This window comes from Desmodus rotundus, chromosome 6, assembly GCF_022682495.2.
Source record: "Desmodus rotundus isolate HL8 chromosome 6, HLdesRot8A.1, whole genome shotgun sequence".
Lineage (NCBI taxonomy): Eukaryota > Metazoa > Chordata > Mammalia > Chiroptera > Phyllostomidae > Desmodus > Desmodus rotundus.
In genome coordinates this window covers 6,722,633-6,846,960 of record NC_071392.1, presented here as the reverse complement: position 1 = coordinate 6,846,960, position 124,328 = coordinate 6,722,633, and the positions used below count along the sequence as shown (strand labels likewise).

At 51.8% G+C, this 124,328-nt stretch overlaps 1 protein-coding gene across 1 annotated transcript; it reads left to right on the top strand.

The window, feature by feature from the left end:
* The first annotated feature begins 39,864 nt into the window (after nucleotides 1-39,864).
* Nucleotides 39,865-124,006, top strand: EEPD1 (endonuclease/exonuclease/phosphatase family domain containing 1). The gene is made up of 8 exons (XM_024563046.4): nucleotides 39,865-40,286; nucleotides 40,627-41,623; nucleotides 92,896-92,947; nucleotides 112,012-112,122; nucleotides 114,638-114,772; nucleotides 116,693-116,831; nucleotides 121,353-121,547; nucleotides 123,143-124,006. Exons 2-8 carry the CDS (start codon nucleotides 40,746-40,748, stop codon nucleotides 123,340-123,342), a joined length of 1,710 nt encoding a protein of 569 aa, XP_024418814.1. The 5' UTR covers nucleotides 39,865-40,286; nucleotides 40,627-40,745; the 3' UTR covers nucleotides 123,343-124,006.
* The last annotated feature ends 322 nt before the right edge of the window (nucleotides 124,007-124,328 follow it).

The following is a 124,328-nucleotide window of genomic DNA, read 5'->3' as shown; positions in this document are numbered from 1 at the left end:
CTTCCTGAGGCGGGGCATGGGAAGCACTAGCATTTGGGGGGATCCTGCTCCTGGGGTGATGGCAGGACAGGGCCAAGAAGAGAGATCGCCAGTAGGGGGCCCCCTTGTGTCTGGAAAGGCCTAGCTCCCTCTAAAGCTTCAGCCAAGTTTGCTGAGCTCAACTGTCCTGTGTCAATTGAGAGAACAGAGTCAGGGACTTCGGCCTCTATTTAGAGGTGAGGCTGACCAGGAAGACGGGCTCAGCCACAGAGGGTCTCATGGGGAGAGGCCGGGGCAGTGGTCCGGAGAGAGAAACAATGGCCAGCTTCGACCTCAGACATCCCCATTGCCCCTGTCTGCTTTCACTCCCTCTCCCCGCCAACGCCTCCTTATCTCCCTTTTAACTCTTCCTCTGCTCCGGTCCCCCCTTTAAGAACGAAGGCACCCAGCGTTCCACCTGAGAGGAACTTTGGCGATACCTAGGCTCCAACTCTGGAGAAACTCCCGCTTCTCCCACTCTGTGCCCGCCCCTGCCCCCGTTGTGCTGTGTGGGCTCCTTGTGGCCGTCCCACGAAAACAGTCCAGGAGACAGTGCTGATTTAGCAAGAACAGTTGTGGTGCAAAGAGATCTCTTGCCCAACTTCTCGGATCTGGACGTTTTGCCACAGAACTGCCCCACCGCCAAGAATGCACACCCCGGAGGCCAGGGAAGATCTTCAAGAAGATCGTTTCGCCTCCGCGCTGCTGCCGGGCTGACAGCCTTGCAAGCACGAGGTGAAATCCAATCTGGACGGAGCCTCTGCCCCGCCATCTATTTTTAGGGGAAAGAGCACTCACCCACAGGGCCAGCTCGGACTAGAGCGAGGCTGGAGGGTGGGTTGGGGGCTGGTAGAGATTTGAAACAGTCTTGACCCTGAATCTCCTGCTCTCAGTGGGGCTGCAGGTGAGTTGAAGGGACAGGAACTGTTCTAGGTTTGTGAGAGGTGCGATGCACAGTCTCCCCCAAATCGTCAAATATTTGGCGGAGTGATAAAAAATAATCCTTCCTTCTAAAAATAGCCCTCCCAGAAACCAGAGGCCTGCATTTCATTACTGTCACTGAGTACTCAGAGTGTACCGAGGTAGCCAGGCCCTCCCAAGGCCCGAGCTGGGTCTTTGCTGATATTACCTGGTGTCACCGCGATCCAGCCCACGGAGCAGGTATTTCCACTCCCATGTGACAAGGGAGCACGTGGAGTCTCAGAAGGAATTCAAAGTTCGCACATCACTTAATCTTTACTGTTTTCATTTCCCTCAAACCTCACAGGCCAGGGGCTCCCAAACCGGGTTGCACATCAGAACAAATGGAGAAGCTTTTAAAAAATACAAATTCCTGGGATTCCCCCAGCCCTGCTGAATCACCAGGCTGGGCAGGGGCAGAAGGACTTTTTCGGTCCCCGAGATGAATGGGACGCACAGCCCAGCACGAGATACCGAAGAGGACAGGGTGATTCCAGGAGAACTCGGGGAAGGCCTCCTCCTTGTCCCTTCCACCTTGGGTCCTCGGTGTCCCCCTGCTGCCCGGATGTCTCTGACCCTCCCCACTTCTGCCCTCCCTCACGTCCCAGTCCCGCTGTCACCTGTTAGCTGGATAGCCCTGGGAAGGCAGGGGCGAATTCTGTCTCATTCACCTCACAGCCTCATTCTCGTTCTCACCTCATTCTCCCAGCCTCTCCTGGGGCTGTGTGTGTGCCAGGGGGCCGCTGTCTTCGTGTTTCTTTGTTTTTCCTGGTAACTGTCCTGGGCCATCCTCATCACTGGGACCCAGCGGTTGCACAGGGCGACTCTTTGCCTTTATTTGCAGGACACAGATTTGCAGTGACCGACCAGCGTGCATCTGTCACACACATTGGGTCTCTTAGGAGGACAGAGTGGCTGGCAGCTGTCACTCACCATTGTGTGGCAGAGAGACCACCTCTGATAATGTTCTATTAAAAAAAATGTTTTGACACCTCATCTGCATAGTGGTAACAAAATTCAGTCCTTTAAAAGTTTGAACGTGTTTTCTATATCTTCGTCTCCTTCATTTTCACAGTGAATTACTCTGGCATGTTCATTCCACCACAGCTCCGGCAAGTTTCCGCCCACAGCCCGTCTGGAGGACCCAGTGCCTCACAAATCTCAGGGAAGGGGGCTGCTGAGGTACTCTGAACTAGCCAAGAAGTAAAATGCCAATTTTTAAGCTTAGTTTTATTGTTTATTGATCTGAGGGAGAAAAAGGAACATCGATTTTGTTGCTCCATGAATTTATGCATTTACTGGTTGATTCGTGCATGTGCCCTGACCAGGGATCAAACCTGCAACCTTGGGGCATCGGGACGCCACTCTAACCAACCGAGCTACCCAGCCAGGGCCTAAAAATGCTCATGTTCTAAAGGTGTGCTTTCACCTCTTGGTTAAATACTGTGCTATGCTGTGAAAATAGGTTCACGAAGTCATTAAAATAAACTAGTATCTCTCACGGTCGCACGCCGAAGTAAGACATCTGTAATCGATGTGCCTCTGGTTTTGAGTACTGTGGAATACTGAAAAGCAACATCACAGAAAACCAACCTAGGCATGTTCATGCAAATTTGATGGGGCTAAAAAGAAGCTAATCCTTGAGACAAACGTCTGGTTCCCTTGTTCTACATACACTCTATTATCCTCATAGAAACTTCTGCAGCACTACTTGGCGGGTGTCACAAACCCGTGACAACTCGTGATGAGTCTTATATCTTACACAGTTAACAGTATTATTATATTGCCATCGGTTGGGTTTGATAAAGCTTTGGTTAATTTGGAGGTTAAAAGAAACGTTCAGTTTTCAATTACGTCATTTCCACAGTGAGATGGTTTAAATTGAAGCAGCATAAAACAATTATTTCATCTTGAAACGTGTTCTGTTACGGCTGTAATTCATGTTGGCTTTAGAAAAGGCTGTACCTCAGTCTAATTAGCAATTAGCTTAGAGATTTAGTGGTTTCCCTGGGACAGTGGTTCTAATACCCAGGATGGACGGTCACTTGTCACGCATCTGTCTGCCACATACACAAACGTGTGGCCTCTGCCTCACCCCCCCCATCCTATGGTGCTGACCCTTTGAGGCGATTTCCAGGCCTTGCCCCCAGGGCAGAGTGCACCTCCTCCTCCCAGAACCCCTTCCCTCCCCCCGCCCCTACCGAGGGACAGGACCTCAAAGCCTGAGGATGCCACTACTCAGGACCTCAGCAGCACTCAGTGAGCCCTGCACCTGCCCAGGGGGCCCCAGGGGATGCTCAGCAGCCAGACTCACCTGTCCAGCTGCTGTCCAGCATTGCCTCTTCTGGTATATTTGATGCCTGCGGCCCAAACACATCTGGACTTATTAATGCAGAAGCGCCCAAAGTGCCACAGCAGCCAGCACACGGGCCCGGCTGTCGGACAGCTGTTTTCCGCTGTCTCTTGTGTTGGGTGGTCCTCATGCCTGCCATTCTGCAGGTGCAGGCTCAACCCTTGTTTCCTGGTGAAGGGCTGCTCTTGCTGCGAGAAAAGCCCTACGCTGGGTCGTCATCCCTTTTACCCAGAGCCTCACCTCCCTGCCTCGCCTCCTATCAACCTGTCCTGAAATTCTGTCTCCAAGTTCCCCGACTCTTCTGAGTGGCACTGGTCCCAAGACTTGGAAGACAGCTCAGCTAAGAGAAAAACGTCCAACCATAAAAAAATGAAAATTAAAAAAGGATGAAACCCAGAGCAATTAAAGCTTTAATATTTCATGACCCATGCTTCCATAAACGCAAATGACGAATCGACACCATGAAATATTAACCGAGCCAGTAATCCAGGATTCTGCATGATGCCAAATTGCTCCCTATGGTCAATGAAAAAACCATCAGACGGCAGTTTCTGAAAACAAACGCAGGCTTCCGAATGTCCCGGCAGGGGAGCCGGCACTCATTTCTCCGAAGGGCCAATCTTGAAAGGACCGGAAGGCTCTCTGGCCGCCAGCACAGGGCAGAAAAGAGAACTCCACGGAAAGATGTGAGACAGATTTCCAGGAACGCTCCCAGGGGTTGGAGCAGGGGCCTCAGCAGACCTCTCCCGGGGATTAAATTCAGTCATCCTGTGTCTGTTCACGTGTCAGGTGATGCGGTCAAAGGGGAGGCCCTGCTAGGGATTGAACTTGTTTCATTTATTTTATTTTTTTCTTCAGTGGAATAGGTGATGGGCTTGTCACAATGTAGCGAATGCTGTGGGTGGTCTTGGAGGTATTGCTACAAGACCAGCTGCTGGGAAGGCTGTTGGGGAGGCTCTGGAAGTTGCGCACGTGGCCTCCCATAGCAGTCAGACTCCTGGGAGAAAGGAGAGCGCACTGAGGACCAGTGGCCCTGCGTCCAACCACTTGGGACCAGCTTGAGCCCCGGGAAGAGGTCAAGCCCTTGGAGCAGAGACTGGAGCACCCTTGGTTGGCTTAGGGCTCAGGGCATGTGTCTTCCCTCCAGGAACCGTCAGCCTGGGCAGGCTTCCTGCCGGTAGAGGGTCTTTTCAGCAAGGGACAGACTGTTGTTTTCCAGGAGGATCTCCAACCCAACACCATGCATCAGGGATGACAGCAACAGACCTCAACCGGCGGGCTCCAGGCCGCACTCCCACCGGTGTGTGGAAGCCAGGCTTGCCCGCTTGGAGTGGGGTGGGACAATTAGGGATGGGGCAGGGCAGCGGGCCTCCACAGGGAAATGCTGAGCTTCACTCTGTCTTTGAGTTTCATCTCTATAAGGTAGATGGTGCAAACAATTATTCCGTGGCAGAAACAGTTGTCTGCTGGCCCTCCAGTCCTGCTCTGCAAGAGTCCTTTCTGGAAGAGCCCACCTCCATAACAGAGGTGTAAGATGCCAAGCCCCAGTCTCCCCAACTGTCTTGGGCTGTGGTTCAGTTTGGTCAAATGAGACCATGAAATCATTTATTTACTAGGAGCCTGAGGGGAACTTGTCATGCTCCTGATAAAAAGAGTGCTAGGCAAGGAAAACCTGCCTCTTTCATGTCTTAAACACAGTTTAAGCATGGATACAAAATTTGGAGCTCTGGCAGCCACATTGTGACCATGAGGGAAAGCCAGGAGAATTACATGTAAGTCAACCCAGAGCACTAACACAATACAGCCACCAACCCAACCTGGGAGCTGCCTACCTTAGGGCTTCCTGCTAGGTGAGCAAATGCCCCCTCCATTTACATGTTCCTGTTAGTTGGGCATTCTGTTGGTTTCAACGGAAACTATTTCTATCAATTAGTAATGTCTTTGGTTGTAAATGACAGAAAACACAGCTAATTCTGGCTTAAGTTCTAGGGAAATAGACTATTTACTTAACAGGAAGTCTGAAGGTAGATAGATGGTCCTGAACTTGGTTCATTGGCTCGGCCACACCATCAAGAATCCAGATTCTTTCCATTGGTTTCAGTGGACTTCACCTGTGGTTGTTGCCTCCTAGTTGCAAAATGGCTGCTGAAGCGCTGAGCGGTTTATGCTGGCATAGGATGGGAAGAGAAGAGGGGAGCAGACAGGGATCCTTCTCCCCAGCTACCTTCCTATTTTCAGGGAAAAACATCTTTCCCAGGATCACGCGCCATCCACAGACTAATCACTGACAAAAAGGAGTGACAGCCATTTTTTACCTAAACCAAGTGCTGTTGGGCTTCTGCTGTTTGCTTCCTCCTCTGCTCTCCTTTCTCAGCATGTCCACTGCCCTTGCCTGCAGCCCTCAAAGTGCCATCTCGGTGATACTATATTCTTTGGGTTTTTCATTAAAAAGCAGAGAATGTTCTCTACCCTTTAAGCTTCACTCTGTCAGTTGGACCAAAAATAGATTGTGTGTTCCCCAAAGCTACCGTTTGCTGCTATTTTTAGGGAAAACAAAACCAAAAAACCATCTCCAGGTGCCACTTCCACTGCCTTTCTCCCCAGAGCCAGACCCGAGAGCAAGGGGCGATTTTGCGCACACCCCCTCACTCCCCAGCGGACATTCAGAAATGTCTGGAGACGTGTTTAGTTGTCGCAGCTGCGTAGATAGATGTTGGTGCCCCAATATCTAGTGCCCCTGACACCCGGGGAGGCCGCTGAACGTACTTCCCATTTCTCCCCTCACCAATGAAGAATCCTCTGGACCAAAATACCAGCAGGGCCAAGGTTGAGAAACTGGGTCCTACAGGATGGCACTAGGCCAGGAAGCCTTCTTTCCTTCTGTTGGTAATGCCTTTGTCTCAGGCCCTTATAAATAAGAAGAGCGTCTATTCTAGGACCCGCCCTCCAAGGACAATAGCTTGCCCATGGGCGGTAACAGTGACCCAGGAAACCCCACAGAAGACGCCCAAATAGTTGTCAACTCATTGCTTAAATAAACGAATCTCTGTTTCCACCTTTGAAAAAATTGTAGCAATCACTGCCTGACTTTTGTGCAAAATGACAAAATGTTGCAGCTGCAGCAATAGCTGTCTCCAGCTGCCTGTTGGTTGCTTCAGAGACAGGGACATAGGAGGGACAGATTCATTCACGTCTGGCCCCCCGCATGGGCAGTGAGCCGACCGGCAGTGGAGAAGCAGCCTCCCATGAAGGCTTGTGAACAGTTTCAATCTGGTCCACGCACCCCTGCCCACTCCCAGTTGATCTCCATCGCGTGAAAACTTAGTCACCGCTAGATATGTTCCTTCTTAGTTTTCTCTCCTGCCATCCACCTATTTTCATCCCCACGCACAGGGTTTGTCAGTGCTGCAGGTGGCTGTTGCAGGAGGCTACCCCGAGTTCTCGCCTATGGGGTTCAGGCCCCCTGGGGACTGTAGGAGTTAAGATCCAGGATTGGCCACTGTTGTACAGAGATTCCCCAACCTGATACATTGCCTCAGACAAGTCAGAGCTTTCTCTCTTCTGTAACCGTCTGGGTAGGTGGTCCCAGGCTGCCATGATGGTCCAGTGGTGTCCAAGCCCCAGGCCCGTTGGTTCAAAGTGCAGCTTCTACCTCATTGCCGAGGGTGGCTGGACACCATTTCCCGTCATCACAGCCACATTCCAGCCAGCAGAGCAGGACATACCCTTACCTTTAAGGGACATTACCTGCAAGCTACACTCACCACTTCTGCTCAAGTGAAATTAGTGAGGAGACAGAATTACCGCAAGACTTGCAGGCAGCAGGCATCCTCGGGATGAAATAGAACTTCCCCTCTCCCAGAAGGTCAGACGCTCAGATCCCACAGGGAGTATGAAGACCAGTGGGTCACGAGGCAGCAGGGGCCTGGGGTGTGGGGTCCCTAGTGCCCCACGCCTCCCACCAGCCCTCACGCGATTAAAGACCCCAAGTGCTTTTTATTGACAAGCTAGATAAGACCATAGGTTTAACGACAATAACATGAATCAAGGAAGAGACCCTACATTTTCAAATAAAAGAAGGAGAAACCAGCTGAATAAAAGACAACGAGCATTCTAGATCGCTTCTGCTTCCTCCAGCATCTTCCAAGTCCCCCTCTCCAGGTCAGGAGCGAGGCTCCTGTGACACCTCACCCTGCAAATCTCCCGGGTCTTTTAATTTCACACTCCTTGCCCAGTCCTACAGAAAGGGCTTCCTCCAGCGTCCCCCGGGGCCATGTGTGCGGTAGGAGGACACTTTAAAAATGCACACCTCCTTGAAGAGCTACAGAGAACAGTCAGGTGCAAGCTCAGGGCGGCCTTTGCTGCCCTTGGCCTCTGTCCAAGCGTGTGTGGGGTGACTGCTGAGCTGCGCGCCGCCGTGCCTGCCCCGGCTGGCAGGGCCCTGAAAAACCCTGGCCTGATGCATGGGAGGCGCTTGGCAGACGCAAAGCATGATTGCGACAGTGTCAGAATAGCCTCTTGGTTCCAGGTACTGAGTATCTATTACTGGGAATTGAATTAATTGAAGATTTAATTTTCTTTCTGAGAATCGGCAGTGTGGCCGGCTTTGGGGAAGGGACTTCATTAGGGAGTCAAGGGCGGGAATTGCCTTGGTGGCGTTGCTGTGCTTCTCGGGCCCAGGCCTAGGTAACACGCCCACGTGGTCCTGCGCAGCAGGTGGGGTTACACCATTGCACAGGTGTTTTACAGACTCCAGTGCGCGGTGCATCAGAAGCATGAAGCTTTTCAATCTGGATTTGCACCGAGGTCTCTCTGCCTTGAAAAATTCACTTTTCTACTTCAGTGCTCCCTTACATTCAAATTAAATCCTTTTTCAAGAATTAAACCTCTTCAGCCCTGGCCGGTGTGGCTCAGTCGGTTGGAGCATCATCCCGTGGACTGAAAGGTTGTGGGTCTGATCCCCCATCAGGGCGTGTCCGAGAAGGAAGCCAGTCGATGTTTCTCTCTCTCTCTCTCCTGCCCCCACCTTTCCTCTCCTCTAAAAAGCAATGCAAAAGTGTCCTCTGGCAAGGATACAAAAAAGGAAAAGAATTAAACATCTTCACACACACCCTCTGCCCTAGAAAGTGAGGGACTGACTGGGTTGCTTATCTGTCCTCCGCCAACGTCTCATCCTTTCCAGGGAGAGGTTGGACCTGCATTAGAAAATGACCCCAATTTCTAACCCAAAATTCTCGGACCTGATGTATGTTAAAATCAGTAATTAAAATTCAGAAATGTTCAGATTGTATAAAGGAATTCTAATGCATGGGTCATATCTTACATAATGCCTGGTGGGGCTTGGGAGAGAAGGGGAGGAATGGACTTTCAAGTCAGGCAAATCCGTAGGCGGAGGAACCCTGATTAGATCACATGCTTGTGGCTAATCCCATGCTACAGAGTATTCACCGAATCATCGGCTTCAGCATGCATGCCCCAAGGCCAAATGGAGAGTGTCTTCCTCATTTCTTCCAAGCCCATTACGCTAATGGCTGGTGAAACCTCAGCCAGAAGGGACTGGGGGAAATGTTAGTCCCTTCCTGGTGACAGTGTCTTCTTTCATTCTCTATTGATCTTCTGCGCCCCACACTTCCTCGCAGACCTCCCATCTCCCCCGGGAGGCTCCACCCTTCCAAGAGGGCTTCAAATCTGATAAGAGAAGGGGCTCATTTTCCTGGTTGTAACCGCTCCAAGCGCATCTTTCCCAGCCCCGTGCTCAGGAGCCGGAGCTCTCCTAGTTGCTGCCCGCTACCGCCAGGTCCGTGCAGGTGTAGATACTGAGATGCAGGCTCTGGAAGGTCAGCGGCCCCCAGCCTCGAGACGACCCCCACCCTGCAGTGCCCGTTGACCCTTGCCTCCCCACCTGAGTGGTGCTGTGACTTGGGAGGAATTTTCTTGTTTTAACATTTGTGTTGTTAAAAACTGCCAGGCTGAAAAGGGCCACTTGGGAAGGAAGTCATCGGTTTGTGCTGCTTCTTTCGTGTTGACAACAAGCCTGCCCTGCGTGCATGACGTCACTGTTTACCTGTCACAGTTTGCCTGTTCCAAGCCTGGACCTGAGTGGGCCACACGGAGAGACTTTATAAAAGTTGCAGTTAAAAGTTAAATGAACACACTGATCTGCTTCTCTTGACCAGTGTGTAGGAGATCTGCCTTCAGGGCCCATTCACCTGAAAGCCCTTTAGTATTAAGAGAAGGCTTTCCACGCAGGCCGGACTGAAGGAAGAGAAAGCCAGGTTCCCAGACAGAAGAGAGCTGAGGGGGTTTCCAGCAGGTAAGATCTCACTGGGAAAGACTTCCTTTCCATTTCGATTTATTCTAAAAGAATTAGTCCTTCTTGGAATGGAGAGGGAAGGGGAAAGGATTAGGAAAATTCACCCCCTGAAGTCTAACCCATACCACCAGGTCTGGGTCAAGGTCTCTGCTGTCCTTGCTCACCCCTTCCGAGCTGCCCCAGGAAGCTGGGTGAGGGGTGTCGGTGCAGGGCTGGGTGGGGTCCCCCCAGCCAGATTGGACGTGGCTCCCTTCCCTTGGAGGAATATGGGTAGCAGGCTGGAGAGTAGCTGGAGCTGTTGCTGACACCCAATGCATCCTGAAATGTGATGAGCCCAGGACCGTGAGCTGTGTCTGACATCCTGTGGGGCCCTCGCCGGAAGCAGCCCAGGCCTTCTGTGTGCCCAGGAATGTCGGCCACAGAGACCAGGCTTCCATTTCAGGACAGGAGTTGCTCCCCCTGTGAGCTTGCTGTCAGGGAGCTCCTGGTCAGTGGCCCATGATGGTGCCCCCGAACCACCTGGTCCGACTGGAGACTGAGCACCGTCTAGCCAGACAAGCCACCCCCCCCCCCCGCGGGCTTTCATTTGACCATCTCCCAAACCTATCCTAGTAAAGTACAGTGTACGGGCAGCGGAAAGACGCCCAGGAAATGCTCTGCTGCCGCCCCCTGACCACAGAGGCCGTGGTGTGCCAGCCCGGGAGGAGTGGAGGGTCGAGGGAGTGGCCATTGTGGATTCCAGGTGGGGCCCCAGGCCAGTCATCGCCCCACTCTTCAAACACCCCTTGGTCTGCAGGGGGAGGCTTTTTGGATTCAAAGCCAACAGATTCAAAACACAGGTTTGAGAGGGACCTTGGACTAGGTTTCCATCACAGTCCTAGCTTTTGTTTTAAGTGATGGTTTTCCCGTCCTTCTTCCATTCAAAAATAAAATAGAAAGCCCAAGGCAGTAAGAGGACGCCGGCCGTGGGCCAATGACAGCAACGTCTGTCACGCAGGAAGGGTGGTGGTTGATAATCCGTAATCCACTCCTGTGTACCTGAGGTCCGGGGCATGGAGGGTAGGAACAAACCACAGAAGGTCAGTGTCTCCGGGGGCCACCGCAGGGTTTTTGTCAGGGGAGGCCAGGGGCAGCTACACTTCATGGCACCCCGAGGGGACTGGCAGGAGTTTTGAGAAGAGCAGAGCTGGCTGAGTGCGGTGACACAGGAGAAAAGATGGGCCAGTCTCTGTCTGGATGTGGGCCCAGAGGCCCGAGTGACCAGGCCCTTCAGAAGCTGGCCCAAGTTCGGGGGGCCAGCCAGTGGGGGAGGGGTGCCAGCAAGACAAGTTCAAACATGCGGGCACATCCGTCATGCCGTAAGTCCAGCCTTTGCAGACATCTCCTTTTCTCCTCGCGACACCGACGAGGACCTGCGGCTTGGGGGTCCTTTTCATTTTTTATTTTATTTATTTATATTAAAATTCAGGCACCGAAGCAGATATTTACCTAGAGGTGAGAGCCACCCCGCCACTTAGCTCCACCAGAGTTTCACAGTCCCTGTGGCTCTGGGCAGGGGTCTCATGACTCCCATGTGAAAGGCCATGACACCGGGGGCCAGACTGGTGAATGACTTGCCCAAGGTCAAACAGCGGGCACTGGGTTAACTAGGATGGTAACCCAGATCAGCTCAGTGGGAATCCCAATTGGTCCTGTCGAGTGACCTCTGGTGGTGGTGGCGATGGAGGTACCACTGTTCTAGAAAAGCGGGTCACCTAATTTGCATCATAAAATGATTTCTACCACGAGACAATCTGGTCGTGTTTATCCCGGGCACACCCAGGGCAGCGCCCGCTGGCCAGGAAGACAGTAGTAATGGAGACAACACAGGCCCTTCTCCAGGAAGCCAAAGAGAATGAATACCACTCCCACCCCCACCCCCAGCTATAGAACAGGAAAGAAGATCATTAAGAAAAGAGAGACTGTATTTTACTGGCCAACCCCAAAGGTCTTGGGGAAGGAACTGTGTGTGTTTAGGAAAAATGACCCGATCAGCCTTTGGAAATGGCGTGAGGTGGAAGAAGACCATGGAGAGGTGGCTGGAGTGTCACAGGAGCCAGTACGCCTGGGGGTCAGGAAGAAGGGGAGAAAAGGAGGAGGGAGAAAGGAGAGTGGAGAGGAGGTCAGGCCAGCAGGGCAGGAACGTGCAGAACTGTCTGTGAGGCTTGGCGTCGGTCTGTACTCGGTTTTGTACTTTGTACCGCTGTGTTTTCACAGATCTCCGCCGTGTCCTCGGGGTGCTGGTCAGCTGGACAGCACACGCGGCCTGAAGTGGATGCTGAGTGTGAGTGAGTGTGCGAGAGTCCGGGAGATTGTGTGTGTGTGTGTGTGTGTGTGTGTGTTTTTCTGGAGTGGACTTCCACATCCTGACTAGATTAACAACAACAAAAAACCCTAAAGGAGGAAGAATAATGGAGTAGAAGCAAGAAACTAGACAGGCCCGGGCTTCACTAAACCCTGGCTTGGCACCGGGCGGGTGGGGATGTGAGATCGTCCTAGATCACAGCAGGCAGGTGGGCCCCTCTGACACCTGTGTTGTGATAGGAACGTGGCTCTATCGACACCCCTGTGTGCCAAGTCCCCACGGCTGTGCCCCACACAGTGCTGGGTCCAACACAAATAACGCCCCTTTCTCATTACAAAATCTTTTGTTACAAAATCATAAGCATGTGATTCTGTAACGTAACACTATCCCACTCAAGCACACCATGTGACATTTTAGGTGAAATGGTCAAATTAAAACCGTAAATGATTACACCCACACAATTACCCTGCCCACCACACTCAAACAGGCGCTACTTCTGCTGGGCCCTGCATCTCATCTCATCCTCCCCGCAATCGTAAGCGGTGGGCACTTCGGTCCCCAATTTGGGGACAGAGAACTCAACGCTCACACAGGTTCGACAGCTTGCCATGAGCCATGACTATGCAGAACAGGTTCGCCTGATGTCTCAGCCCTTGCTGATCCCCTGGCTCCAGCAGCCTGGCCACTATTCCCCCCGCTGTGGCCCGTTTCTAGACCCACTCACCCAGGCTGCCCGTGAGGACCAGCAGGACACGGGGCGTGGACAAGGCCCAGGCCATCGCCTGACGGTCCTCGGGTCCCTGCAAGGTGGTTGCCAGGCTCTGTTCCCTGCCACCCCTTTCCCTGTGGGTTTCTCATGGGAGCCAGTGGGTAGTACAGACCCGGTCCCACCACTAAGGGGCACATTTCTGCCCCCACTGCCCAGATTGCCCCCGAACTGTTGACCAAATGTGTGGAAGCTGCTTTTAAATGTGACCTCACACATTAAGTGAAACTGCTAGAGGCAGACACATGGCACCTTTTTTTTTTTTTTTGTCTCTTCTCAGAAATGAAGAGAAAAACATTTACGGCAATTGTTTTCATCAGTGAAGTCTTTAAAAACTGGATGGTAGGTACAGTACTGAGCCCTGCCACCTAATTTCAATGTGTCAGCCAGCTGACTGCCACTGAGACACAGCTGCTGGTTTTTCTGGGTGAAGTGTTAAATGCTGTCAAGTCTGATTTTGGGTGATAACAAGCATCCAATTATCGCTAAAAAATGGAGCCTGGTCCCAGAGGCCTGCCAGTCCCCGGAGATGCACGCGGAACTCTCGGTGCTGCTAGGGCGGGGCCCACGCCCCCAGGAGAAACAAACAAAAATGGTTATTCACTGGGTGCCTCCTATGCACCAGCCACTGGGCAGAGCATCCTGCGTCCAGAATCTTGTCCTGACTGTATGACAGAGTGGCCACCAGTGTCCCCATCACACAAAGACAGAGCTGGCGCCCTAGTCGGCAGCTTACAGGTGTCTGGGGTCACCTTTAGGGCTGTGCCCAAACAACTGCAAACCAGTTCTTATGCCCAAAATAGGGCAGGATTGCACTTCCCTGCCCCCGTGTTGGTAACACGTGTCCCTGCCAGGTGCGCAGTTTCTCATTTGCAAATAAGGAGAATGGTACCTACCCCATAACCTGCCGGGAGGATTACCTGGAGCAACGTATACTCGATCGTGAATGTGACAATATACAGCATAGTACGAGAGGGGACCCCCCCAAAAAAAACTGAAATTCATGTATAAAAATTGTGTATTTACTCTTACATGTTTAAACTTCAGTCACCTTTAAAGTCCTCTCCATTTGGTGCAATACACCTGCCGAGATTTTTTTTCCACTGCTCAAAACAGTCTTTGAACCCGTCGATTCTGGTGCCGTTAGGGCTTCTGCTGTGTTTTGTTTCCCTTCTTCCACACTGGCAACACGTTTCCTGTGGAGGACTTTTTTCATCCTGGGAAACAAAAAAAAATCTTTAGGGGTGAGATTGGGTAAATAGGAAGGGAAGGTGGGGTATGGGAGTCATGCCATTTTTGGTCAAAAACTGCTGAACATTCAGTGCAGAGTGGGCAGGTACACTCTTAAATCGCCCATCATGCAATGGGCAAATGCATTGGAAGAATCTTTCCCCAAAATTCAGTGAAGCCGAACGCAGCCTCTCACAACAATGCCAGCTGGTACACTCACACAGATGGGTTCCTAGAACACTCCCTAGTGGGGAAGCCTGTACTGCAAGGGGCCCATCTTCCAGGAGAGAATTCCGGGTTTTGGGGGGGTTCCCCCTTGTATATGGCATACACTAAGTACTTCATAAACATGAGCTGTGATTATATTTATAGTGATGGTTACATGATGTGGCTTCTCCAGAAACTTCCACAGCTTCCTGTCACAGCCATTAAGTCGAGGTGAACATCTCAGCCAGGTGCTCCAGATGTCACATGACTCAGAGGGCTATGAAGGTAGGCCACCTTCCTTCGCCCCTGGGCTGTTTGGGGGAGGTGAGGAGGTTGGAGACAGGAGCCAGGCCCCTGGGAGACACGGCCCCAGGGGCACAACATCAGGGTGCCTGGCATCCACGCTTACCAACCCCTGAGGGGGCCAGCAGGCCTGTTCCAGCGGGAGGGACGTGAGCTGAAGGCCCCATGGAGGCCATCCTGGCGATTAGTGTTGGGCGTTAGGCCTGCTGTGGAAGGGAAGCAAGGTCTCTTTACTCTTGTCTATAGCATTGGGTTAAAAATACAGGGGCGGGCAAAGGGAAGCTTAGAGTTGTGAGTGTGCAAAACACAGAGTGTATTCTTGTATCATGTGTGAATTATTGTATTGTTCACTTGTGTAACAGCTGTAAACCTGCGTTTGCACACGCCTGTATATAAACTGGGGTGGTTGTTCTGGGCAAGGCCAGGCCTCACACGCTGACACACCATTTCCCTTGACAGTGACCCTCAGACCCAGTGTGCATAGGCGAGGAAACGGGAGCAGTGGGCTGGGGACAGAGAGCGGAAGCTGAAGGACCTCCTGGCCAGAGCTGAGTCCCTCCCGTCTAGGGTCACTTGGCCTCCACTCTCAGGCAGCCCAGGAGCCGGACAGGACACCAGATGCAAACACACAGTGCTGCTGAGGGACCCTTGCTTTCTGGTCTGCGGAGGGATTCCTGAGGGTCAGGAAAATGTGGAAAGGCCCGGGTCGTTTTTTCCATTCTCCCTCCCAGTCCCCCAGGTAGTGCCGCAGGGGCTCCTTGGAAGGGGCCTAATGCTGGAGGAGAGGGGCTTAAAGCTCTTCTAACCACAGAAGCTGCAGTGCGTCGGAGAGGTGGGGCCAGATTCCTGGTGCTACCCCAGAGGTGCGGCGATGAGGGTGCTGGTCCTTGCCAAGGCCCCTGAGGGGCTAGTGTGCCCTGCGTGGGCCTCCTCCGTAGCTGAGATGGCGGAGAGGCCCTGTCTCACTGTCAACAGTACCAACTTACTAAAAAAAGAGAAGAAAAAATGATAAAAATAGAAAGGCAAAAAAGACAAAGAAAAAGCAAAAGGTAATTAAAAAAAAAAGTAAAATTAAAAGGATAAGCAGAAAGAAAAACTGGAGAAAGACTAAAAGAAGAAATAAAAATGTAAGAATTAAGACAAAGAAAAAAATTAAAAACAAGAAAAAGAAAAATGGGGAAAACAGAAAAAAATGACAAAAGGGGGTAAAAGCAGAGGAAGAAGAAAAAATCAGAAGCAAAATAGACTGTGATATTGTGTGTGATACAAGAAGAAATATATAGTTGGTCTTCGGCCCTTGTTCCCTGCAGTTTCTGAAATCCTACTAATTTCCCGAGTAGTAGAAGTGAAAGGAGAATCTTTTGTTATTCGTAATAAGCCCCTTTCAACCAAATCAGAGTTTATGTTAATTAGATGGCTGGTGGCTAAAAGCCTTTCCTAGCTTCTGAATGGGGGCCGGTTGCTATAGAAACCACCCATGTGATTGGAGGGTTGGAACTTTCAGTCAAACCCCACCTCCCAACTTCCTGGGAGGCCAAAGGGGCTGGGATTAATTAAGTACCAATGGCCAATGAATGATTCGATCAATCGGCCCTATTCAGTGGAACCTCCAAAAAAGCCCTAAGTGGAGAGGTCAGAGCTTCTGGGTTGGTGAATGCATCCTGACACCACGAGGGTGACACACCCCAAAACTCCAGGGGACAGCAGCTGCTGAGCGTGGGACCCTTCCAGGCTGCCCTATGCAATTCTTCATCTGGCTGTCAATGCGCATCCTTCATAACATCCTCTGTAAACCAGTAATGAAATCTAAGGAAAGTCTTTCTCTGTGCCCTGGGAGATCACAGAAGTTTATCGGCCATGAAAAGGGGGACCTGAGAACCCTAATTTGCGGCCAGAGTCTTCAGGGATAACCTGGAGACTCACTACTTGCAGTTGGCATCTGAAGTGGGAGCAGCCTGTGGGGCCAAACCCCTCTGCACCTGCGGGGCCTTGCTGGTTCCCGGACTTGGTGTCAGAACTGAACTGCATGTAGGACACCCAGGGGTGTCCACAGAAAGCTGGAGACTTGCCTGGCGTGGAAAACCCACACACTGGGTGTCAGAAGTACTGGGAGTAGAGAGACAGTTCTGTGTTATGGACAAAAATTCAAGAAGGATAAAGAGCTAACTTTGGTGAAAGTTTTTCTGGTGACCCATAGTCAGCTTGCTGACCCAAAAGGCCCACAAACCCCAGCCCAGGCAGGGACTTCTTGGTGCCAGAATTCCAGAACAATGGCTCCTTATCAGGTCAGAGCAGGAAATGGACCCAATCACCGCCAGGCGTGACCCAGTGATTTTCTCACTTTTTGAACTCTGTCCTCTCCGTTTCAAACAAAGTGGGGGAAGTCAAGGGCTTTTTGTTCATCTGCGTTGCAGCAATCGGTACCGACCTTATTACAGGAGCTTACGTGACTTTTCATTTCTAGTTTGAAAAGCTGTACTAATTGTTGGCTCTTTAACAAAAGAACGTCCACCTAGACTATTGAATTCCCTTTAAACTCTCAGTGATGGGTCTCAAAGTGATGCCCCAACTTGACAGGCGTGAGAATACGTAGGAAAATGGCCCATTACCTGATCCACAGTGAGGCCCATTAGTAACACCCCAAAGCTGAGGGGAGGATAGCTTTCCTCGCATTTGCATTTCCTACTTACCTGTTGCCCTGTTTCCTTGGAGCAGACTCCTCCTCTGGGGCACCGATGTAGTGGCTGCACCGTGGGTCAAGAAGCAAGAATTCTACTTTCTCTCTCTGAGCACTGAATAGACAGTTCAAAGAGCAGTTTTAGGTCCACAGCAAAGCTTAACGAAGTACAGGGATTTCCCATGTCTGCCCCCTCCACACGTGCACGCCCCCACTGCCCTGCACCAGAGGACCACACTGGTTCCGATGACGAACCCACTCTGACACAGCAAAACCACCCACAGTCCAGTGTAAAATAGGGCTCACGCCTGAACATTCTGTGGGTGTCGACGAACGTGTGATCCTATGTATCCTCCACTGTAACGTCACACAAAATAGTTCCGCTGCGGTAAACGTCCTCTGTGCTCCACCTGCTCACTTACCCTCCTCCCCACAAGCCCCCGCCACCACTCACCTTTGTATCGTCTCCCCCGTTTTGCCTTTTCCAGAAGGTCATAGAGCTGGAATCCTGTGATGTGTGTCTTCTCATGGCTTGATAGCTCACTGCTTTTGGTGCTGAATACTATTCCATGGTCTGGATGGACCACAGCTGATTTACCCGTCACCTACTAAAGGGCATCTTGGTCGCTTCCAAGTCTGGCAATTATGAATACAGCTGCCACAAACATCCGTGTGCAGGGCTTGTGTGGACAGTTTTCAGCACCTTTGGGGGAAACACCAAGGAGCGTGGTTGCTCGATCGTATGGTCAGAATGTGTTTACTTTTGTAACAAACTGCCGAACGGTCTCCCAAAGTGCCTGTGCCGTTTTGCATGCCCGCCAGCATCTGGTGTTGCTGCATGTCCTTGCCGGTATTTGGTGTTTGGGATTTTGGCCATTTTAGTAGGTTTGTAGTGGTGTCTCACGGTCATTTGAATTTGCATATGATGTTTAGCATCCTTTTGTATGTTTATTTGCCATGTATGTATTTTCTTTGGTGAAGTGTGTCTTTCGGTCTTTTGCCCAATTTTTAATTGGGTCGTTTGCTTTGGTTGTGTTGGGTTTTAAGAGTTCTTTGTATGTTTTGGGTAACGGTCTTTGATGAGATGTGCCTTTTGCAAATAGTTTCTCCCAGTCTGCAGCTTGTCTGCCTGGTCAGTGTCTTTTGCTCAGTAGAAGTGTTCGTCCCACCATGGTTTTCTTGGGGATTGCATTGAACCTGCAGGTCTGTGTGTGTGGGCAATAGGTCACTGAGGAGAAGCCTCCAGGCAGCACAGGGGGCACGCGGATGGACAGCCTGACGTCAGAAGGGCGTGGCGAGGGCTGACAGCTGCCAGTCCAGGCGGGAAGGCTGATTCTCATGGGAATGTATGCGCCTCCTCTCGTGTCACCCTCAGGCCCGAGTCACTCCGTGGTGGCCGTGCCTTTCCCTGTGAGCGCAGCTCCCTGAGCAAACACACCCACCCACCCCCACCCCGGGGCCGGTCACCAGGGACACCTGGCGAGGCTGCTGGGACCCATACTTTTGTGGCCCAAGGAAAATGTTATCAGGATTCCTGCACAGACCAACGTGGATAATTTGTCCTTTCTGCTCTGGAGCCAGAGACCTCCTTTTATGACTGATTGTAAACCCAGGCAGGACAAAAATAAGATACACATTCCAGAGACCTGTGTCACTCTCCCCAGAACTGGGTAAACACAGTGCGGGGGTGGTGGCACCCAGTACTGTCACTGGGACACAGGGCGGCCTTCTGTGGGGTTTGTCTGCCTGAGCTCCTCCCCACAATATTTCCCTTCACCGCCCGTTGTCTCCAGGGTTGGGAGGGACTGGCTTCTCCCAGCCTCTTCCTCGCAAGCCAGGCTCCTGCACAGTTTTCTCTAAATCCAAAATTTTCGGGGATGAAGTCAGCTCAGAGACCTGGGGTTTCCAGGAAGCCGCTGGGCAGTGGGCGGCTGCAGGCCGTTAGCAGTAAGGATGGGTTACAACGCCGATACACTTGGGGCTGATGTGGGAAGCAGACGCCCATGCCAATTATCTTGAGAACCGGTTATGTCTTTCTCTCGCCCGGGTAGATTGCCTCTCTGCTGTTCTAGTTGATTCTGGCCTCCAAATTACATCCATATTTAAACCCAAGCCTGCATTTTTCCCACCTGGATCAATCCTGCCCTTCCGTGGCAGCTCCTGGCGAACGACTCCTGTTCTGAGCTCCCGCCAGGGCCTCTCTGGAGCCCCCGCTGAGACCCCCACGCACAATTGGCCCCCCACACCCTGGTGCCTTCTCCCCATTGGATCTTCCCTGGGTCTCCTGTCCACTAGAGAGCGAGCCCGGCCTCAGCAGCCACCAAACATTCATCCCTGCAGGTCACCCAGTAACTACTCATCGAGTCAGTTGTGAGTCGGTGCTTTAAACAAATTCTAAGGCTAATGCTCTTGTGCCATCCCATAAAAACCGTACTGCTGGCAGGAAAATTTAGCGGACATGCCCCTCGGTGTGCTCGATGGTGTGTGTGTTCACGCAAGACCCCCTACAATGAAGCTGTAACTCACTAAATAAGAGACAAGTTCCCCCCGGCCCAAGTCTGGCCAAGAGCCAAGGTTTGAGGTGGCAGTTGGCCCAGGTGACAGTTTTCACTGGGGTCACCAGCCTCAGACCTAGGGAATCAGGTGTCAGGTAGTTGCCCACCCCTACCTCTACTTTTTGGAAAAATTTTTAAAAACTTTATTTATTGATTTTTAGAGAGAGAAGAAGAAAGAATGTGTGAGAGAGAGAGAGAAACATCAATCTGTTGTTGCACTTATTCACGCATTCATTGGTTGATTCTTGTATGTGCCCTGACCGGGGATTGAACCTGCAACCGTGGCATATCAGACGATACTCTAACCATCTGAGCTACCTGGCCAGAGCCCCTTGGAAAATTTGACCCGAGAGTGAATTAATGCCTTGGCTTTGGATGAGCTCAGCTCTCCCTGTGATTTCTTCTTAGTTTCCACACGACCCACCTCACTTCTTTCCATCCTCCACCATTTTCCATTAAGAAAACACCCCCAAAGGAAGCAGTTCATGAGTTGAATAGACGTGTTGAAATTTCTGGGGTCTCAGGAGATGTCAGCTCCCTGGCTCTACCATCCTGCCCCCCGAACAACAAATGATTTGCCTGGACTGACATTCAGTGATTCATTTCACATTCAGGGCCCCTTGAGATCCAACCTTTCAGCCCAAGATCCGTGAAGGAAAAAAAAATGTTCAATTTTTCTGATGAAGCAAAGTTCTAGGAGCAAAATTCTTCCTTTGAATTAAGTAACAGCATGGTGGGGGAGGGGAGGCCAGGCTTTGGAAGTAGGAAAGTCTTGCATTGTCCCACCACCAAGAACTATTTGGGGAAGTTATTCTGAGCCTCAGTTTCCTCACTGGTAAAACAGGGTTGCAGTGGCAGGGGTGGGGGTTGGGGTCCATCTCTAGTCATCCCTGGAGACTCCTGGTTCCCCAGAAAGGCTGGCTCCTTTCCCTCCCCTGGTTAATACAAGGCCACTGCCTTGGCAGGAAAACTGGAGGGTCAGTCCTAGCGCTGTCACTGACGGCTGCGTGACCCCCAGGAAATGGCTTTACCTGCCTGGGAGTCAGGTTTCTCCCCTGTGGGTGAGAGACACAGACCCACCAGTCTCTAGATGGAGATTTCATTTTATGATTGCACCTTTGGAAAGCACTTTACCTGCCTGGGCATTTCGGTTTCAGCGTTGAAGAGAAAGAGTCTCAAGGGATGGGGGTCAGCTTTCCAGGGGTGGATTTGGGGCTGGGCTGGGGCTGAGTCATCATCCTGCCAGGATCGGCCCGCTTGCGGGTCACTCAGCTTTTTGGGGTCAGCCCCTCATGGTTGGAACAGCGGAGAGCTGAGGCTGGTGAAGGGTGGGGAAATGGGCCAAGAAGGAGAGTGTTAAAAGGCCCTGAGAGGGAAAATGAGGCAGGTGTTCCCCAGGGGCCAATCTACTTTTAGAGTCCCCAACAGGTGGAGCGGAAGCAGGCACCTGAGACCTGCCCGTCCCACATGAGACAATGGTGGCTCAGAGGCCTAAGGACGCGCCCAGGTCTCCCCACCTGAGCTCTGTGGTTCTGGTCATGCTGTGTCCTCCCCACAGAAGCCACTTCTGTTTCAGCTGGCCGTGACTATAAGAAGGGAAACATCAGTGACGTTTGGCTCGAAAAATGGCAGGACTGGTTTCTTTAAGGAGCTGCCTTCAGGGGCACTGTCGGTCTAAGGCACTTTCCACTGAGGCTCCTGTTTCTGTCTCCCCGCCCCGTTAGTTGCCATAGGTACAAACTTTCCTTTTTAATGTGGCGTGATTCACAGCAATGCTTGATTTAAAAAGGGGAGGACTCCTTTTCTGGCCCAAGTCATAAGACACAACGAAACGAGGGTAGGGAGCAATCATTTCTAACAAAGAAATATTGATTTGACTTTCATTTACGTAAGAACCAGTTGTCATTGCAATTCAACTTCTTACATTGTTCCAAATGTCTTAGACATGTCTCTCTACTCTTGCTGCTGAATAACCACTGGCTCTTCCAAAGCAACTGGGGAGTGGCATGCCTGCAGAAGGAGCTAGACGAGTGAGACAAGAAGCCCAGGCAGCTGTCAGCGTGAGCCACGGAACTTCTTTGGGCCTTTTCTTCTTTGGGAGACCGGAGTCCTGCCACCCACCCACACCCCTGTCTCCCCTGCTTTTCCCACATTTGGTGGGGTCACACCTGATTCACTCCTCAGGTGTGGGATCCCCCTCCCCGGACATCTAACGCCACCTGGCACTCTATCCATGGGGACCCTGGTTATGGGAGATAAAAGAGGCTGACGGGTGGGGACTTTCCAGGGACCCTCTAAAGATCACTGGGAAGACCTCCTGGGGTCCACCTGGAACAGCTGTGAGGACCAACCTTTGCGGAGGTAACCGTGCATCAGGAAGTGTGACAAATGCACGGTGACCCTAAGAGGATGGGACTATTGTCATTGTTCCATTTAACAGATGAGAAAGCCGAGGCACACAGTGGTTAGGGAAGTCAGCCAAAGTCACACAGCTAGCAGAAGGGTGGAGCCAAGATAAAAACCCAGGGTCCACACTCTTTAAGAACGTTTTTTCAATTTATTGATTTGAGAGATAGAGAGAGAGAGGAACATCGATTTGCTGCTCCACTTACTTATGCTCTCACTGGTGATTCTCGTACGTGCCCTGACCAGAACTGACCCCGCAGCCTTGGCGTACGGGGACAACGTTCTAACCAGCTGAGCTACCCGGCCAGGGCCCCAGAATCCACACTCTCAGCGTCCCCCAGCCCCCGGCTCAAAATGACCCATCCAAGTGCCTGGTGCATTTTACTGGGTACCAACAGGACGTGGACAAATGGGCCCTTTCTGCAGAGATAATGACTTCCTGGCCACGGGACAAATGCCCCCACTCACTGAGACACCTTGGCCAGCTTTTTGAACCTCTCTGGGTTTCATTTTACCCTTTCTATAACATGAAGTTAATAGTAATACCCACCTCCTAAGTCTCTGTGAGAATTGCCGAGAGAAGGTTGTGGGTCCAGCACCTGGCCCATAGCCAGCCAGCACTCAGTAAATGCTCCCTTCCATTCCTTTTAACCGAAGGTTTTCTGCAGCAGGTCTGAGTCACACCCTTGGGGCTCAGCTTCCTACTAAAACCACAAGGGTAGCTGCTGTTGACAGAAAATAACTCCATAGATGAGCCAATGTTGGGGATTTTAGATTAGAAGTCCTTGAATTATATTTCTAGTATTTTCTGTATTATATTCCCAGTGCCTTTCTGACGCCTGGGCCATCAGGGGCAGAGTGCAAACTGGTAGGCGTCCACAGGCCCCTCTGGGTGTGTGCCTGCTCTCTGGACGTGGGCCACGTTGGTTTCCTCAGGGCTGAGTCACACGCCCGGCAGTTCAGTCTCGCCCGCCAACACCAGTGCCATCCTGGGCTCTGGCCATAGTTGATGAAAAGTGTAGAAGGTCCAGGAGCCTCGCTGTGCTCAGCCCACGGAGCCGTTCTAGCTGTGGGTCTGAGCAGCTTTGGAGCTCAGACTGATGAAATTCACAGCAAAGACATAAATTCCCCTTCCAGCGATGTTCCCACTCACCCCCACCTTTTCCTCCCACGGTTTTACAATCTAAACGCTTCCTGAGAGTTACTGTGCATTTTTCCCCCTGAGAATCATTTGCACATAATCTAGACATTGGAACACTTTTCATCTGGTTCCATCACAGCGCCACGCACCACGATCTGCTTCCTGGTCACGTCGTTGTTACTCCAGAACGCCACAAGTCTTTATTGGCCCCCACCTGCTTGCCAAACATTGTGACTAGAAAAGGGGTGGAAGGGTGGGCCACATCTGGGCCTGGCCCGAGGAGCTGGCCTGCAGGCGACGTGGAGGCAGCTGCACAAACATTGTCCCGAAGCCGGAGGGGAGGGGGTGGGGCACCTGCAGGGCTTCCAGAGGAGGAGGAGGGGGTGGGATCAGGTCTGCCTTCTTCAGGCTGGCGAGGACCACGTCCCACCGTGGGTGCCCACGGCTCTGTCTCCACCTCCTGCCTGTGATCCCTGCGTGGCTGGCTCCCCCATCATCACACTTTCCTCCAACTGCACCTCTCGCAGGGGCGCTCCTGTGTACTCACTGGCAAGGGCCCCTCCTCCCCGGGCTCTGCCACGCTGGCACGCTCTGTCTCCTCCCAGCATTTACCACCATTTAAACATTCCATGTATTTGTTTGCTTGGACATCCTGTGTCCCCACCCTGGAGACACCCCGTGAGCATCTGCCAATTGACCGGCCAAGCCTCGGAATAAAAATGAACAAACGGACAACACGCTCGTGGGCGTCAACGTCGATCCCCGCATGGGCTGCTTGGGAAAGAGCGACTGGCATCCCTGTGGTGATGGTCTTTAACACGAGAGACTTCCTGTGAGAACGCTGGTCAGGGGGCTTCTGTGACTGCAGAGGAAAGCGGACTAGCACCAACACAGGAGAAATGTCGTAATGAGGTCCTGTGCATTGGAAAGATACATCTGAGTAAAGACGTTAGTTCTGGAGTCTTTGGGGAAAAGGGACTCTTGCTTTGATGGCTTATCCCTTCACCTGCCTGAATAGAGGAGGTCAGCCAGAGGTGGGAAGCTGGGACAGGGAGGCCAGCCAGGCATGCCCCGAAGGATATTCACAGCATCATCCACCACGGAGAGGCATGTATATATGTAACATGTTTGTATGGAAATGCAGTTATGCACACACGCATATTCGTATTTATTAACACACACACACACACAGGAATGGTGGAACTATGGGGCACTGTGCAGCCAGACCAGTATGAGCTACACAGGTCTCCCAACAGTCCAGCTATCTCCTCTGTCCTAGCATTTAGGCACACCTGCAGTGATGCCTTCTAGAACATTCTTGGCACTACTGAAGAGGGAGTTAATTGGCTGGCAAAGTGCCATGGGCATGGGAAGCATTACTGCCAGTTTGGCCCATGTTTCCACATTTCTGGAGACTTCCTTATCTAGGAAACAGATGCGGACCCCCCATTCAGTGCCAGGCCCGGGGAGAGGAACCAGGCACACAGAGAAGCTGGGCTCATGATGGAGACAGACAGACCAATGACAGGCTGCAGGAGGGTCAGGGGGCAGGGGGAGGGGCTTAGATAGACAGGGGTTCTTGGGAGGTCAGATTGGGCTTGCTGGGCGGAGAGCAGGGGGGGCAGTGGTCAGGGGGTGAGGATGTCACGCCGGGCAGAAGAGACAGCATGTGCGTGGCCGGAGAGAAAAACGGCCTCCAGCCTTGAAGATGCATGGAGACGGGCGTGGTCCGCAGATGTGGCTGCAGAAGGTGGCAGGGGCCCTGTCAGCAGGGGCCTTGGGTTTGAAGCCAGGGAGTTCGAACAGTGTCCCGAGAGTGAAGGATGCTGCTCAGGGATGGCTGCAGCCTGCCCTTTGGGAAGAAGCCTTGGGCAGCTGGGAAGACGCACCAGAGGGGAGGAAGCCCCGGCTTGTTGATCCTGGAAGCCAGACTGAGTGGAGCCGGTGGAAACAAAAGAGGGTAAAATGGAAGATGCCTGAGGATGGGGGAGACTGAGAGCATGTGACAGAGAGGCTGAGAGAGGGCAGGAGTGCAGAGGGCAGGAACCACTGGGCACAGGGAACCACTGTGCACAGGCCCTAGGCTGGGTTCTAGGCTCTGGGCTCCCGGCCCCGCAGCACACGGAGCAGACTGCCAGCCCTGCCTCCTGGCTCAGGCGTCTAGTGGGAGGAGCCAGACAGAAAGGATGGAGCTGCTCAGCAGGTAGTAAACCAGAGCTAAGTCCTCAGTAGGAAAAGAAAGATCACAGTGCTGGCAGAGGGGGGTGGAAGGCTTGCAATGGTAGGCAGAGTGGCCCATGCATACTTGCAGCATGTGGGGAAGCCAGTCCATAGCTGGCTTCCCCATAGGGGAAAAGAGCATTCCAGAAGGCATGAACAGCAATGCAAAGACGCTGGGGTAGCATGTTCCAGCAACTTCAAAAGGCTCATGTGGCTGGAAGGACCAGGGAGGCAAGTAGTCAATGAGATGAGAACCCTGGGGTAAAGTTGGGGCAACGAGGATTGTAAGGGACCCCGTAGGCCATTGTAAGGATTTGGGTTTGTCCCCTGAGTGAGATGGGGGACAGGGGAGAGCTGTGGGCAGAAAAGTACTGACCTGACTTCAGTTTTTGTAGGCTGACTCTGGCTCAGGGTGGAGGACAGACTGGAAGAGGCAGGGGCAGGAGCAGGGAGGCCTGTCCTGGAGATGGCAGTGGAGGAGGTGGAAGTGGTCAAGTCCTGGTTGATTGTCAAGGTCAAGCCCTCTGGTATTGCTCATGGATTCCATGTGTCTGAGAGGGAAAGTCGAGGATGACTTTAAGAGCTATGGCCTGAGCAGCTGGAGGATTGGACTTGCCACCTTCCAAAGTCAGAAGATCAGAGGCACAGCTGGTTTCTGGGTGGGGATGGAGATAATTAGGGGTTTAGCTTGGGAGAAGCCAAGTTTGAGATGCCATATGGAGATGTCCAAGGAAGAGTGGATTACAGAGGTCTGGGCCTCACCTGACCTTCAGACGGATCTGGGAGCAGGGCAGGGAGAAAAGCCAAGTAGGCAGCCCCTGCAAGGTGTCACAGCCTCTCATCTCTTAGCGACTCTGAAGTTCCAGCTTTGATGCCACCATCCTTATTGGCACTGTTGATTGTAACCACTACGGAGGCTTTTTAAAGGTGTGTGTTCCTGGGCCTGACCTCAAACCTGCAGAACAGGAAGCTCCAGTTGGGACCCAAACCCAGAAAGTGATTACAATGGGCACCACTGGATAAGATTCTCCACGTACAAGTGACTTTCTGTTGGTTTTAAGACAAAGGGGGTCAAGAGAATAAAAAGACAAGCCACAGATTGGGAGAAACTATTTGCAAAACACACAGATGATAAGGGACTGGGATCCAAAATATACAAAGAACTCTGAAAACTCAACAATAAGGAAACAAACCCTCGACTTCACAAAGGAGCAAAGATCTGAACACACACCTCGCCAAAGAATATATATGCAGATGGCAAGTAAGCATATGAAAGATGCCCAGTATCATCGGTCATTAGGAAACTGAAAATTAAAACAGCAATAGGATACCATTACACACCTATTAGAACGGTCCAAACCCAGAACAACGCCAGGTGCCGGTGAGGATGTGGAGCAACAGGAGCTCCGATTTGTTGCTGGTGGGAAGGCCCCATGGCACAGGTGCTTTGCAGAGCAGTTTGGTGGTTTCTTAGGGAAGTAAACATACTCTTTCCACAGGATCACATTCCTGGGTATTTACTCAAAGGTGTGGAAAACTGGTGTCCACACAAACTCCTGCACACGGATGTGTATAGCAGCTGTATTCATAGTTGCCAAAACTTGGAAGCCACCGAGATGTCCTTCAGTAAGAGGACAGATAAACAAACTGTGGTCCATCCAGACAACAGAATACCATTCGATGCTAAAAAGAAATGAGCTTTGAAGGCACAAAAAGACATGGAGGAATCTTGAGTGTGTGGTGCAAAGTGAAAGAAGCCAATCTGAAGCTGCATACTGCGTGATTCCGGCTCTATGACACAGTGGGGAAGGCAACGCAATGGAGACAGAGAAAAGCTCAGCGGCTGGGGTTGGGGGAAGGGAAGGATGAAGAGGCGGAGCACAGAGGATGTTTAGGGCACTGAAACTATTCTCTGATGGTACTGTAACGGTGGACACATGTTGTCACACATTTGTCAAACATCCATAGAAGGCACAACACCGGGAGGGAACCCTAATGTAAACTATGGACTGTGGATAATAAAAAAGAAAACAAAACTAAGGGGACAGGGTGGAAGTTTATGGAGGAAGACAGAAAAAAAAAGAACATAGTGATTTAACTCACTTTAAAGTGCTAATGACTTATCAAATGCCATTTGACTGAAGTGTGCCTTTTGTGCCAGGTGCTCAGCAGGTACTGGAAATGGGTGAGTGACCAGAATGGGACAATCGCTGCCCTTGTGGAGCTTTCCTTCTGGAAAGCCTGCTTGAAAAGCGTGAAGAGGGGAGGGCAAAGCCATAGCGCCTGCCCAGAAATTGCACTCAGGCTGACCTGTCTCTGCCTGGAGACAGGCTCCTCGTGCTGTGGGCTGAGAGGGCAGCACCTCCAAAGCTTGGCGCCAGGACAGAACCCAGAGGAAGAGCTCCGTCATCACCCCACCTTCTTGGACCTCAGCTGAGTGCACATCTCAATCCTAGGAAGCCCCCTGTGTCTCCCTGCACCGCTGGCAGGTGTCCTGACCCCCTAAATAATTGAGAAAAGGTCCCAAAGAGGTCACTGTACAGCTATGTCCACAGTGGCATCATTCAAATAGCGTGAAAGTAAGTGAAAGCAATCTGAGCGTCCACCCATGGATGAATGGGAAAGTGACATGTGATATATAGGTACAGCGGGACGTCACTTGGCCGGAAAAAGGTCCTTCTGGCACATGGCTGCACAGATGAACCTCAGGGAGGTCATGCTAACGGAAACAAGCCGGTCATAAAAGGGCAAGTACTATTTGTTTCCTCTTATGTGAGGTCCTTAGAGTAGTCACGTTGACAGAGACAGAAAGTGGAATAGAGGTTGCCAGGGGCCAGGGGGAGGTGGGGAGGGGACGGGAGTTAATGTTTGATGGGGACAGAGTTTCAGTTTGGGAAGATAACGAGAAGGTCTGGAGGTGGACGGTGGTGATGGTTGCACAACAGGGTGAATGGGCTTAATGTCACTGACCCGTACACTTGAAATGGTTACAATGTATTTTACCACAGTTTTTAAAAAGGATGTAGGCGCTTTTACTAACCAGGATTATAGCTCCTCCCAGGCTGGCTCAGGTAGGTTGTGCCGGGGGAGCACCAAGGGAACTGGGCTTCCCGGAAACGGGAACAGGGGCAGCAGATGGGGGGCCGTTGCCTGCTGTCCCCCTGGGGCCCCTGGGCGGCTCCCTGTCCTGGGGCCTCACAGCATCTGAGCTGCACACAGCTTGCATCCTGGCCTCCCTGCCTGGCTGTGACCTCAGAACCTTCCACCCCCATCTGCTTCCCTGCTCATTGCCTGTTCTGTAGCTCCCGGTTCTCATTTGAAGGAATCAGGTCGCTCACCTCACTGAGGGGAGACAGGTGGGTTGTAAGCAGCTGGCTGCTTGTGGGTTGGTACCCTGGACCCAGCCAGCTCTGCCAGGTTAGCAGGGTCCTCCCCGGGAGCTGGGGCTGCAGGGCTCTGGCCACCACCTCTCCTCAGTAGAGGCTGTGGGTGGCAGAGATGGCGGGTCCCAATGATGGGACTTGTTGGAACAACAGTAGCCTAATCTGAAGCGTCAAGACTGACTGCTTCTATATTCATCCCAAAGTCAGCTGCTCCCTCCCTCTGCATCCCCACAACCTTTCCATAGTGTTATTTTGTGGCTCATTTATTCCAGAAATAGCAAATTACATGCAAATTACATTACAGGCAAGGCAAGGCCTGCCTTATTCGTTTTTATATTCCCACATCACCACTGGGTAACACTCAAATGTTTATTAATAAATGCCTTAATGGGAAAATGAAAACATAGAAAAAGTACTGGATTTGGAGTCTGAAGACTTGGGTTGAGTCACACAAGGTCACTCTCTGTCTATGTGACCTCTGAAAAAGCATCTCGTTTCTCTGGGCCTCGGCCTCAAATTCTGCAAAATAAATGGCCAAGAATACATCCATGTCCCAAAGCCTGTCCCACTGCATCCCCCAGAAAGAGTTGGATGGGTGTCCATCCAGCAGAATTCCTCAAAGTCTTTAATACGCTCAGGGGCCTCTTGAACTCCCCAGAGGGAGATGAAAGGACAGAACACTTCCCAAAGTCGCTTGTCCACACAGTCCTTTAACCTAGGATCCCACTGGGGTATGGGGTGGGCGAGAGGAAAGACCCGTGTGGGATGCACACGGTTTCTCAGGGCTGATTTAGCCTCAAAGAATCTCCGCTTATGTGTGAGTCTGTTGGCTGCTGCCTGCTTTCTCACCTGGAATAAATTGCTTTGGATTTTAGATTTCAATTATCATAACTGGCTTTTTCCCCCTTTCCTGCTCACTGTTCATTTCCTCATTTCCTCATGATTGTCTGAGGTTCATTCACCTCTGTCTGTTTATCTGTGACCTGCAGGTAACCAAGGTCACTGGGTCAGATTCTATGAAGTTGATCCTCCTTATCCTGGGCTGAGATGGTACCTCCTGTTACCAAGAAAGATAAGGTGCTGTCACAACATGCCACTGGCCCTGACAATCCACGTCAAGGCTCCCACGGGGGCAGCTGCTGTCCAAGAAGGCCCCTGGGATGTTGTTTTGCTGCCGGATCATTGTCTCAGCCATGTGATTCATGGGAGGCACCATCTCACTTGGGAGTTTGTTGCAGGAAAGTTAACTATCTTTCATGGCTTTGATTAAGGGCCAGATATTATAACTGGGCAGCAAGGAGCACTGTCAAATCAAAATTTGGGGTACACGGGGCTGCCAAGGACCTGGGGAGTACTCTCCTCCGGTGTTTTCCTGGATTAAACAACAGAAATGTGTCCCCGCCCGTTCTAGAGGCGGGGCATCTGAAGTCCAGGTGTTAACAGTGCTGTGCTCCTACAGACCCTCTGCAGGGGAACCTTCCTTGACTCTTCCAGCTTCTGGAAGCTCCAGATGTTCCCTGGCTTGTGGCTGCAGCCCTCCAATCTCTGCTTCCATCTTCACATGGCCATCTTCCCTCAGTGTCTGTGTCCAAGTATCCCTGTTTTTATAAGGACAGTGGTCCTATTGGATTAGGGTCCCATCTTTTCAAAATTTTTTTCTTTTATTTATTTCTAGGGAGAGAGGAAGGGAGGGAAAAAGAGAGGGAGAGAAACATCACCTTGAGAGAGAGGCATTGGTCTGTTGCCTCCTGCACACTCGCTGACCCAGGGACCGAACCTGCAACCCAGGCATGTGCCCTGACTGGGAATCGAACCCGTGACCTTTCTGTTTGTGGGATGACACCCAACCAACTGAGCCACACTAGCTAGGGCAGGGGCCCATTTTAATGACCTCACCTTAACTCAATTATACAGGCAATGAATGACCTTCTTTCCAAATAAGATCATATTCACAGGCATCAGGAGCTAGGACTTCCACATATCTTTCAGAAGACATGATTCAAATCATAACACCCCTGATGTCAAGAAAAAGCATGTCTGGGTTCCAGCTACATGCCGTTTGTTACACCCGACCCTCTATGAGCAATGGCTACTTACTCTCTCCTTTCAGAGCCTGTTCTTGGTTTTCAGAGAAAAGAGTCCAGAGTCCAGGCACCTTCAGCACAAAGGTCAGAATTTAAGGCCAGGGATGTCAAAGGTTTTTGAAGCTATATTTGCAGAGGAGGGTACATTCTCGAGTCAGTGTAATGCGGGGCTGAGAAGCCAGCTGGACTCTTCGGTACCCTGCCTCCACCCCTGGGTTGCTGTGTGACTCTGGGCACAGCCCTTGACTACTCTGAGTTCTGGCTTCCTTGCAGGCAGATGGAAATGACACCAACCCTATCCTAGAGGTTCATCCCTGCGGGGAGATTTTGCTCCCCGCACCCCCCCCCCCCGGCAAAGATATGTGGCAATTTCTGCAGCTAGTTTTGGTTTTTACAGCAGAGGGGGTACTACTGACCTATAGTGAGTCAAGGCCAGAGATGCTGCTAAACATCCTACAATTCACAAGACAGCCCCACACAAGCAAGAAGGATCTGGCCCTACCCGTCCATAGTACCAGGTTTGAGAAACACTGCCCATCCCTAAGGGGCTGATAATGGGCTTTGGGAACGGGTGTGCACCGTGCCCTGACGCGGAGTCAGCCCCATCAGTGGGGGGTCTACATGGGGGGGGGAAGTAGTGTGTTTGTGATGATCCCATAAAAGTGCTTGAATGCACTAGAATTTCAGAGTAGGAAGAGGGAGAGGACACAGTGAATTATGCGTGCCTGAGAAACATAAAGAATGTAAAAATATGACTGGCAAAAGCAGACAGCGAGGCACACAGAGGGATAAAAATATTAACGGGGTGCTTGTCATGTTGCAGGCTGACACTTCTACCGACATGACCTCTCTTAGTCATTTCGACAGCAGTAGAAGGTTCTCATTTTGGAAGGGCAGAAACTGAGGCTTGGGAGGGTTAGTGTCTTGACCCTGGGTCATGCACCTGGAGGTGGCGCAGCTGGTATTTGAGCCCAGGTCTCTCTGCCACCAAGCCCAGGGCCCCCTTTTGCCCCACCCCATTCACATGTTGTTCCTGCAACTGACAAACTTACTAGTCAGGAAGCCAACCTGGGGTGTGGGTACTGAGGGGGCAGCCAGGGAGACCCCGGGAGAATCAGGAGCCTGGCAAGGGGCTTTCTAAGGATCTCTACCCTTCCGAGACCTCCTCTGCTCCTCCCTGTGTGTGAGCCCAGGCCCCTTAGTGTGCGCTCTCCGGGCCTGACAGCTGGGCCAGGCCTGCACTCTGGAACAATGCAAAATGAGGAACCACGGACCATTTACTTTCCCTCTTCCAGCCCCCCATGACAAGTCCCATCCTCTCAGGGTAACAGAGTACAGGTAAACTACACAGAGAAGAGCATCTAATTTAACCAGAGGTGTGACAACCACAGCACAGAAGGGGAACGGAGAAATGAAAGTGCACATTTTTAAGGTTCTTGAATCTATACAAAGCAGTACAATATCACATGAAGGTAGATAACGATAAGTTAAGGATATATACTATATATAGGATATATATATATACTATATACTATAGTGTAAGGGTATATACTATAGGATATATACTATAAATCCTAAAACAACCACTAAAGCCCTGGCCAGGTAGGTCAGTTGGTTGTAGCGTCATCCCGTACACCAGAAAGCACTGGTTCAATTCCCAGTCAGGGCACATGCCTAGGTTGTGGGTTCAATCCCTGGCCCAGGCGTGTATGGGAGGAGACCAATCAATGTTTCTGACATGGATATTTCTCTCTCTCTTCCTTCCTCTGTCTCTAAAATCAATAAATATAATTTTAAAAATTGAAAAAAATAAAACCACCACTGAACTAATGATACAAGGTTTACAGCAAATGAGTCACAAGGACATAAAATAGAATCATAAACAGTAATCAGCCCACCAAAGACAATACCCAAATGGCCAGTGACCACATGACAAGATGCTCAGCATTATTCATCATCAGGGAAATGCGAATCAAAACCGCAGCAAGATGCCACTTCACACCACTAGGCTGGCCATAGGCAAGGAAGACAGACACGGCGCAGTGATGGGGAGAGCGTGGAGGAATGAGAGCCCTCACACACAGCTGGGGGTGTGAAGTGGGGCAGCCACTTGCGAATGGTCTGGCAGCTCCTTGAAAACTTAAACACAGAGCTCCTGTTGGACCCAGCAATTCCACTCCTAGGTATGTGCCCAGGAGAAATGAAGCAAATGCCTATGCCAAAACATGAATGTTAATAGCAGCGTTATTCATAATTACCAAAAGGTAGAAAGAATCCAAATGCCCATGAACTGATGAGTGGATAAACCGGTGTGGTCTATTCTTACAGTGGACCTCACCCAAGAAAAGGGATGAAGTGCTGAGACAGGCTGCACTGTGGGTGGCCCTTGAAAGCATGATGCTAAGTGAAAGAAGCCAGTCACAAAAGGCCCATGTCTAGGATGCCATTTCTATGAAATGTCCAGAACAGGCAAATCTAGAGAGACAGAAAGCAGATTAGTAATTGCTTAGGGCTGGGGAAGGGGTAGGAAAGAAAGGTTTTGGGGGTGATAGCTAAAAGGTAAGAGGTTTTTGGGGGGGATGCTCAAATTTTCTATATACTTCTGTGTCTCCTAAATTCCTCTTCCTCACCCTCTTTGGACTACACTTTGGCGAATGCTCTTTAAGGCCTTGGAGGTTATTTCTTAAGGGTGTTATTCCTGGAAGTGGACCAGACTTACCAGGCCTTATTTTCCCAACATTTAGGAGAAATGTGCTAAGAAAGAACATCAGCAGCAATGGTCAAAGGCAAGAGAAGGTGAGATGCAGAAAAGTGCATCATGTTGTCGAACCTGGCATGGTGTCCACAGCAGGGACCAGGCTGCTGCCAGGTGAGCCTAAAGTGGGAGACAGGGCAGGTGAGCTCGACCTGCTGTTCATAGTAGGTGTATTAGAGCCTCTCCCCCCGGCCCCACCCCCGACTCCAGGCAGCAGGGCTCTCTCCTTCTGGCACATGGCCTGGCTGAAGAAGCCTCCCCACCCACCCCCAGAAGTGCAGAGTTTAAGGCCATTGCCTTGATTTACCCTAAAGTAGGAATAGTAGCCTCACTCTCTCTTCTGACTCTGGAGTATTCTGTGCTAAGAGAGGCCTCCTGATTAGACATCCAGAAATCAAAGTAATAGGGCTTTTCCAGGAAGAATGTTTCATAAACCCCAAATTTCATAAACAAGAAAGAATAAACTGTTCTGTGAAACAGTGGAAGTCTGAAACTAACTGGAAATGTTGCTTTTAAGAGGAAATGAATAAAGCAAATAGAAGCTAAAGTTCCTAAGTGTGATGGTAATAATCACATTACTTTTAAAGATTAATGAACATTAGTGTCCTTAATAATAACAATTGTGGAAGTGGTGGTTGGGGGGCACAGGGCCTCTAGTGGTAAATGCTCTCCATTTGGTACTGTAAATGAAGCCACCTCGTTCTTTTGGGACTTTGCTCCAATAATGTCCAGCCAAAAGCTCCATAAGAACAGTGTGGTTATTGCGCAGGAGAGGGGGCTGGGCAGAGGTGAAAGAGAGTATAAGGAGAATCAATGGTCATGGAAAAAATACAGTAAAAATTAAAAAAAAATAAGGCGCCAATGGGAAAGGCATTTAGCATGTGAGGGAAATGAAAAAGGCCTTCGGTTGTCAGCCATGTAATGAAATAAAGTATCAGTCGGTAGACTATGAACTTTAAAGGAGGAATTTGATGCAAAAACCCCCAACTGGTATGGGCCAAGTTTCATTTCCCTTCCCTGGGAGAAGGCCAACTTCACAGAAGGAAGGAGAAATAACACCCGGGGCTCCCTGGAAGTTGTGAGCGGGAGGGACTGTTGTTTTTAACTGGTGTTGAGCTCTATGGGACGGTGGGTGGGGAGAAGGGTGGATGCTAAGGCATTTAGTAAAACCAAAACAGATTCAGGTGTGCACAAAAGAACGCTTGGGAGCTGTTCTTCCTCAATCCCCACGCGTCTAACCAGAAGAAATCGGCTCCTCTGTCAGCAGCCACTCCTTGGCAAACAGGCTAAGACATCTTCAAACAGACACATAGAACCTAAGTGTGAAAATTTTTTCACACTCTTTTGTATTTAGTTTATTGTCATGGAAATGTTTTGATTAATTCACTTTAAACATTTCACTTTGAGAAAAAAAGCTTACACAATAGACACATTGAATAGGCCTATGTCTCTTACAGGAATTGAATAAATATGAATAACCTTCCAAGAAAGAAAGCACCAGGCCCAGATGGGTTCACTGGTGAATTCTACCAAACATTTAAGGAAGAAAATGATACCAATCCTTACCATTTCTTCCGGAAGAGAGAAGTAGAAGGAATACCTCCTGAACATATCCTATGAGACCAGCATCACCCTAATACCCAAACCAGGCAAAAACATTACATTGTTTCATGCAGAGGAAGCTTTCTGTGTAGTGCTGTGATGTCAGTTCAGCTGTGGTATCATTCTGAGACCAATCACTCAGAGTTTAAAGAAGAAAGAATCGAATATTCTAGGTGTAGACATTACAAGCTTTTTAAAAGTCAAAACTTATCACTACTTTTCAAACTAGGACTACAGGGGCGCTGAGGCAGCCAGTGGTTTTAACTGCTATCCTCCACTGCAATGCTGTGCTTTGTAAGATATTTGGTCTTCATCCACAGTTGCTGGCTCACAGCTCCCGGAACACTTGGAATTTATAAGTGTTGAGTGTGATAACGGTGTCTTTTATGTTAATGAGGTGACTTTTGGACACCACCCAAGGGTTGGGGCTGGTTGCCAGGAGAACCAACCCTGTGATTAGAAGTTGGGAACTTCAGTCTCATCCCCTGACCTCCAGGGAGGGGAGAGGGGCTAGAGGTTGAGTTCAATTGCAGTAGCCAATGACTTCGTCCATCACGACTATGTAATGAAACCTCCATAAAAACCCCGGTGGGGGGCAGCCCATTGGTCTGCTTTTTCCAGAGAGTCCCTACTCTGAGGAACCAGGAGGCTTCCACCGTGCTGGCCCCAAGGTCCTCAGGGACAGAAGCTCCATTACTTGAGCTTGCCCTATGAATCTCTTATCTGACTTTGATCGTATCCTTTAATATCCTTTGTAATAAATTGATGATCTAGTGAATAAATGGCTTGTCATGAGTTATGGAGTTGTTCTAACAAATTATTCGAGCCTGAGGAGGGGGTTGTTGGGACCTCCAATTTACAGCTGCTAGCCAGTGGGTCGGAAGCCCAGGTAACAACCTGGCCTTGGGACTGGCACCTGAAGTGTGTGTGTTTGTGTGTAGGCGCGTTGCAGTATTGAAGGAGTGAACCTTACCCTGTGGAATCTGATGCTATCTCCGGGCAAATAGTGTGGGAATTAAGCTGAGTTCTTGGACACCCTGATGGTGTCTGTGAATTGTTTGTTCCAGGGGGGAGGGTCTCCATCCTCCACATTGGAATTGGGTCCAGGAACTCTTTTCATCCACATAAACAAAAAGCTCTTGTTTTTTGATTTGTTGTTACTGGTTTTGGAATAGTTAAGGACTCTTGGGGCAAAAAGGTAAGAAAATCACTGTGAAGTATCCCTAGCTGTGATAGGTTCATTTCTTGCTCTGATCCCTTAAGGAGCCATTGTTCTGGAATTCCAGCACCTATGGCTGAGCCTAGGTTTGTGGTTCTTCTAGGTCAGGAAGTGCTTTTGGTCACCTGACTAGAGTATACCAATTTTTTTCTCTTTGACTTTTTATCAATTTTGCTTACTATTTTTCTTTTCCCCCCTCTATTCTTTTTTCTTTTACTTATTTTTCTTTGTTTCTTTATTTTAATTTTTCTAATTAAAGAATTTTCTTTCTCATTTTCCCCTTCTATTTTTTCTTCTTTTATTTTTATTTTCCTCATTTTACTTTACTTCTGCCTTTTCTTCATTTTTTCTTTTTCTCACTCTTTATTCTTTTCAATTTTTCTCATTTTTATTTTTTTATTCTTTTTTTCTTTGTCTCATTTTTTTTATTGCAGGAGCAGAATATACAATATTCAATGTCCCCTTCTACATGTCCATGGAAGGCCTGCTTTATTGCAGTAGCTGTCACAAGATACTCATCTACCACTTTACAAGAGAAGGACCCTGAATACTTCAAAATTCTCATGACCAAGTGGAAAACAAAACAACAAATAACCAAAAGCACTTTCCCTGAGGGGTTTCGAAGCCTGGTGGGATCATCCTAAGAATGGGACCAAGGTGGAGGAGTTATAAAGGGGACGGAATTTGGAGCTGTGGTGTTGGCTTACCTGGCTGGGAATATAATGCCAGAGGGTCACATCTATAAGCTAAACATGGGCGTGAGGCAACCACTTCAGTGTTTGAACCCTAACCCAATGACAGTGTATTCTTGCTCCTGGCACCCCATCTGCCAGGCCCACCCGTACCTGGGAATGTTCACTGGGCTTCTCTTCTGCCACCTCCTCACTCAGCTTCTTGTGTGGCCTCCTTTGCTCCCTCCTTTCCACCCTGAGTCACCTACTCCTCCCCAAAGTAAGCCTGTCTCTTTTTCTTTTCTTTAAGTCCCAAGAGCATTCCTTTTTATTTTTGAAGATTCTTCCCAACTTTATTGAGGTGAATGGAAGTGTACTAAAACTGTACCTATTTAACGTGTACAATTCTATCAGTCTTGGCATACATATACCCACGAAACCATGCCCTTGCAAACATTTTCATCATCCCCCCCCAAAGTTTCCTGGGTTCTTTTTCACCCTTCCTCCCGCCATCATGCCCCCCAGCACCTGCTGATCTTTGTAGATTAACTTGCATTTTCTAGAGTTTCATATAAATGGAATCATACACTATGTTCTTTCTCTCTTTTTTTGGCCTGGCTTCTTTCATTCAGTACGATTTTGAGATTCTTCAGTATTGTGTATACTCATAGTTGGTCTTCATTGCTCAGTTGTGTTTCCTTGTATGGATATGCCACGATTTGTTTATCCATTCTCTGCGGGTAGCTTTGGGTTGTTTCTGGATTTCAGCTCTAACAAGTAAAGCTCCTAGGATTTCTACTTTCATTTCTGGGGTAAGTATCTAGGAATGGACTAGTTGGGTCATATGGTGACTATATGTTTAACTCTTTAAGAAACTGCCAAACTGATTTCCAAAGTGGTCATACAACCTTATACTCCCACCACAAATGTATGAGAGTTTCGATGGCCCTGTGTCCTCACCCAGCACTTGCCATAGCCAGTCATTTCAAATTTAGCCATCTCATTGGGTTTTGCTTATTTTAATGCACAACAGTTTAGCTACCTCTTGGCTTCATTTCTACCCAGGGGAACACAGGCTTAGGTTTACAGGGAATAAGACCAGATTACACCTGCTGTGCCAGTAAAGTTAACAGTGGGTTTCTTACCCTCCAATGTGTCCTGGTTTGGATATAAAATATTTGGTTTCTCTATTTCTACTGCAACTAGCCAAGACCCCAGGTTGTCTATCCATAGCCACAAAAGCCCAGCAAGGCATTCTGCTCCACAAAGACATTTCCCTCCTCTGAAAGTGCTTCTCTTACACCTTTTTTTTTTTCTTCAATAGGGTTACAGAAGGAAGGGAGGGGCATAACGTAGGGAAGCATGGTACTGGGGAGAGGGGGCAAGTGGAAGTTATGGATGGAAGGGGTCAGACCAGGTCCTGATGACATTATTTGAGCTGGTTGCAGCCATGCTTGAGGGACAGAGGTCTGCTCCTTAACCCCGCCCCCTTTTTTTGTCTGAGCTAGTTGGAGTTGGATTTCTCTCACTTGCAATTAAGAGTCCCCACTATTAGGAGAGTGTGACTCAAGGCAATAGCATTTTACCAAGCCTTGGCAGCCTCTCGTTTCACATCTGTCTTCCCTGATAGTTACTGTTTTTGTTGACCTAACCCTGGGACCGGAAAGCAGAAGCGTTGGTCACTTTGGTTGGGGAATCAAACTTCAGAGAACACCAGGGGCAGAGCATTTAGCAGCATCACCACACGGTTTGTTTAATCGAATACTCTAGCTTCTTGTATCCACCGTAATGCAGCAGGATCTTTAATCTTGAACTAAATTGTCATCCCCAACTAGCGTTTCCTTCCTTCTTAATGACTGGATTTAATGCTTAAGGAAACATGCATATTTACTCAGTGCCAAATGTGCAAATGCGCATCCCTGTAAGTGACCTCTATGAACGCACCCCTACGGCGATTCACTAGCGTTGTTTGAGAGCATGTCTGTGTGAGCGGTGCGAAGGTAATCCTCTAGTGAAAAAAGAGAGGCCGTAAGTCGGAGGGGTGGTGGTGGCAGAAGTTAAAAAGATCCCATATCCAGTCCCCTCTAGAAAGTTCTCAGATTTGACTGAACCGAGAGGTCCCTGACCCTCAGGAGTGCTTAGTCCCTGCCCGGTGAGCCAAAGACGAACTAAACTTGGCTGGAGGCCGGTGACCGTCCCTGGGCGCTTCACTGCTCCGTGGGGCTCCGCCCTTCGAAAAGCAGCCGCGCCAGTCTCGCCTTAGGTGAGACCAAACAGCCTCCAACCCGCACAACCAGCCGCGGTCTAAACTAGCAATCCCAATTTCAGGATCCGATGACTACACGAGAGCCCTCTTTTGACTCGCCGCTGCCGCCTGGGCGTCGGTCCCGCCCCCTAGCCCCTAAGTCCCGCCTCCGCGCTCCCCGGTTCTATCTCCACCCCCACGCGCTCCGGCCTGTCTTGCGCTCCGTGGCCCCGCCCCCACATCCAGAGCCCCGCCTCTCGTACTCCAGGGCCCCGCCCCCGCGCTCGGGGTTCCGCGCTGGCGGTCCGGGCCCCACGCTCTGGCCCCGCCCCCACGTGCCCGAGGGAGCACCGGGGAGGAGTTGCAGCGCAGGAGGAGGCGTGGCCGCGATGCAGGAGGTGGCGCGGGCGGCGCGGCCCGGACTTTGGCTTTGACACGGACGGCGAGCGGGACCTAGGCTCTGGTGCTGGGCACTGGATGCGGCTTTGGCAGATCCCGCGTCCGAGTGAAGCGCAGGACTTTTTGCCTGGATCAACGCAACTGCGGCGACGCCGCAAGTCCTGGTGCAGCCGCGGCGGCCGGGTTTCGCCGTGGGTGTCGCTGCCCCGCAGCCCTGCAGCGCTGTCGGCTTGGGAGACCGACTCCGAGAGTTTCTCCCGCAGAAAGAGCTGGACGCGGGGCCCGAAGCGGCGTGGGAGGGACGCCGTGGCCGGGCCCCTGACCCGCAACCGGGCGGGCACAAGCGCTGGAGGCAGGGCCCCAGCGCTGTGCGGGGCTGGGCTCCGGCTTCGGAGCCGCAGGTGGAAGAAGGACGCCCCGGGGAGCGGCCGAGAGGTGGGGCGTGGGGAACAGCGGCGAATCTGGTGGGAGTCGATGAACACCTCCGTGCCCACACTTGTGAGCACGGAATTCCGGCAGGAACAGAGGTGTGGGCTGATGGGGATAGGTCTCTTTCCAAGAGAAACGACTTAAAGCCATTTTGGATCCCAAGGGGATCAAACAGGACCTTTGCAGAGGAAAATCCACAGGGGCCAGCCTCGCTGTGCGTTTAGGGTTCCAGGACAGCCACCAGCCCGGGACTCCTGGTTAAGAACTCCAGCTCTAGGTAGGGAGTGCTAAGGCAAACTGATTAGCTGATTCCATTGATTTGTGTGTTTATTAATTTATTTTCCAGGTGGCCAAGTGAAAGGTACTGTTGGACGCTTTTCTGTGCCTGTAAGGCACAGAGAGTTCCTAGCCAGAGAGTTCTTCTGTGGTGGTGAGGCCTTCGGGGGCCCCTGATTTTGGCCGGTCATGGGGAGCACCCTAGGCTGCCACCGCTCCATTCCCCGGGACCCCTCGGACCTGCCGCATAGTCGCAAGTTCAGTGCAGCCTGCAACTTCAGCAACATCCTGGTGAATCAGGAGCGGCTGAACATCAACACGGCCACGGAGGAGGAGCTGATGACCCTGCCTGGGGTGACACGTGCTGTGGCTCGCAGCATCGTGGAGTACCGCGAGTACATCGGTGGCTTCAAGAAGGTGGAGGACCTGGCACTGGTCAGCGGTGTGGGCGCCACCAAACTAGAGCAGGTCAAGTTCGAGATCTGCGTGAGCAGCAAGGGCAGCTCCGCGCAGCACTCTCCCAGCTCCTTGCGGCGGGACCTGCTGGGGGAGCAGCAGCCTCACCACCTGGCCACCACCGTGCCTCTCACCCCGCGTGTCAACATCAACACGGCCACCCCAGCTCAGCTCATGAGCATCCGAGGACTCACGGAGAAGATGGCTGTCAGCATCGTGGACTACCGCCGGGAGCACGGGCCCTTCCGCAGCGTCGAGGACCTGGTGAGGATGGGCGGTATCAATGCCGCCTTCCTGGACAGGATACGGCACCAGGTGTTCGCGGAGAGGTCCAGGCCCCCATCCACCCACACCAATGGCGGCCTGACGTTCACCGCCAAGCCTCACCCCAGCCCCACCTCCCTGAGCCTGCAGAGTGAGGACCTGGACCTGCCCCCAGGTGGGCCCACTCAGATTATCTCCACTCGGCCTTCGGTGGAGGCTTTTGGAGGCACGAGGGATGGGCGGCCTGTGCTGAGGCTGGCTACATGGAACTTGCAGGGCTGTTCGGTGGAGAAGGCCAACAACCCCGGGGTGCGAGAGGTGGTGTGCATGACGCTCCTGGAAAACAGGTGAGCTCAGGGACCCCGGGAGTGTGAGGGGTGCAGGCAGCCCTTGCATGGCCTCATCTGTGCATGCTAGCGAGTGGACTTTTGGCGGTAGGAAGAGGGCAAGACTATTTAATGAGTGTCCTCGAGGCCCCGGCCAGTATTGTCACCGGCAGCTGAGCTCTCCTTCTCCAGAATTTTCAGAATACAGCTGTCTGGGCTCGTGGCCCGTATCCCGAATGTGGTATAGCTGAGATCAGTTTAAAATTTGTGGGTAAGTGGAGGTTGCACTGGTGTTACTGCTTTGGAGAATGGTGTTTGATTCAACACTTCGTGGGTTTATAGCACACCAGGCCCGCAGAGCGTGGGAACTACAGTGCAGTTTTGCGTGTGAGAAAGAGCTAGTTGGAGTTTTTTAATGAGCAGGAAAGTCACATTTGCTTCACCAAATGTGCCCCTTTGTGTGCACAAAATCAGCTGAAACACCAGGTATTTGCGAACACACGCATGGTATATATTTGCCAAAATGCCATGAATGAATCACTCTCCATTCTTTTTTCCTTATTTAGCCTGAAGTTGGTTTTCAGGCCCACCAATTGCAGCACTAAATGAATGTGACTCCTTCTGTCCCGTAGCCAGAAAAGGTCTCACTGATGTGTGATGAATATGGACCACATATGCCCAGCTGAACCACAGAAGAGACTGTGGGATGGGCTCTTATCAGTGTTTACATTATTCACAACAATGCTCTCTGTAGGAACTTCCACTGACCCCCCCATAAAACCGAAACAATATTATCTTAGCAGTAACTCCTGCTGTTAGTAAAATAGTGACTTGTATAATGTAATCAGCTTTGGGAAGGAAAGAGATATTTTTATGGTCCCTTCCAGGTCAGAGATCCTCTGAGCCTGACACCATACAGAGGTGGTGTGTGCTGGTGGCGACTGGTCACTTTCCTTGCGCTGGGTTGTTGGCGCTCTCGGGCGAGGGGGGGGGGTGGGAATCACAGTGCACTGTGGCAGGGCATCGAGATAAATGGGTGAAAAGAAAACCAGGTCACCACGTTTCGCTGGCACCATCCCAATGGCACATTCTCGTTGCCGAGGATGCAGAGACCTGTGCCCGGGGAGTCCCTGAGCGCTCTTCCTGCCCTGCGTGTCCTCTGATTTGCGACATAACTCGCTCCTTTTGCAAAACCATCCTGTACCCAGGTGAGAACTGGACTCCGCCCTGGGAGATATTTCTCCGGATGCTTGGTAATTGTCCTCATCCATAGCAGCATGGGTGTGTGTAAGGGGCAGGGGAGGGCAGGGGGGTGGGATGAGTCTCTTTAAGGCTCAGAGTTGGGGCGGAGGGGGATGAATCAGGATCTGAAGTCGCCCAGGTGCGGTCTGGGCAGCTCCCGCTCATTTGCCGTGACAGTGATTTTTCAAGTGCTGTCTCTGGACCAGCACTGGCATCCAGGCTGACTCGGGAACTCTAGGTTTCTGTGTTTTCGCACGCACTCCAGCTGGTTCTGGCGCACACTCAAGGTTGAGCCCCGTTGTAGTATGTGCCGGGCAGTCATCTGTCCCTCTGGCTTGCTCTGCAAAGCGCCTCCCGCGGCGCTGGCTTTTCTGACAGGCTCAGTGAATCCATCCAGAGCTTTCTAGGTGCTCTGTGTGTGTGTGTGTGATTGTTCTGATCATCCCTGTATTTGTTCAATCATATGACGCTCTTTCTGGTCAGAATTTGAAGGGCTTATTCAGCTTTTAGAATAGATGAATGCCAAGGATAGAAAACAGGAGAGAGAGCGAGAGACAGCCGGCCTCAGAGTGGGCTCCACCCTGCAGCCCAGACCTGGGGTACCCAGGGGCACTTGAGGAGGAGCCTTGGCAACTCTTGCTCACAGCGGCCACATCTTTCATTTCTCACACACGGCCACAACCGTTGTCCTGGGCAGTGGTGGCTCCTTTTGTCTGCTCACAGTGAGTGTGGCGCTCTGGGTACTCCACACAGCTTACTGGGGTCTGGTACACGTCAAGTGATAGGCTTAGGGCCCATGTGACTGCCCTAGGCCACCGAGAGATGGCTGATTGTGACAGAGTGGGTCACGTGTCCTCAGAACAGCAAGGCACATTCTGCAAGAGCTGTGTGTTCATCCCTAGTCACAAAATCTCACATTCCAATTGATCCCTTTCTTAGTAAGAGGAAGTAGATTTAGGTTGAGCAAGGATGGCTGCAGGCGAGTTTCCAGGCGGCTCTTTTTTCTCGTACCTGTGTACACACAGGGGTTACCTGACTGCTGGATCGGCCGCACAGCCTCTGACAGCTTTCCCATTCGTTCGAGTCCCCAGTAATTCTGGGAAGAACGCAAGGCTTGGCTTGATTAGTGATCGCCCTCTCTGGGAGAGGAGAGACAAAAAGCAAAGAAGTTTCGTGACTCGCCTCCGTCCCACGGCTTCTATCAGTGACTCAGCTGGGACTCGGACCCAGGCCCTCTGACTTTGGGCCCGTGCTCTTGGCACGTGTGCATGCTGCGTTTGGTAAGCAAGGCCCCTTTACCCGCCCCTTGTGCGGGCGCCCCACGCTCTGCCCGTTCCAGGACACTTGCCACATTGCGTGTGCTAGTCACATTTCCTTACGTCAAATCCATTGTGAACACATCACACACACACACACACACACACACACACACACCCTTGGCTCCACCTCCTCTGTGTTAAATTGGTGAAATTCCTTAACGTCGCCAAGTCTTAGTTTTTCCATCTTTTAAATGTAGTTCAGGGGAAAAAAACTAGGCCCTTCGTTTGCAAAGGGAATAGCCCACTGATGGTCTTCCTTTCTGTGGGTTTGCTCTAGAGCAGGGGTGTCAAACTCATTTTCACGGGGGGCCAAATCAGCCTCGTGGTTGCCCTCAAAGGGCCGAATGTAATTTTAGGACAGTATAAATGTAACTACTCCTGAACAGTTACTCGAGAGCTCAGTGCTGCCGGTGGGTAGAAACAAGGTGGAGGGCCGGATGCGGCCTGCGGGCATCGTGTTTGCCACCTGTGCTTTAGGAGGTGTGTTCTTAGAGCAGAGACACCTGTGTGGGATTCAAAAGTGCCGTCCAGCCTTGCCCTGAGGTGCTGCTGCATTTGTGGACCAGCAGGTGGGAGCGCCAAGGAGCTCTGTTTTGCCTGCGAAGGCTGAAGCAGGACAGCAGAAAGCTAGATAATCGAACAGTCACCAGGAGCCTTTGGGATGTGTGACAAGGAACTGACAAGGTTTCTGAGATTCCTTTGCCACATCTCAGTCTGAGGCAACGCTTGTTCCTCGTTCAGGATGAATGGAGCAAGACTGAGAGGAATGCTTCCGCTAAATATCCTTGCGAAAATTTGGTGACAGCCAACACATGGAATGCAGATTATTTAATTTTCCTTTTTTTTTTTTTTTTTTTTTTTGGCTGAGGAGTTTTGGGTTTCTGAAAGAATACGCCTGGGGAAATGGACAGAAAATCTCTAAAAGAAATAAGGAGGTTTGATATTCCACTTACCCAGTTTCCCCATGGTCTCCAGCAAAAGGAAGCGTGTCAACGTCTGGAGCTCTATCACGGTCTAAGTATGGTTGTTGGGTTTTGGGGGGTTTTTTTGTTTTGTTTTGTTTTTTTGCCACATGTCTGTCTGTAGTATCAAAGGACAAGGTGAATTAGTGCCTGGCTTACTGATTGTGAAAAAAGATTTCGGTTTATCAGACTTGATTGCTAGGATCAATATAGACACAACTCATCTTGTCATTTGATTTGTTCATTGAAAAATACATATCGAATGGCTGCTGCGGACATGCAGATGCTAAATTCAAAAGTCAGCTTAGCCGTGTTATTTAACAGAGTCAGGTAATTGTGAATCAGCTTGCATGGCTCAACTTCGAATAGTCTGGGAAACCCAGATTTTTTTTTTGCGGCGGTTGGGTTGGGGGGAGTCACTGAGTGTAATTGATATCTGGTTGTATGTTTACCACATGAATATGGGGCTCATTCTAGGAGACTGGAGGTGGGTAGGTGCAGCCAGACATAGCATCTGGGGGCAAAGAGCTCAGCAATCCCCTTCAAGTAGAAATTGTGAAACTTGTGACAGCTGTGGAAACTGAGGCTCAGACTAAATAGCATCCTTGTGACCTTCAGATATACAGATTTTGGAATGGGGATTCGAAGCCAGTCTTTCATCTGATTTCAGAAGCGGGAGCGGAGGTGTCTGTTCCCAAATGCCTTGTCCTCAGGCCAACCCCTGGCCCACCCTCTGTCGCCTCCCTGCCTTGGGTGTTAGACTGCCAAGCTTTACCTACACTCATGGGGCTGCAGCAAGGCCCCGGAGGCCTCTGCTCTCTTCCTGTCTTTGTTCTTCTGAAGGACCAGGCTTATGGCCAGAGGTAGAGCAATGCGGAGGACTCAGGGCCCCTCCACCCAGCCCCTGTAATGCAAGTCCGTGACCTTGGCTCAGCTCCAGGGTGGAGTTCTGCTTTTCTGAGCTGAGGAGCTCTGGGTCATTTCCAGAGAGCAAGGTGGTCAGCACGAAGACCGCCGGATTAACAGGAGACAGTGTGAGTGCAGAGAGGTTCTGATGTGGGCTTGACTGGGGGGGCATGTTATTTCACCCAAGGAAAGGAGGTTACCTGTGTCTTTCCAGAAAACTGGTCCCATTGGGATCTGGTTTTGGAGGTTTGACGGTCCCAGGGGATCGTCATTCCTTTATTATTTACTCATTCATTCAACAGGTAGGTTTTGGGCTCTCCCTAGGTGCCAGGTTCTGTGTCCGGCTCTGGCACTAAAGTGGAGAACAGGTCACCATCCCTGCTCCCACAGAGCTTCCATGCTAGGTGGGGAGATGAGCCAAGGTCATATGTAGATAAATAATTACAGGCAGTAGCTAGTGCTGGGGAGGATGGAGGTCAAGGAAGGCCTCTATTGAAAGCTCATGACGGTCAGGAGCCAGGCATGGAAGACGTTGGGGAAAAGAGGGCTCCACTGGAGGGGCCAGCATGTGCAAAGGCCCTGAGACTGTTTGTTTCAGATAGCCAGCCGGAGTTGTGGGAGCAGCAGGTGTCTGGGGTTACAGGGAGAGGCGGAGCCAGGTGGGCGGGACTTCTAAGGCAAGAGCCTTAACAACACAGGGAAGCCACAGAGGATTAGAAACAGAGGTTGATGAATTACCTGTCACCAGGATGTTCTGGCTGCTGGGGGTCCCGTGGGAGTGGGTCCTGGGGGTTGAGTAGAGAGGCTGTTGCAGAGCAAAGGCTAAAGATGATAGTGGCCGGGAGACGGGAAAGTGGGTGGAGATGAGAGGATCTTTTAGAGGGAAAAACTGGAAAGACTTGGCTGCGTTTTGGGTATTGTGGGGATTAACCGGGTGGATTTCTAGAAGACATGCTTAGAGGCACTTAAGAAATCCTGGGGCTGACTCGCATGCCTCTGTGCTGCATGGACATGACGCAGCTTGCCAGCCTCACCCCTCCCCTCTGCTGTTGCCTTGCCCTGGACAGGCGTGGGGTCTTGGTCCGTCGTGGATGGAGGAAGAGCCTGGTGGTCTGAAATGTGTGTAGACTGGTGTCTAACAAGGCTACTTTCTCTTTGATATCTGTTCCCTGTAGAACAAGGGCATATTTGGGGGGTTCTAGGGGATTATTTCTATCAAAAGACATCTACACATACTTAATTCAATGTCAATTGAGCACCTACTCTGTGCCCACTACCTGGTGAGGTTAGGGACACAGGGAGCCCCCAGGTGATAATGTGTGGTGAGGGAGGAGGTACAACTTAAGCACAGAGGTTCTGGAAGTGTGTGATGTCAGCTAGGAGAAGGCGGAGGGGACAGGACCAGGTCAGGTGGTTGGGAGGGAGCCAGTCTGGAGGGAGTTCAGGTGTGGAGTGGCCATGGAGGTGAAAGTCAGCAGCCCCCACGCAGCTGACAGGTGAGGAGCAGGAAGTCGGAGTCAGTCCCTGACACTCAGGGGCCAGGGTGGCCCACGCCCACCCAGGCTTATAATCTGGAATGTTCAGATGGGGACATGTCAGGCTCCCATGTGCAGTGCCTCCCACGAAAGAATAGCAGCGAGGTGTGTGCTATTTTTATTTCAAAATTGCCCTGCCTTCCCAAAGATTCTATCCTAGATAGAATTCCTTAATAAGAAACTCTACCAATAATGAATAAAATGACGCAGTTTGCAAAAAATCCGTGTGCTTGTCCTAGACACGTGGGCTTGTGTAGTCGTGGACAGCCGGGTGGAAATTCCACCCCAGTGACTTCTAGCAGCAGACATCCAGGAGGCGCCGCAGAAATGCCCAGCTCTACCTGCAGCCTGGGAGCCCTCAACCAATATTTAGGGACCTCAGACACTTCCTGACCCTGTGCCTTGTAGATGGGCCTGGTCTGGACAGCAGGTTTTAGTGGCATGTTTTGATTGACAGCTGCCAAACAGCTGGATTCCAGTGGAGAGGAATGCTGGGAAGCTGGGCTTGGAGCTGACATTTCATTATAGAGAAAAGCCTTGAATCCTTCTGCCAAACCCTTGGGTGAAGAAACCCTGGGTTTTCTCTACTGGGTGCAGTTCCCTCACCCTGTTGCTTTGTTGTTTGTTTCCAACGAGCCCTCGTTTCCTGCAAATTCTATTTTGGTGCAGCCATTACCTGATTAAGCTGTTAAGCAAGGCCTTCCATTGTCTTTATCTAGTGGCGGCTGTAATGTGTTCCCGTGGCCACATTTAAGATTGTATGTTTGGGGTGTGGTTTTATTGTGTTCTTGGGGGCTGAGTCCTGTTGGCTCACCCAGAAGCTGCAGGGTAAAATTGATACCTCATCTTTCTCACCTTGGGCTAAGAGCATGGTGTCTTTTCAAGTGGGAGGTCTCAGATGGATTGGTACTTTTAGAAATACTGATCCAATATTCTACTAAAACAAAAACCTTCTCCAGAATGTATTTTCTTTCTTTCTTTTCTTTTTTCCTTCCTTATCACTACTTATTGGGTGAACTCAACCGGGTGAAGAATGTACTTCCAATAAGCCAATTCAGTCTGAGTTAAATGTGTTTGCAGTCTTCCTTTTCTAAGATGTGGAAAGAGTAAAAGAGTTTTGGTGGCCTCAAAGTACCTGAGACTGGCACTGGGCCTTGAAATTGTCTGCCAGTAGGCTCAGGGCTTTGTTCTTCCTTGCTTGGAGGGTGGCTTCTGCCCTTAGCTTCAGGTCACTATGTCACTTCACTCGTTGGTTCTTTACAAAGAGCTCCCCAGTTATTTTCACTTTAAGCGGTAAAATTCTACATGTCCCTCCTCCCTCCCCATGGTGGTTGTATTTTCAGTGTCCACCTGGTTGGAGTCGTACCCAGAACACAAACAATGATAACTAGCACTGATAATTTCTGTGGCCAAGGCCCAGAGCTAAGCAGCTTTACCTGTGGGTAGCATTATTTGCCCTCTTTTACAAATATAGAAGAGATGGCTCAGGGGAGCTGAGTGATTTCCCCGAGGTCACACAGCTTTTAGGTAGTGGGGTTTGAATGATAACCCAGGCAGTGAGACTCGCAAGTTGGATAAGAAGCTACCTTGGATGCAATAAATCTGCCCCACGTGTTTGTATCTATTCATCACCCCAGCCTGCCTGCTAGACTAGATTTCTCTTAACCAACGTGGTTTGCATTCCTGAGTCATGACCTCTGCTAGGTATGCTGTTACATAATGAAGTCCATATGTCTGTGTGTGTGTGTCTCGTATTTGTTTCTTCAAAGCCGAGCAAGGGTATTTGCAAAGCAGTCCGAGTGCAGGATTCTATATGTTTATGGCTCTTCAGTCGTTTCCAGTCGTCTTGCCACAGCTATTTTGACAGTAGTTTCTTTCAGCAACTTGCTTTTATAGGAGCTTCCCAGGCAGTCATATTAGTTTTCTTAGACACAGCTTCTCCTGCGCACTCCTGTTTCATCAGCTGATGTCGTATGTCAGGAGACCAGAGTCACATGTACACCCGGCATAAACAGGGCTGGGGACAAGCAAGCACAGGGGCAGACACCCCTTTAGAGCGGGCATGCGCAGTTCATCTGGCTGCGGGTACGCATGCGCCACGGGAGTCCACCGCTCAGCATGCTTTACGCAGGGGTTGCGGACAGTCTGGTGGGTCCCTAGAGCAGAGAGGCTGGTTAGGAAAACAACACACTGGTACCTGGCCCGAGTGACCTTGTTTATTAGTAGCGGCCGTGTTGCCACGGATGGATCTTGTAGACCCCAGCAGTGACAGGGGTGGTTCCTGACCCCCTATTATTTTCTCTAGAAGATTCACTCAAAAATGTAACCATGTCGTTATTGAGTTGAGAGTACATTGTCCCCGGTCCCCACCCCAACTTTCATGCATATTTAGAAATAAAAGAGGTAAAGGAACAATGTGTGGTTTGGTTTGTTGCCTTTTTCTTCAGCGACAGAGATGGCTTGCTTACCAAACGCATGAATAACTGTAAGCTGTGAGGCACTTAATTAAGCAGGCAGGCTGGACTGGACGGCTTATTAAACACCTTTCCGAGCTTGGGACTCTGCACTGTCTTTTCTTGCTGTTCTGAGTTTGATTGTCCGGTTTGGCTTTTGTTGATGTTGAACATGTGCCCACACATGTGACCCGGCAGGAGAGACTGTTATGTGGCCATACACATGGGCTGATCTCAGTTCAATGCCAGGCAAGACTGTTCAGAGTTGGTTTGCGATCTTGAATTATGTTAGTTTTGTGGTAGTTTTGATGCTTCCAACATTAATGATAAAAATGCAAGTTATTAGATATTGTTTAGAGGTTCGACCTAAAACTAAGAGGTGCTTCTGTTTTTTTAAACCTTTGGGTACATTTAATTGAAGAGCATCTGAGATTATAAGATGGTTGTTCAAAATGTTACCATTTGCAACTATTTATGCCATCTTTGCGGTTCAGGAATGTCTTGTCACTGATGAACCAAAACAAAATACGGAAATAACCTGGACGGTAAGCGAGAGAGAAGACTGCAAGGCACCCCCGTCCCACCCCCTGCAGCCCCTGATTTCAAATACAGTATCTCTGTTTATCAGAAGAGCTATGGCATTTTTATTGATTGATGCATTAGTAAAGATTCTGTATTTACATGTATATACTTCTTCTAAATCACCAAAGTTCCTTCCAACCCTGAAGCATTTTTTCCACAGAGAGGGGGAAACGGTCACTATTTCTACAAAAAAGGCTCCATTCCGAGAAGGAAAAGTAGCTGTTCCTATAGGTAAGAGGTGTGATCGTTTCCTGGATCAGCCATAACAAAGTGCCGCAGACTAGGGGGGGGGGGGTTAAACAACAAGCATTTATTTCTCACGATTCCGGAGGCCGGAAGTCCAAGATCGAAGTGTGGCAGGGTTGGTTCCCTCTGAGGCCTCTCTCCCTGGCTGGCAGGCGGCTGGCTGCTCTCGTGTTTTCCTGTGGTCGTCCCTCTGTGTGTGTCTGTGTCCGAATTTCCTCGTCTTACCAGGACACCAGCCATAGTGGACTGGGGCAACTCTGATGACCCCCTTTACCTTATTTACCTCTTTAAAGATGCTCTTTCAAACACAGCCCCATTCTGAGGTACTGGGGGTCAAGACTTCAACATGTGAATTTGGTGGGGGGTTGGGGGAGCGCATGATGCAGCCCATAACGAGGCGGTGTAAGAAAAATTGCACCGGGACTCCCTTCTCGGCTGTTTGTGAGGAACCTGTTGCTTCGCAGTTTTTCTGGAGAGATACTGATTTCACGGTCCGTGTGTGACAATGTAAATACTAGAGAAACCTGCATTAGAGAGCCAGTCTGCTTGGCAAGGGGAATGGCTTTGTTGCCGGGCTACACAGAGGATGGACCAGCTCCTAGCGGCTGGGTTTTGTTTCCCTTGAACTGCTCTCCTTCCAGCTTTCCAGTCCTTGGTTTTCTCCTGAAACCTTCTACCCACCCTGACCAAGACAGCAGCTCCATTGCCAAGTTCCTTGCTTGCCCTTGGCTACAAGTGATGGGGACACAGGATGTTTGTCTGCCCTTTAGAACGGCTGTGGGAAGGGGAGATGCAGAGGGACCACTGAAGTCAAGGCCAGGTTGGCTTTCCCTGACCTCTCTGTCAGGCCGCCCAGCGGTGGGCTCCCCAGTTGGCTTGTGTTTCTGCTCCCCTAACAGTCACTCTGCCATAGCTGCTGGTGCGACAGGCCCTGCACCCCTGGAGTGGACATTTATTAACTGTTTGCTTTGCCCTGAGTACCGCTGCTAGGGTTTTTATATTCGTTAACTAACTAACTCTTTACACCATCCCAGGGAGGTAGGCAAAGTATGCCCACCTTACAGTAAGAAATCTCATCTTAAAGAATTTCATGTAAATGTGCCAGAAGTCGCAGGCTTGGTGAGTAGGGCGCAGAGTCAGCACTGGGCAGAGTTACTCAGAGCCCAGACCTTTCATTCAGTTCCGAGGTGGAGAACCCACAAACCCGGAGGCAGCAGCTGGAGGCTGAGAAAGGGAGGGACAGCTGTTTGCAAGGCTTTTTGCATCGAGAGAGCGTGCAGAGATTAGTTTAACTGGGGGTGCTCCCTGGGCTGGGTCCACCTGATGGGCAGGATGGCTGCTAAGTGGCTGCTGGGCAGGCAGAGTGTTACCCTTTGTCTGTGATGCCCTTTACACCGCAGAAAGTCTTAATTTTGATGCGGTTGAATTGATTTCTTTTTGGATGCTGATTAGCAAATTTCACCTCGCCCCAAGTTCACTCTTACATTTTCCTCTTAGCTTCTTAAGTTTTTAATCTCTCTGGAGTCCACCTTTGTGTAGAAATGAGATAGGGGTCTGATTTTATCTTGTTTTAAAATTTTCCCAGTGCCATCTGTGAACAACTTGGCCGTTCCCCACCGACTGGGGACACCTTCTTGACCATATGTGTCCATCTCGCTTAACGGTCTCCTCTGCCTTTTTCATACTGTGTCCAATACCATGGCATCAGGGCCGGCGGGCCTTCCTCCTGTTTTTCTTCTTAAACATTTTAGGACCAGGCGGAGTTTCTCCAACATCTTGTTGGAGTGGTGATTGGACTCGAGATGGACTTCGAGAAAATTCGAAGTCACTGCAATGCTGAGTCATCCTTTCCTTGGACATCCATCGTTCTTTGTTTATTTAAGCCTTCTTTTGGCACTTTTGAAAATTAAGTAAGTAAGTTATTTTTGCATTTCTATACTCAGTCTTCACGTGGTTTCTTCTTCATATCCTTAGTTCCCAGACTTCTGTTCAGCCAGGGTTCAGGCGGCTGGTTCTCCGGTCCGATTGTTCTGTGACATGGTTGTAATTCTGATGTGGTCGGGGCAGGGGGCGAGCACAGAGTTCACGCACTCCACCCTCTCGACCAGAACCTTCTTTCGGAACTTTTAGTAGAGCTTACCATATTTCTTCATGAGGGTCCTGTGCGTCCTTCCTTAGGTTAAATCTTACATACGTGGAGTCCCTGTTTGTGAAAGTCCCCAGAGAATGACGTTCCCCAGTGTTGCTCTGTTACTCCTTCCGAGGCTTAACTGTTCTGTCCCTGATGCTCTCCCTCCACCCCTTGGACGTCCTTCGTTTGACACTGGGACCCATTTTTCTCATTTTTTTTCTAGTAGAAGTAAAAACCAGCCCTTCAGAACCTCTGTGAGGCTCTGTCTGTCTATTTGGGGACCTCAAGTTTAATCTCCTTCCACCTTATAGCCTCACCCCATGTAATTCTGGTCCGTGTTGCCTTTCTCCATGAGTCACGGAGCGTAATGTCTCTGACTCCACTCTAAGCCGCAGGTCGTCCTTCTCGTGTGAGTAAGCAGACGGATATGAGCGGCCAGCAGGAAAGCCCGGACACGTGCTGCTACCTTCAGACGAACAAACGAAAAAGTGTAATGACCCCAAATGACAAACGTTTAAGTTTAAAATTAGTTTTATTTGCGCGGAACAGCCCTAGCAGTGAGTCAGACTTCGTGGTAGGTCAAATTCGAGATCAAAGACCTTGGGATTATCTTTTGCAGTTTAAACATCACTTTAAAAAACATTTTTTAAGCCTCACCTGAGGACATTTTTTCCATTGTATTCAGAGAGAAAGGAAGGGGAGAGAGAGAAAGAGACATAAGTGTGAGAGAGAATATCAGTTGGTTGCCTTCTTGTATGCGCTGCAACCAGGGATTGAACCCGCCACCTAGGTATGGGCTCTGACCTGGAACGGAAGCCGTGAGCCTTTGGCCGTCTATAGGGCCACACTCCAACCAACTGCAGCACAGTGGCCAAGGCTACACATCATTTTGTCAGCCTTGTTCTTATAAATCTTGTTTTGCTTCTCACGTGTCTGTGGAGTCCCGTGTGTGCGGCCACAGACAGGACATCTGTACGTGCTTCCACCCACGGAGTGTCTGGCTGTGCATGGGTTTTAAATATACCATGTTTTAAATAGATCTTTATCTTTGGTGTTAATTGCCTCTTTGCTTCTTCCACTTTCTAAGTGACTAAGCCGAGCTGGGAGGACCTGGGTGCAGCTGGCTGTATGTTGCCTTCCGAGTACTGGGCTGGCCCAAAAGTCTGTTTGGTTTTTCCTGGAAGATGGCTCTAGTAGCGCTTAGTTGTCTTTAACTTCACTTGGAACAATTTTGTTAGATTGTACTGTGACAACTGTCATATCAGTGTGCATTTAAAAGAAACTTATCAAAATTGGTGAATTTTTATGGAGCCATTTTAATACTGAAGATAGAAGAAAATATGCAACATTTTCAGCATATTATGCTTTCTTATTTCAAGAAAGGTAAAAACCCAACTGAAATGCAAAAAGAGATTTGTGCAGTGTGTGGAAACGGTGCTGTGACTGATCGAACATGTCATGAGTGGTTTGTGAAGTTCTGTGCCGGAGATTCCTTGTTGAATAGTGCTCCATGATTGGGTGGGCCAGCTGAAATTGACAGTGATTAAATCGAGACATTAACTGAGAATGGGCAACCATATACCATGTGGGAGAGAACTGACATACTTAAAATATACAAATGAATAAAGTTATTGGTAAAAATGAAAAATGTGTCTTTTATTTCACGGAAAGAACCATACAGACTTTTTGGCCAACCCAACATTTGAAATCTCTCCTCTATAATTAGGTTCAGCCAAGGCCCGTGGTACCACGTGAATATTAGGAATTTCTTTTTCTCTAACCGGTTTCCACATGACCTGGCAGCCGCTAACATCAGAGACAGATGCTATGGCCTTGGTCTTTTGCATAGTTCAAGGCCAGACTGTGAAGTTTGTTTTTATTGTCTGAGTCGGGACCTCAGACAATAGTTTGATGTGGAACATGTAAAGCGTACAAAAAGTATAAATCATACTTGGGCCCCTTCTCCCCTCTTGTTAGTCAGTTTTACTTTCTTGAGGACCCAGAGCCCTTATATCCCACCGCCATTCTGTTTTCTCCCTCCCCATCCCTGCTGTGCTTGGAAAATGTTCTTCCCTGCAAGAGATGGTAGGCAGCAGAGGCCATGGGGAGGCAGGAAGTGCATCCTTTGCAGCCAGGGCCTGGGCTCTGCTGCTTGGTGGCTTCGTCCTAACGTCTGAGTTGGGAGCCAGTAGGGCTGGCAGCGCAGGGGCTGTGGAGAGCTCACTCCAGCCATGGGGACAGTTTGAACAGAATCGGGTCCCTGGAACAGCAGGGACAGTGGGGCTGGTGGCCGTTACCTCTAAGACCTGGCCTTCTCAGCCTTCCGATCACTTTCGCCAGGTAAGAGGTCACATCCCCGGCCCGTGCCCCGGCCCTGCTAAAGTGTGGACACCTGGGTCAAAGGACGTTTGTTACATGCCTGCCTCGGAGTCTTCTTCAAACACAGTCCAGTTTTATGGTAAAAAACTTACACAGTCAACCAAGCAGGAGGCTGAAATGCACCGTCCCATGTAAAGGAGGATTTAGAGCAGGGTCTCTCAACCTGGGCGATTTAGACTTTTAAAGACATTTTCATTGTGAGGTTATTATAGATTTACATTCTGTTGACATCTTGGTCCAGACAATGGGGGCGGGGGGCTGCCCTATGCATTGTGGGATGTGTGGTGACATCTCTGGGCTCTACCCGCTACATGCCAGGAGCACCCCTTTCCCAGGTGTGCTGACCAGAACTGTCACCAGACACCAGATGAATGTACCCTGGGAGGCAGAACTGTCCCTGGCTGAGAGTCTCTGCTTTGGAGCCACTCATCAGCAAGGCATGGAGGGTGATGCGGCCACTGTGGGGATGGTAGCTCAGGCTGGCTGCGTTTCCGTGGCACCAACAGAAGTGCTGGACCCTGGGGCCTGGGCTGGACAGGAAGGAGGGAAGCCAGAGGGGCCAAGAGGAAGACCAGCTCCATCCAACTTGGTCTGTTGAGGTTGAAGAAGAGGTATGGGTGACATCTTGCATCTGGAGGGGGGTGAGGGGTGGAGGGACAGAGGCTGGAGTGCACTGTTTTAGCTGTGGAGGGTGTGGTGTGGATGGAGCCGGTGGGGACATGTGCAGTAGAAGGCAAGGTTAAGGAGGTGAGGCCCAGGGGTCCCCCTGCATCCCGCCCCTCAATGGGACTCCCAAGTAAAGGAGGAACTTGGGAACCCTGAACCAATCCACCACTTGATGAGGAGGGTCAGCTTGGGATGTGGCAGGGTTTGGGATGCGGCAGGGTTTGGGATGCAGGAAGGGCAGGGATGCTAAGCTGAGCAAAGGTTCCATGGAAGGAAGTTTCCTACAGAGGATAAAGCAAGACCGTGGGGGGCAGGGGGTACCAACGCACTTCCTGGATGATGAATCACTTTAGGAGCAGCCTGGGAAGATTCCCCTTCCTCACACAGCCTGGGACGGAGCAGAAATTTGGAAGGAGAGAAGGTGTAGGGTTACTTATTTCTGGGCCTTATTTTATGGTAGAGAAGTTGGGTCTCATGGGGGCCCAGTGAGTCCTGCAGGTTCCCTTATGCAATCACTGTTTGAATAAAATTATTTCTGTTCACGTGTTAGGAGGTGCCACTGTTACAGTTGTGAATGTGTTCGTAAAATATTGTCTGGGTTCAAGATATTCAAGCGTTAGCATTCATACTTCTATTGGGGAGATTATAACATTTCCTTAGGAATGACCGCCTGAAAATGACAAGGAAAGCTTAGTCGACATACAATATTTTTGTATACAGAGAAGCATCTCAAATTAGAAAAACACTTGTATTTGAGTTTAGATGATGCTTACTTCATATGTGCGTGACTCTATTACACATACAAGCCTAAATAAACTGCCAGTGCCAAATAGCAGCATAAGTCATTTTCAGTGCGGAGAAGAGGTGGGAGGGAAAAGAGCATATGGTGTTAATTCCATATATAGGTGTTTCCTAAAAATAAAGCCGCCAGTTCTCCTCAAGCGGCTCTTCGGGACTTGGAATGTCTTCAGGGGAAAGGGAAATAATACATCCAGAAATAATTAGATATATTTTGACTTAAAATGCTAGTGCCTAAATTTTTAGAGACAGAACGTGGGTCTGTGGTTGGGGTGTGGGTGGGGACGGGGACTGACTGCAAAGAGGCACAGGGACAGTTTGGGGGAGGGCTGAGTGTTCAAGAACGAGGATGGCACCGCTGTAAATTTACCAGAAAGTGAAGGAGGTGCACACTTGCAGGGGCGGCCTTTGGGGTGTGCAGACCGCACCTCACTGGCGCCGCCCTAGCGTTCCTGCTCCGTGCCGTGGACGGTTTCCGATTGGGCTCCCAGCCGCCTTTATGTCTCTTGGTTCCATTAGTTCTTTCAACAAGTGTCTGACTCGCGGTAAATCATTGAAACTCTCCGAGCCTCCTCCTCTTCTCTTGGCAGATGGGGTGATGGTGCGCCTACACACAGGTTGTTGGGACGGGTAACTGCCCCTGGGTCCTGGTGTCGTGGTCCCCACCATCACCGTTGTCATTGTCGTCTTGGTTATCATCGTTTTCTTCTCTCTCCTGACCTAGGGCCTGCTCTGGCCCAGGCCCCCCCTCCCTACACTGCAGGCAGAGTGTGACTTCGGAAAGCAAAAGCTAGCCCTGACATGTGCGGCTCAGTGGGTTGGGTGTTGTCCTGCAAACTGAGAGGTCGCCGGTTCAATTCCTGGTCTGGGCACATGCCTGGGTTGTGGGCCAGGTCTCCGGTTGGGGGCATGAGAGAGGCAACCGATCGAGTTTCTGTCTCACATCAGTGTTTCTCTCCCTCTCTTTGTCCCTTCTTTCCCCTCTCTCTAAAAATAAATAAAATCTTTACAAAATAAAAGGAAAAGCTAATCTTTCTGAAAATGCTGCTGTGGTTCCTGTAGGACTTTAGATGGAGTCCAGACTCCCTGTGCTAACAGCAACACACACTCACGGCATGCACACACTCACTCACACACACCGTGGCCTCCTCTTTGTCTGCTCCCCCATCTCAAGCTCTGCAGCCACCCATCAGCCCTTGAAGCTCGAGGCTCTTTCCAGAAGGGGATTCTCCCAGCTCCCCATCTGGGCTCTTGCTGAGAGACCTTCTTCCCATTCTCTTCTCGTAGATGCCAGTGTCCACAGGCCCCTGGGGAGACCAGCCCAGAGCCCACCTGAGGCCCTCTCAATTTGGGGCCCCTCACAAGTCCTTCTGGACGGTAATGACCGTAATTCCTCACGTCTGCACCGTGAGCCCTGGAGGTGGAGTGTGGCCTCCTGCTCCGTGCTGGTGACAGCCTCCAGCACAGTCAGCGCCTGGCCCTCCGGCGCCAGCCTTGCAGATCCACCGAGTGTCATATTGGAGTGTGGACTTGCCTTCTGTGTTAATCACTCCAGGGAAATAACTTGATCCCAGAGCCGGAGCTGTTAATCTGGGAAAGCCTTAGGTCTAGAAGCCTTCCTGTCTTGGGGCCTTTATTCAAGAGGAAACTCCCTTATGCCTTCCAGAGGCCTGATTTGCACTAGATAAAGGTTAGGGCCTTGGCAGTCTGCAGGGAGGTCCTTATCCGGGGAAGATCCTTTCTCCATCCAGTCTCCGGGATCTTAAAGCCCTAGCTAGAAGTGCGTTCTTTGCCTGGAATAGAAGAGTTTACCTTTAACCATCTGTCAATCTGCCAACCAACCTGTTTTCCTGACAGAGCCTCTTAACCTTTTTCACACGTGGATTTTAAGAACATATTTCAATAAAGCAGTGTTCCAGTTTTAATCTCAGGGGTTCAGTGGTTTACCGCGCACCCTGGTGATCCCCCCCACTGCTTGGCCTGGAGGTACGGCTGACTCCCTGAACTCCTGTTTCTGTGAATATGATCCCGTCCCTTTAACATTTTAATTTTAGCTGTATTTTATTATGCGCATAACATTACATTAGTACATCTCTATAATTTATTAATAAGTTTCATATGTACATAGGTATGTATGGGCTACATGCTCAAAAACACTAATCATGCCCTCCAGTTGAGGGAGTGATGCATTTTTTAAGAATTAGGAACATTAGGAACAAAATTAGAAACTTAACTATACTGCAGACTTTGAATGTTAGTAGAAGCTTTTCCTCAAGGGAAGTTGCGGGGGAGCTACAGCAGGTACAGGCACTCACCTGGAGGAGGGAGGGGCTGGGGCGGCACTTGTGCCCACCTGACTTCCCTGAGCCTCTGTGTTTCCCAGTCACCTGAGGAGCTTTAAGGACGTTCTCATGCTTCTTTCCACACCTGCTTCTTCCCTGAGATGGCCCTCCAATGGCCCGGGGTGGGGCAGGGCGGAGGCCTGTTGTCCCCAGAGTGTCCCAGTTGGTTCTGAGACCTGCCTCTCCCAGCACGCGTGGCCTCAGGCCCTCAGGTGCTGGAACTGTGGAGCATAGGAAAGAAACGCCTAGATAAAGAAATTAGGGAACCGCAGGGCAGAGGGTGCTTAGAACAATTGCGCCACACCTGGAAGAAGCAGCTTTGTGGGTAATCTCCACCTGTGCAGTCGGGGTTGCTTGTCGCTACCAGATGTCACCTTCCATTGCTCCCTTTCTACTTGGCCCCAGTTGGTGTTGACAGGAGACGGTGATGGTGACAGAGCAACAGCGTTTTCCTTCCTGCCTGCCCGGCCCTCTCTCTCATTCTCCTTCCTGGGGACCTTGCAGGGAAAGCGTCAGAAAGGTGGCAGGGTCTTCCCCCAGATCCCCTCCCACAAACCAGGGCTGGGCGCCCCTCCCTAGCGCTGGCTGCCGTTGGAGTGCTGGGGATTCTGTGACTATACCTGGAGCCGCAGCTTGTAGACCAGGGTGGCCAGCAGGAGAAACTTTACTAGGCACAGTCGTCTTACTCACGTGGGGGCCCTCCCGGCAGCCCCAGTGGCCATGAAGTTCAGGAGCCTGCATTTGTGTGCCTGGGTGTCTCACCAACGCCAGCTGGTCCTCGCATCCCAATTTAAAATCCCTCCCTCTGGTAAACCAGCCCTGATCCTGGATGGATTTGGCCCCTTCCCTGCTCTGTGCCTGCTGGGACATTGGGCATCGGTACCAGGTCTGGTCAGTTCTACCTTGAATCTGCCTCCTGCTCTGCAGGCCCTTGTCCCTGGCTCCTGGCCCCACCAGCCAGCGTGTATCTGGCCCCATGCAGCCGCGTCCCCCTTCCTCGTCTTCTCGTGCCCTGCCTTCTCTTACTGGCTCTGGAGCAGCTTGGACAGTGAAGGCCCACGCTACCCGTTACCCCACATCTCCATAGCCTTCGGCAGCCTTTCCCGATGTCAGGCTGGATAATCGGTAGCATTCCCCGGAGTGCTTGTTTGGTGTAAATTCCTGAGTGTGCCCAAGACCTACTAGCTCTGACCTCGGAGGGTGGGGTCTGGGAAATGTGACAAGCCCCCTGGTGATGGGGGCAGGGCGGCAGAAGTGTGAGGACCGCTGCACAGGTATCACCAAGTGGTCAGCAGTCACCTGCCACATGCCCTCTTCATCCTGTGACCCTGCCCCTCGCCCCGCACTCTGCGGCCACATCCCACCGCACTGTTTCCCGTGGCTGCCCTGCTCCCCGCACCCCTGCAGGGCTCCGCAGTCGGAGTGGCCCAGATGCGGGTTGGGTGCCCCCTTGCTGTGGCTCGCTCCGCATGTCCCGCGTGCATCTCCACATTCTGGCGACGATCGAGTCGAACTGCCCATCCCGGTTGATTCCTCTGTCAGCTTGTCAGGAGGAGCAGTCATAGCCGTGTGGTGCTCGCATCTCACACAGCGACCTGGGGGGCACAAAGAGAAGGTGTGAGGGGAGTTTGCAGGATAAGGAGCGTGAGTTTGGCCTGTATCCTGTGGATGCTTCATGCTCTTAGGCCCCAACTGCCCCTCTCAGTTAGAGGGAAGCATGCGTCCAGGTGCAAATACGTTAGCGTAAGAGAGATGAGTAAAGAAGTATGATAACTAAGGCCATAGAGGCAGGAACCGCGGGAGCTTCTCTTGGTGCCCCACGACCTCAGCACCACGGGCCAGCGGGTAAACGGAGCCCACACGCAGGTTAGGGGTGTCTACTTTCACACCCCATGCACTCGGTTATTCTTTCTCCAACTCCTCATTTGTCAGTGCTAATGAGTTAGAGGAGGAGGAGGAGGAGAGGTGGGGCAGAGCAATAGCACAGGCGTGCTATGGGATGTTGCTCCTTCCCTAACACCGCCAACCAAAGCAGGGATCGTGAAGACATTCCCTGCCCTGACCCCTGGCTCTCCTGTTTCTCACCATTGGCTAAGGCCATTGACAGAAATAAAGATGCTTTATAGAAGAGTAGCGTGGGGGGATTCAAATCTACGACCTCCTTTGTTAAGGGGGAAAGTAAGGAGCCGTATTACATTATTATGTATAAAAGGGAGAGCAAAATAAGGCCATATGTTTGTATTCACTTGTAAATGCATTAAGAGGCCTGGGTAGACACCAAAGGTCCAGTACGATGGTGATCTGTGGTGGGGGGATGCACAGGGGATAGGGACAAGGGACAGGGGCCGTATTTCTCAGTGTGTCTCTCCTTGGCATCTTGATTTTTTGAACTATGTGAATGTATTACTTTTCAAAAAGTTATATGCAAATAAAATAGCTATAATATGGTTTTAAGTACAGTGTTATGTAAATGAGCTGATACTGTCCTGTTATTAACACCAAACTGGCCACAGCGCTTTTGCCCTAAGTTCCACCGAGCGTTCCCATACCTTCTTTCGTTTAGTCTTTACGAGGAGGTTCTAGTCTTGCCCTGGGACTTGTGGCCGGAAGTGGGCAGGGCAGGTTCAGAACCCCGATCCTCAGTGCAGAGCTCCGTCTGCTCCATCCAGCAGAGAGCTGCCTTCCCTTCAGCAGGGGGACACGGGAGCGACATGCAGACACAGGCTCTCAAACGGCCCGTGAAGTTAAATCCTGCCTCTTGTGTCTTTTCACCCTTCTCAAGATTTGCGTCACCTCTGTAGATGCTCTTTTGTCTGCCCACATCCAGTGACACTCTGCTGGTCCCATCACAGTGACCTGGGGCCCCTTCCTTCCTCTGTGGACGGCAGTAGCCACGGCAGCCCTAACGCTCTGTTGTGTGTGAGGCAGAGCCTTGGAAAGGAGGGTCTAGGCGGTGCCGGTCCCTGTCCCTAAGCCCCCATCCCTGAGCCAGCTCCCATGCCAATCTGTTTCATCTGCTCCCCGCACTCGAGCAGCTGACTAGGGGCTGTTCCGAGTGTCTCAGCATGTGCAGGTGGCACACACGTGCTCCACAGGGACGGAAACCTGGCTGGCACGGCCCAGGTTTGTACCTGGCAAACATGCCCTCTGGCCAGGCTCCCGGGAGAAGATAAGGAAGCCCCAATAAGCCTGAGCAGGGTCTCTTCGTGATAACACCTGGTCACACCTACAGAGCAGACCAGGCTGGCAGAGGCCTCCACACACTTGCTGCTGTACTTCGTTTAGCGTTGTGCATGGCTTGTGTCGCAGGAAGCTGTCGCCCGGGGATGGTGTAGGACTTTGCCAATCGGAGCAGCTGCTTCACACCTGATTGGACAGCAGCTTTGCTTTGAATAATGCTCACATTTCTGTTTGTTTGCCTCAGACTTCTATGGATTGTTCCACAATGTGTATCCCTTTCTGCTTCGGCTGCTCAAACACAGGTGGGTGGCAGGCTGGGTGTGGCCCGTGGGTTCGCAGGGTGCTGATACCCACTCCAGACCCCTGATGTGTTTTGATCACTTCTGATAAAGACGCATACACTCAGCGGCTCACAGACCACACTTAACCCGGGCTCCATCTCATCCGGGTGGCAGTCACAGCGTCACGATTCAAGTGTATGCAGGGGATCTCAGACCTGGGACTCCATGAGGGCAGGAGAAAGCTCTGGAACAAGAAGTCTGTGTTTCTGCCTTCTGCTGAAGATTTGTGATTGTTTCAGTGTGAGACGTGGGTGACTCCCTAGTTCTCCCTCTCTTTTTATAAAATGAGTTACTACAAAATGCCACAAAGTATGTGTAAGATACAAAGAGTTAGCAAAACAGTAAACACCTGTGTGCCTTCCACCCACATAATGAAGAGACATTCCCTTTCGAAGTTCCCTTTGTGCCCTTCCTGCACAGAGATGACTCCTTGCCACTGAAATCGGTGCTTTTGTTTCCTTGCTTTTCTGGAAAGTTTGACCACAAGCGTATGTATCCCTAAACGGATGAATCGTTGAGTTTCATGTAAATGGAGCGACATGCCACGTATTTCTCTGCAGCTCACATTTTTACTCGACTCAGCCCTGAGGTTCATCCACGCTGGCGCATAGCTATAACGTGTTCAGGTTCCACTCTGTGCCGTTCCCCTGTGTGGGTGTACCACCGGTCACTGATCCATTCTGCTGTTGGGAGACATCTAGATAGCTTCCAGTTTCTTGTTCCCACACATAGTACTGCCGCCAACATTTTAGCTCGTGTCTCTTGGTGCACGTGGGCAAAGCAAGCATTTCTTTGGGGAATGGATTAGAAGTAGACTGGCCTGCTGGGCGGCTGATTAATGGATTTTATTTTATTGATCAAACTAGCACCAAGCATCTCTGTGGCAGACATGACTCAGCAGGGATTGGTGAGCCTGTGCCCTCACTCCCACGGGCTGTGGCCCATCACACTGCTACCCTGGAAGGACTCTGTCCTCACCAGCTCACAGTGGTCGCTGTAAAATACGAGCGGGCCGAGTTGCAGGCAGCTCCTGGAAGGGGAAGGCTTTCGGGGGGGCCTCTGCGGCTGCTCCCGGCTCTTAAGTAGCCGCAGTGCCTCATCTGTGCCCTTTGTGTTGGTGGCAACGTGTTTGTTTGTCACGGCGTTAGGCTTTGCAGGGACCCGGTGTCCTATATCAGGTTTCTTTTAAGCTCTGTAGAAAGCCTTCACCTTGGCACAAAGCACACAGCCTAAATCCGACTATCCCTTCAGCAGCTGGTGAAAGGGACCATTTAACATTGGAATGAGAACTGCATGCTATAAGGATAGCTGTGGAGTGCGCTCACCTTCCCTGCTTTTTCCCTCCTGGAGATGACGTTATGCTTGGTGGGTTGGTTTCTTCTGGGCGTTTGTAGAAAACCATGGTTTTAGCCTTCTAGACCTAGTCTTTCAGGCTTCACAGGGAAGGGTGACCATGGCCTTGGGGCAGGCCAGCTCTCCTGACCCCTGAAAGTTTATCCCAAGCGAGATCAGCCTGAAGTTCTGAGTGTGATTCCAGGGGGGACGAGCAGGGTCCGTTTCTATGGTCCCAACCCCAGATCCTCTGTGGGAGTCGTAGAGGGTTCTGTCAACCTCACTTAGGGATGACAAAAATACATCCCTGTGTCTCCTATTGAATTGCGTAAATACAGCAGCAGGCTACCAGAGGGTCCCAATAGTTGTCTGTTTTCTCCTAATGACTAAATCAACATTTCTGCACTGATCTAAGGGGAACAGAAGGATTCAAGGTGAGCAATTAAAAGTCACGGTAAATGTGTAGTTAAGGATGCACTGGTGTGCACGTGTGTGGCTGGAGGGGCAGGCAGGGTCGTCGCTCTCGCTGGAGTACACACCAGATCTGGACTGAATAAGTTTAGTGAGGCTACCGTTCTTTCGGTCACCTTAGGGGCTGCGATTGGAAGTGTTGAACAGCGAACCGTTTCGCTCTGATCCGTGTCTGTAACACAGGGTAGGTCTGACGCTGTTGTGACTCATGCAGGTACGGGAATGGTGTCTGTGTAACGTGGACGCTGGCTGTCCCCGGCACGCGCATCCTGTGCAGCACCGTGCAAACCCAGCAGAGCTCAAGGGAGAGCACACAGCCCCCTCGCCTTGATCTTGGTGGCTGTGTGTGCTGTCCCGGGAGTCACTTCGCGTGGTGCTCTCGGGGCTTTGCCATGGCAAGTTGCGGCCCCAACTCCCGTATTGCCTCTTCAGTGAAGCTACCTTTAGCTTTTTGGATATTAACTGAAGTCGTCTTTCTTATAAATTTTTTAAAAAATTGTAGTACAACATACATAACATAAAACTTACCATTTTTTACCCATTGTTAACTATGTAGCCTATTGGCACTAACAACATTTACATTTTTGTGCAACTACCACCTGCAGGCATCTCTGGAAGTTCTTTCTTCTTCCCAGATCTAAACTCTGTCCCCACTGGACACAAACTCCCCATTCCCCTCCCTGCCCCCCAGCTCCTGGCAACCACCGTTCTACTTTCTGTCTCTATGAATTGGACTACACTGAAGAACCTCATGTAAGTGGAATTATGCAGCCTTTGGCCTTTTGCGACTGGATGTCTCACTTCACATAGTATCCTCAGGGCTCCTCTGTGGTATAGCATGTGTCCAAATTTCGTTCCTTTTAGAGGCTGAATAATGTACTACATTTTGTTTGTCCACTCATCTCTAGACACTTGGGTTTTTTCCACCATTTGGCTATTGCGAATCATGCTGCTATGAAAATGGGTGTATAAATATCTATCTGCGAGCCCCATTTCTCTACTTATTAATAATTTAACACGTTTTTAGCTCTGCTGGTAATTTTTTAAATTGTAGTTGTTACTTTCTTTGTTAATCCTCTGGGTGCAAATTTGCATCAGTCTTGTATGGTCTGTTTCTCTCTCTCTCTCTTTTTTTTCTAAATAAGCCCTGTTATTTTTCCTACAAGATTTTTAGAACATGTACTTTACTTGATAATCAATATAACAATAATGATTGTATTTGATGATGAGGCCGGAAATGAGTTGGAAGATGCACTTTCTGTTCTCCCGACGACTCAGTTCTAAGGGTGTAATTTCATCGGTCATCTGCGAGTCTGGCACCTGCCGGAGAGGTGCTGGGGTCAGTCAGGGTGGTGCGGTTAATGGCCTTCGATCTCCCTGCCACTGCCGACAGGGAGGCCACTGCATCCGGCAGCGTCGTGACTGCAGCTGAGACGGGCAGGCTGGGCGGCTGCCTCCTGGACCTGCCGGGAAGGGGGACCTGGGGATGCCAGAGGCTCTGAATCAGTAGTCAGCATCGATAAAAAGCAAAATTCCAATCAGGGGCTTTTCTTCACTCAGGTGAGATCGCCAGTAAGATTGGCGCTGAGGGTTCATTCCACATATTTTTCCTTTGCTGAAATGAGTAGTTTGCACTCAAAAAAAGAAAAAGAGTTCTGAAATATGTAAATGGATAATTACACATGTGTATTTTTAACTATGTTTGGAAAATGAGTAGGCGAATACTTATGAGGCCCATTGGTTACTTCTGATGTCTTATTATGAGTGTTAAATGTTATCAAGGGTTTATGTAATTTCATATTTGGAAATGCATTATAACAATTTATTAGCACATACTGATTTCCATGTTTACAACACTTCAGTACATGACAAGTTGAGAGTGTCACTCGGTTTGACAAGAGCTGGGGAAATCTCGAGGAGCCTGGTCCCGTAACCAGTGCTATGGAGATGTGCCTGCCCTTCACCTTGGCCCTGGGCTGCTGTTGGCAGGTGCCAGACCACTTCCACCCTATCAGTCCCCACAGGACGTGAATCCAGTGCAGATAGCCAGGGGCTGTGGGGGAGGGACCTAGCCCAGCGCCTGGCACAGTGTAGCCCTCAAAAACATATTTAAGGATTGGCTAACCCAACTCATGGAATTTCAAGGTCAGAGCTAATCTAAAATCTGGAGGATGAAACATTTGTCTCGTTGAAAAATAGGAATTTTGAAAAAATATGTTGTCCTAGAAAAAATAAATCAGTGAATGGTTGTATTTAGTCCTGAAGGACTAATACCGATGTTATTATTAAACGTGCAGTAACTATGGCCTAACATTGAACTTCTTGATGTTATCAGTGGATGTGAATTTTGCTAAATGGTTTTGAAGTTCTTTGGCTGTGTTATCTTTTTGGAATCTTAATATCCAGTCCATGTTTACTGAGCACCTGCTGTGGGTGGAGCTCCAGGAGGCTCAGAGCTTTGGGACAGGAGGAAGTACCCACCCTACTGCTGCCCGAGAGACGGGGAGGCCGGGCTCCCCAGAAATCAGTTACTCATGTTTCCTTCCTGCGCTTCTTCAACTTACTGAGGTTGGGAGCAGAGGCCCCCAAACAGATGTTCACTGCCAGGATTCACACAAGCTTTCTATGCCTCAGTTTCCCCATCTATGAACTAAAAATAGCAAATGAACCTCATTGGCTTTGGTGACATGTAGATGTGACGGGTGTGTCAGGCTCCTTAGCATATAGGACACATGTGGCCCTAGCCACGATCGCTGGCTTGGGTGACTCCTGATGTGGCCAATCTGTCTGTCTCCCACCCTCCATTCCCAGGGCAGCACCAGACAGGAGTCAGTAGAATCCTGACCAAGAAACGATTCTTGCCCCAGTTTCCAAAGGCTGTGCATTTCCTTCTTCGGCCCCAGCTCCCCTTGCGGGGGAAGCGAGGGCAGTGACCCGCACGCAGGTTGGCCCACGTGCACTTGCAGAGATAGACACATGGCGCTTCCCCCGGCTGCCTTTGTTCCTTTGGGTTTATTTTAGTTCTCCCAGTCTGATACCTGATGGGAGCCTGGCACACAAAAATAACTCTAATGCAAGCACAGTTGTAAGACAGCCCGCTCTTTGGAAGTGGGGGAGTTGGAGCGGGCAGCTTGACCATCCCGGGTTATTTTCAGAGAAGAGAAGCCCACCCCTAGTTGTCACGTATCCTTCCTGGCTTCTGCCTTCTGGGGTAGCTGGCCGGGAGCAGGACTTCCACCCACCCCACCCAGAAAGCCCAGCTTCCTCATTTTGGTGTCTTGCCAGCCGTCTTCCCTGAAGTCATTACCGGTCATTGACCTCTCTTCCCCAGAAAAATGCTAAGCGGTTTTTGAACTTGAAATGGTTTCTCCCTTCGCTTTTACTTGGGGACTTGAGAGTTCCCTCAGTTGGACCAGGCAGTATTAAACCGGACGATGCCTGGAAGGGAGTATACTGGTGTGAAGTTAATGAAGTGTCCGTGGTTACCTGGGGCAGCTTGGTGACTGGGCCTAAAATTAAGCCTGTGCTGGGACCGACAAGAGTGAGTTGACAGGGCAAGGGGCTAGGGCCCGGGGTCAGCCACTGCGATGACTTTAATTTAGAGCCTAAAGTCGAGGGTTCAGCCTGGAGCCCTTGCTGTGGGCGAAGCCTTGCTGGCACAGCCGTCAGGTAAGCGTGGGAGAGGGTGCGGCACGCCAGAGAGATGTTGCCGGGACACTGGACTTGCTCAGAAGCAGCTGCCACCTGGCCTGCTGAGTCCTCCGTGTTATGGCCAAGACCAAAGATGGCATTGGAGAGGGCTGACTGTCATTTGCTTTTCACAGTGAGACTTTAAGCCCACAGTGGCAAAGAGCAGTCAGCTTGGGGGTGGTGAGTGATGCGTCCAGTTGCCTGGTCCCTGTGCGCCATCCTGGGAGCTGTGAATCCGGGCCCAGCTGCCTACACCAGGCCTTGTACCCTGTCCATCCCAGACGGCCACTGCGGGTCTCTGACCACAACCAGCTCATTCTGTGTCTCCACTGTGTGACTCAAGGCTGCTCTTTTTTGTTAGTCTGAGGGAGCTTATCCTGGTGTGTGGCCAGAGAGCACAGCCTTTTCTGGTCTGGGAGTCTGGGATCCTGAGGCTGTTGGTGACCCCTGACCTGTGCCCTTGAGAATAATGCACAGGCAGCTGTGGGAGGTCAAGGTCAGGGGCCCCTAGCCTCTTCCAGGTTGTCACAGTCCTGCAGGTAGAGTCCCTCACCCTCACCAACCCTGCCCAGGCCAGGCGGCTCTGGGCACTCCACCTCCGGCTTTCGCCTGCCCATCTCTAAAAGCAGAGCACGGGAGCTTTGCATTGCAGATGGGATTTTTATTTTTAAACGCCAGGAGTGATGGTGTGTGAGCAATGACGCATCGACAGCCAGCTAATCTGTATTGTGTAAAAACACGCAAACCACAAATTATTTTTAAAGAGGAAGAAAGCACAAAAACAAATGCAGCCAACTCCTCGGGTCACGTGAATTGGGGGCAAACCTCCGCAAGAGGCATTTCTGAGCAGCAGAGGGAAGGCCAGCGTGGCCAGCACAAACGGGCAGGAACTTCCGCCTGCTCGCCTTCTCTGGGGTGGCTGACACCTTCCTTTGTCTCTAACTTCCAGGGCACTGATGATGTTCATCTCTAGGTGCATGCATTCCTTCTTTCTCTTTGCTTTAACTGAGTCTGAATAATTTTTGTGTCCACACTGAAAAGCACGGGAAGTTGACTTACACAGCTTGCGTATGATCACAAAGTGAACAAACCTGGGCCTCAAGCCGTAAACCTTACGCATCAAAGGCCCCCATCTCAATGCTAGGAAATACTGGTTTACTAAAGTCCTGGACTTTCATATAACTTGGGTCCTCTTATATTAAAAATATTGGTATTAAGATCTAGCAGTAGAAATGATACTCTTGGGACCACCATTGGAACTAAATCGTGTTTCTGTGAATGGAATTGGAGACCTTCCCAGGCCAAGAAACATAAGTCTCGAAGTGGGAAGGATCCCTTCTTCCCTGTCCCTGCTTCCCTCGGGCCACACGTTGTCCCGAGATTGAGCGGTGCCCAGATGCTCCCGGACTGGAATAGAGGATGTGACACAGGACTCCTCCTCAGTCCCCTGTGTGGGCTCGGTCGTGGGGGTGTTGGCGGAGGGGCAGCCTGGCCCACTGCTCACCACACCCATCTAGGTAGTCCAAGCTTGACACCACTGGGCTCTGGCCTGTGTCTACACTGAGGAAGCCCCTGGTCCAGAGCGGAAAGCAAGCGGGGCACAGAGTGGGTTGTTTGCTGCAAGATTGCTCACCCAGTCTTGGGGGGGGGTATCAGGGAAGGGCCCCAGAAGAACTGGTGATGAATGCCAAGATCTGAAGAGCCAACCAAGAGAAGTTAGATGAAGAAGAGGCTCAGGGAACAGAGTTCCAGAAAGGGAAAGAGTACAGAGACCTGAAGGCCAAGGTCAAGTGTGGCTGGATTATGGGGAGAAGGCAAAATGAGAGAGAGACCAGGCTGGACAGGAAGGGAGTGACCCTTCTTGCAGGCCTTGGGAGGCCACTCGGAGGGTTACCCGAGGGCAGGGGGAAGTCCTGGAAAGACCAAAGGGTTGGGTAGGAAGACCAGCGAAGCTCTGGATGGTTCATTACTGCATGTCGAGGGGGGCGTGGCCTGCAGTGGCCAGACTCCCTCCCCTGGTGGAGACACCTGGCTAGAAAAGCTCCAGGGACCACAGCCTACAGATGGCCCTGCCTTTGGGCTCAGTGGGGTGTCGTTTCACGTTCTGTGAGGTGCAGTCCTTTTAACACGCGCCCACAGCTGTGTTTTCTAAGAGGAATTCAGGACTCCAGGCCATCAGTGGCCACTGTTAGTAGGTCACTGACCTGCAGCAGACCAGCACACCCACTTTAGTACGCTCGTCTATGGCTTTTTCCAGAATAATTGTCACCTTCCTCTAAGGTGGCCTCTGGGGCCATGTCACCGTGCTGTGGCCTTGGACATAGTGGGAGGGGCTGGAATTGCTTTGCCTGGAGTCTCTGCCCCAGTCCTCAGGGCCGGAAGCTCCCGCTGACCTGAGCCTCGGCAGTCCTGGTTTCTTCTCTGTGGCTCTGAGCTCCATGAGGCGAGTCCTCTTCGTGCCAGCAGGACCGTGGCTCCTTTTGCTGGGAGGCCAAAAAAGGTCTGAGTTCCTACGTGAGGGGCCTCGGATTTCTAGTCCCCCCTGGTGCAGATGTTGCAGCCGAGTCCTGAATTCAGTCGGTCGCCACTTGGAATGATGTCACCTCATTCGGCATGCCGTCCAGTCCACGAGGGCCTCCTTGGGGACACCGTGGACCCATGTCAAGCCTTGACTGGAAGCCTGGCCCAGAAATGCAGGTTCGCTCTCGAGAGCTGGGAGCTCGTTTTCTGTCTGAGGAACCTGAAGAAAGGTCTCCCAAAGCTGTAGGTCTCCCCAGCGCTCAGCACGCCCTGCCTCAGAGCCAGGACCAGGGTGCCGCCCTTGTGGCACTTTCTCCTTTGGGTGTCAGGAAACTGTGTTGCCTCTGTTCCGGTGTGGGGACTGTCTAGAGGATAAAAATTTTGTAGAAGGTGTAGGTATCATTATTACCTTTATTATTAAAAGCTCATTTTCCCCCCTCCCTGTAGGATTTTAACTTCTCTAGTTTTCTAGTTATTGGCATGGCCCTCAGAAAGGGTGAGGGGAGGGACTTGCTGAGGGATGGCAGGACATGGTATTTGTAGGAAATGAGGCCTCACATCTGGGATTGACAATGATCAGTAGTAGCGATGTCTGGGATTTAAAGTCTGTGGCTTCTGGAACTCCCGGGGCCAGCTTTACTGAGTCTGGGGGGAAACAGAGAAGTGGGAGCACAGCCTGTTGTCGGGTAGGTCTGGGCTCACACCCCATTTTCCCTTTCCTGGCTGGGTGATGGCATCTCAGTCTCAGCTGCTTCTGTGCTAAATTGGGAATCACAGGCTTTCTGCTGGGGCCTGGTGCCCCGGCCTCTAGGGAGGGGAGGAGCCCTTGCCCTCAGGGTGGGGGCTGCAGGACCCACAGACCCCAGAGGCTGGGGGTGCCTGTGATGAGTTCCCTCCCTCACCTGTCCTACCAGGCTGTCATGAGGCCCGGCCCTGAGGCACGCCACACACAGCACCTGGCCTGTCGCACCACCTGTCAGGGACGGCTGTTAGTCATTACCTGGTGAAGCTTGAAATTTGTCTGCTCTTTTGTGAGATGAGTGGGTATTTCCTCCCACACCCCACTTCTCTGAGCATGCCAAGCTTTGCTCTGGTTTCAGAGCCCCGTTCTGGAGAGAAGAACTTACTGGAAAGGAACCGTTACCTGTGCGTTCCCATTTTCTTGGGCTGACAGGTCCCCAGGTGCTAGATTTGCCCTTCAGCACAAGCCGGGATGTTGACCCCTTGGGGTCTTTTGTTTGTGTCTTTGGTTTATTTGTCACTGAGATGCCCTCATCACCTAGGCCAGCTTCACGCCTCAGGCTGTCACAGCAGATATGCTGGCTGTTCCTACAGGTTGTATCTTGCGTCACCCGGCTGTTAGCTGCGTAACTAGATTTCTGAGTCCTGTCCTGCTCACTGCCCCTGTAGCCCTGAGGTGCTCAGACATCGTGCGTGCCAGAATCACCTGCTCAGACAGTTGGGAAGTCTCCAGGTATCTCCGTGTGGAATAGTTGCGAATGACAAAGGGGACAGGAGAGATGCCTGCAATCACCACCGTAATGGGACAGGCAGCCTCGGTTCTCTCCTGCTACAACGTCCCGAGGAGGAGAGGACGGCCTCACTCCTGTGGTATTTTCGCCACAACACGCCATCTGAATTGAATCTCGAGGACGCAACAAGTAAACCCACACTGAGAGATTCTGCAGACAAGCGGCCAGGACTCTTAAACTACGCTGGGGCCCTGAAAGACAAAGCCGGGCAGTGGGACTGTCCCGGGTGGGAGGACACCAAGGAGACGTGTGGCCGAATTCTGTGCGGGCCTGGATGGGAGCCTGGGACAGGACAAGAAGCCCAGTGGGCAGCGGCGAAATATGAATGTCCTATGTAGAGTGATAGCCAGGTCACGTCCCCGTGGGCTCCCTGACCTGCGTCATTACACTATGTTTTGTAAGATGTTAGCTTTGGGGGAAGCTGGGGGGAGGGCCCTGGTATCTTTTCACACGCCGGTGTGGAGGAAAGCGCCCCGGGTTTAGAGCTGGAAAGGCCAGGTCAGGGTTCAAATCTTGCCTCTGGTGATGATGACCTGACACAGGACAGGCCATGTCACCTGTCCGAGCCTCCGTTTCCTCACCTGAGGCATTGTGGGTAACCCATGGTCTGTAGTCCCTTCCTCAGCAGGCACCAGGAATTTTCCTCTTCTCCACCTTCCCGCTTCCCCCTGACCTGTCCCTTTCCCTGTCGACCTCCACCGTGCACCCACTTGGGTGGTATTTTCAGAAACCTGCACGTGCATTTATGCGGAAGGTCTAGCAAGCTGGTTCCACACATGAGAAACTCTCATTCTTGCCAGATGAAGCCTGAGGTGGGCTTGTGCCCTGGCTATCCTGCCTCGGCCTCCCTCGGGCCAGCTCAGGCTTCCTTTCAGATTCTTGTTCAGAGGTGCGGCTCCTGGTGGCAGGGCCCAGGGTGGCGTCCAGGCCCCATCCAGTGGCTCTGAAGTGCAGCGGTTTCCGTGGGCCTGGGCGGTCACAGGGCAGCTGCACCTGGACAGGAAGGAGCTCAGGAAAGCACTCAGGTGGGCGTTCTCCCACCATTCACCTGCCTTTCCCCTTCCCTTTCCTGCGGGTGAGCAGAGGACAGTGGAAAACCACCAGACACTGAAGTCGTAGCCAGCCAGTCTGGGTGATCCCTTCCCCAGGCCCTCCATGCAGGACAGGCTGCTGTTTTTAAAACTGGTTCTCCTGTAGATGCAGCCGAGGGCTCCGAGGCCATCAGCTCTTACGGAAAGACTGCATCCTCAAGGTGAAGGCTGCCACGTGGGAGTGGCCATTATCTGCGGGGGGGAATGGGAATATGGCAGTGAAAACAGACCTGGACCCTCGCTTGCAGGAGCTAAAAGAAACCAGCCAGTTGGTTTAATGCAAAGTAGGCAGTGGGCCAAAAATTGCCACTCTTTCACTTTCTGATTTGAAATAAATGTCATAAAAAAGAATACGTTTTACTACGAAAATTTAGATGAGTCAGAAAAGCACAAATAATAAAGGAAAATCATGCTTAATACTGCCATTCGGAATAACTGCTCTTAGAACCTCAGCAAAGTGCTTCCCATCTCTATTTCCTGTGCTCACAGATAAATGCTTATTTGTACAAAATTGGGATCACACTGACGTACCGCTTCAGAAACCACTTTCCACCCCACTTGTTGATATTTCAGCCTCTCCCCCTTGCCGTTACATGTGCTTTTGAGCAGTCCAGTGGCTGCACTAGACAGACCCATCGTGATCCACCTAAAACAGCAGCCATAACAAGGGTGGCGAGGATGACGAAGAAGAAGCTTTGTACAGTAGTCCCCCCTTGTTCACAGGCAACCTTGATCTGAGAATATTAACTGGAAAATTCTAGAAATAAACAACTCAGAAGTTTTCAACGGCGTGCAGTTCTGAGTAGGGTGATGAAGTCTCGCGATATCACACTTTTTCTTGCCGGGGACATGACTCTCCCCTTTGCCCAGTGTCTCCCACACTGTCGTGCTCCCCTCCCCACGCCCCCCCCCCCCCCCCCCCCCCGTCCCTCTGTCCCTCGGTAGCCGTCTGGGTGCTGAGAAGGACAATGGCGGTATCGCAGTGCTTGTGCTTATCATGGCCCCGAAGCCATTCACATAACTTTCATTAGCATTAAACTTCATCATAGGTACGTATGCATAGGAAAATGTATGGTATACACAGGGGTCCGTGCCATCCACAGTTTCAGGTACCCATGGGGGGCCTTGGAATGCATCTCCCACGGATAAGGCTGCGTTCTAAGCTTTACACATAAACCCATTCTACCACCACACAGCCCTGTGAGACAGGTCCTGTTGCTGTTCCCATGTAATTTTTGTTGTTTGACATTAAGCTCGTCCTGTAAAAACACGAATTTCTACAACTGTGTAATAAGCATCCATCTTTAAGCACACCCACGTTTCCCCAGAGGTTGCTGCTGGGTCCCAGGGTCTACGTGGTTCAGAGCTTGGGTGCATGCTCCTCGTTGTCCTAGAGAATGAGTCTCCCCTCTCTGTCCCTTTTTCTTCTCCCTTTTGTTTGGTCTGGGGGTGGCCTGCGTGCGAGGTGAGAGAGGGGGACTCTTGGGGGCCGCACTGCTGAGTGTCTCAGCTTGGGGGATCTGGAGAGGGAGCGGGTCTTCAGTCCTGATCTCCCAGATCCCATGCTTGGCTCTTTATCCCTCCGTATTATAGGCTAACTCCGGTCTCCTGGTTTGGTGTCTCCCAGTAAGACTGAACATTCCTTGTGGGCAGAACCATTTCTCACATGTCTTCTCTTAGCTCAGTGTCCCCCGCAGGGCACATGGTCTGTAAATGTGTGTCCACTGAGCAGAGAGGGGAAGACAGCGTTAGTCAATATGGGTGGGTTTTACTTGTAGCTGAAACAGATTTTGGAGGGGGTGGAATCTGACACGCCCCCCAAGAGCAAGTCCCCGGGGAGCAGGCCTCCTGAGAAAGTCCACTGGGTTGCATGGGTGTGCGTCGAGGTGCTGACCTGGACATATGGAGCTCCCCGTGGTTCAGGCTGTCTGGCCATCCGGTGTCTGCAGCTGCCCCAGAGCACACTGGGATGAAGTCTGGGTGTCCTGAGCCTGGCCAACAGATGAGGCCACCTGGGTGCAGAGGCTGGGGTGCTACTGGCCTGGGTGTGCCCCCCCCACCTCCCCATATATCCTGGAGAGCCTCCGTGGAGTCCCTGAAGTGTAGCAAATGTCTGGTGGTCACTTCCTGGGGGCCAGATCCGGTGCCAGCCCCTGCAAGTGTAGGGAAAGATAAATTGTGGGTCATGCTGTCTGGGAACTGGTGGGAAACCATCCTGTCCCAGCTCTAAGACAGGGTAAAAGGTTAGAGAGCCATGGTCCAAGTTCATCTCTGTTCCCAACTGTGGCCTGTCCACACAGGTCACCCCGGGGCCCCCGGCCCGCTCATTCCCCGTAGAGAGAGGGTTCGACAGTGCAGGGTGGGCAGGAGGAGGGGGCTGGCAGCCGAGCAGGACAGACAGACATCCTGTTTCATCAGGAGCAGAGTCCTGGAGGTGGCAGGGTGTGAGCTTTCTGTCACTCCCTTTTGTACTATTGGGACTTTTCTTTTTATAATGAGAATTGAAGCCTTGTGTTATTTTTATAAGTAAAACAATTTAGAAGATAAGCTATAGATAAAAATAATCTTTGACTCTAGACTCTCCCAAGACGCCCCTCCTTTGAGAACTGTCTCAAGTCTAAGTCGCTGACACTGATTGTTTAGCGATAGGAAGAAAGGCTCTGCATTTCACAAGGGCCAGTGAGGGGGGAGGCCACACAGTCTTTCTGGTCTCTCGGGATCTTTGCAGAGGGTTTCATGTTTCATTGCCCAGTGGCCTCTCCTTGCTGTGAGGGGGAGGGGAAGGTGTTGGTCTCAGGGTGAACTGGAAAACGAGGTTGCAGGTGAAGAGCACGGAATGTGATTCTTTCCCCATAAGGGAAGTGGCGTTAGAGTTCGAATTATGTATTTAACTTTTGGAAATGGGCACAAACGCCCAATGTGTCATTTTGTCTGGATAGGGGACTGAGTCACATGCGGACTCCAGGTCTTTGGCTGCTTTATAAAGTTTTGGCGCCTCTGCGAAGTGGTGTTTTCTGCAGAGGGATTGGGGTAGCACCGAGTGGCAAAGACAAAACCCCTTGGAAGCCCTCTCTCGGACACTGGAGTAACAGGGCTACTGACCTACATACGGGCAGGAATCTGCCAGTACAATGAGCTCATGTTACCAGGGTGGGCTGAATCGAGGCCATGGCACCCGACATTCACACGCTGGCCCTGTGCTCGCTCATTCAGGCCCAGACGACAGGCAGGCTGCTGTCCCAAGACGGCCAGACCGCCCCCAACCCGCCCACAGAATGTTTCTTGGCACCAAGAGCCTGTTGGGAGGCTGGGTGCTAATGGGGCTAATTGCCTGGACAGAGAGAGACACTGACAAAGGAATAGGATTTCTTCGTAAGAATCCAAGACGCGGAGAGAGCCCAAGTGTCCTTCCATGGACAATTGGGTAAAGAAGATGTGGTGCGTGTATAGAATGGAGTGTCCTCACCATAAGAAAGGGTGAAATGCTGCCGTTTACGGCAACATGGATGCATCTTGAGAGTGTCGTGCTAAGTGAAATAAGTCAGATGGGAGAAGTCAGGGAACTCTATGATTTCTTCACATGTCGGATGTAAAGCAGAAAGCGACAAATACACAGACAAATAAGACTCCTAGGCACAGCCAACAGTACGGCGGTGACTGGAGGGAAGGGAGATGGGGAATGAGGAGGGTAAGGGGGTCAAATACGTGGTGATGGAGGAGACTGGTCTCTGGGTAGAGAGCACACATGTGATGCACGGATGACGTGTCATGGAACTGGGCACTTGAACCCTATGTAATCTTATTAACCAGTGCCTCCCTGATACATTCAATTTAAAGTAGAAAGACAAGAATCCCAAGAAATGAGCAGCTGTTGGGCTGCAGGGCTGGGGAGAGCGCACAGTCTAGAACCTCACTAACTGAAGTACAACGTGCCATTGTACATCTTCAGATAGAAAGAACCATTTGAAAAGGTAAGACAGAACAAGTGGCATTCATTTCAATATTTTTGCTTAATGAAGATCCAACATTTATGCACATGATCAGTACAGCGTTGAAGGTTCCTTGTGTGTGGTTTTGGAAACCCAGTGTGCGTTTTCCCCTGCGCAGCACGCCTCAGTCTGAACCCATCACCTTGAGAGTGCGTGTGGCTGTGCATGCCCATGCTGCCGTGTAGGTGAGGGCAGGTCTAGAAGATGAATCTCTCAGCGCCTTATAGGGTCGGCTGGGGAAGCGGCCACAATGCTGTTAGGGCGCGTGAGAGCACTGTAGCATTCAAAGTAGGGTCCTTATAGCCTTGTGCTATTAAAAAAAAAAAGCTTTAAACCTTAATAAGTTACAGATAGTAATTCTTTACATTCTCACAGGCCTTTTCCATTACAGGATATTTTTAGTACATTCTCCTTCACCCCTACAACTCTGTGAAGGAGGCAGGCAGGTACCAGTGCCTCCAGAAAACCTTTACTGATGGTCTGCACTGGGCGCGGGTCCCTGATGCACCTACTACTTCTGGAGCACAGATTCTGGTGCAGGAGGAGAGCAAGTCGCTGTGTGTGTGTGGTCAGAACTGTAGTGGGAGTGTGAGTGGGGAAACGCCTCGATTCTGCCCGGGAGGTCAGGGGAAGCTCTTCAGAGGAGGCATATTTGAGTGAAAGATGCAGACCGTGGGGACCTTTGCGAGGCAGGTCAGTAGGGGTGAAGGAGAGACACATTCTGAGCATGATCCATCTGGGCGAGGACTCTGAGCCTGCTGTGTCCCTCTCACGGCCTGGACACCGGCATTCACAGGACCGGGGCCTGGAGCCCGGGAGCTGGGGTGAGCCACGCCCGAGAGCAGCTCCTCACCTGGAAAAAGAGGTTCCTGGGCCAGGTCTCTGGAAGGGTGAAGGTGGTGGGAGGGGCCCTACCCTGAAAACCTGATGACCCAGTGACCTCAAATCCAGGTCCTTGCCTGCAACTGCCCGTTTTTGTTTTGAGACCTGGAATAAGAATGTTTTCATTCAGCTCTGTGTTGTCCTTACGTGGTGGTTCCGTGAGGATGTGCACTTTCAGCGCTGTCGGCCGCGTGTCTGTGGTCGTTATCAGGGAGCTTGGGGGGCAGCACCCCCGCTTCTGGTGTTTGCATCCGCAGGTGAACTGACTGTCCATGTGGGGTCTGGGAGCGGGATTTTCACTGGGCAGGGAGCTGCTTGCCTTTTGTCCACCGAAGGCCCTTGGCCACCACGAGGGCAGGACGGAGAGAGCGCCACATGCCCTCCAGGAATGGCGAGCCTCCTCTGCACTCAGCAGTTTTATTTTTATCTCATCAGCGTGTTCCTCTTTTCAAAGTGTGAATCCTAGTGACCCGAATGAGCTGTCGGCCTGGGCCTGGGCCAGCGGGACCAGGTTACTGCAGTTCACAGGTGCCCTGGGCTGGGGGGGCAGCAGCGGGGGTTCCCTCTGTGTCTGGGTGGGGGCGTGTGGGGCATGCCCACCCTTGCAGGGGCAACAGTGGCCTGCCAGTCTGACGGGCTCTCAAACTGGGAAAACATTGTGCCCAAAGCAGGCTGGGGCCTGCGTTCTCCCTCCCTCATCCCTTTCCTAGCAAATCTTTTAAAAGAACAAGCAAAGTTTGAAAAATTTGGATGCCAGTATATAGAAACACAAAACCCAATGTGGGTAGCTCTCAGAGTTTGTCTATCGATAGATTTCAGGCCCGCTGGCGTTGGCATCCACGCAGGTGAGGCCCGGCTGAGACTTCCCTGGTGCCAATGAGCCTGAACAGCGGGGTTTCACGCTCCGGGGTGGGGCACTGCCTGGGGCGTGGGGGCGGGCTTTCCCTGGATCTGAGTGGTCAGCAGCGAGTGCCCCAGGCTCCAGGGGTATCACATGGTGGAGCCTTAGAAACCGGAAGGCAGACGACCTGCCCAACCCTCCTGGCTGACCCTGAAACTCATGTGAGTCCCAGGGAAGAAAGAATAGGATTTTCGGCCCCTTACACTGCTGCGTGAGGGCCAGTGTTAAGTATGTTTCCTGCACAGGCCCAGGAGTTGCACACGACGGTTGCGGGAGCTCATCATTAGAAGCATTCTTCCTTCCTTAGGAAAGTGGTTCTGCAGGTGTGGTCCCTGGACCAGCAGCATCATCAGGGAACTTGTTGGAAATGCAGATTCTCAGGCCCCCAATCTCCAGAATGGGGACTCCAGGGAGGGGCCCAGCGCTCCGTTTTCACAGCCCCACAGGCTTTAGAGTGGGCAACGCTGACTCACTCTAAAGCCTGAGAGCCCCTCCCCGAGAGCTGAAGGGCACAGACCTGCAGCTCCTCCACCAAATCTCATGCATGGAACTTCGCGCGAAGTGGCCACCTCTCCGTGCCTCAGTATCCCTATCTGTGGTTGGGGGCACTAACACAGGGCCGTGTGGATTACACGGAGTGATAACACGCTAAAACCAGGAAGCATGTCCAAAGTGTTTGCTCCAACTTGCTCGAAGTCCCCCGGCTTTGATCCCAGGTCCATCTGACCTCAAGGCCATTTCCTCATTTTATTGTACAGCTGCCCCTTAGAAGTCTAATCCATTTAGTTGTTTTACCATCTCATTCTGCAGACAATGATGACTGTTGCCTAGGTCCAGGCTCGCAAGGAGGGTTCCTTCGTAGGAACTGAGCACCCCGGCCCAGAGAAGCATTTGAGGCCAACTCTGAGCTTGGCCTGAGGGTGCTGTTATTGATTAGAGATGTCCATCCGGGTGCTTGGGGGGCGAGGGAGTTCTTTCCTCCTGTTGGGGGCAGTTGCCAGGCAGCTTTGTGTGAATTTCTGATTCTTTCCCGTTGCTGGGTCTGATGGGAGGCTACGAATCCCCCAGGCCAGAGGGGCCATGTGGGTTGTACGTGCTCAGGCCTCGTTAGCAGGAGGCTGTGTATGGTTTGCAGCCAAGCTGGGCCCCGGAAGCTCTGTGCTCCTTGGCCTGCTGCCATCTCTCCTGGGACTTGGGGGTAGCTGTGGCCACAGGAACAGGCTGTTCGGAGTCCTGGCCACATAGCTTTCCATTTCATCATGACCAACGGGAGCTTTTACCCCACCGAGTGGTTATGGAAACCAAAGTCGTAAGAAGGCGCTGCAGGCTGGGGGCTTCAACGACAGAAACTGATTTTCTGGGATCTCCAAGTCTGAGGTCAAGGTGTCAGCTGGGTTGGTTCCTTCCGGGGCCTATCACCTCGGTTTGTTGGTGGCTTGTAGACACGGTCTTCTGTCCGTACACCTCTGTCCTCACCGCCTCTTCTTGTAAGCACACCCCTCATTCTGTCGGCCATGGTTTAACTCAATTACCTTTTCAAAGGCCCTGTCTCGATTCCAGTCACATTGTGAGTTGCTGCCAGGGGTTAGGACTTCCTCCCGTGGGTTCAGGGGGAGACGGCATTCAGAGTTTCAGGAGAGGAGCTGCAGGCGGGCTGCAGGGGCCGGCCCCAGTGCGGACGGTGCGAGGCTGGGGAAGATGGGCTCCAGCAAGGTCAGCTCAGAGGGCTGTGTCAGGCTGGGGCCGGGGCAGAGGTGGTGCGGTCAGCCCTTCGAGGGCAGCGGTGGGCCCTGGAGAGGGGTAGAAGTCTGCTAGGTAGGAGGAACCACACAGAGCGTGGGACAAGCAAACCAGGAGAAGGGGGGCGTCTTGCAACTGGGATGTCAGGCTCAAGGTCAGCTGGGCTGAGCACTCTCTGTCTGTGACATGTGATTTTTTTAAACAGTTTCCACAGGAAATAGATGTCCTGTTTGAGAAAGGACAGTTGTACTGGGCCACCCAGCCCCTTCCCTGAGCCGCTGGGAGTCTTTCTGCGGAGCGCCTTCACCAGGTCTGCTTTGGGAATGCTTAGGCACGCCCCATGTCAAGTTGGCTGTGTCGCAGTCCTCATGGGAGTGGCATTCTTAGCCAGCCAGCGTGCCCTGACTCCGCGGTCTTCAGGCATGGTTCCCGGGCTGCCACATGTGCCTCTCCCGGGGCCTTATTAGCAATGCCAGTCCTCAGGCCCCATGGTGAACCTGCTTCAGGAGAAAACTCTGGGGTCGGGCCCAGCAGTTCATTTTAACACTCCAGGTGGTGCTTACCGAGGCCCCAGAGCCACGGTCCTCGATCCAAAAATACAAGCACTCGGTCGTTGGAAATGAACCCAAGAGCCTCCAAGCGGCTGTGTCTTTTTTCCTCCCCCTGCTTCCTGGAAGAGGTTTTGAAGCTGTCTGTGCACTGGACCCCTGAGTGTGGAGAACTGGGTGGGCAGGCAGGCGTAGGGGTCCCAGTTTCACAGAGGCATCGTCCGTATCAGGGGGCCGGCAGTCTCCGCCAGGATCCCAGGCAGTTTTCCTGGCCTGACTCCCTGCACGGGGTCAGGAGCCAGCTGGTAGTGTTGGGGAGGGGGGAGACTGGGACGTGGGGAGAGGGGGAGGGAGGGGGCCTCCCGGGCCTCCCTAGGTTCTGTATTTTGAGTTGAAGACCGTGAGGGACCGAGGGTGAGGTTTCCCACGCAGCAGCTGGAATGCACAGCAGTGGTGTCAGGGGACCTCTGGCTTTGAAGACTGGGTGAGATGCTATTGCTTAATAAAAACCAGCCAGGCCTAGCCACTGCCCTCCCAGTGACTAGGCGGGGTCACTGAGCCCCTAGGGCTCCCTGCGGTGCCCTGGAGATCAAAGCTTGGCAGCAGTGGCTGCTGCTGTTACTGGCAAGGGACTTGACCTCCGCCGCAGCCCACACTCATTGCTGGGTGAGGGGAGTGGGTTTTCTGCTCTGGTTGCTCAGAATGACAGACTTCCAGAGACCAGCCAGATTCCTGTACGTCTGAAGCTGACTCCAGAAGCCAGGGGTGAAATGTCACAGATAGCTGAGGCTCTCGGCACAGTGGAAGTCCCCATTTGTTGTCCCTGCCGTGGATCCTCATGCACTTTCTACAAGCCTGTAATCACTGTGCGTGGACGCCTCACTGTCCAGGGTATGTGTTCCCGTCTGTTCTGTGCTGTTGAGCACAGTAGCTCCTGGGTCTGGGGGTGGCTGTGGCCACAGGAAAGGTCTCGGTGAGGATCTGGATGTTCTGGGGACCCGGGGCCAGCACTGGCCCCTGATGCTGGGGGCTGTCCCTGGGCTGTCCCTGCAGGGAAGAGCCGGTGTCCACCTGCAGTGTCACTGCTCCCCTCTGGAAAACCTCCGGGTTCCCCTGCAGCCCACAGATGGGAGTCCAATCTAACTAAATTCTTCTGCATTCCACATGCCTGGGTAGGAGAACCTTCCCCAAACCACCAGGAGGAGGGAGACCCTCAGTACCTGCTCTGATTGACCCCCATGATTTTGAGTCAATGAGGAAAACTTTCCAGGCACGCTCTTTAAAAAATTTTTTTTCTTTCCAGTGAGTGGGCTTTAATCATATTGCTGCCAGCTGGCGGGCCCCCACGCAAATCGTTTTGGGCAAAATATTGATAGTCATTACTTATCGAGAATATTCGGTAATCTAAAATTGCCAGATATACTGTTCTAGTGTCTCCAGAAAACTGTACCCACTGAACAAAGGAGAGGAATTTCAGCTAATATCTAGAGGTCCAACTGCTCACTGCCTGCCCCACACCAGGCTTCGGGGCTCCCCTGCTCCCTGGCGGCCCTGGTCTGCCAGCATCACTTGGGTACCGGCAGCCACTTCCTGGGACTGCCTCCCTCCTGCCTGTCACTCACCCACTCTGATGACAGAAGAATTGAAATTGGCCAGTAAGAGTTCAGTTTCTGTAGTGGTCAGGTTAACGTGAATTTAAACAGCATAATAACACCTCTTCCACCCTTTGGACTAGGGAGGATTCACGAAAATTATGCAGGGCAAGGGAGCGAGTGGGTCCTACCACGTCGGCTGGTGGAAGTCTCCTTCTGCATAGCAATTTTGCAAACGTTCTTTAAAGTCCTCAAACCCTGGCTGGTGTGACTCAGTGAATTGAGCACCCGCCTGAGGACCAAAAGGTTGCTGGTACGATTCCCTGTCAGGGCACGTGTGTGGGATGCGGGCCAGGTCCCTAGTTGGGGGCGTGCAGGAGGCAGCTGATTGATGTGTCTCTTGCACATCGATGTTTCTCTCCCTCTCTTTCTCCCTTCCTTCCCCTCTCTTTAAAAGTAAATAAATAAAATTAAAAAAAAATCTTCAAACCGCACATAGCCCTTGACCTCCTGGAAACTTATTGTTTGAAACAATTAAAGGTACTCAGAAAGTGGTGTATGCAAGTTTTTCACCAAAGTAATGATTAGAAACAGTGAGAAATTTCAAATACCTTGATGTCCAACAAAGATGATTCCAACATATAGCTATACTTATATCTACGTATACAAGTGTATCGCCATTAAAATTACATCAAGTAATAATGACAAGGAATCATGTCAATAATGACTATAACTTATAATTTAATGGCAATTTAAAGATAATAAAAACAGCATGCACAATATTACTTCAATTTTATAAAATGGATATATATATATTTTTTTAAATCTAAAAGGATGTGCATCAAAATGTTAATGGTATTTCTATGTAGCAAGATTATGGCTGATGTGTCTTTTACTTCTCGCTCCATGCGTGTGTGTGTGTGTGGGTGTGTGTCTTCCCTAAATTTTCTGGAGTAACGTGTGCTCTGTAAAGACCTTTTTTTAAAAAAGCAAATAAGAGATTCCTGTGAAATCTGCCCTCATACTTGCCGCTTGAAACAACTGCCCGCCCAGAGACACTCACTGGCTGGTCTGTGTGGCAAGGCGGCGGCCGAACGTTTGCTTTCTGCCGGTTAACGAGGCCGCTGCCTCTGACAAAACCCAGAGGTGAAGTCCCTCTGGCCTAAGAGGTGAAAGGTCCGCAGGGAAAGCCAGATGAGGAATTTTGGCTGGAGCACTGAGCGGGAACCACAGACCACGCATTGTCTTAGATAACTTCCTAATTTCCAGTATGTGCTGAAAGAAAAAAAATGTTCTCACACATTCCATTAATCGTTCTTACTCTTTCCCAGAAAAATAAAGCAGGTAAGTAAAGTAACTAAGTGCTGAAGATGCTGGCGATGAGTCACTGCAAGCAGCAGGAAGGAGCCTACCTGAACTTCTGTGACACTCCAGTTGCTACAAAGAGCTGGGGGATGGGCAGGGGGTTGGGGGTGGATGTTTTAAGTAGAGCTGAGGATGCGGTTTCACGTGGGGTCAGGAATCTGCAGGGAGAGGTCCAGTTGAAAATCAGAGGCGATTCTTAAGAGGCCAGCCTTAGTGTGAAAGATCAGAAAGCAGATGACCGGGCTGCGGCTTACTCTGCACCGTGTCAGAAATGACAGGTGGGTGAAGGGTAGGGGCCAGGTGTGCGATACAGCGGACAAGGCGAAATGCTAACGCTGATGGAGTGGGTGCTTCTTTGAGGGAGAAGGGCCAGCATTTGATCTGGAATTAAAGTGCTAACTATTGGCAGATTTAATCAAATTATTCCATAATAGCAGGGATAGTGCACATTCCAGCTTCACTGTTAAAAGGCTCAGCACTGTGAAATTTGGACCGAGCAAAATTCACCTTTACAGAAATATTTCCAGATTGCTGATCAAGCTTTTAGAACCTGTTTATGTGGCTAAAATACCAGTTCGAGCCTTAGGAATGAAAAAGGTATATTCTTTTTAGTTCCAAAGAAGATAAGAATTATGTACCAGGTGATGTCCAGATCAATTCAGATTAAATGTTAATGGCTGCCATTTATTGACTATCTGTAGTCGAAGGCAATATACTGTATAATAAGTGCCATTTCATTGAATGCTCACAATGACCCTTGTATACAGTTAGAGTCAGTATCTTGGATGCACAGACGAGAAAACCCAAGCTCTGGTCACATGCTGTCTTGGTTGTCACAGACTTCCCCACAGTGCGCTGTGTATACCTGTACACTTGGTCACTCAGCGCTGCATTGTCTTTTGTAAACCCATGGCCACTAGGCCCAGTACCAAACTGTATAGTTTATGATATACTTAGTTCATGATATATACTAGAAACATCATGTGTTATATGATTACTGGTTTGTTGCCGATCCTTCCTCACTGACGGTATCCTGCATTTGGTGCAGAAAGGCTCACGGAAGCCAATGGTGCATATTTCTTCTTGTCTCTGTGTTCAGTCACATCAAGTTGGAGGCTGGCAATGGGCCACGGTGGGAGAATTGACACCATGGAACTTGGCAAGTGCTCCAGCTCATGCCCCGGCACCCGCCGGGGCCGGTGGATAAACCTGTATCCGCAGACCACTGCCTCCACCTCTCACTGGAATGTAAGACTTTGTCTTGTTCGTTGGCTCTACCTTGGGTACCAGAACTACACCTGGCATGCACTAGGTGCTCAGTAAATACCTGTTGCATGAATACACAGCAGCAAGTGGACCTTGGCATGAGCCACCAAACCTCTCTGAAGCTGTAAAACAGGAGTCAAAACCCCTGCCTCCTCAGTTGAGGACAAAATATCCCAAAGGCAGGAGTAGGAAAAATGAACGCTGTAGCACATGGATCATATAACCAGTCCCGGCATGTTGTGTAGCTGGGATCTGAATCTATTCGGGATCTGTGGTTTGTTAGAGCTCTGCATGCCCTCCAGGAGAAGCTGAGGTGTAGAAATAGTGTAAGCCTAGCTTAGTGGAGTCGGACATCTGGAAACCACGGGCTAGTGGCACCCCCCTCCTCCGCTTGTCAGTTCTATCTGCATTGCAGTCTGTTTCCCCGTCTTTCCTTCTGAGCTTCCAGGAGGAAAATTGCCCAGGGTTCTGTGGTCTTATCTCCTGCAGGTAAACCATATCATTAACTGTGTAATGGGCCTTCCTGTGGGACCTCAGACCTCACAGGAGGTTCAGTGTTTCAGCTTTCTCCAAAGTGACATGCGTCGGCACTTGGCTGCCGAAGAAATAAGTGTGGTGTGGAGAAGTGTTTCCCAGCCTCAGGCAGGAGCCAGCCTCCCTTCCCCTGGCCAGGGTCCTCTCTTGGGTCTGACTGATCCTCTTCAGCTGTTTTCTGTTCAAGTCAGGCTCCGTCGCCTCTGGCTGCCCCATGGGTTTGTGGTTACAGAGATTTCCAGAAGGTGCCGTCCTGGTTCTGCACTGTGGGTCTCTCTGGGAGCTGGGATCTGCGGTGGCTGCCAGCCACTCAGGAGCCTGGAGGCTTGAAGTGGGCCCTGAGGAGCAACCTGCCTCAGAAACAGCTTCTGCTTTGGGTACTTTTCCCCACATGGAGAATGAAGAGCCCAGCAGTTTGAGGAAGAGCCAGTCCTTCCATTTGCTGAACAAGCTGGTGGCTAGAACAGAAGACCAGGAGGAGGATGTCTTCCTCCCCTTCAGAGATGCCATCTCTGGAAGCATTTGGCTGCTGCTGAAACCATCTTCTCGTTCATCAGAAGGGAACAGGCTGGACCCTAGTTCCAGGCATCCTGTCCCTCCTGACCTCTCCCTGAGATGCCCACGATGACCCAGAAGAGTAGTGAAAACTCACAGGCCAGCAGCAAAAGCAAGGCATCAATGGATGATAATGATGAGGCCAATAGAGCTGGACTGAGGGAGCGAGCTCACCGCACGAAGGTTCGCAAAGGGGCACCCGCCCTCACCACCCCCACCCCCTGCCTGGAAACAGGCAGCGAGTAATGCATGCCTTCTCCATTGCTAGTTCCTGACCCACACACTTGCAGCAAACCACCTGCTTGGCCTTCCTTTTCTACCTTGAGTTACTGCTTCAGACATGGGTCCTTCTAACCCATCTCTTTTCTTTGCCCTCCCTCCCTTTCTCGCAAATCTGATTTTTAAAATGAGAAAGAAAAATCTCTACACACATTGAAGAATGAAAAAGGGGGCAGTACTGAAGAAGCAGAGGTTGTTTTTATGTTAATGGGATTCCTAGCACAATTCTGTGCTCAAAATTTGAAAATCTGAATGGATTGGACAATTTTCTAAGACATTTCTAAGACATGGAAATCCTGTTAATTGATTCAGGCCGTGGAAAACCTGACCGGCACAAATGCCACGTCTTCAGACACGCTCCCAGCCTGCCTTGCAGCCTAGTCCTCTCACCCCGGCCACGGGCAGTCGCCCCAGCCCCGACCCACCAGGACTGTTCTGGTGCCGCTGCACTACCTCAGCCCTCGGCGGGGGGAAGGAAGGGTGAGATTGGAGTGGGTGTTCAGCAGTGATGGATGAGGTGCTGTAGGGGATGGTCTGGGAAAGCAGCCCGGTCCCCGGGAGCCTATCCTCTCTGACCCCTGACATCAGGAGGCCGACATCCATCTGTTTGCCCAGCCCCGAGCCACTGATGGAAGAAAAGAAAGCACTAGGAAGAACAAGCCTGCACGAACACCATTCACGTCCTCTGCAAGTGGTGCTCCCAACACAGCTCTTCCTTACTCTGCTCAGAGGAGGTGACCGTGGAGCCTTCCTTGAAAGGGAAGAGGGAGGAGTGTTCAGATGACTGGATAGACCAGTTTCTGCATTGGCCTTAGAGAAATTTCACGTGACCCCTGCACCAGCACACGGGAACAGAGAGGGGCCACTGCCCATGGCTATGACTCCCCACTGCCCCTAACCAGCCTACCACCCCCTACCAATGACATAACCACATCCTTCTGCAGAATGACCTTTCGGCACCTGCCCACACCCCAGACACCGCCTCGTGCCTTGGCTTGTGCTGTTCCGCCCGCCCTGTCTCTCTGCCTTGCACACCTGTACGTGTCAGCTCAGCGGTCACTTTCTCCCAGGGAGCCTCTCACCTTCATGTAAAAGCTCACGGCGTCCTGTGTCTGCCTCCTGAGAGCACCCCGCACGTGGCTGATGTGCTCACCTGGTTCCTCCGTCAGACTCAGGTCTGAAGGCCGAGGCTGGCTTTGCACATCCTTGAACCCCAGTGTCCCATGGTGCCTGGTACCTAACACATAACCCTTAAGTTGTATCCGTGCAGCGAATGGTGGCTCCATGTTGCATTGTCTGCATTTATTGAGTACCGTTCCATCTCCTGCACTAAACGGTGCCACTGAATAAAGGCGGAAACCCTAAGGGCCAGAGCAACAGGGCTGGAGTGAAATCGCACGTCTGGTGCCCTGTAGGTTGTCGCCGGTCTAAAGCGTGGGTGTGAGCGCAGTGGGGAGGTGACCCTGTACGGGAGATTGCAGCACCCACAGAGTAACTTCCGAGCTGCCTTGTCCCGGGCCAGTGAGGGTTACTCAGTCTGCAACTCCGAGCCTGCAGGGCTGCCAGGGTGGCTTCTCTTTCTTCACCTTCACTGTCTTTCTTCCTGCTGTCAGGTGTGTCAGCCTGGCACCTGCCCCGTCGCCACTTCTAGTTCTGTTACAGACTTCACTGTGGCAGATGCCACCCCTGAATAGGACATCCGCCTTCACGCTCCTTACCTCCTTGTAGCTTATCTAGCAAACGTTGACGACATGCAGTCTAGGTCTTTCTAAGCAGTGCAAATCTTGACTTTGGAACTTTCCCTTCAGTTGCCATTTTTCTAAATAAATCACTGCTTTTGTGTGAGGTGCCTCTCTTCTCAAAGTCGAGTGCAGGACAGGAAATGGCAGCTCATTGCTGCGCCCATCTGATGGAGCTCTGCTGTTTTCAGAGCATGCTAGCCAAGCCCACGGGGCAGACGGGCGGCACGCAGCCCAGCTTTGTGGGTCCAAGTGGGGACCCGGGAGAGTCTCAGGGAGACACGCCTCCCCAGGCTGCGCCCAGGCGGCCTCCTCGCCCCTGGAATCCCTTTGAGAGCAGAGAAGATACTGTGTTCATCTTGGTCCCCCTGGTGCCTGGCACAGTTTCTGATTTATAGAAGGGATTAGTGTGTGCTTGTGGAATTAGCAAAGGGATGGAAGGAGGGAAGGCAGGAGGGAGAGAAGGTTTGAAAATGAGAGATGAGCCCTGGATGAGTAACTCGGTTGGAGCATCAACCCATACACCAAAAGGTAGCAGGTTCGATTCCTGGTCAGGGCACATTCCTAGGTTGCGGCTTCGATCCCCAGTCAGGGTGCGTACGGGAGGCAACCGATTAATGTTTCTTTCTCTCCCCCTTCCTCTCTTTCTAAAATCAGTAACATATCCTCAGGTGAGAATTTTTTTAAAAAAAAATGAGAGATGAGATTCCCTTCCAGGTGAGAAGCGAGAAGGGTCAAATGGAGCATTCGGTAAACAGGTCTGTGGATCCTTCATGTGTAAGAATCCCTCCCAGGGAGTGTCCAGCGTGCTAGAAGAATCTGATACCAGAAATAGGAAATAAATACTCTCAACTTGGAGGGTTTCCAGTAAGGAAAGAAATAACATTACGATAGTTATGTAACAGGAAACACCTCGAATACACCTTAGGACCACAGCCGTAAGGAGTTAGAAAACACAGCTTCCTGAAGAAATCCGGTGTTGGGAGCAGCCGGCTGTAGCGGCAGCTTCATACTAATATGCGCTGCTTTCATCTTGACACTCAAACCGTGTAGATTTGCGTGTTGTGGCTTCTTCTCTCCGTCTTCTCCATCTTGTCTCCCCTGCCCCTGCAACAATCTTGTCTCGTATTACTGGGTTTCGTGGGGTCAAAATGTCTCTTTTCCCCCTGACCTCTCCCACATTAGTACTGTTTGGTATTATTTCTAGAGCAGATGTTAAATCAGTTTAATTTCACGTGACACACTTCAGTAGGTTGGTCGTGGCTCCCTGGAGTGTTGACAAGGATTCTGAAGTTGTGTCTTAGTTAAAAGGGGGAAATTGTCACGAAGCAGGGGGAGAAGGGCGGACAGCAGCAATATGCGTGCCGAGCATTTGCCCCCCTCGCTCAGGAGACAAGGGAAGTGGTGCGAGCAGGGAGTGGTGTCCTTCAGGTTTTGATCTAAATAAGAGTCAACTGAAGTCCTTTTAGTATCATTTCCTTCAGAGCCTGAGACTGTTGGTTTTGAACTCACATTCTGCAGTGGTTTGGATATAGTATCCTTGCAAACAGGGAGAAAAAGAGAGTGGGATATCTTCCCAGGGTTCAAACCTTTTCCCTAGCCTATTAATATCTGATATCCGATCCCACATTGGCCTTCAGGATCGTGAAGAGGGGCAGGAACAACGGACTATTTAAAACGTCCACCAGTGTAAATATTTTCCGTGGTTATTTCAGAAGCAATTTAAGCTTCTGAAAATTGAGCTGCAAGCGGAATCTCCTTAGCACAGAAATTGCCATCCAGGTTGGTGCTCGGGAATCCAGATCCGTGGGTTGGGAATCAGGCGAGCTGAGGCGTGGGCTGTAGCTGTGACCAGCCACCAGACACATCGAGTGGTGGGCACCTACACAGAGGCAGGCACCTATACAGAGGCGCAGCGCACCGTTCATGGAGGGAGAACATGCTTGCTCGGCTCCTTCGAGGCGTTCTTTTTCGGATGGAGGGACTGAGGCGTGGCCATTGGTCGCTCCTCTCCCGGCCGGAACGGGTGGGCTATCACAGGGGCATGGCTGGTAGGAGCATGACCCGGCCAGCTGGTCAGTAACTGTCCCTTGAGTACTTCCCAGATGTCAGTTAGAGACTCTGCACGTGGGGTGGCAGGGAGACCCTGGAGCCCCCAGCCTCAAGGAGCTTCCATGCTGGTTGGAGGAAACCAACAAAAGCACCCCAGCAAATAAATGCCTTACGGTCCCAGTCCCTGCACTGAAAAAAAGACACGCAGGCCAGGGCCGCTGCAGGGAGAAGACGGCCTTTGCATTTGGACTGTATGATGCAGTGAGTCGGGGCAGGTGTTCTGAGATTGTGGGGAAGGCCCTTCCAGGTCAGACACACAACACAGCAAACGTGTCCAAGAGACGGAGGGAAGTCAGTGTGATGGAGCAGGGGGAATGGTCAAGTCCGGTCCACTTGCCCTGGTGTTTGCTGAACCATTGTTGGTGGTGGTGGTAGTTTCTTGTAAGCCTTTAAAACTTTTATTGCGCTTCCTAGAGTGCTGTTAAGTAAGTCATTGCATTGGGTTGGATAGTGCTTGCTGAGCTGCACAGAGAGATTACGAAGAGTTTGGTAGATTCAGGTGACTTTATCATGGGCATGACCCCTTTGTGAGGGAGGCGTGAGGTCCAGGTAGGGCCCCTTTCTGCTCCAGAGAGCCGGTGCAGATGGCAGGGGTTGGGGGCACAGTGACCAGTGACCACAGGCAGACCAGCTGCACAAAGAGGGTGCATGCTGGCACTATCAGCGGCTGACCCACTCCCTAAACAGTCTCACTGAACTCTCCTGCTTCCTCCTGTGTGCCTTGGCTGCCTGCTCATGGTGACCGTGACTATGTCAGAGGCCACTTGCCACAAAAGGAAAACACCTCTCCTGTGACTCCTCCCCCTCTTCCAAATGTCTCATCTCGGCTGCTGGCTGCAGTCTGGGCCCTGGCCCCCAGACTGGAAACTGGTGGGCTGTGTTGGCCCTCTTGGTGCCTTTGCTTGTGCTGGCCCTCTGTGGGTCACCTTTGTCCCCAGCCCCCTTCCCCTGGCAAAGCGTACTGGGTTCCTCCTCCAGGAAGCCTTCTCTGATCTCTGCTGGCCTGGCTTCTCTCTGAGTCTCAGCCTGTCCACTTGGCACACTGCACCTCCTATTGTGGCCTTCAAAGGGCTGTGAGCACCTAGGGCAGGGAGTATGTCAGAGACATCGTGCACCCTCAGTGGCCCGCACACAGTAGGGCGCACTCCATGCACCCTGCACAGTAGGGCAGGAAGCCAAGGAGCGGCTGAGCAGGCCTCTTTGTAAGCCGAGATTTTAGCTCTTTGCTTGTTATATCACCAAAGGGACAACAGGGCAGGGATAACAAGGAACATGGGCGAGTATTTCCTTGTTTCCAGTCCTCTGAATTTAGTCATTCCTTACATGAAGCAGCTGACAATTACTTTAAGGTTTTTTGTAGTGAAATGTACACAACACACAATCTGCAATAACTTTAACCACTTACAAGTGTCCGGTTCCGTGGCATTAAGTGCGTTCCGGTGTGCAGCTCTCACCACCCCACCCCCAGAGCTGTTCTCTCGTCCTGAACTGGAGCTCTGTCCCCATTAAACACTGACTCCCATCCCCGCCCCCCGCCCCCAGTGCCTGGGAACCCCCGTTCTACTTCCTGTCTCTGTGAATCTCACTGCGCTCGGGACCTCACACAGGTGGAATCACACAGTATTTGTCCTTCTCTGTCTGGCTTATTTTGTGTCCTAATGTCCTCAAGGTTCATCCATGTTGCAGCCCGTGCCAGAATTTCCCCCTCTTTAAGGCCGAATCCTGTTCCATTGTATGTGCGTACCAGATTTTCTTTATGACGCATCCCCTGATGGACACTGTGGTTGTTTCCACCTTTTGGCTAATACAAACAGCCCTGCCAGGAACATGGGCGTGCGCATACCTGTTCGAGTCTGTCTTTTCGACTCTCCTGGGTATTTGCACGTCCATAATTTAGAAACGTTTTTCATAGTTCTGAAATGGTCGTTGCAATTCAAACCCAAGGTCACCTTACGATGGGAGGTGACGCAGAAATGCAGGCTGAAATGTCAAACTTTTGTTCTGGTGGCCTGTGTGATGCTTGCTGATGTGAAATGGTTTGTTTTCAAGTGTGGTTTTAATTTTTTCTTACAGCATCAAGCTTCTCGCTGTGCAAGAGCTCCTTGACAGAGAGGCCTTGGAAAAGGTAAGTGTTTTGCTCTTCCTACCCCACGCTCACAACCTTCGAGCAGAGTGGCTCACACTAAAAAAATTCAGCTCCTCTTGTATTCTCACCAGTCAGTGCACCTGGCAAAAGTTTAATCAAAACCCCCCACGTTGCTCATCTGCCATTAACACTCGCAAACCCTGCCTTGCTGGGCCCTTGGGGGGCTGTGTGGTGGCCCAGGCTCACCCGGCCATGGCCGTGCTCGGAGCAGACCCCATGCCAGATCCCGTGGCAGCCTCCTCACTGCATCTGTGCTGTGCCTGTTGCTATCTGGGCTGATGGATGATAGCGCTGAGGCCCCGTGAGGTGACGTCATATGGCAGAGTACGGGACTGAGCCCTGCGGTTCCATTTCGAAAGTTAATGCTTTTTCTAATCCATAGACAACTTCTTGAGTGGGAGACCCTTTTTAGGCTACTTCTGAGGATTGGGTAACTCCCTCCCCACCTCAAACTAAGGTTTTCACTATGCTCTGAAATAGTTATCTGGCATATCTTGGCTTTCTATATTCAAGTCAAAATGCAGCTGGGAGTTTTGGCCAGTTGGGGGTTCAAGTTCTGTGTGCGAGGTGGGGTGGGCTCTCTAAAGCAGGCTGAGCAGGTGCCAATGAGGTCTGGCTCCCAGGTGCCACCCACAGACCCCCCAACTCATACGCAGCTGCTCCCTGGGTAGCTCAGGTTTCTTCCCAAGTGTGTGGCTGTAGGTGTTAATTAGGATCTATGTTAACGTAAAAGAACGCCGTTAGAGAGAGAAGCACTGACGTGACACTATTCTATTTATAGATTGAAGGTGTTTGGACTAGTGGTCACTGAAGCAGTTAGGTCTCTAAGCGCCAAGCAGTGACATGAGGAGTCGGGGGTCCGGGCTCGGGCTCTGAATTTCATGTCCCATCAGCCTCATTTCCATCCTGGGTAAAACGAGGACAGTGCTTCCGTCTGACCTCAGAGAGGCGACCTGACCCCAGATGAGTTTGTGTAGAGGAAGGGCTTTCTAAAGGCGAAGGCACTCAAGTCCTATTAATTCTTAATCGTGGACATTAATTCTGCACGGGCACTCAGCCATTAAATCATACGAGGCCCAGGAGTGCCTGAAGATTTCTTTGCGTGGACTTGAAACTCTTTAAAAGTTATCTCTCCTAAAACAATTCTCTTCTCAGTATTCACTACTGTTCCTTGTTTTACTTCTGAATTTACAACAGAACAAAACACCATCAGACCAAGCTGGTGAACATGCGGAGCCTGTGGGCCAAGGTGTATTACTGTAATAAAAACAGGCACCAAAACTATCGATGGGGCTGGGGCGCTGTGTCAGTGTCTGATTTGGAGAGGCCGCCAGTTCAGCCGATGTGGGGGTGCTGACAGCGGTGGGATCCCACAGAGAGGGAGGCGACCAGTTGGGGCTCAGTCAGCGGGGCCTGGCACCTGCCTGATCCTTCCTAGCTGTGTCATTTTGGGTCTCTGGTCCTCTCTGTGCTTCAGGTTCCCAGACTGGAAAGTGGGACTCTTCGTACCCCCCAATCACTGACGTTTTGAAAAGGTTGAGTAGATAGTCAACATGAAAGAGCACTGTGTCTGGCTGTGGGACAGGTTTCTTCCCTCCTCTCCCTCCTCTTTCTTCCTCCCCAAGTCTGGGGATGGTTTTGTACTTTCTCCATGCATGACCAGTGGGCAGCTTTACAGGATGGTCTAAAAAGGCACAGGGGCAGCGGGAGCCAAGGGCCCCGTTTCCTCTTCCTTCTTTCGTCTGTGCGTTCATTCAGTCACTCCCACCGCTGGCCTCTGCTGAGCTTTCTCTGTGCCGGGCAAGGAGCAAACACTTCCAGAAAAGTCCAGAAGCAGCCAATCAACAAAAGCGTGGTGGCCAATTGCATTGGGAGTGACCTATGGTCTATTGCCGGGCACAGGACTACTTCTTGCACCCGTTTATAGGAGCCTCATGACTAATGGATTCTCATCCACCCAGACAAGTGGGAGAGCCCCCAGGAAAAACGCTTGGTACCTCGTAGAGCTTTGCTACTCAGAGTGTGGTCTGCAGACAGCAGCACTGGAAGCTCCTTAAAAATGCAGGGTCTGGAGCCCCACTCAGCCCCTATGACTTAGCCAGATGCAGTGATTGTGGGCACTGAAGTCCAAGCAGCTCTCCTGAGGAATGTCATCGATTGTCACCAACACTGCTGTTGAGCAGTCCATTCTCAGAGACAACTTGGGAGGTGGCAGCTTTTGGCTTTTGTGGCCAGTTAAGCTGGCTATTCATTTATTTATTTGCACTGAAATGGAAGTAAACACCATCATTCTATTGGTGATAACAGCCTTTACCTTCAGCTTGCCCATTTCTTTCTTTCGTTAAGAAAGTCATCTATTTAAGAGGCAGAGCCAGCAAGAGAAACCTGTTACACAGGCACCCTGCACAGCCTCAAATCCCTTCGACTGCCTCCGCAGCTGGGCTTGGAGTTTGCCTTTGGGTTTGGCAATTACTGAACCCCTGAGACCCCACCTGGCGGAAACAGTCACTTCCAGACAGACGGTCCCCACAGCGGGGACTGGCAGGTGCCTGTCTCTGGGGAGGTGGGAGCTATGCCGAAGGGCTCATTCCCTCACAGGTGCAGTGGCAGGTTCGGGCTGACCAAGAACTCAAAGGATGGAAAACATCATAGAAAAGGCTAAAGCAAAGCAGCAGTGTTTGGGGGTCTCCTAGGCAATAAGACTCCTGGTGCATTTTCTCCGGGACGTTGGGCGTGACTAGAGTGACCTTGGTCCTTTAGTTTCAAGGGATAGCCGTTTGTCTGATTGACTTGCACAGGCTCCTGGGTGGAGGTGCAGAGCCTGCCCGTCTTTGGAATGGACTTTCCTGGCATCTGCAGCCTGGAGCCAGCGTGGGGAGGCTCTGGCGTAGGACAGCGTGGTCCCCCTGCCCCCAGTCTCGCTGCTGTTGCGCTGTTAGGCTGTGAGGACATTTCTTAGAGCCCAGACTCCCATCTTCATCTGTGGAACTAACATGGAGCTCTCTGTGGCTCCTTCCCACCCTGGCACTCTCGGGGGTCATGGTCATTTCCACAGTGGGTCCTTGACTGCATTGCAAAGAGGGGGAATTCTCCTTTCCATACTCTGTTTTCTAACATTTTTCTCTCCTCCTTCCCCCCCTCCCTGGGGTCCTTACTGGGCTTCCTTACTGGGTTTACTGGGTTTTATCTTCCTTAGTCACCATCAACCCATGCCTTCTGGGGAGACCTGAATAGTGACCCCCCGCTCCCACTCCCATACAGAGATCAGCAGGGTTCCAATGTTTACCTCCTCAAATGTTCTTTGTCTTAACTCAGGTGCAGCAGGGTGGGAACACTTGAGATGTCAGGTCTCTGAATTTCTCTTCTCCACTAACACTATGTAAAGCCATTGCTCAGACAAGTGACAGTGATTTGTCATTTATTTCAAAAATAAGCTTTGAACCCTACAGCTAATAACCTTAAGTCTCTCTACCGATCTCTTGTTTAAGAAACTGGTGAGAGCCACGAGAAGATGCACTAATGTGCATAAATGTTGGGCCCTTTTGAGAAAGCTGCTTGGATCCGATGGGCGGTTTTGTCCAACACCCATTAGGCGCCGCCGAGAGCAAGGGCGTGCCCTGAGAAGGAAGAGTGGCCTCCGACTCTGTTCTCTACGCGTAAAGAGTGGGCCGCCTTTTTTTTTTTTTTTTTTTGAACTTAAGTCACACAGATTATTTCCCAGGCTCTATAAACAGGCCCACCTAATGCCTTTAAAACATGGCATTGCATGAAAGGAAATAAAAATATTGGTACAGCTTGATTTAGCAAGATCATTTTTCAATGACCCTTTCAAAAGGCTTCCTGCAAAGCTGCAAACAATAGTTTGGCCGTGGACACCAGCTCGAGGTCACCTTTTTCCTGACGAGTCAGAGGGCAGAGTGCTGGCTGACCCCACCCTAGACCTGCCAGGCTCACAGCCATTGCCTGTGCCACCCCCGCCCCAGCCTCCCAGGCCTGGCAGGCCACCACCCAGCCATGGAGCAAAGCCGACTGCGTCTGCGCCCAGTCCTCTAGGCTCCGGGCTCCGAGGGCGCCCAGGCTGGGGCTGAGTCCACCCTGCGGTTTCCTAGTTGTGGGACATCTATGGCAGGTCCCTGACAAGCTTCACGTTCTTTTCAGCTTTGGGGGTGGCAGGGGGAGCGGAGGGATGTCACAATGACACCTACTTCCTGGGATTTTTAATGAGAACTAAGTGAGATGATGTAGGAGATAAAAGGGATTGTGTACAGAGTGAGCACCAGAGCGCTGGTAGCTAATGCTAATTATCCCTACTACTGCTGACTGGCTGCTGCGGGGTCATCGTCATCATCGTCATTGTTGTCACTGATACTGCAGGTCCTCACCACCATCATCGATCTTACATCACCATTATCGGCAGCAACCTTCTCCACCTTGCCTCTGGACAAGCCCAACTTGAGACTGCTTTGTTGCCACTAGCAATGTTAAAATAGGAGCCCGCGCCCCTTCTGCCAAACTGTCTAGGACCCAGTGCCTGCCCGTCCTCCCTGCGTGCTGCAGCCAGGTGTCTGTCCCAGAATTCCAGTGGTGAAGTCCAGTTCTTCGTCTAGTTTTTCTACGGATGGAGCAGGTGATCTCGGAGTCTTTCGGTGGTTGTGTGTGAGATAAAATGCATTTCACCAGTGAGCCAGGACCCAGAGAAACTGGACTTGGCATTTGCACCCGGTAGCTAGTCAGGGACTCTTCCAGCCACACCCTTGTGGTGGGCAACAGTGGAATTAGAAGTCAATAGCTTTGCGGGGCTTCTGAAGGAAATAGGAGGTAAATAATTGCCGCGTTGATAAGTGTGAATAATGTGAGAAGGTGTGTGCCTGCAATTGGTGATGGTGTGTCTGAGCACACTCACATGCGTGAGCACCAGCTCTGTGATTACCTGCTTTCAGAGGGGCTGGCACTGATTGGGACTTCCAGGTGACTGAGTGTGTGTGACGGTGGAGTGCTGACTCTCTGCCTCCACTGCACGACACGCCCAGGGGGTAAAGCGATGCAAACACATTTGAATGGCACACGCAGGGTCCCAGCATGTCAGAGCTAGGGAGACTTTCCGAAGCGGCAAACCCACCCTGTCATTTTGCGGACAGGAAGTGGAGGCCAGAGGAGATGAAGTGTCCCCCTTCCCTGCCCAGGGCTGTGGCAGGGGTACTGGTAGATCCAGGGCCCACTCCAAGGGCCCAGGCCTCCCTCAGGGGCCTCGTTCTATGCAGCCCCTGCCTGTCCCCCATAATCTCCCTTAATCTGGACACGCATTTAGCAGCCTCTATGGGTGCTTCTCTCTCCCCATGTCCCAGGGGTGGGAGCCGCTCAGAGGGTCAGTCCCTGCCCCGGCGATAGAGAGCTGACACCCAGGTCTTCCCAGAGCATGGAGAGGAGGGAAACAGACACGGATTGTGGCATTTGTCTCCATGGGCACCATGTAGTAGTACATCACAGGAAACAGAACATGGGGGGGGGCGGGCAGTGGGAAGTCCCAGGAGCACCCAGGAGTGGAGGAACTCTCAGTGGCGTGGGGGCCGAAGGGGGTCTAGAGGCTTGTGGAGAGAGCTGGGAGGACGCTGTGGGAAGATAGAGAACGTGCCACAGACCCACCCTTCAGGAGGCTCAGTGTCCAGATGAATGGCTTCAAGAATCTTAATTAAGTACTTAAAGATACCTTTAAAAAACAGTATGGTGTGTTCGTTTTAAAATACCAGAATGAGATTCTGCAGCTCCCTTGGTTTGGTTTTCCTCCCATGCTTAGTCCTTCGGTGGTCAGTATTAGTGTATCTGTTAGGTATTTTTTTTTAGATGGTTGAACTAGATTGGTGTTTATTCAGTGATTAAACTCATTGTAATCACCTTCCTGGCTAAATCCCTCTCAGCAGGTAACCTGCTACCTTCCTTGAAGGGGCCACTGAGCAGAAATGGGGGCCCCTGTGGAGCTCGGGGTTCTGGCTTCCCCAGACCCCTTGTGGGGTCTGGCGCAGGCACTTGGAGGTCACCCCAGCCACCATCTCCCCCTGGCTCAGTGCCCTCTGGGACCCGGCCCCTGCTGGAGAGGGCCCTGAGCCAGGGGCTCCCCCAGTACCTCAGCTGCCAAAAAATGGAGCATCATGATAAATTATAGGTCAGGCTTCACAGTTCATTAAAAAAAAAAAAAGAAGATACATTTTCTCCTGATTCCTTTAAAAGCATCACAAGATACCATGTAGATTTAGGGGCTCCCATGACCTTTCTGTTTTTATGAAAAGCTTTCATTTGAAGTGAACAGCAAGTGGGGTCCCTAAATAGGACTTTTAAATTCTCTTTAGCTTTATTAACTACCAAAGATAAGCTAATTAAACCATGAGGGATCTTTTTTTTAACTGTGCTTTTTTTGAGCGATTTATTTTCTGAGTGGTTGCTCTGGGGTTTACCATATGCTTCTTATTAATTTATCAGATTTACACTAACTGACTTCAGTGAGATAGGGACACATGTTGTATCCCTTCTCCCCTCGTTGTGCTGTGGTTACACATGTTACTTCCGAATATGCTACTCGCCCACTGTGCACTGAAGTGATCATTACTGTACATACGCCCCTGTCTTCTAAAGAAGGTGAGAGAAGAGAGGAGAACGAGTATACATGGGGTTGGCCGGAAAGTTCATTTAGTTTTTTAGCGCTTAGTGGTCTTTAACTTCATTTGAAACAACTTTCTTAGATTCTACTGTGACGGCTGTCATATGGTGTACATTTAAAAATCTTATCAAAATTGGTGAATTTTTGTGTGCCGTTTTAATTTGAAGAAGAAAGAGCACAGGCAACATTTTTGGCGTATTATGCTTGATTATTTCAAGTGAGGTAAAAATGCATGGGAAACGCAAAGTGAGATTTGTGCAGTGTACGGAGAAGGTGCTGGGACGGATCAAATGCGTCGAAAGTGGCTTGCTGAGTTTCTTGGTCCTGTTGACATTTTGGCCAAACGGTTCTCTGCTGTGGGCTGTCTTATGCATTGAAAGGTGTTTAGCAGCACCCCTGGCCTCTACCTGCTGGAAGCCAATAGTGGGAGACAGCCGACATACTCAAAATATCCAGATCAATGACGTTATTGGTGAAAATGAAAAATGTCTTTTATTTTACAGAAAAAACCCAACGGACTTTTTAGCCAACTCAGTATTTATAGTTATTTACATTAGCTTTCTTATTTACCAATTCCTGGTTTCCTTTCATTGTTTCTGTGGGTCCACGGTCCCATTTAGCATCATTTTCTTATTCCAGCAAATCTTTACTCCTTCCCAGCTCCTTCGGGCTGTTGCCAATTATATTGGACTTCCATATGGTATAGGCCCTACAGTACAACTATATATACATTGTTCACACAACAGGCGTAAAGGAGGAAACAGGCGTTTACACTGTCCTTTATAATGACGTAATTACCTTACTGCTCTCTTCACTTTTTCATGAGGATTTGAGTTAGTCTGGGCTCAGTTGCTTCCAGCCTAAAGAACTTTCTTTAATATTTCTTATAAGGGAGGTCTACTAGCAACAAATTCTTGTAGTTTTGTCTGTCTGGGAATGTATTGTACCTTCAGTTATAGAAGATGCTTTTTCTGGATTAAGATTTTTGGTGGGCACTTAAAGGGAATTTAAAGGTCTTATTTAGGGACTCTACTTGCTGTTCACTTCAAATGAAAGCTTTTCATAAAGACAGAAAGGCAGTGGGAGCCCCTAAGTCTACATGGTGTCTTGTGATGCTCTTAAAAGAGTCACAGGACTCTGACTACGTCATTTCACTGCCTCTGTCTTCCTTTGTTCATCTGATTAGGAACAGGTGATTTCAGAACACTGGCCGTGTTCCTCGGCACCGGGTTCACTGAAGGGGAGTTTTACTTGTTGGGTTTCTCAAGAGCGAGTCTCACTCAGTGTCCCAATGCTGGTTTGACTTTAGTGACATTAGTGACACAGTTGTGTGTGCTTGAGGAAACCTCGCAGGCTTTATCTGCATGGAGTCCGACAGAACATTTCCCATGGTCTGGCCAAGAGAGAATGAAAAGGACACGCTTCACGATGCTCTCGTGAGACCACGGACTTTGTGGTGAGAAATACCTGATTTTGATTCTCAGATTCTAGGTTACAAGATCAATGTAGTAAATCACAACCAGCATTCGTGTTATTACATGAGTATAGGAATGGCTGGGTGGGTGAGTGCATACGTAGATGGATAGATTGGTCCATGCATACATGTACAGCTGGCAGGCAGATGGATATACCAGATTGCTGTATAAAAATTATTTATTTCTGTGAGTCCTGGTCAAAAATGTTGGGAAACCACTGTCCTAGACCATTTATTGGCTTGGAAGAGGACCCGCTCTGGGATTTTTCCAGGACTGGAAAGGCTGAGCACATCCATGGTATATACTAAGCACTTTTTGCCCCTCATTAGTGTCTTGGCTCTGTTTGGCTTTTTGACAGAAAGAAAAGCTGCTCAACCCATTGCACACCCTTCACAACTGCTGCAGGCAGCAGCCGCCACCTCACACACACCCACATTGCCATGGTGACAGGCGACCAGGCCCTTTCCTGTCTTGTTTGGTCCGCCCTCACATGCTTCTCGTCTCAGGAAGTGCTAACAATAAGGCGATAGGAGAGAACTTTCAATTCACCTTTTTGAGAGAATTCTGAGACTTTTCATGAATGATTCATTCATTTCTTGGGCACGACTTTGTATTCAGCAGAGTTTGGGCTAATCTGTCGTTTTAAATGAAACAGAAGGGCAGGCAGGTAAAACCGTCTGGCTCTGTTGCTGAAAACATTTATGCTGATGTTCTTAGCAGGTGAGATGATACTGATTGAACTGGTCACCAAGGCTTCTTTTGACAAAATTAGTTCAATGGAGTGATCTATTAAATCATTAAACTACCCAGTTAGAATGAGTAAGTGATACAGGATTGTTTGGGCAGCACTGAAACGGTGAATTTTGGGCCTTAATGAGATGCGAAATTTCTGGGAAAGCATCCAACCTGCTTTCGGAGACTTTGATCCGTCTGCACAGAAACACAGGGCAGTGCACTGACACCCCTCAGGCAGGTGACCTAAGGCCCCTCTCTAGATCCCAGACTTGGTTTCCCTACGGCCCTCTAACCGGGGCCGCCTCCCCACTCCTTCCTTAACCCGAGCCTGTCCCACAAACCGTGGCACCAAACCCTTGTCCTCCTCTGAGAAATACAGACTCACTTTCACATGCAGAATTAATTAGGTGGGAAAAGACAGCCAGAGAGAACAGCGGCTCCCCATGTATGGGTCTCTGTGAAATTGCCTGCCTTCCTAGTTATCTGCCAGCGGCTTCCACTTAAGTGGCTGTATAAAAACACTGCAAGTCCCAGAGCATCTTCCTGATGCGTTCAGCTCTCAGAATCCACAGGGATGAGTGCCCGGGACTAAAGCACGGTCCTCGGCATTTACAAGCCAAAGGGCTGAACCTGGAAGGGAAAGGGACAAGCTCTGGGTTTTTGCCTGAATCTTGACATTGGCACCAGCTCCTGGGGGTCGTTAAAGGCTTTCCTGCCCTATTAGAAGATTGTGAGACTGTGGTTTGTGCTATGGCTAGTCTTCTCCCCCCGGGGTCTTTCCTCCCTGCCTCCACCTGGCTGAAACCCCAGGGGAGGAATAAACTGCTGGGTGGACTGTTCCTTTGGCTTCTCACTACCCACATCCTCGGTGTGCATTTAGTGTGGGCGGCTGTGTTTGTGAATGAGAGGGGAAGAGAAATCAGTGTTTTTAGGCATCCTTTCGGGATATGGCAGGGACAGTTGTTGTTTGGTCCTTCTTGTGTTTATTAGCGGCACTTGGCTTTTATTTATGAAAAGGAATGAACTGTGTGTGTCTGGATGCACACAGCGCGTGTCTTCAACATGCATGAGGTTCCAGCCATTAGTCAATCTCCATATGATGTCCAGAAAATTTGAAAACAGGGGGGAAATGAAAATGTAAAATTACTATTTGGTCTCTGTGATTTTAGTCCCTCATTTCTATTGCTACCGGAGTAACTCTTCTAACACAAGTTTGATCATATAGCCCCCCTCCTTGTAGCTGCTTTGGCGGGAAGCCAAGGGACTTCACGGGGACAGAGAGACAAGGATTTGGGTCCCGGCTAATCCCTCCAGCCCTGGGTTCCCCATCTCTGCAGTGGGGATCATGCCTCTGCTGCAGCGCTGTGGTCCGAGTGACCCCAGGCGATGTGTGCAAGGAGCCCACAGTGATGCTGGGCATGCCATGAGCCTTCCAGTGAGCGTGCACTGCCCTGGTTCTGATCCGGAAGTAGCGGTTTCCTCTCGTGCGCAGGGGGCACTGCCATGGCACCTGGTGTGCCACCTGATCTTGTGATGCGTCCCCCCTCTCCTGTTTGCTTTCTTGCCACCCACTCCCAGTGTGTTGGAAGGAGCCTACGAAACTAACGTCAGGCAGTTTGGCTATTTTTAAATGCCTCTGACTGAAAGTGTAATGGGAGAGGGAGGCTGACAAAAAGACAGTTTGGTGGGGGGTCTGGTTTTCGGTTTCTGTCGTTAGCATGGGAAACTGGGGACCAGTGCATGTCCACACCTTCTCCAAAGTGAGGTGCTGATTCGCGAGCTGCTGTTCTCGCGGCCACCATGTGTCTGGGAATGAAAGCCTGTGGGGCCCTGCATCCCTTGCTGACCACACAGCAAAGAGCAGTCGAGTCTCTGCGGTTTGCCCTGGAATAAAGTAGGGAATAGGCAGGCTTTAAAGATGAGGATTTGGCCGAATGCAAATCAAAATAGAGTAAGTCATGAATCAGTAACACTTTCGCCCACAGCTCTGCAGCCTATTTTTATGATTACTGCCGCTGAGAGAGGCAAGCTGTGTAACGACGGCCTTTTCGAAGAGCTGGAGGCTGGCAAAGAAAAATGGCAGCCAGAGCGATTTCCCCGAGGGGCTGTGAGCACTGATTCTGTTGAATGTGCTAGTCCTGAATGATGCTGGGCCCTTCACAGACGTGTGTGGGAAGTGCCGGGAGGCTTGCATTTTAGAGAGAGGCTGAGAGTGAACTAGTGTTTATGGGCTGAGGAAATCTATGTCCAGGATTGGAAAAACATGTGGGCTTCGTTCTGCTCCTAAATGATTGCAGTGGGGGAGGATTAAGTACCTAAATCATCGTTTCCTACCTGGTTGTGTTGGCTTTCTCTTGCCTCCCGGTCCTTCTCCTTTTTGTTGCCTTATCTGAGGCCTCACACGTAAAAACGCTCTCATTTGGGAGGCTTGACTGGGGCTTAGAAGCCGTCTTTCCCCATGTTTGTACCCTCTTGCCTGTTCAGTGAGCCTGTTCACTGGACGTTATCAAAGGAGGAAGAAGACTCTAGAAAAGGAAGTGATACAGTTGGCCAGATCACCGAGGTTTATCTTAGGAAATAAGTTTTCGTCATCTAACAAGCGCGGGCAGCCTTTCTGCCACAGGTAAAAGGTAACATCGTTGTCTGAGTGTGTGGGTCAGCAGCACTTCGTTAGGAAGGACCAAATGAAACTCTCTCCTCAACCTTCAGTGTCGGCATGTTTTCCGAGCGACGTGGGAACGTTGGAACCCACGGAATGGCGCAGGGGTGCCAACCGTGGGGCTGCCACCGCGGTGTCTCTTCTCGGAGTGGGCTGCTTCCCTGTGCCTGCGCCTTTCCTGTACTCTCCGAAAAGAGCTACAGAACCCTCCAAAACTCACTGCCGCTTTCAGAGTTGCCTCCAGTTCGCATAATTGGTCTCAATCATTACTCACAAGTCTAATCTGAGAAGACGTATTTATTTTATTTGCCCCAAACCATCTTTTTTTGAGCTTCAAAAAGCCTACCTTCCAAAAATTACTGGGCTGTGCACTCCTCTCTCAAGGGCTCGATAACCGTTTGGAGAAAACGCTGGAATGAATCAACTCTGTCTAGGGGCCGCATCTCCAGGGGGTGGCGCTGACTCCCTGCTCCCCCTGACTAAGGGCTCCCGAGGGACAGCCGGGCTTTGCAGCTGCAGCACCTGGTGTTTGTAAATGAAGAGAGCTCCCTCCTGCTGCCTCGGAAACCTCGAACCCGTTGCCCACACCAGTTTTTCTTTATGATTGACGTGAAATTCACATGTCATAAAATTAATTATTTCAGAATCCATTCGAGAATGAAGAATTCAGTGGCATTTGGTGCCTTCACAGTGTTGTGTAGCTGTCCCCTCTGTCCAGTCCCAGGACGTTTTCATCACCCACAAACAGAAGCCAGTGCCGATAAAGCATCAGCCCCTGCTCCTTCCTCCGCCAGCCCTGGGCAGCCGCCAGTCTGCTTCCTGTCTCCAAGGCCTTGCCTGTTCTGGGCGTTTCTTATCGGTGGCATCATATGATATGAGGCCTTGGGCTTCTGGCTTGTTGACTCAGTGTAGTGTTTCAAGGTGCATCCCTGTTGGAGCAGGTGTTAGTTCCCCGTTCCTTCTTGGGGTTCAGTGCTGTTCCAGTGTGTGCAGATATGCAGTTTGTGTCTCTACTCCTCCGCCAATGGCCGTTTGCATTGTGTCCACTTGTTGGCTATTAAACAGTGCTGCCGTGAGTGCTCACAGGTGGGTATCAGAGTGCTGGTTTTCACTTCTCCGGAGCCACGTTTGCCCATTTCCTAATTCCCTCTCAGATCTGCCCATGGCTGTCCCCAGAGCCACGTCACCGCAGCTGCCACTACACCACCCGACTGGCGCGCGTGCGGCCGCGGTGGCCCTGTGTCCACCTGCACTCTGCGGTGAAGCCCTGCGGTCGTCTCCAAATGCGGAGCGTGTTCACACCCTTTGCCGACTGTGAGACTGCTCGCAGCCAAGGGTGTAAAGTCCCTTCAGGGCTCGGAGGGCCCCGTGGCCAGGCCTCTGACACCGCTTTATGCTCCCCTCACCTTTGTGCCCCTTGCCCTCTGTGCCGCAGCCCCGTTGGCCATTCTGCCCCCCAAACTCGCCGGGCTCCGTCCCACCACACACCCTTCGCATATCTGCCACCGGGGGCATGGTGCGCCGCCTTCATGGAACAGCCTAGTAGTCGGCCGTGCATGAGTTTAGAATACTTTGTAACAACGTGGCACGACTGGAAGGGGAAGCAGGACCCAGCAGTGTGCGTGTCCGTAAGACCGGACAGACACACCCACATTCCTGAAACACAGAGGACAGAGGCTGCGCGGCGACCCACCCCCAGTGTCAGCAGCGGGCGTCTTTGCACCCAGGCGCTGTGCTGAAATTTCCGTTTCCTCCGCTCGACAGGTGACCCTGCCCTGAACTCGCCCTTATACCAGGACTTAAGCCTCTATTTAAAGAGAGGGGAAAAGGTACAACATTATTATCAAGTCTTAGCTCCCATCTAAGGTTAAGAATCTTAACGCCCAAAGCCTCAGAGAAGAAAACCTTTGGAAATGTCCCTGAAGGGATGACAAGGACGGTGACCAGGATGGTGGCCACGTGGGAGTGTGCGGTGGTCACACAAGGGTCCTGCGGCCCATGCAAGTCCGTTCCTGTGCTGACTTCCATCTTCACAAAACCTTCAGCTTCCCCTTACTCTCCATTTTACAGTTTCCCTCACACACACAAAAAAGCTTTAATTGCCCTTGAAAGTGCCCCCAGCCCCACCTTGCTTACTTTTAACCACCTGGTTCAGGAAACGTGAGCAGTAACTTTGGAAACACCAGCGACGACCATCTACTGGCAGCAGCGACTGTGGGCGTCCCTGCCCCTGATGAGCTGCTTGTGGAGGCCGAGGATGGTCTCCTGTCGCCTTTGACCTTCCTTACCACGGCAGGGATGTTTAACAAGGATGAACAGCCACCTGGGGTCTCCATGGAAGGGGTACGTGCGTGGAGCTGACCTGGAAGTGGTTCGTGGGCTGTGAGCACCTCACTTCCCTCCAGCGGTGAAAACGGCTGGGGCCTGAGCTCTGCGGACAGCGGCAGCCTTCCGCGTCTCCACACCCTTGGCTGCGTGTCAGGGCGCCCTAGCCCCTCCGAGGGGGAGGCTGCAGTCTGCTGTGTCCCCAGCCCCGTGCAGCCGACACAGGAATGATGAAACTGACCTCAGCAGTGTGTGGATCTAGAGGTTTCAGCTCCAGAGAACCCAAAGTTTGTAGCGTGGGTGGTGTGGTGAGCTCGCATGGGTCGCTGGTTCACCCTGTGTTTTCCGAGCCTTCTCTCCTAAGAGCGTGGGAGCATTGGACTTGGCCTCACCAGGCCTCTCATCCTGCCTGGCCCACTTGCTGGCGCCGAGTGACCTGGTCGTGGCTCCCTTCGGGGCTGTCATTGGGATTAACTGTGACAGTCCTTGAAGAGTGCCTGCCGGCTCAGTGGCACTTGATAGATGCCGGTTCCCTTTTCTCCCCATTCCTCCCTGCCCTGATTCCACTGTGGGCTCAGAAGCGAACCCGGTCATAGATTGCTAGCTGACGGTGTTTTCTTACTATTCTTGGATTCAGCCAAATTTAACCTATTAAAATGACTACCTATTACACGTAAGCTCCTATTCCAGGCCTTCAGGTGGGTGGGGCTCAGGGGACATCCAGGAAGGCTGGTATCGTCTTTTGTGGGAGTGGAGCCCACTCCCTGCGTCTGGGGGGAAGCCTTTGGACAGCTATCCCCATGCCTTGTCGATATAATCAACTTCTTCGTGGAGTTCACACAGCACTTATCACGGAGGAGGAGGGAGACAGGAGTGTCAGTGTCTATGAGAATCTTGTATTTCTTCTCCCATTTTTATACTTCTCTTGCTCCTGACTCTGAGGCCCCTTCTGGCCACAGCGAAGACTGGGGTGGATTTGGTTCTGCCGTCTGCCCAGCGGGGTGTGGGGCAGCTGCTGAAGGGTGAGAGCACCCCCTTTGGCCTGAAGCTAGAGAAACAAGTGTAGACCCTGGTCATCCTCGTAACTTCTTCTGGGAGAGAGAAGCCGGGAGGTGGGGTCCCCGGGGGATGTCCTTTGATTCATTCACCCTGCAGATACTGGTAGCAAGCCTGCTGGAAGCCACGCCGTGACCAGCCAGCTCCCTTCCGCCTAACCTGCTGCCCTGGGGTCGGCTGTGGAGAGCCCGGTCAGGTGCTTTCGGGGCGGGCTGGGCTGAAATGGTGGTGGTTGTGTTGAATAATGAAAGCTGTCTGGCCAGACCATGCACCACAGTGTGAAGGAAGCTTGAGTTCTAAGTCAGCAGTGTCTGGCCTTGCCTGGGGCTTCTCTGACTGCAGTTGAAAATGCTTGGGGGACTTGTAGAAGCGTCCTAACCTCAGAGGCTCCAATTCGGTCGAGGATAGAGTTTGCACATGTATGGTTTTATTGACAAGAACCAGTGTGGGTCTGACAGAGGCAGGCAGTGGGTTAGTCTCTGGGATTTTAGAAGCACGGGTGGTGTGGGGGGAGGGGGAGCTTAGGAGGGTTCAGGTGTGCAGGTCACTGTTACCTGGGAGACTGTTTCCAGCCTTTTCATTTCCACCCTGTCTACCCCGGTGAGCCATTTTGACTTACGAGAGTACTATTTCTTCCTTCTGCTATGTGGGCGAAGCAGAAAATTTGAGAACCAGCTGTTCTACATAAAACAGCTCAGATGGGAGGGCTCTCAGAGGGTGCCTCTGTTTTCCTTGGAAATTTTCAGGAGGAAGGATCCAAGGGTTTGCTATGGCGGGCGGGCCCACCTCTTTGAGGCACAGGGCAGGAGACACATTTCCAGCTGTGTAACCTTGAATGTTAACTTGAACTTGGGCTTCACCAAAGCTTGTCCCTCCCCCTGGGATCCTGGGACAATGCAGATCCCAGCTCGGTAGGTCTGAGGCCGCGCATTCTGAACAGACGCCCCCGCGCGGTGGATGCTCCAGGTCCCCAGACCACACTCTGAGGAGGAGGCCCTAAAGGGTGCTCCCCTCCTTGGGCCTGCTGACAACTGCCACGCACACCGTCTGCCGCGTCACCACACTGGCAACTCCTTTGTCAATCCTAGCAGTAGAAGGAAATACGTACTGTAACCCAACGCTGACCGTGAACCTTTGGGCACAGGATGCTTTCAGCCGTCAACACTTTTCTCCTGTAAATTATTCATAGCCCCAAGCACATGAGAAAGGCGGAAGAGGGCACGGGGTGGTGCGGGGGGCGGGGCTGGGGGGTGGGGGGGTGCTGCGGGAGGGGCGGGAGAGCAGGGCTACAGATGCACAAATACCCACAGCCAGCCGTTCTAGGAATGACGGGCCCTTAGGTCCCCTAGAGTTTCCCCGGGAGGGAAAGGCTTTTACACATGAACCACAGGAAAGGGGGACTGTCTTCCCTTCATCCTCTAACACCGACTTGGAACTGGTATCTGAGTCAGCTGGAGGGGCTGCTAGAAGGCCGGTCGCGGGGCCACCCAGGGACCCTGGTCCAGGAATTTGCAGGTTTGATGAGTTCCCAGGTGACTGATCGCACTCCGACCAGCACCCCTTGAGTCCCCAAAGGTCATCTCTGAGAATGTGAACATGGAAAACTATTGTCCTGTGTCACCTCTGCTCACGGCCGGCCCTCCCTATCCAAGTGCCCTTGCCTAGAATGGGACTCTCAGCTGGGCTGGGACTTGGGGCGTGAACAGGGGAGTCACCTGTCTTCAGGTGTCGGAAAGTCCTGGGACCATTAGGAGAGATGAGGGGGTTTCTGGCTGCCTTCAGATGGCTGTCCCCACACAGCAGGTGGGCATCAGAGGCTGGGCCTCCCTGACTGGCTGGCTGCCTGATCTCCTTGGGGGGCTTTTTAAAAACAGCCTCCCAGGGGCATGCTGGGAGATTCTGGTGAGCAGCTGGGTGCAGGGACCCCCTGCATGGATGGAGAATAGTACCGCCCAGATGGGCAGTGGAGAGCTGCTTTCCTTTCTAGTGATTCTCGATTCTGCTGTAACAATTCCGGGGACTGGGGTGGGGGGATAGGCAACCGGGCCCTTTGTGAAGTGCATTTCCTCTCTGGATCCCTAAAGTAAGAGTCCATAAATTCCAGTTGTGTTTTCCAAAGTGCTTCATTTCCCATCCAAGGGTGGCTGCCGGCAGCACCAGCTTGTCCTGGGGGAGGCAGTGGGGCAAAGCCCCCACCCGGACCAGCACAGCCCAAAGCCACTGGCACCAGCAGCATCCGAGGCCCCGCCCCAGGGAGAACCATTCCCAGGCAGGCTCCCAGGCAGTGATCTCGATAATTAGCTCCAAGGAGCAATTCCCCCCTTTGGTTTGTCCTGCATGACCTTGAGGAGTGTCCTGCTTCCCCAGCTGAGGGTTGGAGAGTGTCACCGGGTACTACGCTCTGTGCCAGGTGGGCTTTATGAAGGTGACTCGGGTATAGGCCCTCCCTTCCGGTGTCTGCTGCGGGGAAAGGCAGACCCTGAACCATCTAACTGTAGAAGCAGCAGAACTCTGCATAACTGAAGTGGACCGCCCAGCACGCTGCCTGCCTAGCCCAGTCTCACTTTCTCCGCAGTGCCTGTCATGGTAGAAGCGACTGGCTGAGCCCCTGCTCACACTTCATCTTCCCTTTTGCGGTGTAAGCCCCATGAGGCCAAGGCCAGTAGACTCTGGCATCTCTGAGCTCTGGGATGTGGGCCACCCAGGAACCTGGGCAGGGGCAGGCTCTCTGCAGCTGCAGTCCCCAGAGGGGGCTGCCGGCTGATGGGTGGTATGTCAGTGTGGCCAGTGAGTCGACTGGCAGAGAGGCAGCAACAGGCCCAGTAGTGGGACTGGAGAACAGCAAGAGGGAACTCCAGATGGAGGAGACTGTAGAATCAATGGGCTGGGCCGGATGGGGGGAGGGGAGGTGGGATGTGGTGGGAGAGGGACGAAGCAGAGCCAATGCAAATGCCAGCGGATGGGCACGGGAGCGGGAGGGGAATGGCGTGATCCTTTGGGACCTGGTGTGTTTGTGGTTCTGTGGAGACCTTCAGATGGAATATCAGGTCCAACTGTGGAAATCTGAGCTGCAGGTCCCACTGGGGGCCCTTTGGGGTGGAGCTGGAGCTGGAGCTGGAGCTGTGGGGGGATCAGTTCAGGGCCTCTCACTGCAGAGACAGCAGTGATGCTCCCAGAAGGAAGCCACGTGTGATGCAGTGTGCAAGGAGCCGAAAGCAAGGGACAAGTGGGCGTCTCCAAGAAGGGGTGATACCAGCTGTTGGAGCGTCTGGAAAACTGAGCCCAAATCTGACAAATTCTGGGGGCCCCTCCAAGGAACCAACCCCAAGCCCTGGCCAGGTGGCTCAGCTGCTTGGAGTATCGTCCTGAACACCAGAAGGTCGCTGGTTCAATTCCTGGTTGGGGCTCATAAGAGAGGCAACTGGTGGATGTTTCTCTCTCGCTCTCTCCCCCCGGCCCCCGGCCCTCTCTCTCTAAAATCAGTAAACATATACTTGGGTGAGGAATTTTTTAAAAAAGGAAGCTACCCTGAGAGGCAGTGTTGTGCTGGGGGCACGAGTTAGAGGAGCTTTGAGGTCCCCTGTTTTTTGACGCCTCATTTTACGTTGCCTGTGGGGTTTTTGCCTCGGGTAAAATTGTCTTGCAGTTCCCACACTGCGTAAGTGGAATGTGCAGAAGCACTAAGAAGCCATCCATGAGAGTGGGGCTTTCTTCTCAGTCGCAGCAAACCAGGGTGAACAGTGGGGTGCTGCAGGGTGAATCCAGGGGTCGGTGTTTGCACCTCTCAGCTAAGCACCACCCCCCATTCCCCCTGCTCCGCTGGAGGAAAGGTCATCTGTTTTCCTCTGCCTTTGATGCTGAGCTAGAACCTGCTGGGACCTGAAGCCACTGGGTCACAGGGATACAAAGGAGCTGGCAGCTTGTTTTGAACTGTTTGTGCTGGAAGGCTACAGAGAATCGATTGCTACAATCTAAGAGTCCCCTGGTGATAATTGTGCGTTTCGTAGAGGAACAGTTTGCTTTTCAATCTGTGGTTCTGGAATTCAGTCTCTGGGCCGATGAGTCAGGTCCACACACCGTCTGGCGCCTGGGGTCGCCCGGAGGTGGAACACACACCGACCGTGATGCTCTGTCTTTGCAGTTCTGCACGGAGCTAAACCAGCCGATCCTGCCCAACATCCGCAAGTGGAAGGGGCCGCGGGGGTGCTGGAGGGCCGTGGTTGCCGACACGCCATCGACTCAGCTGCAGAAGGTACCCTCGTCTGCAAACTTATCTTCCCTGTTATTGAAGCACCCTTTTCCCTCCTCGCAGACATGTAACATTTTCCTTTGCCAACACCTTTGAGGCGGTTTTGGTGTCCTACTAGTTTTCACCATTCATTTCAAAATGCCCCGGGTTTTGGTCCGTGCTAAGATTGGGAATGGACCTTTGGCCGCCCTGCCCTGGTAGAAAGGGGCGTTTGGGGTGCCTGTTGGGAACCAAGGTGGCAAACGGGGTGTTTCTGTCCTTTGTCCTCATAATCTCTTCCCGCCGTCTGCCTCGGCCAACTCGGGGGAGGAAGCCCGTGGTCCATTGACTGAAAGCTTTGCAGGCACCGAAGCCACACGTTCAGTGGTAGAGACTGTGTGTGTGGAAACGGTGGCCGTTTCCAGCAGGTTTTAATTTTGAATTTCCTTTCCTTGGTATCCCCCGGTGGCTGTCCGTACACATTTTCGCTCTTACACGTCATGTGCAAGATCAGTTTTTGCTCATCTAGAAGGTTCAATATCAGTGGTGTTTTAGATTTTAAAGTAGACTTTAGGTGAATCATGAATTAGAAAGTGTGTCATCACATAATTTTCCCATAAATGCAGATGTTATCACTTTATCTCCAATATTCCAAATATGCTTATCAATGCATGTGCGTTGTACTTATATGAGTGATGTTGAGGTTTGGGGCTTTTAAATTACAATGTATGCTGGACTAAAAGTGTCCGGTCATTTATGGACTCTACACTGTCTTTCTAGCTGCTGCTCAGAAAACATGCTGTAAGTGTTACTTCTCTGGGTTTTATGTTGCAGAGTGTCGATGGTCACTGTGGGTGGCAGCTGGGAATAGAGCTGAGTCGGAAGATCTAGGTTTTACCACTCTGGCCCAGGGGTCCCTCCGCAGTCCACACAGGAGTCACAGCTCATTGCTCTGTTGTTGCTGTGAGTGGCACTTCACACACACGCAGGTTCACGAGTCTCTTGTATTCCCCGTAACACTCTGTCATCATCCACTCAGCAAGTCGTTAGAAAGGTCAGTGCCCGCCAGGCACTGTTCACCAGCTCCCCACCCACTGGCCCAGCCCTGCCTGTTTCACTCTTTGTCAGCCCAGGGGGTCCTGACCTGAGCCTTGTGGAGTCCCTCCCGCCGGCTAGACGCTCACAGCCTGTTGGAGGGACAGGACAGGAAACCCTACCCCAGGTTGGGGTGTCAGGGCCATTGGACAGTAGCACGCAGTCGCAGCGAGTCCCAAGTTGAAGCCACGTCAACCTTTCGGCCTCAACTCCCTCATCTGTGAAATGGGAGCAGAGCCCCTTCCTTGCCTCACAGGGTGGCTGGAGGATTTAAGATAGTGTGCCCTGGAATGTTTCATCCAGAGAGCGTGAGCCGAGCCTGGGGGCGTGCAGAGGCAGCAGCCGGCCAGGCCAGGTGGGGCTGGGGGCTCCTGAAGCTCCAGCTGCTGCTCCGTCCAGCCACCCCCCACTGGGGTGAGTGGGGCCCAGTGAGGACAAGTCTCCTGATTTCTCAGAAGATGCAAATACATACATTTTCATGTTAAATTTCCTGAATTTTAAATAGGGACAGTAATCTAAAACATTTAAACACATTCTGGGTCTCCCGGATGATATCTGCAAGCCATGAATGCTTGTCTTCAGCCTCGACAAACACCACAGAGCGGCCACGGGACTGCACCTCTCCAAGGCCTGAAATGGCACCCGGGCACCTTTTATCTGCTCCTCCAGCCCTCACCCCGCGGCCGCAGGGGCCGTTCCAATGACTGTAGGCAGATCGAGTAAGGTGAACCCATTTGCCCAAAGTCTGATGCTAGGTGGCAGCGGCAGCAAGAGGCAGGCAGAGGGCCCCCCTCCGAACGGCTGGGGTGGCCGAGGTCAGCACCGAGCTCAGGGGCCCTGCAGATACCACCCTGTCTGTCGGCCCCCTCCCGGCACTCCTAGCGCCCCGCTCCCAGGCTTTAGACCCTGAGCGAGTCCCTGTCCACCCACGGAGGGCCTTGACCACTTCCACGTGGGGGCTGGCAGCCCGGACCTCCATCCACCCGTCTCGCAGACATTTCCTGAGCGTTTCCCAGGCCCTGGATCCCGGAGACTTGTCTTCATCCTCAGCATCTCCGCTGACCAGCTGAGGGATTTTAGGGAAGTTACTTAGCCTGTCGGGGCAGCTGAGTCATCCAGCCCCTGGGAGTAGGAGGGGCCACCCCATGGGCTGTGATGATTGAAACGATACCCCTGTGCACAGTCCGGGCTTTGCCCCAGCCGGTACCCACAAAACGAGAAGTGCCCAGACACCCCAGGCTGTGTGGAACACCGTTGAAATCAGGAAACTGGCGGTGGGGGAGGTCTGGGGGGAGGGCAGCGAGGAGGAACACACCCTGGCTTTCAGCTGTGCGTTTGTTTCGGCAACAGCCCCTGTGAGCGGAACCTCCTGGCCCAGCCTCTCCTGCCTACCCCCAGCCCTGAGACCACCCCTCTCTAAACTAACGCCCCACTTCTCCCACAGGGGGCCGGCTTCTTGGGGTTCCTGTGGGACACCTGGGCCGGCGTAGAGCTGAGAGATGCCGCCTTGCAGGAGAGCTCGCCCGGCAATGGGCACGGGAAGCCCTCGGGCCCCAGGCCGTACCTCGCACGGTTCAAGGTACCCACTCCGTATCACCGTGAAGGTCCACTTCTAAAAAGGAAAAAGAAAGTCCCCTTGGAAGCTGCGAGCCAGAGAAGCCCTGCCTGCTGTCCGCGACTGTATTCCGTCCTGGGTTTGCCTTGGCTGGTGAACTTGTCCAGCACAGGAGTGAGGGGTTTGGGGGACCTCAGGCTCGATAACTCTGCCCCCTGGGCAGGAAGGACAGCAGGTGCTGGCTCCCAAACCTGACACACGTCCCCGTCGCCTGGGCAGATTTTCTAAAATCAGAGATCCCTGCACCCTACCCAAGACCCACAGAGTGCCTGGGGTAGGGCCCAGGGCTCTCAGTCTCCAGGGATCATTTGGATTTGGAGAGGGTCTGGGGAGAGTCTCTGGGTTGTGGGGCCAGGACATCTCCCGATGGGCCCTCACCCATGTGCCAGTCTGTCCCATCTGGGTGAGGAAGCAGCAGGCCGGCCGAGCTGCACAGTCTCTCAGCTACCCGGATGCCCTGGCAGGTGTTAGCGAACGGCAGACCCTCAGACATGAGGACATGGGGCAGCAGCACAGACCACCAAGTGGGCTGTCAGTGGGCCTGTCCCCATGGTGCTTACTCATGAAGTCACAGGGCCCAGCAAGCCCTGCTGGGTGTTGGGGACGTCCCCTTGCTGTATGCTCCAGAGCAGCTCTGGAGCCCGAGGGCCACCCCACACCCCAGCACCATTTCTGCCCGGGTTTCTGCCCAGGCCCCGACTCCATAAGCAGGGGGCTGGGCTGTGCGTGTGCTGGGGGCAGCTGTGTTGGCCCTGATTGGGGCCCGTGCCCTTCCCACCCCTGTAGCTGTAGAGTTGCTGGGATTCCATGAGCGCATGCACCCCTGGGAGTGTCTGGGGCCTGTGCTTATGGTGCTGATGTGGAAACCAGCCAGGAACCCCCTTTAAACCCTCCTAACAGCATCCAGGGGCCCGTAAAGCGGCTGTGCGGGCTTTGGCCAAGCAGGGCAACAGCCAGAACTGGCCGGTGTCCATAAAAGGTAGGCTCTTGTGTCAGGGGTGAGTGGCCCACACCCTCTAAATTAAGCAATCCTCTAGACGGGCACTCAGCCTCTTGTACTTCCTGTCACATTTTAGGCAAGCAGGTGGTACAGGACAGAGATGTGGCTTCTTCCCCGGGCTCCCCAGGCGGGGTTTCCCTGCCCAAGGCCTGAAGACCTCCCCTTTGTGGTCAGAGCTGTAGCTGCAGAGAGCCCTCGGGGCTGGGTGGTGGAGACAAGTGGGGTCACATCTGTAAGAGGGAACTGGCAGCCGCCACTTCCTGGGGGTCCCCCTGCATGCCTCACTTCCTGGCAGTGTTTGGTGTTTGTTGCCGTGACAAACTCAAGTCCGCACCGTGCAACTCCAGGCAGCTGAGCAATGCTGCAGAGCTCAGGGGACCCACACCCCACAGTCCCCTGCAGGAGCAGAGCCTCTGTGGCCAGCGTTTGGCCAACTCTGGTTCTCGACACTTTAGGTGAAAGTGAACCTCCGGGCACTGCGGTCTCCAGTGGGCGGGATGTGTGTGGGGAGGGAAAGGAGGCAGGCCCCTGCAGGGGGTCCTGGTAGGGGATCCTGGTAGGGGATCTGGGCTGCCCCTCCCCCCTTTGTTAACTAGCAGCTGCTAGAGCCACCTCCCCTTCCCTTGTAGTTGTTTACAAGGAAAACCAAAAACCCCGACACGTTCAGATATGGCCCAGAAGGAGTGGGGTGCGCTGTGGGTCTCAGTTCTGTAGGCCTCAAAGAGATCTGTGGTGGACCTCCTCGCCTCGCCTCCTGGGTGGCAGCAGCCTTGTGCTCACGTTGTCAACATTGTGCATGAAGCTGTTCACCGGTGGGTCGTCAGGGATACTGGAAATAATAAGCATCTAAGACTGCCCCTGTTTCTTTGTGCCCTCTTGTGCAGGTGGGAAGTAATGACTTGACCCTTGTGAACCTTCACCTGGCAACCCTGCCCCTCCCTGGGGGGGAAAATCCAAGCAAGAATCACGGTGACAGCCACCGCGTGGCCAGCTTTGCCCAGACCCTGCAGGAGACGCTGAAAGGTGGGAAACGGTCTTTCTCTGTGGCCGGGCCACAGCTCCCATTTCTGTGGGGCAGCCAGGGTGTGGCCTCCCTGGCTCAGCTCTCCGATCCCATAGGCCAGTCGTTTCGGGCAGCTGCAGTGCCTGGCACAGACTCGGGAGATGGTGGCGCCCCTGCATCTGTTGGATCCCAGCCCCGTGCATGGTGACGTCTTTGTCTCTGTGTGTCTAGCTTGTTGGGGCCACAGCATCAGCTTTATGGCCCCCGGCCTGTCTTTGACAGAAAGAATTAGGGGGAAAAGCTGGCACCCTCCCCTTGGACAGGTCATCCTGGGCTCAGCCTCCTTGGCTGTGCCACAGTGGTGGCGCCACCTCCATCTCTGCCTGTCTCATCTTGTGAAAGAGAGGCAGCTGGTGACAAGGGACAGGGGGAGTGGGAGAGCCCCGATCACAGGACTTGCCGTTTGTCTCCCTGGTGGCACGCAGCTGGCCCTGAGGGCCCAGATCCTCAGAAAAGCTGGATTAGCCTCTCCGCCCCTTCAGGAGCTGCCAGACCTCTGGCAAGTAAACGCTGCACATCGGATGCCACGTGAGGGGGGACCCGACGGTGGTGACCTCGCAGAGGTGCCTGGGGGTTGGGAGCTGTCTGTGCAAGAACCGAGCCTGTCGGTGCAAGGCGGACGTGCGTGGACTCAGAAAATACCAGAGGGGCTCAGAGAACGTTACGAAGAGCGGAACTTCAGAAGGAAGGTGGGCTCTCTGGCTCCCAGGCTCTGCCCCCAACAACACAGAAGGGGTTCTACAAGTGGTTTGCCGGGAGGAAGAGTCGCCGCGGCTGCAAAGACTGGGTGTTTTCAGCTGGGCTTGGTTTTTCGGAATGCTGACCTGCTCTGGGTGAGGGTTTTCAGCCTGGACTTCTTTCTAAGCCTTTTCCTTGTTAAATTGGCCCCTCACAATGTAGTTGATTTATGAAGCTTCGACTATAAAAATCATTTGGTCAAACTACAGTCTTACACTTAAGAAAGATTTTTTAATCTTACCCAAAGACATTTTCTTTCATGGCTTTTAGGGAGAGAAAAAGGAGAGGAGGGAGAGAGGGAGAGAAACATCGATGTGAGAGAGAAACATCAATCGCTTGCCTCTCATACATGCCCTGACCGGAGACCGAACCTCAACCCAGGCATGTGTCCTGACCGGGAACCTGCAACCTTTCGACTTACGGGATGACGCCCAACCGAGTCTCCTTGGCCAGGACAAGAAAGATTTTTTTTATTGCAGTAAAATATCCATAACATCAAATTTACTGTCTTCACCATTTGTAAGCATGCACGTCGGTGGGCACTAAGCACACTCACACTGGGGTGCAGCATCCCCACCATCATCCCCAGAGCTGTCTCACCAACCCAAACTGAAACAAACTCTGTCCCCAGGAAATACTGACTCCCACCCCCCCACCCCAGACCTGGGCGACCACCATCCTACTTTCTGTCTCTGAATTTGACTGCTCCAGGGACCTCGGAGGAGTAGAATCTTCAAGTATCTGCCCCTTTGTGCCTGGCTTCTTTCATCCAGCCGAATGTCTTCAAGTTCCCTCCCAGCTGTGGCATGCGCCAGAGTGTCCTTTTGAAGGCCAGACACTGTGCCCAAAACACAGTTTATTCTTGTCTTATTATTTATTAATTGTATTACTCTCCATACAAGCAACTGTGGGCCTGCTTTTGCCCCGTCCTGTACATACACCACGTTTTGTTTGCCTGTCCATCGGCCAGTGGACACGTGGGCGGTGTCCACCTCTGACTGCCCCGAACACTAGATGCAGCTAACGTTTTGGGCCAGGATGTGCTGTGACCAGCGTTCTACGTAAGTTTTGAGTCTTTGGGCTAATAGTGCAGCAGCTATGTGGGAAGTTGTTTACCTACAGTTGGTCTTTCATGTGTGAAAAAGGGTGACTTGATAGCTGTTAAAATCTGTGGCTGTTTCCATTGTTCGATCTCCAGCTTTCCCTCCTTTTCGTTTTGTTTTGCACTTTAAACACGGAAACAGACTCGTGACTCCTTGGGGCACCTGAGGCGCTCACTGTGTCTTTCTGCTCTCCAGGGAGTGGTCAGGTGTGCACCAGGAAATCTGGGCAGGTTCGTGTCCAGGTCACCAAAGGGCTGTTGATCCGAGGCGCTCACTGTGTCTTTCTGCTCTCCAGGGAGTGGTCAGGTGTGCACCAGGAAATCTGGGCAGGTTCGTGTCCAGGTCACCAAAGGGCTGTTGATCCCCCACGTGGCTCGGCCTTGACGTGTCCAGGTGTGGGCAGCGGCGCACGCCGCCTGCGTCCCACCTGCGTGCTCACTGTAGGTGTGGCAGACCCAAGGCGTCAGGAAGTGCCTGGCCTGCAGGGGGTGCAACAGGCTCCATCGATCGGCCTGGGCAGGTGTGGCCGAAACGAAGAACAAGCCTCCACTCCCCAGGCTTCCAGCAGAGCAAACAGACCCGAGCTGATGAGCAAACTCTGAGCCTTTCTGCCTTTGTCTGGAATGTGCGTCCAAGTTGACGTCTGCGGGTGGCTTGCCAGTCGTCTGATGGCATTTTCTCCTCTCAGACCCCATGGGGCTCAGCAAGAGTAAAACATGGCACCGAGTGATGCAGAACATCTGCATAGGACCCGCCCTCGGTGGGGACAGGCTGCTGGGGTTGTCACTGACATTTTACGAATCTAAGCTCTCTAGGAAATCGGCCCGAGCTTTCTCCCTCCACTTCTGGGAACCAAGGAAATGACTCAGGAGCCCATCCCGGTGGGTTGCTGTCTGGGAGAATCCAGGCCTCTGCACAGCTGGGGTTTGAGGAGAGGAGAGCTGCCTTCAGCGCCACCCGTGTAACCAAAGGGAGACCTAAGAATCCTGGCTGCGCCTGTTCAAAAAAAGAGCTATTGATCTGCGTGAAGAGAAAAATAAAAGCTGTTACTTTCATCCCTGACTTTGAACAGAGCTGCGTTTACTGCCCCTGGGCCACTGGCATCCCTCCTGCTTTCAGCATTGTCTCCTTGGCCCCAACTTCTTCAGGCCTGCGTCCCAGTGAAAATCTCCCCCATGCTAGGGAACCTTCTGCCTCAGTCTTTTCTAGACTTCAGTTTTCCTTGGCAGGCAATACGCGTGGCACCTTCCTCTCTTTCTCTTTCAAAACCAAACTGTGCCTGGGTTCCGGGGCGTCTCATGCCTCACTCACCTGCTCAGCCCACATGTGTCTATGGAGGCAGCAGGTGCCCGGGGTGGGGTGATGAACAGACGCCCACGTCCGCATGGCTGTCTCTTTCCAGCTCTGTGGTGAGAGCCCGTGACTCGGGGTGAGCCGATCAGCCTCTCGGAGCCCCAGCTTCTTGCCTGCAGGGAGGGCCTGGCACGTGGGCCAGGTGTGACTTGTTAACAGTATTCTCTGCTCAGCTTTCCTGTTGGAAGTTGGTACTGATTTCTCCAGGCAGCTCAGACTCACTCTGCTGTGGGTGCCAGTTGTTCCGACTGACTTGGTGCGACAGGAACCTCTCTATTGGCCCCATAATGGAGCCTCCAAAGATTTCCCCTTTCATCCCGTTTCCCCCTTTAAGCCCCCTAGAGGAGGGTCACCTGCAGTGCGCTGGTGCCCTCTGCTGGTGGCTTGTGGTATTGCAGTTTAGATTTCTTCCTCCAGCCATTATTACTGAAGCACCTCTATCGGGGAGGAAGACTTGCTGAGTGTCTCAGATACATTTGGCTCTCTCATCTGTGAACCCTTGCAAGGTGTGACAGAAGCACCGCTCCCCGTGATCACATGGCTCCCTAGAGGGAACCTTGGGACACGCAGTGGTGGCCTGGCTGTCAGTGGGAATCACTCTGAGCCCAGCTGGGGCCACTGCCCTTTCAGAATGCCTGCTGACTTTGGGAAAGTCTTCCTAACTATCCACTCACTCCAGTGTAAACAAGAGCACGGGTTGGGGGAGGGGGGTTGAAAGTAAATACTTTAGAGAGAAAAGCTTTGCACTTTGGCTCTGTGTGAGTCTGCTGGGAAGCTTACACAGCAGAAGGTTATTTTCTCACGGTTCTGAGGCCAGAAGTTCAAGACCAAGGGGTCAGCAGGGTTGGTTTCTCCCAAGGCCTCTGTCCTTGGTGTTCAGATGGCCACCTTCTCCCTGTGTCTTTGCCTGTGTCTTCACATGGTCTTTCCCTGGGGCTCAATAAATGTCTTTGAGCTTTTGTAAAATCTCTGGGCAAGACCCTTAGGCCTTTTTCTGCTGCAAGATTGGGAACACAGGAGCTGGAAGGGGGATGGCCTGCATACCACCCAGCCCCCCATTTCCAAGTGTGTCACTAACCTGCTCTTAAAGGTTTGGGGGTTTGGCACAAGGAATTTGGAAAAGCTGGGAGGCGGGGAACCACACTACAGTCCTCACCATCACCCCCACCCCAACCCCGGGATTTCAAATCTGAGACGAGTGGTCCCATGTAAAAGGGGGCCATGGTCAGTGCTGAGCGCACCTCCCACCACGACATCCACTCCTGATTTTCTGTCTTCTGCTTGCAGGAGAAAAAGATGTGGTTGTTTTGGGGGATTTTGGCCAGGGGCCAGACAGCAGTGACCATGACCTCCTGAGGAGAGAGAAGTTCCACCCCCTGGTCCAGGCCCACACCTTCACCAACATCAGCACCAAGAACCCCCAAGGCTCCAGGTCTCTGGACAACATCTGGATCAGTAAAAGCTTCAAGAAGGTTTTCACAGGTAAAGCCAAAGTCACTATTTTCCTTTTTCTCCTGGTCGGAAACGAAGGAAGAGAGACCTGTCTGAACAGACAGGCCCGGGCCTTGTGAGCCGGAGTCGGGGCTTATTTTCCCTCCTCTGCGGGCATTTGCAGGCTTGTAGTTTAGGGGGTTACATAATTATCACACCTGCAGAGCCACTTGTGAGCGTAAAGGTGGGCGTGAATGATTAACAGGCATTCGCTGGCGTACGACAAGGGCACCCCGCGTGTGTCCCGGGCAGACCTGGCTATGGGCCAGCAGAGACCCTAGTCCGAGGTGAACTCGATAACTTACCCCAATTCTAAGGACGCTCGGTCATTCAGCAAACCTTTTTCGAGCCCTGTCACGTTCCGGCGTGGTGTGTGGCCTGAGGTTTACAGACACGCAGTGCCGTGAGGAGCAGCAGTCAGGGGTGAGCGGACATGTCACCAAGTGTCAGGACAGCATGGGGGAAGGACTTAAGACAGGACCCCCAAGGAGCAGGGAGTTGTGGGTAATGTCGGCACTAAAAAGCAGCCCCCACCGAGCCAGGAAGCTGCTTGTCTTCTCCTGGGAGACGAGGAGGGTGGTTCCCGTCCTGCCTGGAAGCTTTGGTAGCCCCAATGGCTGCATCTTACACGTCAGCAAGACGTTGACAAGTCTAAAAAGTCCCAGTTCTGGGGGCCCGCTGGGAGTCTCTGCGACGTGCAGCCAGGCCAAGCTCCTCAAGACCAGGAGTTCCAGGCCTGGACACGGGTTTCCTGTGGGACCCTGTCATGGGAGGGTCTGCAGGAGGAGGGGGGGGAAGTGGGGCTCGGGGTGACCGTTGTGAAGTGAGCTGCCAGACAGATGCCAGCCAGCCTGCCAGCTGCCAGGAGGGGCCGGCCTAAGGCACCATTCTCACCAAGAGAGCCTGAGAACCCAAGCCCAAAGGAGGCCATGCATCACGTCACCTGTCCCCATGCTGTGCAGCTGTAGAAACCGAGGCCCAGAGAGGAGCTCCCACCAGCGGGGCCTTTCATCCCTGAGGCCGCAGCCCAGAGGCAGCCGGGACGCGGCTGCTACCCGGCCCCCAGTGGGGCTTTCCGCCTGCCCCGCACTGAACTGCCTCTGGGTCCCTCTCGTTGTTTCCCTGCTTCAGATGTCTCTACATCCGCGTTTTCAAATGCCTCTCCTTTCTCATAAGCCTCTGTGACTTGCCCTTTGCCCCCTTTTTATGGAATTTATTCCTATCCCCCCACCCCCGCCTCCACCAGCCATAGGGTCTTTGCTTTGTGAACAAGGACCTTCGCTTTGGACATCTTTGTGAGACATTTGTCCCTGTGTCATATTCGCACTCTTGCTAGCCAGACCAGAACTGGTGCACAGTGAGGAGGCGGGTGTGTGGAGGGGCAGGCTGCCTGGACTCGGGTGGTTTTGGGGCCCAAATGGTCCAGAGCATCAAACTGGCCGAGACCTTCCTGCGTTTGCAGGGCGCTGCCAGTAGCTGGGGGGTGTGGGCTGGGAGCCTGGGCCCACCGTGCAGTGTCGGCCTCCACCCTCCAGGGGGCCCACTCGCCCCTCCCTGATGTCTGAGTCTCTTCCTTGCCCCTCCAGGTCACTGCGCTGTCGTGCGAGAAGGCCTCACGAACCCTTGGATTCCAGATAACTGGTCCTGGGGTGGAGTGGCGTCCGAACACTGCCCAGTGCTGGCGGAGTTCTACGCGGAAAAGGATGGGAACAAGAGGGAGGGCCCTCGGAACGGCAGCGGGGTCACCTTGGAGCGCAGTGAGGCCAACATTAAGCACGAGCGATGATGGCGCCAGACCGGTTTCTCCATCGTTACCCGCAGGACACAGGCGGGAGTCAGCCCTTCCTGGAGAAGATGCAAGGTCCGAACTGCCTTACTCTTCGTCCTGGGCCCTGACCTGTCCACCTTCTTCGTGGATGTTTCTGGACCTCTCGTCGGGGAGGGAAGTGCAGTGGCCAAATCAAAAGCCCAGTGGAGAACCGGACTGTCTTCTGATCGCTGGCCCTCCAGCCTCTGCAGACTCTGCTGGCCGTGGACGCCTGGGTTGCAGTGCAGGGAACAGTCGTGGAGGCTGGAAGGGGGTGTGCAAGGCATTCTGGGCTGCGAGGCCTGTCTGGGCTGTGCTGGGCGCTCTCCTCCCTGACCTCCAGTCTGTGATGTTCTGGCTGCAAACTACATAAAGCTTTTAACTGTGGTTGAGCATTCTTCTCAAATAATTTGAGTGGTGATTTTAGTTTTGTTTTGCAAAATAAACAGGGATGAAGCTGCCTGGCTGCAGGGAGAGCCCAGGACTGGGTCCCCAGCTGAGGGTGTTTTGTGCCCAATTCTGATGCCTCTGCGGGGTGGCAGCTAGAAGGTCCTAAACACAGAACAGCCCCTCCCTACTTGTCTCACCCCTTGCCTTACAGAGGCACCTGTCACACCCCCATCAACCTCCCTGAGACTGTAAAATGCCTGATCCGACGTCTCTGCTAGGCCGTCCTTCACATTGGAGTGCCATCGAGCCTTGGACACTCAGGGCAGGGTCCCTTGTGTGGGACAAGAATTCCGTGAGAACGGTATCTCTTCCCTCCCTCCCCCCAACTCCAATTTTCAGGCCAATTCCCAGCCCCAGCCTCCCTCTGCTGACTCTGAGGAATACCTGTGGATTCTGGGTCCCCAAGACGCTGAGCCTGGTGTGTTGAGGGAGGGCCATTCTCCGGGGCAGCGGGGACAAGCATGTGTTATCTGCCACTAGGCACTCTTCCCTGAGCCAGGTCGGGTTCTCCCTTA

Excerpts from the sequence above, each read along its gene's own strand:
- EEPD1 (XM_024563046.4), top strand. The coding sequence starts at position 40,746 with ATGGGGAGCACCCTAGGCTGCCACCGCTCCATTCCCCGGGACCCCTCG. Across the intron at positions 92,948-112,011 it reads ACAGAGAGGCCTTGGAAAAG|TTCTGCACGGAGCTAAACCA; the intron begins GTAAGTGTTTTG and ends CTGTCTTTGCAG. Across the intron at positions 121,548-123,142 it reads CTTCAAGAAGGTTTTCACAG|GTCACTGCGCTGTCGTGCGA; the intron begins GTAAAGCCAAAG and ends TTGCCCCTCCAG.